Source organism: Coffea arabica, chromosome 6e (genome assembly GCF_036785885.1).
Source record: "Coffea arabica cultivar ET-39 chromosome 6e, Coffea Arabica ET-39 HiFi, whole genome shotgun sequence".
NCBI classification, from domain to species: Eukaryota; Viridiplantae; Streptophyta; class Magnoliopsida; order Gentianales; family Rubiaceae; genus Coffea; species Coffea arabica.
The window spans coordinates 54,743,631-54,887,809 of NC_092321.1; the positions used below are offsets into that span (position 1 = coordinate 54,743,631).

Consider the following 144,179-nt stretch of genomic DNA (forward strand, 5'->3'; position numbering starts at 1 on the left):
CAACTCACATGCGTTGCTAGACATGTGAGAAACATCTCCAGCTGTAAAAGGAAGGTGGAGGCCTCATTTCTTGACCATCTTTCATCATAAAATAGCCAAGATTGCAAGATTGAAGGTAGATTGGAGTTCATAGCAGGAAAATAGAGAGTGAGCTACGGGAGAAAGCTTGAAGTTGCAGAAATGTAGCTCTTTCATCTCTCTAGCGTTAGTTTAGCTTAGTATAGTGTAGTATAGTCTGTCCATTCTTGTTTATTATCTAGATTAGGATGAAGATGGAGGATGAAGAAGGCAAGGAAGAAAGCTCATGTGACAAGGGTTGTATTCCTTCCAAACTCTTTATCTTTTGTACTTGATTCCAAGTTTAGTTAATATACAAGTTCTGGATTTTGTGTTTAATATGTGTATCTAAAGTTTAAGCCTTGGGTTTGGTTGAACTTTCTATAATTGTTAGTGTTTATTATTTGGTTATTTGACTGCTATGATTTGAGCAAGTTATTTAGCACTTTGGCTTCTTAAATCATGATTAATCTGGTACCATTGATTGTGATTATCTAAGGTGTTATTTCTGCAATGAAAATTGAGACTTAACACTAGTTCAAGAAGTGCTAAACATAGGGAGTACACTCACGAAAGTAGAGGTGCACCTATGTGGTTTTTAGTGATTCATTTCATGTAATTTCACTGAAGAAATGAACTTGTAGCTAATTTCATAACCATGAGAATAGGTATGAATTAGTTATAAGTATAATTGATTCACTACGAAAGTAGGATTCAAATGCATAAGGAAATTTCACCATAATTAGCCTAGATGTAGTAATTAATGATCCAAATATAGCACTTGCATGAGTAGTTGGGGATACCATAACCTAAGGAGCTTTCATTTGTCATTTTGTATAATTTCAGTAGGATAAATTTGTTATAAGTCATTGATAGTCTAAATAATAGAGAAGCTTTAGTAATACCGGTAATTGTTCACTCTTCCTTGTGGGATCGACCCGATATATACCCTAAACTACTAGTTGATCTGTATACTTGCAGTGAACGGGTGTAATTCGGTATTTTTTAGCTTGCACGTATGTAAAATACCCGTCAAGTTTTTGGCGCCGTTGCCGGGGAAGATTTGGCAATATCGGTGTGAAGAGCAACTTTATTAGTTTAGACATAATATTAGTTATAGTGTGAATGTTATTTTCTGTTATTTTAGTGTTTTTATGTGTATGTGTTTTATAACCTATTCTTCTTACTAATTTTGCTCTTAAGTTGTTTAAAAGCAATTTTAGGTGATGAGAAGAGTAGGTCAATTTGGAGGACAATGCTTGAGAAGTGGAAGATTGGCAACGGATGGTTACCAAGTGCAAAGCTCCTTCAATAGAGGTAACCAAGAATTTACTGAATGTATATCTTTTGAAGATGGTTTAAGGTGCTTAAAGGCAAAATTTGATGTAATTAAGTTACAAGTTCAAATGGACACCATGATACATGAAATTGAGCAAGGGAGGAATGTTAATGTTTTTAATTCTTATCATGTGATTTGTGACTTGTGTGGAGGTTATCATGATACTAATACATGTATGCAAGCACAAAATGTGGATTATTATGATGAATTAGAGCATTACAATCCTTGTTTTGATCGATATAGTGCTAATGCTTATGGTTGGGATAATCATGGTACTTATAGTGATTCTTCATATTTTTATAATTACCAACCTGAATGTGTCCAATATGAATCAAAACCATCTTGGGAGTTGGCAATTGAAATGGTAGCTAATGATTCTAAGCCATCTTGGGAGTTAGCTATAGAAAAATTAGCTAATGTGACTTCCGACCGTTTTGATAGGATTGAGGAAAGGATAGATGAATTGGCTTCTCACTTTGGTAGAATACAAGATCAATTACATGTATTGTGTGAAGTTATTTCCTCTAATAATTTGCAAAATGATCCTAGCATGAATGGTGGGAATGTTGTATGTGAAAATGGGTTGCAGTTTGATGAAAATGATGAATTTCAAGTGTGTTTTAATGAGCAAATATCCATTTCACAAGATAATATCTTTGGAACTAACTTTGAGCCTCAAGAGATGAGTTTTAATGACTCATTTTTCACCCCTCTTGAGGAGTGCATTGAAAGTATAGGTTCTAAGGGTATTGCTGCCCAAGATACTCTCATGGCATCCCCGTTGGTAAGTTCTCAAGTGGTGTATATTCAAGGTAAGATCTATGAAACACTTGGAATATGTAAGGCACTTTCATTTCTCACATCATTAGATCATGTGGCTTTGGCTATAAAGTCACCATTTAATGATCCACCACGGCCTAAAATGGTGGATTATTCATTAACTAAACCTCCTTGAAAAATGAGGAGAAATAGTCCAGCTATTGACTTTAAAGAAGCGCTTATTGGGAGGCAACCCAATGTTTGTTTAAGTTGCTGTTACTTTGGAGTGATTTTATGTTTAAAGTATAAGTTTGAGTAATTTTGTTATTTTTCATTTGTAGGTTTTGGAAAAGTGACCAAATGAGGCAAAAAAGGCGAAATTTGATCAAAGATCTCAATACCTCAAATTCAGTAATTGTGGTTTTTGATGCATTAAAGAGGTTTAGAATGCATGTTTAGATCATTTTACATGTGCGTGAATGGTTTATTTTGACATAGAAATGATCTATGATGCATTTTGGGAAATTGGGGTATCATTTGTAATTATTCAAAAGTTGAATTTCTGCTAAATTTTGTAGCAGAAAACGCGTTTTTCAATGAAACGCGCCACTGAATCGCGTTTTCATAGAATCGCGTTTTCAAATCTGCGCCTATAATTAAGAAAACGCGCCTTCAAAACGCGACAGGAAGTCGCGTTTTATACCAATTCGCGTTTTCCAGCCTGTTCAGAAACCAAAAAAGCGCCTTCAAATACGCGACTTAAAGTCGCGTTTTCTCACGTAGTCGCGTTTTCAATGCTGCAAATTTGGTGAAGAAACGCGACTTCACAAAACGCACCTTGAGGCGCGTTTTCTTGAGCCGCGTTTTCTTGAGCCGCGTTTTCTGAGCACAATGATCTGACCTCGGATCCTTTCAAAAACGACCTCGGATCCTTTTAAAAACGAAGGCTTGGATCACTTTTCAACTCTACTTTTCTTCATGTTGGCTTGTTTTTAGTAAGTTTTAGTTCTTCGATTAATGTTTTTGTGTGTTTTGTAGGTGGCAATGGCAAGAGTTCATGCAAATGATCTCAATTGCAAGGGTGTTTATATTAAGGCAAAAAGGGAGTTTTCATGTTCAATTGCTGCATTTCATGCATTTAAAGTGTTTCATGTTTAAGTTATATTCATGCATGATCATGTTAAATTTGAATTTTATTCAAAGAACATGAAGTAGGTTGAATGTGGAAGGTTGGCCAAGCAAATTTGGAGGAAAAACTGCAGAAAACAGCTTTTTCTGCAGCAAATCCGGCCATAAATCCGGCCAAATGTTGGCCGGATTGAAGGCCGGATAGTCAGGGGAGAAAAGAAAATTTTTTCGGAGCTACTGCCTAATATCCGGCCGAAAATCCGGCCTGAAATCCGGCCAAAAACTGGCCGGATTGTAAAAAAAAAAAAAAAAAATAAAAAAAAAATCCACTGTAGCAAATCCGGCCAACAATCCGGCCGTAAATCCGGCCAGAAAGTGGCCGGATATGCAACAGTAAAAAAAAAAAAAAAAAAAAAAAAAAAAAAAAAAATTTTCTGCCCAGAATCCCTCCAACAATCTCTCCACGAATCCCTCCAATTTCTGGCCGGATTGTGAACAGTAACCAGCGTAAGATGAAGCCGTTTCACGGATTCCTCACAATTTTTCTCCCTTCTTCTTCAACCTACACACACACTCACACCTCAAACACACACCACTCACTAAAACATCACTTTTCACCATTTAATCTTCAAATAACCTTCACCAAATCACTTTCTCCCATCTTTTAGAGTGAATTTCATAGTACATATTCTTTCAAAAACAACTCTAAAGTGGATTCAACCTTACCAATAGTTAGGGTTGTACTTTCTTGAATCACTCAATTGAGGTCATATTGGAGTAAGTTTCTTGGGGGTTTTCACATCATATTCATCTCTAAACATCACCAAACCACCTTGAGGTAACAATTCTTCGCCTAACTTTGTTATTTGAATTTTGCCATGAATGAATATTTTCTATTTTTAGGCAATTTTTAATATGTGAAGTTAGGTGCATTTATTTCAGCTTATTGATGCTATTGGTGATTGTTAGTGATAAATATATTTTGTGATTTGCATTTATTGTATTTATTTGGTGAATTCTTGCTAGTTTTATGCTTAATTTGGCTTGGTAACGAAGTTGCATATTAAGTAGCCAAATGTAGCATTTTAATTAGCTTAGTGGGAGTTTTTGATATTCATGTGAGTAATTTAGATTATCTAATGAATGAAAAGGTGCTTGATTGAATGATTTTGTGAATTCTTAGGTAATTCTAAAAGAAGAGGTGAATTGAAGATGACCTTAATTGATGAAATTCATAAATGCACTTACAATTTTTGTGGTTCAATAGTTTTTAGTATTTCATGAATTCTCACGAAGGTCATGTATATTTTGGTTTGGTGTGTTTGCCTCCATTTTGAGATTACTTTTGTACTTGAAGGGATTTGATCATTGATGACAAAATGTATAAATGGAACTTATTTTGTTCATGATTGTGGATTTTTTGTGTGAAATTAGCTTCCCTTTGCTTTGGATACTAATGCATATATTTCATTAGCAAAGATTAGCTCATTTCATGTTTTTATCCCATGAACATTGTATGGTTCCACATGCTCGATCATTTTTCCTTTTTCCTTGACTTGCATGTTTACTTCTTGTTGATTGCAACCGTTTATTTTTAAGAAATTTATTTGTTTTGATTTTGTCTTTTTCAGGGTGCAATAAGTGAACTCTCCATTCTTTCTCAAATACGGTTGGAAATTCATCACATTGCCATGGATTTGGATCGCGCAAGTCATGAGGGGAGTATTTTCTTTTACTCTTTATTTATTTTCCTTTTCTCACATTGAGGACAATGTGAAGTTTAAGTGTGGGGGAGGAAATATTTGAACTTGCAAATACTTTCTTTTGTGAGATGTAATTAAAATTTGAATGATCCTTTGACAAAAGGGTTATCAAGGAACTTGGTGTTAAGAACATCAAGGGGAATGGGTTTAAAGTCCGAAATTTTTTATCACTAATGCTGAAACCTTAATTCAACGCTAGATACAATGTCTAGTCTTGAATTTAATGAGTGAAAGTACACCATTTCAGTAGTTGGTGCACTATGTAAAATTTAGACATCTCAAGGTAGAATAATGCATATTATTCTCGCCAGTGCAAATGTAAGGACGAGTCATTGGACTCTTAATGAATCTTAAAGTGCCATCAATTGTGGAAGCACTAAAATGTCGCCTATATGAATGTTGGTTTTCGGCAAACCACAATGTTAAGGACTTTACTTTGTAACATTCATGAAAGGATAGTGATACAAGATCGTAAAATGTATCATTGAAGAACCTATGATTGTGTATTGCTCAATGTGTGATGTGTTTATGAGATTGGTCCAATATACAAGTGGTTCAAAACTTGTCTACCATCTTATAAGATAGCTTTCAAAGAACCTTCACTAATACTGGGGACAGGTGCATGAACGACAACTCCAAACGTTACTATCAAAAGACATCATTATTTATGCATATGAGTGCCAGATTATTCGGTGACTTTTTAAAAATCTATTTCTAAAGTTTGAAACGGGTAAGGGATTGTTGAAAATTTTCAAAATTTGTATCTAGCGATTCTAAGATGTACATACATGATAATAAATATAATGTATTATGAATCAAATGATTTTAAAATGTACATACATTGTGATAAATATATAGTCATTCATGAATTTGAAAGCATCATGGATATATTCATGAATGTGGAAATCCTTGAATGTAAGGATAGATTCATATTTTTTTTATCATAGTATCATGTGATGTATAAATTAAAGTACATGAATTTATACACAATACATTGAATCTATTCATACAACTATTTAATAAATTCACTTGTTTCTTAGACAATCTCTCCTATATAAAGAGGTCAAGTAGAGAGTGATTTGCTGTAGAAAATCACTTTCTTGCTATTTTGAATTCTCTGGAAAAATACTCCTTAGTTCAAGAGGGTTTGTTTTATTTTGTACAAAAATTAAAACAAATAAATTTTATCTTATTCTAAAGGATATTTGTCCAAGGTTTATTGCACATTATACCAGACAAATAAAGTTTAAAGAAAAATGATATACAATCACGATTTGAAATTAATTCTTGTTACTATATTTGCCAGTTCACTGTAACAATCCCAACAGAAACAATCACAACTCTGCCACACTATGCAAAGCATGTCAATTTTTGCCATCAAAGCAACTACCTGAAAAATTAGTTGTTAATCTACAAGATTCAGATGGAATAAATAATACAAAGCTTTTATCTTTACTACTCCCTCCATCCCATTTTATTTGTCAAGATTTCTATTTTAATTTGTCCCAAATTATTTGTCATGACCTTAAATGGCAAATAAATTATCACTAACTTACCTATTTTACCCTTCTAGTGCATTAAAGTCAAAGCATTGGAACTTGGGTAATAAAGGTAATAAATGCTCAACAGTCAACAAGTTTCTAATTACATTTGCAAACTAGGAAAGAATTTTTCTTCCTTGTCTTAAAGTTTCAAGATAAAAAAAAAAAAAGAAAAGAAATGATAGATCAAGAACAAATTTCACTTAAATATTCCTTGCATTCTTGGAGAAACCAGTTTCAAAACACACATTATTCTTGAAGATGAACAAGAGCCTCTCTTACAACATCAACATCACAACTCACTTGAACAGGAAGAGATCCATCATGCATCATTCTACTCTTACTGATATGAGGGATTTTGTAATTATTTCCTCCAAAAACTTTTATCACTTCAACCATACATAATTGCAATGATAGAAAAATATTATTCAGAGTTTCATAAAAGCTTTTTGTACTGTAGCAACAAATTCATCAATATCTTTTGGTGTTTCTTATATTGAAGTGATTGTATTGCTTTGAAAAATTCAAGATCAAAGACGTTAAGATCTTGATTATTTGGTGGTTGAAAACACAAGTAAAAATCAAAACCATCTCTTATAGCAGTAGCAACAAATTTATCATCATCAACATCAATGTGCGGCTTTGCATTGTCCTGTTGAATATAGATGTAGTAGAAGCAAAATGTGACCACTTTGAATGAATTTTAGAAAGCACTCTTTCAATTAGAATCGACCTCATCACATCCTTTGTTACTGACATGATTGACTTTGTTTCCAATGTCCCAGCAACTCTATTTTTACTATTGCGCATTGCTGGTTCTTTGTACACCAAAGAAAAAATTCCAAGCTTCCCGAAAAATTCTAACTCAGAAGTTGCATCATATCGAGGTCGTGTGATAGCAGCCAAAAACATCACCTTAGTAATAAATCTCTTATTTTTACACGTTCACAACAGCTCGGGTTCATCAGGGAGAAGATAATAATGCTCAGAAGTTTTAGATAGATAAAATCATTTTTCATCTATATGAATAAAATTAAACATATCTTGAAATAATGGGTTGGTGTATAGTGTACCTGTCTCGATCATCAAAAGACAAAATCTTAACCTCTCTTTCTTGTTCTCAACTGTTCGATGAGGTTTAACAGCATTGGTGTGAGGTTTGATCACTCCTTCCTTTATTCGTTGATGAAGTGTTGATTTAGGAATATTCAAAACTTTGGCCATGGACCAGATGCTAGTTCGACAACATAATAAAATTTCACGAACACTAGTAAAGTTGATTTGAACACGTTTTTTGCCAACTCTACCCAAAAGTTTGTAAGAAAGGTCGACTCCATTGGTAATTGCAAGTGATTCTTATTCTTGTTTCCAAATTCGCATTGTGGTTCGTATTGATGCCGAGAAGGAGCTTGCAATGCCCTTAAATGTGCATTTCTTCAATTTTCCATCATGACTGTACTTTAATAGAGTCTCAAAAATTGCTCGTCTCTGTTCATATGGTAATCGAGTTCTTGACACACGTTAATTTGGATTTATAATAAAGTTGTTAGAATCCATGCTGATTAAAGAGACAAAAAGTAGGAGATGATTAAGGAGATAATTAAGGACTAAAGAGATAATCAAGGATCAGTTTATTTTGAAAATATTGTAGATAGGAAAGAAAATTTTAGTGGACTGATTTTAGGAAGTTAGTTTATGAGGATTCTAGTTTTCTTCCCTATGGCTTTCCTATTTGCACTGTAAGTTCAAAAGTGCAAATGTCAAAATTTTGATTTCTTGTAATTGTTTTGGCACCAAAATTTTTTCATCAATCCTGCCAATGTCAAGATTTTGATTTCTTGTAATCATTTTGGTGCCAAAATTTTACATCAATCCCGTCAATCTCAAGATTTTGATTTTCCAAAAATTATTTTGTCACCAAAATTTTTCATCAATCCCGCCAATTTTAAAATTTCATTTTTATGTGTTCATTAAAATTTAAATCTAGTGTATAAATGTAACATAGGCAGTTGTGTCTTTTAACACTCTAAATTCACTATTAATTGAGGGATAATTTTGAAAATAAAATTTTCAAGCTCATAAGATTTGGTCAACTGCACTTTTTCTTAAACTGTGTAAATTTGACCATGACAAATAAAATGGGACGGAAGGAGTATATTAAAAGCGACAGCTGGTTTTTTAGCGGTGAATATGGACCAGTTGTAGCATAATTTCGAGCAACTTCGGTGGCATTTGCATGAGCACATGGACCGATTATGGTATACATTTTGGCAATTCTAGTGACATTTCATGAGTTGTTGTTAGCGTCTGGCCTCTCGTTACCATGGTTCAAAGTCGCGATTGCGGCCCAGACTATTCTATATCGGTCTCGATATATCGGTCGCGGTCTCGACGAGATGCGAATTTTTGAATATTTAATATTCTAAAAATTGTAAAAAATATGATAAATAAAAATAATTAAAAATTAGTAAAAATAATACAAATTTGAGTTGTCTCGGGATGATTTGGAGTGATTCGCTATCACTCGACTGTTTCAACCCTTCACGGTGACGTTTCGGCAAATCAAGTATCTCGAAATTGTATCGTTTCGATATCGTATCGGGAGAGCCCGAGATGACTCAGCCGAGTCTTTGAACCATGCTCGCTACAGACCTTAGAACACTTCCCCATCTCCCCTTCTGTATCATCACGACGACATCCTCGTCTCCAATATCCATGGCCATAGACCTGAACCCCAAAAAAAAAACACCAAACAGGTTCTCCTTTCTCACTCACCACCACCCAAAGCACCAAACAAATGTCTTTCCTCTTTCTTCACTTCCCCTCCCTTCCTCTTCATGGCCCCCTCCATTTTGGGTTCTAGGCTCTCTCTTGGAAGAAATGACTATTTTCTATGTTTATTCCATTTTACTTTGGCTATGAATGGTCGAGTTGGTTTTTTGTAATACTTTTTTTATCTCTTCCGCGACTTCCTAAATGATCAGTGACTTTAGATTGGTTGCAGAATTACTCAGCAATTGCATGCTTCAACCCTTGGTTATTTGTTTTATTTTTGGATATTAGTTGTCATCAAAGTTTTGCAAATTTCATAGTATATATTTTGGTCGCTCATGGGAAGGTTGAGATTTCATTGTTGTGAGAATCGCATGTGGCTGTTTTGAAGTTAATTCCTTAGTTTATATTCACTTGATTCTAGTTTAGGCTAAGGGTACATTTGATAAAAGTGAAATATAAAATATGTAGTTTAAAATTTTGAATCCATTAAATTATTGAATTGTTAAGTACTAAAATTTGATACATCTAAGTGTATATTATATTAAATGATAAGTGAATAGGTAATCACTTATTTTTAGAAACACATTTTGCCTAGACAATTCCGTGCTTCTTAATTAATCCAGATGTTCTATTTTTGTTATCAAACGCTTCTGAACATGTTAAAATCTAAATGCAATAAATTTAAGTGTGAATTGAGTTATTAAACAGGGTCTGAGAGTGCATTGGATAAAACTAAAGTTTGAAATTTGAAATTTGAAATTTGAAATTTAAATCCATTAAAATTATTAAATTGTTAAATATTAAATTTGATACATTTGAGTGTATATCACATAAAATGATAAGTGAATAGTTTATCACTTATTTTTTGGAGCAAATTTTGCTTAAAAAATTCAGTGTCATTTAATTAGTTTAGATGCTTAATTTTTTATTGTTAAATACGTTTGAACATATTAAGATGTGAATCCATTAAATTTAAATGATGAATTGGGTTATCAAACAAGGTCAAGTGCCCATGCTATAAGCTCCATGTGTTTGAATTCTTGTTTAGACAATTAGCTATGTTTTTTTTTTTTTTTTTTGTGCATGTGCAAGGGAAGACTATCATAATATGCAATGGCAGTGAAGTTAGTTTTGAGGATTCTTTGATGTTGAATTTAGGCGACTTGAGAAAAGCATTCAGCATGGTTGATACGTTAAGACATTGTTTGATAACTCTGTTTAATGTTGAAAATTAATTCATTCGAAACTTTTTGAATTTAGCATGTTCAATAACAAAAATGCCTTGTCACTTAATGTATTATGTACCACTTAATATGTGAAAATATTTTCATTGAATTTTTTGAATTAAATACATATACTATGACTCTCACACATATAATACACTATCATACATGCTCAAGACCATAGTTATTAAACTCAGTCCGAAAAGGAACCCAGCAAAAGAGATGGGTCAATGGTCATTGGTTCAATCAGTGGATGAGTGGTTGAACCAGTGGGTCACTAAATATATTTAAATATTATGTTTCATAATTTTTGATATAAAATATATTATATAAACTGTAATAAACAATGCCATAGCAAAATGCTCATTTAATTTAATTCGTATAAGAATCAGCAAAACATAAATTTATTTAGTAATCTACCAAATTTCAAGTGCAAAATGTTATCTGTGTTTAGTATAATTATCCAACTTATTTACGAATTTTAAGTGCAAAAAATTATTAAAAATGATATTTGTCTTTATAATGAATTATGTAATATGTTATTTTTTAAATCCATTTTATAACTTATAGAGTTAGGGGATTCATAAGTTTTTATTAAAAGATTCAAAACAAATTTGTTTTAGAGAAATTAAAAAAAAAAGAATAAAGATAGAATTGACAAAACATTCATATAATACAAGAAAACCATTTAACTAATGTTTGACAAGTGGTCTGGTGGTAAACATACTATAGGTATATACTTAAGGTTCTAAGTTCGAATCTGAAGGTATATACTATAGGTATATACTGTAGTATGTTCACCACCAAACTACTTGTCAAACATTAATTGAATAACTTTCTTATAACATATGAATGTTTTGTCCATTCTATCTTTATTCTTTTCTTTTTCTCTAAGACAAATTTATTTGAAATCTTTTAATAAAAACTTATGAACCCCCTAACTCTATAAGTTATAAAATGGATTTAAAAAATAACATATTACATAATTCATTTTAAAGACAAATATCATTTTAATAATTTTTTACACTTAAAATTCATAAATAAGTTGGATAATTACACTAAACACAGGTAAAATTTTGCACTTGAAGTTTGGTAGATTACTAAATAAATTTGTGTTTTGCTGATTCTTATATGAATTAAATTAAATGAGCATTTGCTATGGCATTGTTTATTACAGTTTATATCATATATCTTATATCAAAAATTATAAAACATAATATTTAAATATATTTAGTGACATACTAGTTCAACCACTCACCCACTGGTTGAACTAGTGACCCGTTGACACACCTCCTTCACCGGGTTCCTTTCCTGACCAAGTTTAATAACTATGGTTTCATGCTTAAACGGTCCAATTAGAAACCCAATTCCGCCCAATGACTGATTCACCTGGTTGATTGATTCGACCGCCAGATTGTGCCAGGTTTAATAACTATGCTCAAAACTAATGGGTCTACTTCACATTGCCAAGCTCGATAACGAGTATACTAGAGGGGCAATGTTTGGAGTCTTTCAATATGTAATGGACTAGCCCAAAAAAAAAAACACTTTCCATCTTTTGGGTCTATGACCCGTTGGTTTTGCTACCATTCACAAACACAGTTGTTACGAGAAAATGCCCATATTTTTTTATTGAGATTGATTTCAGTGCCTAAAGACATTTGTAGTTGTACAAGAGCAAACTAAAATTGCTGTGATATCTGAAGTTCGATTAATTTACATTGCACAATAGTAAGGAAAAAAAATCTAACATATATTATTTGAAGTTGATATTATAAAAATCTTATTGTTCCTCATTTATCTATGTTAAGAAGTAAAATATATTAACCTAACTGGAAAATTAGTATATCTGACCTGTGAAAATAAGAAATGATCATGCCATACATAATAGGAAAAAATTTAAAGGTTCATTGATAACATATCACCTATTACTTGTAGACTTTCTCAAAATGGAAAAAAAGGAATAATGGTGGATCATATGATACGTATGAATTATACAATACCTTCCAATACATAATATTTACACTTTTGAACAAAAAAAATGTTTTTTTTGTCATATACCTTTTTTTAATAAAAGAAAATTTCATTAACAAATTACCTGAAAATCGTCCAAACGATTTTCATCACTATTTTAATGGCAGGTTAAACATGTACTACAAATTACAGATCTGTAATTTAACAAATACAACAGATCTGAAAAATTAAGAATAGATATGAAATATACAAGAAATTTCAAAATCATCTTTCAATAGATAAATTGATATGCTAATCAACAGTTTTTAACTCAAATAATAATGATGAGATCTATCAAAATAAATCTAAAATGCAAAAAAATCTGACAATCAGACCCGAAATAAATTTAGATCTAACAATAAAATAAGAAAAAAAACTCTATAGGAATCTCTAGAAAAATAGAAAATTCTTAATAGAATTCCTTAAGAGAAACAAAAAACTCTCAAATAGAAAATTTAGGAGAGATTTTATTAAAAAAATTCCATGAAATGGTGGTCTCCCTCTCGAAGAAGGCCTTTTGAAAAGATGTGAAAAAGTAGAGAAAAGTTGGAGAGGACATTTTTGTCATATAACTTGAAATTCGAAGGAAAACAAAAATCTGATTGGATTGGAGTGGATTGAATCAAAATGACCTGCACAAAGTTGGTTAAATTTGGGCTAGATCCTCTAAATTCTGTGTGACAGCCCCACCTCCCCCTGAGGCGAACCAAACGGTTCAGCGGACCGCCTGCCCACCTTTCGCCGGAACTCAGTCGTTCCTCAAGCAAATCCGAAATGCAACCAAAGAAAAACATACAACAATCCAAAACTGAAGTGAAACTTATATACATTGCTATCTCAAAAGGAAGTACAACCATCAAATGTACAAAGGTTCTCACTTCACCATACAACCAGCCCGTGCCAAGCACTAGGGCGAGAACCATTACAAAAACAAAGAGCTAGACCAAACTAGTCTATACCAAACTCTCATCCTTGCGTGCCTTCCCCTGTTAAGGAAAACAAAACTAAAGGGATGAGCTAAAAGCTCAGTGAGGTTCCGAACATAGAATCAAGTCATAAATCAAACGATAAGTCAAGAAACAATTACAACATTTACAATAAACCATACATGAAAAGGATACGTTCGTTCGTTCATTCGTTCGTTCGTTCGTTCTCCTGTCATTCCCCTTTCCTTCATTCATTTGAAAATAAATTTTTCGTTTATACATAAAACCCTCGTTCATTCGTTCGTTCGTTCATTTCATTCACCCTCTCCTGGACATTGGCCAGGCTCCACCAACCTCCACCAACCTACAAGGTAATACTCGAATATACCATACGTTCACCCAGGTCACCAAATCGCCCGACCGAGTCCGCTTCTGACTCGAGTCGATCAGTAACAAGGGCAGGGCCCAGTTCAGCCAAAAGGCTTACATTCATGCACAAGTAACGTTCCAATTGTTCAATCTTTGAAAATTTCACATTTATTTAGGTCGAGTGCGATAAAGTACACACTCGCCTAAAAACTCGTTTTAGAAATCAATACAAGCACTTAACACGTTATCAGACATTAATACCAGTCACGAAGTCAAGAAAATACAACAAACGAGGAACACTCACCGAATTATGCAAAATAACGTCCAAAATGTCCTATCGGATCTTACCCTCGGTCACCGAGAAAACCTATGATTCAATGAGAAAGAATATTACAATTCATCTAGCAAAACAAGTAAGTGGAATCAAGGAACTCGACTAGTTACGAGTAAAACGGATAAAGGTGACTTAAAGTGAAAAAAAAATCATTTGGATTTGTGGACGGAAATAACTAGGGTGTCATAAACCAAACTCAAAGGGTTATAACAGTTCCAATGGAAAACACTTGAATCAAAGTCAAGTCGGAATCCAACTAGATAGGCTCAGAAATATTATTTTTCGGAATCGTTTATGTGGTTCAAAATCAATATACATTCAAGTAGGTATTATGACCTACATGTCTTGACTGAGAAAATCTTAGGTCATACCTCAATATTTTGGTATGAAATAGTAAATAAACATTTGAAGGTTCAAATGGAAAAGGTATCATGTTTTAAGATGAAAAACCGGTCATGGTATTGGCCAAACAAAAGTATACAAGTTCAAATCGAAACTTAGCCCTCGAGCCAAAAATTTGGGCAGCACGCCCTTTGTATTTACCTATTTTCCAGCCATTTATGGCTTCTTTATTTTTCTCATTCAAACCCAAAGGTACACACACAACAATCTAAGTTCAATAACCGTTCAATAGGTTCAAGACAATACAAGGACAAAATCAAGCTAAGAACAAGTGCAGAAATGAAGATTAGTGTGGAAAACAAAAGACAGTTTTAACGTTACGAAGCGGAACAGACGTAACAGGAGCTACACTTATCGGATTGAGGTGTAATGTACACCGTTTCGAAGCTAAGAGAAAGGGCTACAATGTTGAAGAAGGCCACTCAGTCCAGTTTGTAGCACAACTAGGTCAAAATGTCAATGTACTAAACCAGAACGGCAAAAACAGGTTAACAAACCGCATTCTGGTTAACGAACCGTAATTCAGGCTACCTAAGTCCAAAAAGCCATCCGAAAGATAAGACACCCAGCTACATTTCTTAAGAAGACGTCAACAATCAAATCAGAAGTATTCCCAACCAAATTAACCAATTACAGAAGCAATTATCAAGTTCGGGTAGAAACAGGGCAGCAGGGTATTTCAGTTTTTTCATAAGTTACGCTACTCCGATTGTTCTGAAATTTTGCAGGCATCTCTAAAATATCATTCCCTACAACTTTTATGTTTTAACCCAAGGCTAATTCAGCCTCTAACTATGATGAACAGTGCCAGGCAGAAAGGGGGTAATCGAAACCCTAACTTCCAAAATTTCCGTTCAATGCGGAAAATTTTCCGCAAATAACTACAATTGACACACTAAGGCTTCATTCCAGATCATTTCCAATCATCATCCATGGCCACAACATATGAATCATATTAAATCAGAAAAATCAGGAATAAATAGAAAATGTCATCAATCTCAACCAAAATCATGAAATGACACCTAATATCATCTCTTAGGTTACCACAAGTTATTAATTAAACATCATTAGATAGAGGAGAGGGGTTCCTTCACTACTCACTTTGGGACCAAAGAAAAGAGACCACTTAGCACCTTAAGCTTCCAAACTACTTCACTAATCACCTCACAACTACTAGGAGAAGGATTTCTATGGAGAGTTTTCAAATTTAATCGGTTGGTTTGTTGGATTGGAGCAAGAAATTTGGAGAGGTTTTTCTTCTTTTCCCTTGAAGGATGGCCGGCCAAGAAGCTTGAATTTTGAGTGATTTTTGGGTCAATTTTTTTTTTGATTTATTTGGTAAAGTAATGAATAGTGTAGTCAAAGTCCAAGGATTAGTCACCAAGTGACACTTGTCACTTCATTTAATACATGATTATCCTTTTGTCTCTCCACTCTCATCCATAACAACCTCTAATAATCTCTTAGCACCTAGTAAATTAATCCCAGCATCCCAAACTTAACCTAATTGATCGAATTTTTTTGAACTTTCCGCACTAGCGGGTCCCACGTCCGATATACGCTCTTAATTTCTCAAAAACTAACCGATACTAGAAAATCATCTAAAAAAAAAATATTCACTCATAAAAATTATCTAGAAATTTTGCTAATCAAGAAAATACAGAAAAATATGCCATTAAATAAACTAAAACCCAGAAAATGAGAAAATTACGGGGTCTCACACCCTCTCCCCCTTAAAAACAAATTTCGCTCTCGAAATTTTACCTTCATTTGCCTCAGACGAGTCCGGAACTGTTTGGGTGCCTAACGCATAAACTTTTGCTGGCCCACTAGTTCGGTTCCCTCTTTCATTTGCTTGTTTTGTTTTAGCTCCCTCCAGTTGCGGAATACTACCTCCGCGTGACTGTCTCCTCGGACAGTTGCTAACTTGGTGCTCACCACTCCCACAAATCAAGCACTTCCGCCCTTTCCGCCAACAATCGTTCTCGGTATGATTGGCCTTTCCGCAATAGCCACAAGTCAAGTAGGAAGCCATCTTTTGCTTTCTGGAGAAGTCTCCTCATGTCCGGTTTGGCTTCCTTTGGTAGACCTTTCATTTACCGCCCCTAATGTCCATGGCGGGTAGGACAAAAAGTTCATCTTCTACACTTTAGAATGTGCTATTGATTCACTAGGAGGTTCTTCAATCACACTACCAACTGCACCTCTTTTCCGAATTTGGGAGGCTTTTACTTGTGCTTTTGCATTCTCGATTCGTTGAGCCTTCTCAAGGGCCTCCGTAAATGTATTCACTTGCGCCGCTGCTAACGTCTCTTGGATATCCAAATTCAGTCCCTGTATAAACCGTCTTAATCTTCGCCGTTCAGTGGCTACCAGTTCAGAAGCAAACTTGGATAATCTGGTAAATTTTGTTTCATATTCGGCCACACTTAACGTTCCCTGGCGTAACCCAATAAACTCCTCCTCCCTCCTTTCTTGGACTAAAGGTGGGAGGTACATCTCGTTAAATTCTTTTATGAAGTTCGCCCATGTCCAGATAGTCTGTTCTCTTTCCCACTTCGCTCTTATTACGTTCTACCATGATCGGGCCGGTCCCTCAAATTGAAACACTGCAAAGTTCACTTGTCTTTGCTCAGTGTAATTTAAGGCTGTAAAAATATTAACCATGGCCTCTAACCATTGTTCGGTCATATCTGGATCAGACCCTCCAAGAAATTTCGGAGGATTAAACTTCTGAAACCTCTCCAGAGCCCGATCCTCTCATATTTCAGGGTTCTGGGGTTGGTTCGCAGGTATTTGACCTTGTTGGTCCACCAACCTTGCCAAAATGTTTGTCATTTGTTGAATCGCCGTCGCCATTTGGTCTCCGGCTTCAACCCTCAGTCCTTGTACTGGTTCCGCCGATGTTTCCCTTTCTGCCCTTGGTTCCTGGGCTCGCTTAGCGCCACGGCCACGACCACGTCCGCGACTACGTCTTCCGTCCATAGATATGTTTGTTCCCTCTCTCTTTTCTTTTCTTTTCCCCCAAAAGGTAATTTAGTGAATAATTACAACAAATTGACTAAAGCACCAAATTCCAGCATACCAAATTCACAAATACACATATACGCACATAATACACCAGATCAATGAGGTAGATAATCAAAGACACAAATACATATCAAGTTGGACAGATAACCATGTACACAAACACAACTATTCACATGATGTAGTCACAATATACGGACGACGAATCAAGAGGAAGAGTGAAGTTGTTCCAGTTTCAGTTAAAATAACCCCGTCCGGTCTCTCACGTCACTAACAATCCAAACTAGATGTCCATTCACCTCTTATGCACATTCTAGCCAGACAAAGCCTGTTCATGTCCCAAAATGCAAATCTCTAATACTGGGCATCGCCTCAATTCTAAAGTACTCGGGCACGAGAATCCGAAATAAGACAATTCACATCTCGAGCTGGCTAGTCCCAAGAGTAAACCATCTACAATCGAAATTCCTCCCAGACGTACCTATCTATGATCCTCAGATACCACAAGAAAAGTTAAGACCTATCACATTCACAATTCAAAGCTTAGGCTCGAACGAGCACTTAATCCTTCATACCTATTCATCATACCTATTCACCACTCAGTCCAGGCTCACTCCGCGTAGAGACCACGCGAACCTGGCTCTGATACCAACTGTGACAGCCCCTCCTCCCCCTGAGGCGAACCAAAGGGTTCGGCGGACCGCCTGCACAACTCTCGCCGGGACTCAGTCGTTCCTCAAGCAAATCCGAAATGCAACCAAAGAAAAACATACAACAATCCAAAACTGAATTGAAACTTATATACATTACTATCTCAAAAGGAAGTACAACCATCAAATGTACAAAGGTTCTCACTTCACCATACAACCAGCCCGTGCCAAGCACTAGGGCGAGAACCATTACAAAAATAAAGAGTTAGACCAAACTAGTCTATACCAAGCTCTCATCCTTGCGTGCCTTCCCCTGTTAAGGAAAACAAAACTAAAGGGATGAGCTAAAAGCTCAGTGAGGTTCCGAACATAAAATCAAGTCATAAATCAAACGATAAGTCAAGAAACAATTACAACATTTACAATAAACTATACATGAAAAGGATACGTTCGTTCGTTCATTCGTTCGTTCGTTCGTTCTCCTGTCATTCCCCTTTCCTTCATTCATTTGAAAATTCATTTTTCGTTTATACATAAAACCCTCGTTCGTTTGTTCGTTCGTTCATTTCATTCACCCTCTCCTGGACATTGGCCAGGCTCCACCAACCTCCACCAACCTACAAGGTAATACTCGAATATACCATACGTTCACCCAGGTCACCAAATCGCCCGACCGAGTCCGCTTCTGGCTCGAGTCGATCAGTAACAAGGGTAGGGCCCAATTCAGCCAAAAGGCTTACATTCATGCACAAGTAACGTTTCAATTGTTCAATCTTTGAAAATTTCACATTTATTTAGGTCGAGTGCGATAAAGTACACACTCGCCTAAAAACTCGTTTTAGAAATCAATACAAGCACTTAACACGTTATCAAACATTAATACCAGTCACGAAGTCAAGAAAATACAACAAACGAGGAACACTCACCGAATTATGCAAAATAACGTTCAAAATGTCCTATCGGATCTTACCCTCGGTCACCGAGAAAACCTATGATTCAACGAGAAAGAATATTACAATTCATCTAACAAAACAAGTAAGTGGAATCAAGGAACTCGACTAGTTACGAGTAAAACGGATAAAGGTGACTTAAAGTGAAAAAAAAACCATTTGGATCTGTGGACGGAAATAACTAGGGTGTCATAAACCAAACTCAAAGGGTTATAACAGTTCCAATGGAAAACATTTGAATCAAAGTCAAATCGGAATCCAACTAGATAGGCTCAGAAATATTATTTTTCGGAATCATTTATGTGGTTCAAAATCAATATACATTCAAGTAGGTATTATGACCTACATGTCTTGACTGAGAAAATCTTAGGTCATACCTCAATATTTTGGTATGAAATAGTAAATAAACATTTGAAGGTTCAAATGGAAAAGGTATCATGTTTTAAGATGAAAAACCGGTCATGGTATTGGCCAAACAAAAGTATACAAGTTCAAATCGAAACTTAGCCCTCGAGCCAAAAATTTGGGCAGCACGCCCTTTGTATTTACCTATTTTCCAGCCATTTATGGCTTCTTTATTTTTCTCATTCAAACCCAAAGGTACACACACAACAATCTAAGTTCAATAACCGTTCAATAGGTTCAAGACAATACAAGGACAAAATCAAGCTAAGAACAAGTGCAGAAATGAAGATTAGTGTGGAAAACAAAAGACAGTTTTAACGTTACGAAGCGGAACAGACGTAACAGGAGCTACACTTATCGGATTGAGGTGTAATGTACACCGTTTCGAAGCTAAGAGAAAGGGCTACAATGTTGAAGAAGGCCACTCAGTCCAGTTTGTAGCGAAACTAGGTCAAAATGTCAATGTACTAAACCAGAACCGCAAAAACAGGTTAACAAACCGCATTCTGGTTAACGAACCGTAATTCAGGCTACCTAAGTCCAAAAAGCCATCCGAAAGATAAGACACCCAGCTACATTTCTTAAGAAGACGTCAACAATCAAATCAGAAGTATTCCCAACCAAATTAACCAATTACAGAAGCAATTATCAAGTTCGGGTAGAAACAGGGCAGCAGGGTATTTCAGTTTTTTCATAAGTTACGCTACTCCGATTGATCTGAAATTTTGTAGGCATCTCTAAAATATCATTCCCTACAACTTTTATGTTTTAACCCAAGGCTAATTCGGCCTCTAACTATGATGAACAGTGCCAGGCAGAAATGGGGTAATCGAAACCCTAACTTCCAAAATTTCCGTTCAATGCGGAAAATTTTCCGCAAATAACTACAATTGACACACTAAGGCTTCATTCCAGATCATTTCCAATCATCATCCATGGCCACAACATATGAATCATATTAAATCAGAAAAATCAGGAATAAATAGAAAATGTCATCAATCTCAACCAAAATCATGAAATGACACCTAATATCATCTCTTAGGTTACCACAAGTTATTAATTAAACATCATTAGATAGAGAAGAGGGGTTCCTTCACTACTCACTTTGGGACCAAAGAAAAGAGACCACTTAGCACCTTAAGCTTCCAAACTACTTCACTAATCACCTCACAACTACTAGGAGAAGGATTTCTATGGAGAGTTTTCAAATTTAATCGGTTGGTTTGTTGGATTGGAGCAAGAAATTTGGAGAGGTTTTTCTTCTTTTCCCTTGAAGGATGGCCGGCCAAGAAGCTTGAATTTTGAGTGATTTTTGGGTCAATTTTTTTTTTGATTTATTTGGTAAAGTAATGAATAGTGTAGTCAAAGTCCAAGGATTAGTCACCAAGTGACACTTGTCACTTCATTTAATACATGATTATCCTTTTGTCTCTCCACTCTCATCCATAACAACCTCTAATAATCTCTTAGCACCTAGTAAATTAATCCCAGCATCCCAAACTTAACCTAATTGATCGAATTTTTTCTAACTTTCCGCACTAGCGGGTCCCACGTCCGATATACGCTCTTAATTTCTCAAAAACTAACCGATACTAGAAAATCATCTAAAAAAAAATATTCACTCATAAAAATTATCTAGAAATTTTGCTAATCAAGAAAATGCAGAAAAATATGCCATTAAATAAACTAAAACCCAGAAAATGAGAAAATTACGGGGTCTCACATTCTGAGCCATGGATCCCAACCAATCTAGTCACAAACTCGATATTTTGGATTAAAATTTTACCAACAAATGTTGTAATTGGTTACAACCTACCAGCATTTTCATATCAATTTAACAAATCTGCAGTAGAAAACTAATAATAGAGAGGAATAATCAAGTAGAAAGAGATGACTATTCTGTTTTGTTGAATCTTGTGATCTTTAGTTTAGTTTTTGTTACAGAATTAATGTAAAAATTTATTGTGAATAGCTTGATTATAGGGATAGCTTAATTATAGGAATAGCTTGATTATAGGGATAGTTTAATTATAGGATTCTAGCTGATTGACAGTTAAATTTCCTAACAGAGAGGTGTTAGTTCGTGTATATATATGTAACATTTTCTCTCAATAAAGTAGGGAAAATATTCTATCAAAAATTACGTTTTCATGGTGTCATAGCCCTACCATCAAGGTTAAGGTCTGTGCCCGCTACCAGAAAATTCATTAGTCATCATTCGTTTCATCTGGTTTTATATAGCACACATCTGTGTTCTATTCTTCACTCTTGTTTTAAAGAGTTCAGATCTGTTCTTTTTTTCTATTAATTCTGAACCCGTGGCAGAAACGAAGTTCGTCGTTACGTCTGATATGGTTCCTGTGATGTCTAAGATCACGGACCACAAATTCAATAATTCTAACTATCTTGATTGGAGTAAAACGGATCGTCTTTATCTGCAAAGTATTGATCAAGATAATCATCTGATTGATCATCCTCCAAAAGATGGTTCAAGACAGACATGGTTAAGGGAAGATGCCAGATTGTTCCTCCAAATACGGAATTCTATTAACAGTGAGGTAATTGGTTTAATTAATCACTGTGAATTTGTTAAGGAGTTAATGGAGTATTTAGAATTTTTTTATTCTGGTAAAGGGAATATTTCTCGCATATATGAGGTGTGTCAAGCCTTTTATCGTGCAGAGAAACAAGATAAGTCCATCATGACTTATTTTATGGATTTTAAGAAAACTTATGAAGAGTTTAATTAGTTATTACTGTTTAGTTCTAATGTGAAAGCTCAGCAAAATCAACGGGAACAGATGGCGATTATGAGTTTTTTGGCTGGTCTTTCACCTGAATTTGAAGCTGCTAAATCTCAGATTCTTTCGAGTCCTGAGATCTCATTCTTGCAAGATGTGTTTAGTAGGGTACTTCGCACAGAGAATTCCCAATCTGTTCAGTCCAGCAGTGCTCTTGTTAGTCAAACTAACAAATATAAATTTAGAAAATAGCAATACAAATGTGGTGGTAAAGAAATTGACACGCGAGGACAGAATGTAGAAGTGATTGTGTGTCACTATTGTCATAAGTCAGGTCATATGAAACCTGATTGCAAGAGATTGCAGTACAGGAGCCAGAGAACTCAATCCGCACATATTGCTTCTATCAATGATGCGATTAACCATGACAATTTTGTTACGATCTCTGCAGATGAATTTGCTAAATTTTCTCAGTACCAAGAATCATTAAAGTCTTCATCTACTCATGTAACTATCATCGCTGAGTTAGGTAAACCAAACACATGCCTTGTGTCCTTGTTCTCCAAATAGGTAATTGATTCTGATGCCATAGATCATATGACAGGTGATTCTAGTCTATTTTCTATCTTTCAGCCACACATCTGTATCTACAATTAGCTTAGCTAATAGGTCAAAATCTCGTGTTCTTGGATCAGGCTCAGTTAACCCCACTCCATTAATCTCATTGTCATCTGTCTTAAGTTTGCTTGAGTTGTCTTTTAATCTAATTTCTGTAAGTAAACTTACTCGTACCCTTAATTGTTCTGCCCAATTCTTTCCTGATTATTGCTTGTTTCAGGATCTTGTGACAAAACAGATTTTTGGTAAAGGGCTTGAATCTGGAGGTCTTTACATCCTTGACACACAGATACCAAAATCCATAACTTGTTCTGGAATTGTAACTCCATTTGAAACACATTGTAGGATGGGTCATCCTTCTCTCCCTTTGTTAAAGAAACTTTGTCCAAAATTTCAGAGTTTGTCTTCATTAGATTTTGAGTCTTGTCAGTTTGCCAACCATCATTGTGTTAATTTGAGCCCTAGGGTCAATAAATGAGCGGATGCTCTTTTTGCATTAGTTCATTCAGATATCTGGGGACCTAGTCCAGTCATTTCTAAAACTGGATTCAAGTATTTTGTTACTTTTGTCGATGACTATTCTCGTATGACTTGGTTATATTTAATGAAAAATCATTCGAAATTATTTTCTCATTTTTGTGCTTTTTGTGCTGAGGTTAAGACTCAATTTAAGCGTTCTGTACAAATATTGCGAAGCGACAATGCCAAAGAATATTTATTCGCACATTTTCAATCTTATATGGTGTAAAATGGTATTATTCATCAAACCTCTTGTGTGGATACACCATCCCAAAACGGGGTAGCAGAATGAAAGAATAGACACTTGCTCAAAACTGCAAGAGCCTTATCATTTCAAATGCATGTTCATAAATATTTTTGGGCTGATGCAGTGTCCACAGCTTGCTTTCTAATCAATCGTCTGCCTTCATCTGTTTTTAATGGTGGAACTCCTTATAATACTCTTTTTCCAAATAGACTTTTGTTTCCCATCGAATCTAATATCTTTGGTTGTACATGTTTTGTCCGCGACTCTCATCCTCAAGTCACTAAATTAGACCCCAAATCATTGAAATGTATTTTTCTTGGTTATTCCTGTGTCCAAAAAGAATATAGATGTTATTGTCCTAGTCTTGGCAGGTACATTGTGTCAGTTGATGTTATTTTTCTTGAAAATGCACCTTTTACTCCATCTCATTCATGTCAGGAGGAGGATGATGATTTGTTAATCTATACTATCACATCTTCAAGTTCTTCCCCTACTAAACCTCCAATTACTCAAGTATATTCTTGACGACAAAAGCCTCTAGATGCATGCCCTGAACTAGTTCCTTCGTCATCAGATCCTGTCTCAAGTGATGATCTTTCTATTGCTCTTCGCAAAGGCAAGCGTCAATGCGCTTATCCTGTGTCTTTGTGTGTATCTTATAATCATTTACCTATCTTTTCTTGTTCCTTTATTACATCTATTGACTCTATCTCCCTTCCTAAAACTGTTCATGAAGCCTTATCCCATCCCGGGTGGCACAATGTTATGATAGAGGAGATGAATGTTTTAGATGGTAATGATACTTGAAATTTAGTCAATTTACCTGTAAGGAAGAAGGCTATTGGGAGTAAGTGGATTTTTGCAGTTAAATTCAATCTTGATAGGTCGGTTGCTCGGTTGAAAGCTTGTCTTGTTGCCAAAGGCTATGCCCAAATCTATGGAGAGGATTATTCTAACACTTTTTCTCGTATTGCTAAGTTGACATCTGTCAGGTTATTCATTTCTATGGCAACCACTCATAATTGGTCTTTGCATCAACTAGATATCAAGAGTGCCTTTCTTCATGGAGACCTCCAAGAGGAAGTTTATATGGAGCAACCACCTGGGTTTGTTGCTTAGGGGGAGTCTGTTTCATTTTCGGAAGTCCTTGTATAGGTTGAAACAAAGTCCTTGTGTTTGGTTTGAAAATTTTAGTCTAGCAGTTGAAAGGTTTGGGATGCAGAAAAGCAAATCTGATCATTCTGTTTTCTACAAACAGTCAGAAGTTGGTATTATTTTGTTAGTAGTATATGTGGAAGATATTATTGTTATCACTGGGAATGATGCTGCAGGTATTTCATCTCTTAAAACTTTTCTCCATAGTCAATTTTAGACAAAGGATTTGGGATTGTTAAAGTATGTTTTGGGTATTGAGGTAGCAAAGAGTAGGAAAGGGATATTCTTGTTCCAAAGAAAATATGTTCTTGACTTACTATCTGAAACGGGAAAATTGGGAGCTAAACTAGCTAGTACCCCAATGATTCCTAACTTGCAGCTCACAAAAGAAGGTGAATTGTTAGAAGATCCTGGGAGGTATAGAAGATTGGTTGGAAAGTTGAATTATCTTACAGTAACTCGTCCAGATATTGCGTATTCAGTTAGTGTTGTTAGTCAATACATGTCTAATCCTACCATTAATCATTGGGCAGCTGTAGAACAAATTTTGTGTTATTTAAAAGGAGCTCCTGGACGTGGTATTCTGTATAACAATCATGGTCATACTAGGATTGAGTGTTTTTTAGATATTGATTGGAAAGAATCCAAGGCAGATCGAAGATCTACAACTGGATACTGTATCTTTGTTGGAGGAAACCTGGTCTCAAGAAAGAGTAAGAAGCAAAATGTTGTCTCGCGATCGAGTGCAGAGTCAGAATATAGAACTATGGCATAATCGATATATAAAATCATGTGGATAAATCAACTTCTAACTGAGGTAGGTCTCAAAACCTCAATGCCTGCAAAATTGTGGTGTGATAACCAAGCGGCTCTTCATATTGCATCCAATCCCGTATTTCATGAGCGAACAAAACACATCGAAATAGATTGTTATTTTATTCATGAGAAAATATAGCAGGTCTTGATTTCTACAGGATTTGTAAGGATTGGAGAACAGTTGGAAGATCTCTTTATGAAGGCTCTACATGGGGTTCGAGTTGATTACTTTTGTAACAAGTTGGCATGAGTAACATCTATGTTCCAATTTAAGGGGGAGTGTTACAGAATTAATATAGAAATTTATTGTGAATAGCTTGATTATAGGGATAGCTTAATTATAAGAATAGCTTGATTATAGGGAAAGCTTAATTATAGAACTCTAACTGATTGACAGTTAACTTTCCTAACAGATAGGTGTTAGTTCATGTATATATATGTAACATTTTCTCTCAATAAAGCAGGGAAAATATTCTATCCAAAATTACGTTTTCAATTTTATTGCTTATTTGTGTTATTTAATTTAGACTGAGCAGCTAAAATGGTCCCTCAACTATTCAAAATGACACCCTTTGATCATCAAACATTTTTTGTGGCCAAAAAGATCACTAAACTCACATAAACACGCCAGCAGAGTCATTTTACCGACTTTTACCGTTAAATCATCCGGTTACAGGGTTAAGGGCTATGTAGAGTGGAGGAATACTTGTGAATAGGTAAAAATGTCCCAAAAAAATGGCAAACCTGTTTCTTCCTTCCTTGCAAGTCGTACCAAAAAAAAATATTTGCTAGACTGATGACTCAGATGCCAAAAGTTCTCGATGAAAGAGAATTTGAAGATGAAAGACAATCCTGAAGCCATCAGCGTGGCAAGAGAAGTCAATATGAGAGGGAATTCGATAGAGATTGGTTGGATGGAGAAAAAGATGCTGATGGGTACTATCACAACACAAGAAACACAAGAAAGCTCCATTTTGTTAATCTGTATTGTGGCCAAATTTTATAGAAGGTAAATGTAATTAATAAGAAAAGTACCAACATCATTCTCTCCTTTTTCCTCCTCCTTCTCCTTCTCTACCACCGCACTCTCTCTCCACCCTTCCCCTCCCCTCTTCTCCCTTCATCTACCTCGATCCCCCTTCCCTCCTCTCCTCTCCTTCCTTGACAATTAGATCTAAATTTCAAAATTTCAACCCAGTGGAATCCTCGAACTGGGTTATGAAGAAATCATAAGCTAAACAGAGAGGAGGAGCAAAAACCCATCTCTCGACTGTTTCAGTTTGTCAAGCTAAAATTATATGAACAAAAAAAAAAAAAAGGCTCAGATCTATCAAAAATCAAGCAAAGAGAAAGGTGCCCGTTGCAAATAATGCCATCAAGAGCCAAGTTACGAACCCATAAACTCCATGCCCAACTGACAACTCAGAGAGAAAGACAAGTATCATCATAGCTTGACATCACACTAGAAGACAAAGACGGAGATAATGACAATGGTGATGATCTTGATGCAAGGAAAGAGTTAAATAATAAGTGGAAGGGAATCTTGCACTTTACTGGAACCGTGATCTTGATGCATGGAAAAGAGTACAATTTTACTTTAGTCTCTCTCACACTAGAAGACAATTTCCCCATACCAACACGGCTTGAAGGAAGAAACAGGTTTGCCCTTTTTTTGAACATTTTTGCCCCCTCACAAATATTCCTCCACTCAATAAAGCCTTGTAACCGGATGATTCACCGGTAAAAATTGATAAAATGACTTTGCTGGCACGTTTATGTGAGTTTAGTGACCTTTTTGGCCAAAAAAAATTTGATGATCAAAGGTTGCTTTTGAATAGTTTAGTGACTATTTCGGCCATTCACTCTATAATTTATTAAATGTGAACTTTTTGAGCGGTAAAATATATGTGTTAATTGTTTCTAACTTTTAATTATTTCTATTCTTTTACTAATACAACTTATATACATGCATAAGAGGTATTTATGAAATAAAAGTTTCATCTCTTTTGTTAAAATATTTTTTAATGTTACTTTTTTTAATCGTACTAATTTTGTTATCAAATCTTAACCTCAAGGGAGGTTTTTATAATTTTATAAACTTTAGGGGAAGTCAGTGAAATTATCGAAAACCTCAAGGGAGGTTTTTGAAATTATCCCTTATAACAATTTAACGGTTATAATTATAAATGGATGATCCTACAATACATTCTTTGCTTGGGATATCAAGTCTTTAGAGTTTTAGCCTCAGTTAGAAATTTAAATTCTTTCTTTTTAGTTCCCGTTTATTTACTATCACTAATCACATCATGAGGTGGTTCCTCTCCAGAACAGTGGTTCCCAGACTAAGGGAATTATTATTGGCTTCGCAATGGCTCTTCTCGTCGCCCCACCAGTCCGGAGGTACTCTCATTTCACTTGCCACAGCCGGGAGCTCAAAACCGGCGCTGTTTCAGTAGAAATGTTCATTGAAAGGATACACTCCATTTTCAAGCATTGCTACGTACTCTAAAAGGTATGTAATTTTGTTTTTGGGTTGGAGTGACAAATTAACTCCTTTTCATTGACAATTAAACCTTCAAAATAGAAGAAGCATCCTCCTACATACATTAACTATACTATCAATAAAACAGTACACATATAAAAATATCTTTTATGGTGTTTTGTCAAAATACCATGGTATATTTGACAAAATGTAGAAAATAAGATTGCAATTGAAATTTAAAAAAAATTCTTGAGGGAATGTCAAAGATAAATAGCATAAAATTTTTAAGTATCAAACTCAAATTAAGAGAAATTAAGAAAACCTTAAAAAATAGAAAAATAAATGAAAGTGCCTGAAAAAAATAATGTCAAAAAATGAATTTTTCAACTTTTTCTTAATTCATTCCCAATTTTAATTGTGTTTGATTTGGTCAACTACTATCCGATTTAATTTTTTCTACACTATCTATGTAAAGCATTTTTTTCACAAGCAAATTTAGAGGTCTGAAACATAACCTCCATTAATATTTGAATTTTTATTTTCATGTTTGTGCCAAGTATTTAGACTCTCTCACTAACAAACGTAAAAATAATTACATTAAAAGTGTCGAAATTATTAATTCATAACGTAAATTAAATTGACTATTAGTTTTAACAATACAACTTTTAGGTTAGTTATGTAGTAAAGCATCAATAAAATGTTGCACATGAGTGAAAATTTATTTATGTTGCACATGAGTGTTATTCTCTTAATTTATTTGTGTTGCACATGAGTGAAATTTTTTGCGCATCTTATCTGCAGCGTCCACTCAATTCACGAACAAGAAACTACAGCTGTGGAAATTGAAATCATCTCCAAGGAAAATGTCAAACCAGCATCTCCAACACCCCATCACTTGAGAAACCATAGATGATGTGAGCATAAGGTTTATCAAACTAAGTTAGGCACAGGCATGTCTAACATGCATGAAGTCTTTTGGTTCGCATGGTTCAAAGTTAAGAAATTGTCCCAAAACATATTGAGGGACTTGAGAGTAAAGATTGGAAGCGTGTTCATCTCATTCAAGTGGTGAAAGAGTCACATTTAATGCGAAATTTATGTTAATGATTAAGTATTGAGTCATTATGTTATCTTTCAGTATTTTAGTGTTAATTAGTCGTTAATTAGTGATGAAATAATCGGTCAAGTTAAGTCTCAAGTTGGGCCGAAATAAGGCAGTCTTTTCATGTTAGGTTTTGTATTTTGTTAGTCTTTCCAAAGTCGAATTAGGAAGTTTGTATTATTGGATTAGTCTTAGTAATTTAGGTTTTGACTATAAATAGACCTCTTCTATTCTATTGTAAGACAACTTTTTGAGAGATGAATTAATAAAAATGAGTTGTCTCCTTTTATGGAGTTCTTTGATGGAATATGAGTTTTTTCTTGAACTATATCAAGTATTTAATTTAGGTACTTATGGTGTTCAAGATAAGATGATCACATCATCTTATTCTTTCAAGCCAATAACAAATCCACTAGGTTTCTAGAGACGGGTTCTCTTTAGTTCTAGCAAGATAGTTATTGTTTCATAACCTGGTCAAAATAGATCTTTCCGCTGTCTGATCGATTCGATTTCTTCTCAAACGGTCCTTGGAGAATCGGGTTCGTATCAGTTGGTATCAGAGTTTCGACTCTTGATTCATGTTAATATCCTTTTCTTTTCTTGTTTTTCTACCAAAACCCTCATTGCCTTTTTGATTTAAAAGAAACAAAAAAAAATTTGATTCTTGTTTTTTTTATTTTATTGCTTGAGTCTAACCTACCCCTTTGATTTATCGAGGTTGAAATTTCTTGGTGTAATTACATTCTTGGAAATAGGTTTTTCAAAAGTTTAACTCCCATTAAACTTCTTTCAAGTGAAGTCATGACCCTGATTTGAGTAGTAAAAAAAATTTTTTTAGGTACTGTTCATATATTGTAGCAGTTACTGTTCATCATACCTGTTGCATTATTGTTCATCATACTGTACCGTCACTGTTCATCTGAGTTACTATTCATCTGTATAAAAAAATCCAGATTGTATTTTCGTGTTTGCTTCTTTGTTTTTGGTATCCATCTGTGGTTATGTGTAGAAGAGTTGTAGGGTTTTGTTCCTTGTCATGTCTCGGGTCTTATTGTCAATTTTTGCCCGAATCTATTGGTGTTAATTTTTGTTGTTCTTCACATATTCTGGAGTTAAAGTGTGTTTGGTTATTTAATTTCATGTTTCAGTTACAAAAACAAAAAATTCTGGCCTTGTCTTGTTGTGAAGGAATCCACGAAACAAGTTAGGGTTTCTATCACAACTTTTGTTAGTCATGACTTGTGTGTGGCTATACATGCCTTGTTCTTGAAATTCTTGGATCAAATTCTGGATTTTTTTGAAGTTCTTGATTGTACAAATATCAATCTTGAAATTCTTGAAGACCAAAAACTTGGTTCTTGAACTCCTTGAAACTATAGCTGGAAATTTGGAAATATTGAACACTTTCTTGGGCTGTTTTGGGAAGTCTTGGGAACTTCGTTGTGTTTCTTGAATTCTTGAGCTACATTCTACAAATCTTGAGTATCTTACTACAATAATTCAGATTTTTCTTAGAAACCTTGAACTACATCTTCATCGGGTTAAGTAAGAAGTACAAAACCCTAGATTTCCTTGAATCCGAGTTTCTTGGCTGTTGTGACTAAACAAAAAAAAAATCTGCTCAGCCATGAATCTAGACCTTTAGACATTCTAAACAAAGTACCAATTGTGTTTTTGGAGGGATTTTAAATCTGCTGAAAAACAAAAAGAAAGCAAATAGCCACCAACTTCCTTTTCCAAAACACAAGCGGATTGGGCAGCTTCCAAATCTGATTTTTGTTGAGCTAAATTCTATTGGAACCGCCGTATTTCATTCATCCAGCCCTTGTTTCATTGGGAAAAGGGATTAGTTTCCAAATTTTGTCAAGTGTTCCAGCTTGTTTCCTAATTTTATAGCCGTAAGTCAAAATTGTGTCAGTTAGAGACTTTCTTGGTCTTTCTTTCTTTGTTTGCTTTTGTTTCCTTAAGCCACTATTCTTAGTCAATTCTAGAATAATTCCAGTCATTTTTAGATCTTTGAGGTCAGTTTTGAGTCAAAATTTGTCCAGGTCAGTTGTGTCTTGCTTTCATAAAAATTACCACAATTTTACTTGATTCAAGTTGTTATGTTGTTTAATGCTAGAAGGAACTCTAGTTTCTTCAAGGAGTTGATCAAGTGGCCTTGAGAACTTAATTGGTGAGATCATTAGAGTATTTAAATACTTGAGTGATACACGAGGATTGAGTGTAAATACGTGAAGGAGCGAGTGAGGAAAATTTTTCTCTGCTAACTCTTTTGCAGGTTACATCAATATGTCAAAGGAAGGTAGAACTTCTACTTTTGATCCTACACTTCTTACGGAGGCCATGACAATTCAATTGCGCATAATGCTGAAAGTGGAGTATATATGCTGCTCGTTTGTTCTTCCATCATTTTTTCCCAAAATTTGAGGACAAATCTTTTTAAGATGAGGGGAATGATGCGAGCACGAGGTTTATCGAACTAAGTTAGACGCAGGCATGTCTAACATGCATGAAGTCTTCTGGTTCGCACGGTTCAAAGTGAAGAAATTGTCCCACAACATGTTGAGAGACTTGAAAATGAAGATTGGAAACGAGTTCATCTGATTCAAGTGGTGGAGGAGCCACATTTAATGTGGAATTTATGTTCATAATTAAGTCTTGAGTCATTATGTTATTTTTTAATATTTTAGTGTTAATTTAGTCATTAATTAGTGGTGAAATAATCGGCCAAGTTAAACCTCAAGTTGGGCCGATATAAGGTAGTCTTTTCATGTTAGGTTTTGTATTTTGTTAGTCTTTCCAAAGTCAAATTAGGAAGCTTGTATTATTGGATTAGTCTTAGTAGTTTAGGTTTTAACTATAAATAAGCCTATTCTATTCCATTGTAAGACAATGTTTTGAAAGATGAATTAATAAAAGTGAGTTGTCTCCTTTTATGGAGTTCTTTGATGGAACATGAGTTTCTTCTTGAACTATATTAAGTATTTAGCTTGGGTACTTGTGGTGTTCAAAGCAAAATAATCACATCATCTTGTTCTTTCAAGCCAATAACCAATCCACTAGATTTCTAGAGATGGGTTCTCTTTAGGTCTAGCAAGGTAGTTATTGCTTCATACCCTAGTCAAGGTAGATCCTTCTGTTGCTTGATCGATTAGATTTCTTCTCGAGCGGTCCTTGGAGAATCGGGTTCGTATCAACAGACCATCAAGCTTCTATCAGATTGCACCTTACATGTATCTAAGTTTTGCTTTATTTTTCTCAAACAACCAGAAAGGCATGCTTGATGATGACATTTCAAAAAAAAGGCAACGTCTAAAGCAATCACTATCAGAAACTTTAGTGTCCTTTTATTTAATCGCCAGAAAGATCAAAGATAATTTGTGTGACAACTCGTATTATATTTTTCTTAAAATTTCCTTTCCTTATATTTTTCTTAAAATTCCCTTTAATTTGAAATTTATTACTTTACAATCATTTTAATACACATCCACTTCCCCACTTCCCTAATCCTTTTTACTCTCATTGTTACGATAAATTAGGATTTTTACGTCTATCCGTAGTGTGACTAGCCGGTACGGAGGGTGGATCAAATTGGGTGCTTAAGAGTGAGGTTTAGATGATATTAAGTGTGTGATTAGAAGTGATAATAATAAGTTAGTGAATGATAAGTTAAAACCCTAATATACGCGATTTAAGGAAAATCGGCTCGAACCGACGGGAATCGTTCACTACCGATTGAACATACCATTTGACCACCATTTTATCAAGTTAATCTCATTGTTATTAGAGCCTAAATATCAGCCCTGAATCTGATCAAGGTGGCTGAAATTTTTGACTTCAAGAACCAAGAGAAAAGAAAAAAATTGAGATGAAAATTGGTGGTGACAAGTGGCATCAATCCATGCATCTTTGACTCAAATTAGGACTAAGCCTTATAACCTTCTTGGACTTCATTTTCCCTTCATTTTTCATTCCTCTTGGCCGAACCTAGGAGAGAAAAAAAGGGAGAAGAGAACTTCAATCCATCTTGGGTTTTGCTTGATTGAGTGAGAAAACAAGAAAACTAAACCGATTAACTTGCAAATTGAGAGTTTGGAAAGCTTAGGGAGCTAAATTTCACAAAGAAAGGTGAAGGATAACTCTTGCAAGCCCTTTTATTGAGGTATTATGGCTGACCATCCTTTCTTTTTTCCCTTACTCTTGTTTGAGTTATGTAGTAACTTGAATTCATGCTTGGTAATACCTAATTTAAGTGATTTTGATGATTGTAGTGATGAGTTTTGAGTTAGGGTTTTGAATGGTTCACTTGTAATTCTTGTTGTTTGGATGGTATATGGTGTATGTAGGCTTGTATAGGAGGTAGTAGTAGTGGTTTTAAACTAGAAATGTGAAGTTACACCTTGAATACCTTAAATTCCAGAATTGAGATTCTTCATTGCTCTGTTCTGCCTGATTCTGTTTGACCATGATGGAGGCTTAATTAGGCTTAGTACAAAACATAAAGGTTGTAGGGAATGATATTTTATAGCTACCTGCAAAATTTCAATTCAATCCGAGCACTGTAACACATGAAAAGATAAAAATACCCCTGACTGCCATAGGTAGAGCTCTATGGACAGTGTTGATATTGCACCAATCTGACCGAGTCTGTTTACCCTGATCCGTGCTGAATTAGTATTTGGCCAAAATATAAAAGTTGTAGTGCTATGTCTTAGCCAGCCCTGAAAACACCTCAATCGGACTTCTGTAGCCTGAGTTATTGTCATTTGAACATAGTGCGGTTAACTAGTCTGTTGGTGAGATTCTGGTTCTGTAATTTGAAAATTTGACCAAGATACACTATGAACTGGGTTAAGTGGTCTTCACCAAAGTTGTAACCCCCTGTCTTAGCTTCGAAATAGTATAAATTTTACCCCAATCTGATAAGCGTAGCTTTGGTTGTGACCGTTACGCTAAGAGACGTCAAACCTGTCTTTTTACATTTTGCTTTAACCCTTATTTCCGGTCATTTCTGTAGCATGGTTTTGTAATTGTATGACGTTGAATCTATTGAACGGCTATTGAAATGAGATTATTTGGTGTGTGACTTTGGGACTGATTGAGGAAAAGAATGGAGCCATAAATGGCTGAAAAATAGGTAAATACAAAGGGCGTGCTGCCCAAATTTACACTCGAGGGTTAGGTAGATATACTTGCGACTTAAGCAAGACTTGAGAGCGAATACCACTTGAACCATCTAGGTTATTGCGTTTTCTTTTATCGAGGTATATAAGTTAGAATTTGGCCGAACTTGTACCATTGAGAAATGAAATAACGACTACTAGAAATACGTTTTCCTCGTTCTTTTGACTCCAATGGGAGTTTTAAAGTTTTAATCGCTTCCTTACCGAAACTAAACGAGCTAGCATAAATTTTTCGACTTTTGATAAGTATCTTGAATACTACTTAAATGAGTTGCATTTACTTGATTTTCTTGAAGCGAAACTCCTATGTTTCGAACTCTAGAGAGTTTTAATTAGTCAATGATATTTTATCTCAGATTTGGACTCCAACCAAGGAGTTGGATCTGAACGTGATTTTTGAAAAGCACTACATTTTGGTGAGTGCTTCCAAATACCTGATTGAACTGGACACTTGTTTTCAATACTTGATCAATGTAAATAAATAACATGTGATTTGTTTGATCGGGTAAGAGTGTACTTTATCGCACTTGTCCTAATATGATATATATTTGTTTATTGTTGCAATTAACTTGATATACTTGTACTTGAATTGTAAGTGTGGAGTGGCAGTATGTACCACACTCAATCCGAGTGGGAGGTGCCTCTCATTCCCGTCTCCGTACTTTTATTTTGATTCAATCGATTGGAGATGTTATCTCATCGACAATCTTGGGAACCCAAACCCCACTGGCTAGTTAATCGAGTCGAGTCGGCAAGGGTTTGGTCGATTAGATAACGAACCATGGGTAGTTAGTGATGTCGAGTGGAGTGTTATCTCCTCGACTAATCGGTATACTCGAGTATTACCACCAGTGTTTAGTTGGTGTTCGGGCCCGGTAAGGGGGTTGAATGGTGGACGAATTGGAGTTAAGCGAAGTACTACTGGACTGGTTACTTTTCTTGAAAGTTGACGGAGTGTCAACTAATACTTGATCAAGCTCTGGTGAAGCAATGAAAAATTTGGCTCCTGAGAGCCATTGATATCCTTACATATGGATTGTTATTCGTAGTATTATTGTTTCTTTTAGAAAAGAATTTTTTCACTCGTTCACTTGGAAATTTGCTACTTGAAGTGTATTGTTCACTTTTATGAATTTTTTATGCTCGTTCTTTTGCTACGTTGATATTTGTATTTTTAAATAATGATCAACTTGCTATTTGGAACCTCACTGGATTTTTAACTCATTCCACGTCATTTGTTTTCCTTACAGGGGGTACTAGTGAGGCGTGAGACGTGTACAGATTAGCGTAGTTTAGTTATTTTGAATTTTGAAATTTTACTCGCGCTAGCACCCAACAAGGGTTCTTTGTACTTGAATTGTAAACACTTGAAAGTATCTGGGCATGTAGAAGCTTTGTATCTAGATTTGAGCATCAATGTATATGTTAAGTTTGATATTGTTGTTTCATTTCTTCTCTATGGACGCAGTATCTTTCTCGAGTTACGCGTGAGTAAGTCCTGACGAGAGTTGGGCAGACGGTCCGCTAAACCCTGGGGTACGCCCTAGGGGGAGGTGGGGTCGTCACAATTTGCATATTGACTGTAACGATGTTGGAGTCTACTATGTTGAAGCTCATGTAGGAAAAATATAATATAGAAGGACAAGATTGCACTGAGTCAAACCAGAAAAAATCAAGAGAGAATTCTATAGAAATAAGTTTACATAAACGGGGATCAAGAGTTGATGAATTCAAGGCGTGTAATCACTTTTCTTGAAGTTTGATTGCCCCCACTATCTTGCTAATCCGGTTTTTGGGCAAAAACTCTAGGATACAATAAATTCTAATTAGACAACCAAGTAGCAAGTTCTTGGATTTGTCTAGTCAAGAATAAAAATGCTTCAATTGGATTTCTGGTGTTCAACTCATTGATTTATACACCCACAATATTTAGAAAACTGTTAGAAACTGCTCACATGTACCATTTCAAAGGAACATGAAGTTTCACTGTGAAAGGGTGCTTCAAAAGGTGCAAACCTTTCCTATTTTGCAAACTACATCAACAATCCCCCACTTAGTTTGCAAAATAGAAAGTCAAACTAACACTGAAAGTTCATGCATCAAGGAAAGTAACTCTCGTCTTAAACTTCCCTTGCTGAAAAATTAAGTTTCCGTCTGATTTGATCATTCCGGATTAGACGTGGGCACGTCTAACTCATACGAAGTCTTCTGTTTTGTAACCGGAACTCTGATCTTTAAGCGTGATCACTTAGCGTGGGCACGTTTAACTAGTTCCGGATTAGACGTGGGCACGTCTAACTCATAAGAAGTCTCTGTTTTGTAACTGGAATTCTGATCTTTAAGCGTGATCACTTAGCGTGGGCACGCTTAACTCCTAAGGAGTCTTCTGGTCACCAAACCGAAATACACATTTAAGTGAAGCCCTTGGTGGCTAGATTGCTTAAATTCACAAAAATAAGAAATATTACATACATGAATCATGTAGCATTTATATATTCACAACCATCTGTAACACTATTACTGGCCATGTGCTCATCCTATTCATGATTATATACAAGAGATCACCCAAAACTCTTGTTAGAAGCGGCACCACTTCTATGACCATATAGGTAAACTATATTTCTAGTTTTAACAAATAAAACACAAGAAATATGTTTATTAAGAGTTACTTCTCATCCTACTCACTTAAGAGTAACACATAACACTACTAATTGGAATGGTCTACACACAAAATGTAGTGTTCACTATCACTTGAAGCAACTTGTTATTACCCTTTAAACCTTCCAAACTAGGGGTAGTACTAGAAGAAAGATTGTGTTACCATTGCTAAGTGATTTTAGTATAAGGGTTTTAATCCCATTCCGGATGTTGTCACATTCACTAACTCTCTTGTGAGAGGTTTAGTTGACGGATCCGCCAAGTTTTTGTGTGTTCTTACAAACACAATACTGACAACATCATTTGCAAGCATTTGTCTTATAAATGCATGTCTCAAACTTATATGTCTAGACTTACCATTGTAAACTTTATTCAATGCTCTAGACATAGTAGCTTCACTATCACAAAAGATAGTTGTTGGAGGCATTGGTCTAGGCCAAAATCAATATCGAGTAAAAGATCTCTTAGCCACTCAGCCTCTTTATAAGCTGAAGATAGTGCAATAAATTCAGCTTCCATGGTTGAATGAGTTATCACCGTTTGCTTCTTTGAAGCCCATGAGATAGCTCCTCCACCAAGCATAAAAATCCAACCACTAGTTGGTTTTTACTCACTGATACTAGTAATCCAACTAGCATTTGAAAATCCCTCAAGAACACTAGGAAAACTATTATAAAAGAGTCCAAGATCTTGAGTTCTTTTAAGATAACCAAGCACTCTACAAATAGCTTTCCAATGATCTTTACTTGGATTTTTAGTGTATCTAGCTAGTCTACAAACCGAGTATGAAATATCCGGTCTAGTGCAATTCATTGCATACATAAGACTACCAATAACACTAGCATATTCTAGTTGAGCTATTGGTTTACCGGTATTCTCATACAACTTAAAGTTAGGATCAAAAGGGGTACCAACTTCTTTCACACTTAAATGTTGATACTTGTTTAATATTTTCTCAACATAATGTGATTGAGACAAGGCAAAACCCCCACTATGTCTTTTAACTTTAATCCCTAAGATAGTATCTACTTCACCAAGATCTTTCATTTTGAACTTAGAAGACAAATACTTCTTAGTTTCTACTACACCTTTAAGTGTAGCACTAACAATTAGCATGTCATCCACATACAAACAGATAATTACACTATACTCACTATTAAATTTAGAATAAATGCACTTATCAGCATTATTGTACCTAAATCCACTAGAGAGTAAGACAGATTCGAATTTCTCATGCCATTGTTTCAAGCCATATAAAGACTTCACTAACTTACACACCTTATGTTCATTACCCGGGAGTATAAAACCTTCCGGTTGTTCCATGTACACCTCCTCATTCAAATCACCATTTAAGAAAGCTATTTTAACATCCATTTGATGCACATGAAAGCTAAAAACAGAAGCTAAGGCTAGTAGTACTCTAACAGAGGTTATTCTAGCCACAGGTGCATATGTGTCAAAATAGTCTATTCCTTCCTTTTGCCTATAGCCTTTAGCTACTAACCTAGCCTTATAAGTAAGAATAGTTCCATCAGTGGCATATTTCTTGCGAAATACCCACTTACAACCAATAGGTTTAGAACCTTGAGGCAAGTCCACAAGAACCCAAGTATTGTTAGACAATATTGAGTCCATTTCATCATTCACAGCCTCTTTCCAAAATGCAACATCTCTCGATTTCATAGCTTCATCATATATTTTAGGATCATCCTCTACACTCAACAAAAATTGGAGTTTTATTTAGTAGAGAATCTCTATTTCCTTCTACTAGAAAAGCAATAGCTTGAAGAGACACAAAGTCGTGGGGCAATTGTTTTTCTTTTCTTTGTCTCTGACTCCTCCTAGGTTCACTAGGAGTATCAATTTCTTTTCTTTTTGTACCACTAGAAGAAGTTGCATTTGGAGAGGATGGACCTATAGTAACTGTTGAGTCTTTAAGAAACTTATTTTCAAAGAACTCAACATCCCTTGACTCAACTATTATATTTGAACCAAGATCAAGTAGTCTATAGGCTTTCGAATTTTCTGCATAGCCAACGATCACACTTTTAAGGGCTCTAGGTCCCAATTTAGTCCTTTTATTATCAGGGACCCTATAGTAAGCTATACAGCCCCAAATCCTTAAATAAGACAGATTTGGTTTTCTATTTTTCCACACTTCATATGGAGAAATTCTAGTTTTTAAGGAAGAAATTCTATTATGAACATGACATGCAACTAACAAAGCTTCACCCCATAAATTATTTGGCAACCCTGAACTCACAAGCATGGAATTAACCATATCTTCAAGAGTTCGATTTTTCCTTTCTGCCAAACCATTTTTTTGTGGTGTGTATGGTGCACTGGTTTGGTGTACAATTCCACTTTCTTCACAAAATTTCGAGAATTCACTAGGGAAGTACTCACCCCCTCTATCACTTCTCAAAATTTTAATTTTCTTATTCAATTGATTTTCTACTAAAGCTTTGTATGTTTTAAACATACTAAACACTTCTTCTTTGTGTTTCATAAGATACACATACACAAACCTAGAACAATCATCTATGAATGTGACAAAGTATCTATTTCCTCCTCTAGTTAGAAAACCATTGAATTCGCACACATCAGAGTGCACAAGATCAAGCATCTGCGTTTGTCGTTCAACTTTAGGAAAAGGCAACCTTGTAATCTTGGCTTGAACACAAGTTTCACATTTCTTATTTTCAAAGTCATCATAGGAAATTAGGCCTTCTTTAGTCATAAATTTCAACACTTTATGATTTACATATCCTAACCTACCATGCCACAAAAAATAAGAACAAGTAGAAGAAGTAGAAGCCAAAGAGTAAACAGAAATATCATTCACTTTAGTAATACTCAACTTGAACATTCCATTACAAGAATAGCCCTTCCCTACAAATACACCATTCTTTGACAAAATTACATTATTTGACTCTAGTACAGCCTTCAATCCTTTCTTGTTAAGAATGTCCGCAGACATTAAATTCTTAACAACATCAGGAACATGAAGTACGTTGGTAAGGACTAACTTTTTACCGGATGTGAATTGAAGATGCACATCCCCTTTGCCATGAACCTTGGCTCTCACTCCATTTGCCATGACAACTTCATAACCTTCAAGAAGTTCATAACTCTTGAACTGATTCTTATCATTGCAAACATGAATTGCAGCACCAGAATCATACCACCAATCCTTTGAAGGCGTAGATGTCGTCATATGAAGTTCAGTCACTGTAACAAAAGTCATCATTGCTACAATTTCTGCACACTCATCAACAAGATTAGCACTTGGAGCAACATTTTTCTTTTGTTTCTTGTTGAGTTTGCACTCGGCTTTATAATGGCTTTTTTTCCCACAATTGTAATAATTTCTATTTTTTTTCTTATTGTCTTTTGAATTAGTATTCTCAGGCCTCTTTCTCTTACTACCAGAATTCATTTTCTCTTCAACCATATTAGTCTTAGGAGTATCGTTAACTTCTAGTTTTTGAAGTATTCTGGCCCCTTCTTCAATTCTAAGATGTTTCAAAACACTAGATAGAGTTAAAGTTTCAGAAGTGTGAAGCAACTTCTTTTGGTAATCATTCTATAATGGTGGCAACTTAGCAATTATTGAACCAACTTGGAAAGATTCAGAAACTTCAACACCATAATCTTTAAGTTTAGAAACTATCACTTGAAGATTATGAATTTGGTCCATAAGAGAAAAAGAATCAACCAACTTGAACTCAAAATATTTCTTAATAAGAAACTTATCTGTGCTTGCTTTTGGGATGTATACTCTCGCTCAATTGCAGCCCAAATTTCCCTTGGATTTCGTACTCCTTGGAACATATCGTAGTAACTATCCGAGAGGGTGTTGAGAATGTGGCCTTGGCAGATAATCTCATCCTTTTCACGCTTTTGCCTTTGCTTTGTCATTTCCTCGGACTCACCCTCCACTAGAACAGAAATTTCTGGAAGATTTGGATTGAGAATGTAAGCCACCTTCAATGCAGTGAGAAAGAACATAAGTTTGTCCTTCCAACGGTTGAAGTTGGTTCCGGTTCCATCAAGTTTGTCTAACTTAACGAAATCTTGGTTCATAACTTTGACAGCACTTTCTTGTGTAGACTCCATTCTTGTCAATCGGTCAAACTTCAAGATTGTAGGAAAAATATAATATAGAAGGACAAGATTGCACTGAGTCAAACCAGAAAAAATCAAGAGAGAATTCTATAGAAATAAGTTTACATAAATGGGGATCAAGAGTTGATGAATTCAAGGCGTGTAATCACTTTCCTTGAAGTTTGATTGCCCCCACTATCTTGCTAATCCGGTTTCTGGGTAAAAACTCTAGGATACAATGAATTCTAATTAAACAACCAAGTAGCAAGTTCTTGGATTTGTCTAGTCAAGAATAAAAATGCTTCAGTTGGTTTTCTGGTGTTCAACCCATTGATTTATACACCCACAATATTCAAAAAACTGTTAGAAACTGTTCACATGTACCCTTTCAAAGGAACATGAAGTTTCACTGTGAAAGGGTGCTTCAAAAGGTGCAAACCTTTCCTATTTTGCAAACTACATCAACAGCTCATGCAGACATTCAACTTTCAGATATTTTGAGGATGCCTGAAAGTGACTTGACAAATTGGCTATTTGCATTCAATCCAAGTAATTTGGAAATATTATCACAAAGATATATGCTGATGGTTCAGGTAAGCATATTTGACTGCGGTGGGATCGCCATTGGCCTGAATGCCTCCTACAAAATTTTTGATGGCATGTCTATGTCAACCTTCATGAACGTTTGGGCAGCCATAACCAGCAAATCATCAGAACAAATAAGGCCCATTTTCATTTCAAGTTCTTTGTTTCCTCCTATTTCCAATTTCTCTGAAGAAGCATCCTTTTTGGTACCCAATTCTCAGATGAACACGTGTGTTAATTATGCGATGAAGAGATTTGTTTTTGATAGCTCAGCCTTGTATCCACTTAAAGCCAAAGCAGCTAGTTCATCTTCCCGAAAACCAAGTTCAGTCAAGGTTGTTACGGGACTTCTATGAAAATCCGCCATGGCAGCTTCAAAAGCAAGACATGTTTCTCAGAAAAAAAACCCTTGTTGGTCTTCCCAGTGAGTCTGAGGTCCAGATGTTCACCCCTTTTACCCTCGCATTCATTTGGAAATATGGTGTTTGAAGCTTGTGCTCAATCTGATCAAGATTCTAATCAAGAGCTGGAATTTCTTGTGAGCAAGATAGGGCATGCAGTTGCCACCGTTAATAAGATGGGCTAAGCCTCTATGGATATACACTGGGAGCCGCCAGAATAGATGTTTAACTATTGGAAATTTGGCAATTCTAATGGATACACAACGCGGTGATGGAATAGTCGAGCTCCCAGAAGATGACATGGCTATATTCGATGAAAATCTAGAGCTCCTCGCTTTTGCTTCTGTAAACCCTAGTCCTCTTGGAAACTAGCTTTTTAGGATGTATTTCTTTTATGCATTTTCTAAATGAATTTTCTAAGTTGGGTTTATGTTAACAAATTGAATAAGGATCACAAATGCATTAAGTTGTTTCGTCTATCAGTGATTTTTTCCCCTTCTTACCATTCTCAATTAACAAATCTAGCTTTAGCAGTAGGCAGGAAATTCAGCATTATTTAATTCTTCTCATTCATTTACTTTATTTTATTTTAATTTTTTTGTTGGAAGACAGAAATAACTTTGTGTATGATAGGGTATCATTTGTTAGTAATTTTATTATTAATTTCCCCTTTTATCCCTGCCAAATATTGTGTTAATTGTTGATATCTACTTATATTTGGTATCTGGATTTAATTTCAGGAATGAAGCAGAAAATTACCAAAAAGGGGGGACTTTATGGGAAAATGGAGACTTCTAAGGGTTTCAACCCTTGGGCCCTTGAATTGGTGGGGACCACAAGCTAGTGAAAGGCATTTAGTCAATTGGGCTCTTCAAAGAAAGCAACGTAGAGAGACTTGGAACAAGAAATAATTTTGGAGGCTTTGTCCACATGTGTGGGAACCACTGGAGATAGCCTTTAGTCATCTTTCTTTTGGCTTTTTAAGAGGAGAACGTACAGAAGCAAAGGGGGCGCCTCTAGTTTTAGTTTTTTAGCATAGTTTTTAGTTTTCTTTCTTTTGACTGGCCTCTGACACATGCCAGGTGTTCGACAATATTCCCTAACGGGAAAAACATCTTTTATTCCTTGCCTTCTAGTAAAAAACGCAATGCCTTTGCAATCCATTAATTTGCGTAGAGATTTATTCATGCGGCGTGGCTAAGCCTTCCATCTAGTCAAGGGTCAACTCGACGGCGCAGTCCCGAAAATCTGTGAGATCTAATTAGTTTTCACGCGTTCTTTAATTTATTAATATTTGCACGTTGTCTGCTTGAATTTTCATGAGATTATTTTATTATTTGGATGTCAAGGACCCGATGTTCAATGTGATTTATTAATCTCGTGCCAATTTAGTCAATTAAATCCGTAATTGTTTGATTGATTAATATTAGTGGCAACTGGTGTGTTTACACGTTAGGGGAACGTGCAATCTAATTTAAATAACCCTCGTAGCGTGTTATTGATTAGGGTTAGGTTTTTCTAGTTATTAATGCAATTGGAGAATTAATTCTTACGGTCGTACCTAGGAGTATTTTCTAGTTAAGGGTAATCAATGGTCGTACCTTGGTTACCAATAAATTAAGGAAAAATTGGTCGTTAGAATTCGTCGGCGACTATACCTAATCTATTAATAAATTAAGTGAGCCTCTCTTTCATCAATGATCGGATAAATGGACTGTGCCTGAATAGTTGTATCCTTGGCTAGAATTTATTTATTCTTGATTTAATTCCTGCTATATCTGTGCTAGTTAATTATTTATTTTTAGTTGGATTGTTTAATTATTTTTAGTTGCATATCGGTGAAATCCCCCTCTTACCAATTGAAATTTAAAAGAGACAAATATCTCCAGTCCCTGAGGAGACGACCCTACTTGCCACTGTCTACTATTTAGTAAATTTCGTCGATTAATTAATTTTGGTATATCGGATTAAGCAAACTCTTCGGGAACAGGGTGAATCAAGTAACCCATTGCACACCTAGAGTCCCTGCTCCAGTACCTAGGATTAATTTTTGACTATTTTTAGTGGTAGTTAGGTTCTATTTTTATTATTGCACATGTTCGGCACCTGTCAATTTTTGGCGCCGTTGCCGGGGACTGGCGACAATTATTTGTTTCTTTTCAATTTCAATTTTGTTCTAATTTTCTGGTATTTTTTTTCTAGTTTATGCCTCGTTCTTCTCGTACAGGTGAATTAATTTTCGACCTCGAGGTAGAAAAGACTGCGCGTATGACAAGAAAAGAGACCAGACAGCTCAGAGAGGAGCACTTCAGTGCTACATCTCAGAGACCTGAGCCAGAAGTTGAACCAACAGATTCGTTTGGCGACACTTCGAGTGACTCTAACCAGGAGGAAGGAACCATTGCTAATGCACGAACATTAAGGGAGTTGGCTGCTCCTGATTTAAATCAGCAGCCTTTATGCATTACCTTCCCCACCTTGAATGATAACACTCCATTTGAACTAAAATCTGGACTGATTCATCTTTTACCCTCTTTCCAAGGTTTACCAGGTGAAGAGCCGTATAAGCATCTGTAGGAGTTTGATGTCATGTGCAATAGTATAAAGCCCCAGGAAATCACAGAGGAGAAAATAAAAATGAGGGCATTTCCCTTTTCCTTGAAGGATTCGGTAAAGGACTGGTTGTACTACCTGCCACCAGGTAGCATAACCACGTGGGACCAATTGAAGAAAAAATTTTTTGATAAATATTTTCCTGCGTCCAGGGCTGCAAGTCTAAGGAAAGAAATTTGCGGGATCAAGCAGCACCCAGGGGAGTCACTCTATGAGTATTGGGAGCGGTTCAAGAAGTTGTGCAGCAAGTGCCCCCAGGACCAAATAAGTGAGCAGTTGCTCATACAGTATTTTTATGAGGGACTCCTTTTTAGAGACGGGAGCATAATTAATGCTGCAAGTGGAGGGGCACTGGTAAACAAAACCCCTCGGGAAGCACGGGAATTAATAGAGGGGATGGCAGAGAATTCACAACAATTCGGTACGAGAGAGGATGTCCCAATACGCAAGGTAAATGAGGTAGAGACATCCTCTATCCAGCAGCAGCTAATTGAGTTGACCTCGCTTGTTAGGCAACTGGCTGTGGGAAATGCATCTCAGGCCAAGGTGTGGGGGATTTGCACTGGTATGGGTCATTCTACAGACATGTGCCCAGTGATTCAGGAAGAAAGTGCAGAGCAAGTGAACATGGCTGGTCAAACGCCGGCGCCAAAAAGGCCCTATGACCCGTACTCGAATACGTACAATCCCGGCTGGAAGGACCACTCGAATTTCAGATATGGAGGAAATAGGCAGCCCAAATTTGCACAGAACAGGCAGTCTAATTTCGTGCCAAATAAGCAACCAGAGTACCAGTAGCAGTACCAACCCCGACCACCTCCGCCCCCAAGCTGTGGTCCATCTTTGGAGGAGATGATGAAACAACTGATGGCAACCATTACGCAAAATCAACAGAGGACGGACTCCGAAATGCAGGACATAAGAAATCAGATGACTCAAATGGCTACAACAATCAACCGTTTGGAGTCCCAAACCCAAGGTAAATTGCCGTCTCAGCCTGAATTAAACCCGAAGAACGTAAGCGCAATGACCCTAAGGAGCGGGAAGGAAATCCAAGGACCCGACCCTGTGACTGCTAAGGACAAGGACGAGGAACGAATCGAGAAAGAATTGAAAGAGGAGGGCCGAGATACCAAAAATTCAAAGGTAATTTCGGATCCAATCATTGCAGTTAGGACTAATCCACCTCCCTTTCCTAGTAGGTTAGAAAAATCAAAGAAGCAGGATAAGGAGAAAGAAGTCCTGGAGATCTTTCGCAAGGTGGAGATCAACATTCCCCTACTGGATGCGATCAAGCAAGTACCTTGATATGCAAAGTTTTTGAGAGACTTGTGTGTCAACCGAAGGCGGTTGAAGGGAGATGAGAGAGTGGTAGTGGGGAAAAATGTGTCAGCAATCCTGCAACGAAAGCTTCCACCGAAATGCGGGGATGCAGGTATGTTTACTATTCCTTGTAGAATAGGCAATACCTTGATTGGAAAGGCTATGTTAGATTTAGGAGCCTCAATTAATGTCATGCCGAAATCTATATATACTTCTCTGAAATTAGGACCTCTGAAAGACACTGGAATAATAATCCAACTGGCTGACCGAACCAATGCATACCCTGACGGATTGATTGAGGATGTTTTAGTGAAAATTAATGAATTGGTTTTTCCTGCTGATTTTTACGTGCTTGATATGGATGATGAACACTCTCACGACCCCTCACCTTTACTGTTAGATAAACCCTTCTTAAGCACAGCTCGAACTAAAATTGATGTTAATAAGGGCAACCTATCTATGGAATTTGATGGTGATGTCGTTCATTTTAATATTTTTGAAACCATGAAATATCCTTTAGAATCACATGCTGGCTCTGTTTTCTCTATAAATGCTATTGACCCTACTGTACGAGAAGTTTTTGAAATTGAAGGCAGGGATGAGTTGGAAGTCGCCTTGACCAGGCACTTCGAGTCAGAGATGGCGTCTGGAGTAGAGTTGAGTGAAGAGCTCAAATGTGTGATTGGATCGTTGCAAACGCTACCAACCACAAAAATAAGGTATGGTCTCGCACCCATTTTTACACCTGAATCTCACCAAAGGTTACTTCCATCTGTTTTGGAGTTGAAACCGTTGCCGAAACACCTTAAATATGCATACTTGGGTGAGGGGGAGACACTCCCGGTAATCATCTCCACGAGTTTATCAAAAGTCTAAGAAGACAAATTGATTCGAGTTTTGAGGGACCATAAGCAGGCGATAGGATGGACTATCGCCGATATCAAGGGAATTAGCCTCGCGGTATGTATGCATCGGATTCGCCTCGAGGAGGGTGCTAAACCTATTCGGCAGGCTCAAAGGAGACTGAATCCCCTTATGATGGAGGTAGTGAAGAAAGAGATCCTGAAACTGCTGGATGTGGGGATCATCTTTGCTATATCAGATAGCCCATGGGTGAGTCCGGTACAGGTGGTCCCGAAGAAGGCAGGAGTAACGGTGGAGTCAAATCAAGAGGGCGAACTCGTACCAATTCGAAAGCCCACCGGATGGCGACAGTGTATAGATTATAGGAAGTTGAACGCCGTCACGAAAAAAGATCATTTTTCCCTTCCTTTCATTGATCAAATGGTAGAGTGATTAGCGGGTCGAACTTACTATTATTTTTTGGATGGATTTTCAGGGTATTTTCAAATTGCTATCGCACCTGAAGACCAGGAGAAGACAACCTTCACGTGCCCGTTTGGAACGTTTGCATACCGGAGGATGCCATTTGGGCTATGCAATGCACCTGCTACCTTCCAACGATGCATGGTAAGTATCTTTTCAGAGTATGTTGAGAAGATTATGGAGATTTTTATGGATGATTTCAGTGTATATGGTGAAAGTTTTGATAAATGTCTAAATAACCTCAAATTAATTTTAATTAGGTGCATAGAAGCTAATCTCGTGCTCAATTGAAAAAAATGCCATTTTATGGTCGAGCACGGGATAGTTTTGGGTCATATAGTGTCATCTAAGGGTATTGAGGTTGATAAAGCGAAAATAGATGTTATATCTACTTTACCTTACCCTGCGAGTGTGCGAGAAGTGCGTTCTTTCTTGGGTCATGCAGGTTTCTACAAAAGATTTATCAAGGATTTCTCGAAGATTGGAACACCCCTGTTCCAACTTTTGCTGAAAGAGGTGCCCTTCGAGTTCAATGAATCATGTAAGAAGGCGTTTGATAGGTTGAAGGAGCTATTGATCTCCTCACCTATTATCCAATAGCTCGACTGAAACCTGCTGACAAGGGTTTATTTTACGTATTTTTAGTGTGTTTTATTAGTTAATTTTGGTTTGATTATTTAGTTTTATAACTAAAATAACTAAGGTTTTGGTAAAAATCTACATTTTATGTTAAATTGGCTAAATATTGCATTTGATGGATTTTTATGGGAAAAACTTCATATTTTGTAGGTTTAATGATTCAATCATCAAATGAAGTGCATTGAGAAGATATTTGGATGATTGAAGATGGATTAAAGTGGGGAAAATAAAATATGAAGTGTAAAAGGAAGAAATGCAATTTGAGGACAAAAATCAAGAAAAGTCAGCTTTGACAACTCAGACATATTTTCGTATTTTGACTATATCAGGAGCTACAATGATCGGATCAAGGTGATCTTGGTACCATTTTGAAGCTAAGAGATATATCTACATTTGGTATGAAGACATCAAAGTCCAATTCAGCCGTTTTCTTGGTCAAAAGGTCGAAACACAGAAACTTATCTGGATGGTCGAAAGCTGAAACCTAGAATTGACCAGTCTATGGTATTTTGACCATATCTCCGTCCACCGATCTCCAAATTATATGATTCTTGAAGCATTGGAACTCTAATTCAAAGGGCTACAACTTTTGTGTTTTACACAAAAGCCAGTTCGGCCTTCATCATGGAGAAAAATGCAGTTGAAGTGAGGTCAAAAGTAAAAACGTGTCTGGCAGCCGAATTTCTGTAATTTGCTCAGCCATTTTTCTCATCTTCACACTACTTTCCAGCTAGAGTTGGAGAGAAAACGTAGGCTGCACATGCTTCAGAAGACATAAGGAAGAGATATAGCCAAGGTTCTAAGTCAAAAGCCATTATTTTTGACTCCCTTAACAAATTCAGATTTGGAGAATCATAGCAGAAATTTTTGACTGGTAAGGGAAGGACTTTTCATCAGCTTATATGCAGGACATTCGGAATCATACGGGAGAAGCTTGGAAGTGCAGAAATGTAGTTTTTCCATTCTCTTAGTATTAGATTAGTGTAGTATAGTTTAGCTAGTTAGTTCATCCACTCTTGTATATTGCTAGATTAGGATGAAGATTGAGATGAAGAAGGAGGAGTTGAAGCTCATGTGACAAGGGTTATCTCTTCTCCAATTCTTTATCTTTTGTACTTGATTCCAAATTTAGTTAATATGCAATTTCTGGATTTTATGTTAAATATGTGTATCTAAAGTTTAAGCCTTGGGTTTGGTTGAACTTTCTATAATTGTTAGTATTTATTATTTGGTTATTTGTTTGCTATGATTTGAGCAAGTTATTTAGCACTTTGGCTTTTTAAATCATGATTAATCTGGTACCATTAATTGTGATTATCTAAGGTGTTATTTCTGCAATGAAAATTGATATTTAACATTAGTTCAATAAGTGCTAAACATAGGGAGTACACTCACGAAAGTAGAGGTGCACCTATGTGGTTTTTAGTGATTCATTTCATGTAATTTCACTGAAGAAATGAACTTGTAACTAATTTCATAACCATGAGAATAGGTATGGATTAGTTATAAGTCTAATTGATTCACTACGAAAGTAGGATTCAAATGCATAAGGAAATTACACCATAATTAGCCTAGATGTAGTAATTAATGATCCAAATATAACACTTGCATGAGTAGCTAGGGATACCACAACCTAAGGAGCATTTATTTGTTATTTGGTATAATTTCAGTAGGATAAATTTCTTATCATTCATTGATAGTCTAAATAATAGAGAAGCTTTAGTAATACCGGTAATTGTTCACTCTTCCTTGTGGGATCGACCCGATATATACCCTAAACTACTAGTTGATCTGTATACTTGCAGTGAACGGGTGTAATTCGGTATTTTTTAGCTTGCACGTATGTAAAATACCCGTCAAGTTTTTGGCGCCGTTGCCGGGGAAGATTTGGCAATATCGGTGTGAAGAGCAACTTTATTAATTTAGACAATTTTTCTTATTTTTGTTGTTTTTGCTGTATCTTATGTGTTTTATGTCATTTTTTTTTTAATCAACTTTTATTTTATTTTATTTTTTTCTGTTTTTGTTTGTGTCTTGGAATCTATCCTTCTTAACTAATCTTACTTTTGAGATTGTTTAAAAGTAATTTTAGATAATGAGGAGGATAGGTGAATTTGGAGAACAATGCTTGAGAAGTGGAAGATTGGCAATGGATGGTTACCAAGTGCAAAACTCCTTCAACAGAGGTAACCAAGAAATTACTGAAGGTATGTCTTTTGAAAATGGTTTAAGGTGCTTAAAGGCAAAATTTGATGTAATTAAGTTACAAGTTCAAATGGACACCATGATGCATGAAATTGAGCAGAGAAGGAATGTTAATGCTTTTAATTCTTATCATGTGATTTGTGACTTGTGTGGTGGTTATCATGCTACTAATACATGTATGCAAGCACAAAATGTGGATTATTATGATGAATTAGAGCATTATAATCCTTGTTTTGATCAATATAGTGCTAATTGGAGCAATTCTCCTGTTTATGGTTGGGAAAATCAATGTGTATATAGTGACTCTCCAAATTTTTATGATTATCAACCTGAAAGTGTCCAATATGAATCAAAACCATCTTGGGAGTTAGCTATAGAAAAATTAGCTAATGTGACTTCCGACCGTTTTGATAGGATTGAGAAAAGAATAGATGAATTAACTTCTCACTTTGGCAGAATAAATGAGCAATTGAGTGTATTGTGTGAAGTTATTTCTTCTAATAATTTGCAAAATGATCCTAGCATGAATGGTGGAAATGTTGTATGTGAAAATGGATTGCATTTGGATGAAAATGATGAATCTCAATTATATTTCAATGAGCAAATATCCATTTCACATGATAATACCTTTGAAACTAACTTTGAGCCTCAAGAGGTGAGTTTTAATGACTCATTTTTCACCCCTCTTGAGGAGTGCAGTGAAAGTATATGTTTTAAAGGTATTGCTGTCCAAGATACTCTCATGACATTTTCTTTGGTGAATTCTCAAGTGGTGCATATTCAAGGTAATATTTATGAAACACTTGGGATAGGTAAGTCAATTCCATTTCTCACATCATTAGATCATGTGACTTTTGCGATAAAGCCACCTTTTAATGATCCACCACGGCCTAAAATGGTGGATTATTCGTTAACTAAACCTCCTTGAAAAATAAGGTGAACTAGTCAAGCTATTGACTATAAAGAAGCGCTTATTGGGAGGCAACCCAATGTTTGTTTAAGTTTATGTTATTTTGGGGTGATTTTATGTTTAAAGTATATGTTTGAGTTATTTTGTTATTTTTCATTTATAGGTATTGGAAATGAAAGCAAAAGTGACCAAATGAGGTGAAAAAGGCGAAGTTTGATCAAGGAACTCAACCCCTCGATTTGAGTAATTGTTGTTTTTGATTCGTTACAAGGGGTTAAAATGCATGTTTTGATCATTTTACATGTGCATGCATTGAATATTTTAGCAAACAAATGATCTATGATGCATTTTGAGTAATTAGGGTACCTTTTGTAATTTTGCAAAAGTTGAATTTCTGCTAAAATTCGCAGCAGAAAACGCGTTTCTCAAGAAAACGCGCCTCTGAATCGCGTTTTCATTGAATCACGTTTTCAATTCTGTGCCTATAATGAAGAAAACGCGCCTTCAAAACGCGACAGGAAGTCGCGTTTTCTACAAAGTCGCGTTTTCCAGCCTGTTCAGAAACCAAAAACGCGCCTTCAAATACGCGACTTAAAGTCGCGTTTTCTCACGTAGTCGCGTTTTCAATGCTGCAAGTTTTGTGAAGAAACGCGACTTCACAAAACGCACCTTGAGGCGCGTTTTCTTGAGCCGCGTTTTTTGAGCACCTTTTTTTAAAAAAAAAAAAAAAAATGCAGCTTCCTTGATTCTCTTTTTTCTTCTTTTCCTCATAAATTTTCTTGTACCTTGAGTTGCTTATTGTGTATTTTATATAGGTACATCATCAAAACAAAGGTTTGAAATTACGGATCGCCGTTTTGTTTTATTAAGCCTTTGTTATCACTTTTGTTTCTTATTTTCTATGTTTCGATTATTATTACTAATGGTTATTCAATGGAACTTATGAAGCGTTGGAGTTACACGGACAATGGATTTTGAAGCTTCATATGCAATCACAACAATAGGGGAGTATTATTTTTCTTTATCTTCATTTTCCTTTTTACACATTGAGGACAATGTGTATGTTAAGTGTGGGGGGAGAATTGAGATTATATACATTGTATGTGATTGAATTATTAGTTGCAAATATTGGGCTTGTGTTAAAATTCAAAATTTTTCTAAAATCTTGTCCAAAATTGCAAACTTGCCCCAAAAAGTTTCATATTTTTTCGATTTTATCCAAGGGGTAACAAGTTCCATACCATTAGTAGTTCAAATTCCTTCTACATTTGAGATAAATATATATGATTTGGAAACTTCTTTTCTCATTTAACTTGGAAATGACTATTATGTGATTATAATTTTGCATTTGTAGGAAAGTATATCTTTTAAAGTGGAGAAAATTATGCCTATATTTTTTTGCATATTTGATGAAATTTCTTCTCTTTATTGGATTTTATACGTTAAGTGATAAATATGGTCAATAAGTGCAATACTCTTTTCATGATTATTCTTTTGAGGAATTTATTATTATCTTTGCTGTAAAAAGAAAAAAAAAGTGAAAAAAAGAGAAAATAAGATTTATTCTACTCCAATGATTCTCGTACTTAGTAACCGGGTGTCTTCATCTAAAAATGTCGACTTTCGCGTAAAACGGTACTTGAATTAAGAGTATGCAAAGCAACTTGAGTATGTGAAGTGTTGAGTAACCGGTGATCTTCATCTAAAAATGTCGATCCTCGCGTAAAAAGATACTTTCACAACTTAAGTAATATTTAGCTATATTATATAAATAAATCCCTCTTTAAGTTAAATAAGAAGATGATCATGGGTTTAGGAAGCATATTATTGACCATATGAGTTACTTGCGTATGAAATTAAGTAAGAATGAGAAATTGAATTAAACTTGTTATAATTGCGGTATAATTGGCTCTCCTTTACTTGATATTATGAGTACTTGAACTTAATTGAATAATTGCATAATGGTTATTTACTCTGTTTTGAGGAAATGAAGTTGAAATGCTACATATATTTATTTTCAAATTTTGGATCATTGTTGGTTTGTATTTTTATTGCTTGAGGACAAGCAATGGTTCAAGTGTGGGGGTATCTGCCATTCGAGATCATGTGTGACGCCAGTGATTAAGCAGTGGGCGCGGTGCTAGGTCAAAGAGTGGGAAAGGCAGCTCATGCTATCTACTACGCATCTCGAGCCTTGAACGGAGCTCAGTTGAACTATTCGACCACCGAAAATGAGCTTTTAGCTGTAATTTTTGCTTTAGAGAAATTTCGATCCTATTTACTTGGTGCTAAAGTTATTATTTTCTCTGATCATGCAGCTTTGCGGTATTTGTTGACCAAAAAAGAGGCAAAACCGTGACTTATAAGATGGATACTGTTACTTCAAGAGTTTGACCTGGAGATCAGAGACAAGAAAGGGGCCGAAAATCTGGTAGCAGATCACTTGAGTCGAATACAAGTCACCGAGGATGACCTCCCACTGAGAGAAACATTCCCCGACGAGCACTTATTTTCTGCTAATTTATCTTTGACTTGGTATGCAGATATTGTTAATTTCCTAGTTACTGACAATTTTCTTGCAGGATGGCCTAAGGCAGAACGGGACAAGTTAAGGAGTGACGCAAAGTCTTACATCTGGGATGACCCTTACCTCTGGAAGCGTGGTGCCGACCAAATCATTCGCAAATGTGTAAGTGAAAATGAATTCCAATCTATTTTAGCTTATTGTCACTCTTTTGCATGTGGAGGTCACTTTGCACCAAAGAGGACGGCTCATAAGGTTCTAGAGAGTGGATTCTATTGGCCGACCCTCTTTAAGGATGCCTACTTATTTTGTAAGTCATGTGATAGGTGTCAACGAGTAGGTAATATTTCTCGTAGGGATCAAATGACCCAAACCCCAATGATTTTTGTTGAAATTTTTGACGTTTAGGGTATTGACTTTATAGGTCCTTTTCCTTCGTCTTATGGTTTTCTATATATATTGCTTGTCGTAGACTATGTTTCGAAGTGGGTGGAAGCAAAGCCCACCCGTACTAATAACTCCAAAGTGGTTGCAGAATTTGTCAAATCTAATATTTTTGTCCGCTTTGGGATGCCGCGAGCAATTGTAAGTGATAGGGGTACCCATTTCTGCAACAAGACGATTGCTGCACTTTTCAGGAGGTACGGTGTCTTGCACAAAGTCTCCACTTCTTACCATCCTCAGACAAACGGTCAGGCGGAAGCATCAAATCGGGAGATCAAGTCGATTTTGGAGAAAATGGTTCGACCCGATAGGAAGGACTGGAGGATGAGACTTGAAGATGCCTTATGGGCGTATAGAACGGCGTACAAGACGCCAATCGGCATGTCCACTTATCGTTTGGTATTTGGGAAGTCATGTCACCTCCCCGTCGAATTCGAGCATAGAGCATTTTGGGCGGTTAAGCAATGCAATATGGACATCGAAGAGGGTGGAATTCAAAGGAAGCTACAGTTGCAAGAATTGGAGGAGATTCGCAATGAAGCCTACGAGAATGCTGTGATTTATAAGGAAAAGAATAAGATATTTCATGACCAGCAGGTCTTTAGGAAGACGTTTGAATGTGGGCAAAAAGTTCTACTGTACCACTCGAAATTGAAGTTATTTCCAGGTAAGTTACGTTCTCGTTGGATCGGTCCCTTTGTTGTAACTAATGTCTTTGATTATGGTGCAGTGGAGATCCAGAGTCTGAGGACGGAGAAGAAATTTGTGGTGAATGGTCATCGTCTCAAGCCATATTATGATGGGGCTCCAGTTGAACGGGTGGAGGACCCGATTTGTTTGGTTTAAGCAAATTATGGGCTATGTCTAGCCAAAGACATTAAAGAAAGGCGCTCGTTTGGGAGACAACCCGAATATTAGTTTTATTATTTCTAGTTGTTCATTTCTTGCATTGTGTCGTTTATTCGTTGGGTAGTATCAATATTAATATTTCCTCCACTGTGACTAGGAAGACCAATCTTGGCGTGCCCGCGCGGTGTTTGCGTCTCCTGAGATCAGAGGATGTTTTGTAATCTTGGCATGCCCATGCGGTGTTCGACGACTCAAACCATTCATTTAAAAAAAATAAAAAATAAAAAATATTCTATTACTTTCATTAAAAGAAAAAGAAAAGATTATTTCCTTTCTAAACCTAAAAAATATACTCCCTCCGTCCCATTGAAACTGTCATGCTTTCCATTTTGGTCTGTCCCAAAATGTTTGTCACATACCTAAAATGGCAAATGAATTTTTTTTCTTCTTCTAATTTTACCCTTCTGACACTACCTTTAAATATGTGGGTCCAGCATAAATTGTCAAAAGAAAAAGACACGCTTTGAAGTGCGTGGCTGATGCTAGCCAATGTTTACTAGCGCGAGCAGTGCAAAATAAGCAAAAAGTTAGTGTAGCTTTAATAATGTTGTGGGCCCAAAGTGTTGACTAGTTTGCATAAACCATTTGAATAACTTCATCCGCACCACTATAGTCAAAATTTGGACAGCTTGGCGGGGATAATTTGGGAATTACAGACAGCTATCTCTTATTCTTGTCTACTATTGAAAAATATTCCAATTCCCGAAAAGTGACAAACTTTTCGGGACGGAGGGAGTATATAACTATAAATTCAAAAAATAAAAATAAGAAAAAAAAATTTCGAGAAAAAATTTACATAGCAATTTCAAATTCTGGATGATTTAGGTTAGAATAATTTTTGAAACAAAAAAAAAAACCATTTTATTTTGTTTCTTTTCTTTTTCTTCTTTTCTTCTTTCTTTCCTTCCTTTCTTCTTTCTTTCTTTCTTTCTCTCTTTTCTTTCTTCCTTCTTCCCCGCTGCTTTCCATTTTCCATGTTTTCTTCTGTCGGCCGCCGCCCCTTTCACCCAAACCATCGAGCTCCACCACCACATCAATTCGCCAGCCGCACTTCAGCCCACCTCCACCAGCTCTTCTCTAGCTTCGTCCGCCGCACGCCGCCTGTCTTTCCCTCGTTCCCACTCCCCTGGCCGCTGATAGCCTGCGCGCGCAACCAGCAGTCGAGCGCCGCCGCTCCTTCTCCCTCGCGCGCAGCTCCACCAGCTCGAGCGCCTCTCTTCGCTGACCAGCTGCGCGACACCGCCTGCTCAAGCTCCGCAACTAGAGCCACCGTCGCCAACAAGCCGCACGCACCTCAGCTCGGCCTGCCACCTGCTCCACGCCGCCATAGCCCATGGCCAGATTATCTCTCGCGCGACCTTCTTCTTTTCCCAGCTCCACCTCGCGCGCGCGTCATTGGCTCGCCCAAGCGCCGCCCGCAGCCGCTGACCTTTCGACCTCCACCAGCGTCCACGACCTCCAACAGCACCACCAGCTGAGCCGCACGCGGCTCCTGCCTCCGCCGCCTTCACCCCACGCCACCTCCAACTCAGCCCACGTCGTTCGTCCGCCACCGCTGCTGTCGGCCACCTCCACCTGCGGTCAACATCGTGCGCCACCAGTTCTGACCCATCGACGTCGCGCCTCCCTCCAGCCAGCTCCACCTTAGCACCTCCAAGCTCCACCGCCAATCCACACAGCCCAAGCCACCTGTCCAAATTAGACAGGTGGAGGTATTGTAATTTCTTCCCCAAATAGTTTAGCTCTCTGAAATTTGTGTTTGGATTTCTTGATGGATAAAAGAAGGTGATAGTTTGGGTATTTTCTAGGGTAAATTTTGAACAGAGTTAGGTTTAATTGCTGCCATATGTGGGGATATTTTCTGATAATTATTGAATTGTTGGGCTGAATGGATTTTGCGTTTGACTACATTAGGACTACCATTGCTTATTGCCGGTAATTGATGCTTTGTTGAGACGCTTGTCTCAACCTTGGGTTGCTTAAAGTGTGCATTTTGTTGGTTGGGTTGGCTATTGGATTTAATTTTTCCCCTGTGCTTACACCAGTAATACTGGTGAGGGTAGTTTATATTCCTTGAGTCATTTGCTCACTTTAGTAGGTGGAGTTGGGTACTTAGCTGTCCAATTGGAGACAGTTTGCTTTTGCTCGTTGATATAGGTTGTCTCTATTTGCCTTGTTTGGGTGGTAGTGTGTCTAATTGCTGGAATTGGGTGATCGTTTTACACACTAGCACTACTCATAACTGTTATACTCCTTGGACTTGCTCGCTGGCATTGCTGCTCTATTGGGATCGTTTTTGGTATCGATTGAATATCCATTGGTCTTTTCTGCCTAGAATCTATTAAGCTTCCTTTGTTTAGGGTTTAGTGCATTTGTTGGTGCATTGGACGGCTACTGTGACACTCCCATTTCTTATTGCTAATTGATTGCACTTTTGGGCTGCTTTGGACTCAATTGAAACCACTGACTTTTTGACTTGCTTTGTTTCTGCTTTGTTTCTATTCTGGGTTGCCTGCTAGTCCCGATGGTAAAACCACGATCTTCCTCTAGGTCTAGGACACCTAGACACTCACAGCATACCCCACCCCAGTCCTCCATTCCCGCCTCTGATCCCTCGCACGATCCTTCCTCTTCTGGAAGGAGGGCGCGTCTAGGGAGGCAACGGGGAGTCCATATTTCTGACCCCGCACATTTTGGGGGTAATTTGGACTTTACCAGGGCAGCCGACAAGCGGCGATATGCTGCGGCTTGTGAACGGCGGATTATCCCATGCCGTTATCGGGACGCCGCCACTTTGGGCCTCCTAAATATTCGAGTTGGTTTTGACGATTTGATTGAAGCCATTGGATGGCTCCCCTATTCTCGTATTACTGACCTCCCAGCCTTTGTTGAGTTAGTTAGGGAGTTCTATGCCACATTTGAATTTGACCTCCCCACTGGTTACACAGTTTCTACCCCTGATGTCATTCGTTTCTGTTTAATGGGTCAGGAATTCCACCATTCCATAACTGACTTCAATCTAGCCCTAGGCTTTATTGATCCGGTCTATGCCGAGTCTCGTGAGTATGCCGAGAGTGCCTGTGATTATGTCCAACCCTTTTTCTCCCGCTATCGCCATATTTGGGATGAGATGTCCGTAGACAGGGATAACTATGACCCTCGTCTATCTAAGGGTTCTTATCTGAAGGATCCGGCGTCTCGCTATATCCACCGCTTTTTGGCTTACAGTTTCTCGGGTAGGCGAGATAGCTCGGGCATTTTGTCTAAACCAGAGTTTTTCTTTATATGGTGCATGCATAATAACATTAAAATTAATTTGGGGTGCTGGCTCGCTTCTCAATTTAAGTCTGTTTTGTCCAAAAAGAAGCGCCCCTTGATTCTTGGGTCGTATATTACCCATTTGGCTGTTAACTTGCACTTGCTTGATCTCTCTAACCATGATTTGCATGTCGCTTGTCACATGGAGCCTTTGGACATCCCGTGCTTAGAGCGAATGGGCTTGGTAAGGGAAGGTGACAGCGGGTGGGAGGTTGTTCCCCCGGGACCGATTCATGCCCCCCCGCGATCCTCTTTTGCACGACCTTCCACTACCGACTGTGATCCCGGTCCATCTACTTCCGTTCCACCTCCTCCTAACCCTGACGTCCGAGGAGTGGCTTCAACTTCGGAACACGGTTGAGCGGCTGGAAACTCGTTTGCAGCACATTGATGTCAACGTGCATAATATGGCACAGAATCTGGCAGCATTTATGCAGCAAGCTGGGTTTCAACCTCAGTTTGCGCCTAACCCTCCCATGTTTTGACGTCTACAGGGAAGTACCGTTGCCCCTCTCCTTCCTTTTTGCTGTTACATTATCACATTGAGGGCAATGTGTGACTTAGGTGTGGGGGGTCAGTTTGGGTGCTAGATATTTCCAGTTTTCGATTTTTGGGGTGTTTTTCCCATGTTTTTAGTTTAAGTGGTTTCTGTTTAGGTGTTGTTCCTTCATTCCTTTTGGGTGTTTTTCCCGTGCTGTTATCCTGGTGAATATGCTGGCAGCTCACTCTTTTATTGCTAGTTGTAGTTTATACTATGAGTTGAGTTTCGGTGGCAAGTAACAGCATGCTGTCTTGGTGAAAATTTTGAGTTTAATGACTTGGTGCAATTTATGGCTAACTTGTTTAGGCAATGTAAATATTTTGCTGGCATTGTTGTGTGGATTGGTCTCCTGTTGACCTTAGTTCTCCATATTTAGGACATGATGCAGGCTATGATCTTTAATTACTTGGTATTTTGGTGATTTATGGTGAATTACGTATGGCTATACTCCGCTAGTGTCGCCACCCAGTAACCGGGAGTCTTTACCACAAGTGTCGGCTCTCGCGTCAAAAAGTGGCAAAATCTATGAGTAAGTAGTCCTGAAACTGTGAAAAGTTGAGTAACTGGGCTCTTTCATCTAAAAATGTCAGAGTTCACGTCAAAAGACTTGAATAGCTTGGGACTAAGCATTATTCAATCCAAAAAAAAAAATCCAAAAAAAAAACGAGAAAAAAAAATCAGATGTGGAAAATATGTTGGTCTATGATCATGTTGGCCCGTCGATCCTTGGTTCTCAATGTTGAGATTTTGGTTGCCAGTTGACTTAATTGCTGACTGCTGCTAGTTAATATTTGGATTTCCTAGGCGACTCAGCCATGTATTGGACGGGTCTATGAATTTAGGTGCTAACCGGGAGAGATATGACTTGACACTTAGTCACTAAATCTTGATTTCGGTATAAGCACAGCTGGCAATGATAATGTGAAAGTTAGCCATCGTTGAGTTGAATTGTCTCCATGCTTGAGGGCGAGCATGGTGTGGGGGGAATTGATAGGGTATCATTTGTTAGTAATTTTATTATTAATTTCTCCTTTTATCCCTGCCAAATATTGTGTTAATTGTTGATATCTACTTATATTTGGTATCTGGATTTAATTTCAGGAATGAAGCAGAAAATTACCAAAAAGGAGGGACTTTATGGGAAAATGGAGACTTCTAAGGGTTTCAACCCTTGGGCCCTTGAATTGGTGGGGACCACAAGCTAGTGAAAGGCATTTAGTCAATTGGGCTCTTCAAAGAAAGCAACGTAGAGAGACTTAGAACAAGAAGTAATTTTGGAGGCTTTGTCCACATGTGTGGGAACCACTGGAGATAGCCTTTAGTCATCTTTCTTTTGGCTTTTTAAGAGGAGAACGTACAGAAGCAAAGGGGGCGCCTCTAGTTTTAGTTTTTTAGCATAGTTTTTAGTTTTCTTTCTTTTGACTGGCCTCTGACACACGCCAGGTGTTCGACAATATTCCCTAACGGGAAAAACATCTTTTATTCCTTGCCTTCTAGTAAAAAACGCAATGCCTTTGCAATCCATTAATTTGCGTAGAGATTTATTCATGCGGCGTGGCTAAGCCTTCCATCTAGTCAAGGGTCAACTCGACGGCGCAGTCCCGAAAATCTGTGAGATCTAATTAGTTTTCACGCGTTCTTCAATTTATTAATATTTGCACGTTGTCTGCTTGAATTTTCATGAGATTATTTTATTATTTGGATGTCAAGGGCCCGATGTTCAATGTGATTTATTAATCTCGTGCCAATTTAGTCAATTAAATCCGTAATTGTTTGATTGATTAATATTAGTGGCAACTGGTGTGTTTACACGTTAGGGGAACGTGCAATCTAATTTAAATAACCCTCGTAGCGTGTTATTGATTAGGGCTAGGTTTTTCTAGTTATTAATGCAATTGGAGAATTAATTCCTACGGTCGTACCTAGGAGTATTTTCTGGTTAGGGGTAATCAATGGTCGTACCTTGGTTATCAATAAATTAAGGAAGAATTGGTCGTTAGAATTCGTCGGCGACTATAACTAGTCTATTAATAAATTAAGTGAGCCTCTCTTGCATCAATGATCGGATAAATGGACTGTGTCTGAGTAGTTGTATCCTTGGCTAGAATTTATTTATTCTTGATTTAATTCCTACTATATCTGTGCTAATTAATTATTTATTTTTAGTTGGATTGTTTAATTGTTTTTAGTTGCATATCGGTGAAATCCCCCTCTTACCAATTGGAATTTAAAAGAGACAAATATCTCCAGTCCCTGAGGAGACGACCCTACTTGACACTGTCTACTATTTAGTAAATTTCATCAATTAATTAATTTTGGTATATCGGATTAAGCAAACTCTTCGGGAACAGGGTGAATCAAGTAACCCATTGCACACCTAGAGTCCCTGCTCCAGTACCTAGGATTAATTTTTGACTGCTTTTAGTGGTAGTTAGGTTCTATTTTTATTATTGCACAGGTTCGGCACCTGTCAGTGTATCCATTTATGCTAGGAATCTTTCATCCCACTCTGCTATACCACTCTCTATTATGCTGCCAAGTGTTCATTGCTAAAATTACTTAATACTTCTTTCTATCGAAACTTTCCTTCACTTTCCTTGTATATTACTTAGTTAATAGTTATTAGATTTTAAAAATATAAAAAATAAAAATATGATATTTATGAAAGAGAAATAACAATACAATAAAAAATAGGACAAAAAATTTATTGCAATTGTCATTTATATACATAATATTATTAACTTGATTCATTATATGCATTTAACAGAATGGGAGTAGACATCTATCATTTACTATTTCTAAATCCTTTTGACCTCTTGTTAATAGAAAAACGATATCAATTATGTAAGTACATCAAAAACATTAATAGAATTAAATTATACTTGCAAATCTAATTAATATTCATTTACTATTTCTAAATCCTTTTGACCTCTTGTTAATAGAAAAACGATATCAATTATGTAAGTACATCAAAAACATTAATAGAATTAAATTATACTTGCAAATCTAATTAATATTGATTGGTTTATATCCTTTAAAATTTTAGCCTCCTTTTATTAATAGAATAATTCAAATTTTTATAAAATAAAATAAAACTTTAGTTGATTAAATGAGTGTTTTCAAAATTATAAGTAAACTCGATAAATTAATAAATTATCAATTTACCAATTAATTAATGCTTCATTAATAAATTATTACTTTATTGATTAATTAATACATCTTTAAATTAATAGAATTTGTATGGTCCAAAATTATTAGTTTATACAGGTTTTACCGTATTTTGGATAGGATGTATGTCAAATGATTTGGCATTCATTTAGTTGGAACAAATAGTTAGTGCTTGAATATTAGTCTATTCATGTATTCCTCTCTTAAGCATTAATTATTGTAAGGGATAATTACAAAATCCTCCCTTGAGATTTCTAATAATTTCATTAGCCTTCTCTAAAATTTATAAAATTACACAAACCTCCCCTAAGATTAAGATTTTAACAAAATTAGTTCAAAAAAAAGTAACAATAAAAAATTACTTTAAGGAAAGAGATGAAACTTTAATTCCATAAATACCGCTTATTTATGTATATAAGTTATATTTCACAGATAACACAAATAAATAACAAAACTACACTAATGATTACAAGATTTAGTAAAATAAACTAATCATCTCTTTTAGCATGATATTTGCTATGATTCTTATGATTTTGAACAGAAAGATTTTCAAATCTTTCCTTTCTTTCTCTCATTCCTTTATTAGGTATATCAATTGATATTATTTTATAAAATACAAGTCGTCGTCATCATTAAAGAAATTTTTAACAGTTATTTTCATCAATTAGTTACCAATATTAATTAGTACTCTAATTACTTAATCGTTAGATATTAGTAAAGGAGGAGGGAAAAGAAAGGCAAAATTCAAAAATTTGTTTCTTCAAAATTACAAAAATCATAACAAATATTATGTCAAAAGAGATGACTAGTTTGTTTTGTTTAATCTTGTAATCATTAGTGTAGTTTTATTACTTATTTTATATTGTCTAATTTATTAAATGTGAGCCTTTTGAATAATGAAATGTATGTATTAATTATTTTTAATTTTTAATTATTTTTGTTCTTTTACTAATTCAACTTATGTACATGCATAAATCTCTCTCCTTAAAGTACTTTTAATGTTACTTTTTTTAATTGGATTAATTTTGTTATCAAAACTTTAACCTCAGGGATGTTTGTATAATTTTGAAACTTCAAGGGAGGCTAGTGAAATTGTTAGAAACCTTAGTAAGGTTTCTGAAATTATCCCTTATTTTAATAACTAACAGTTCTTTGGAAAAAACTTGGGTGAATCCGGTCCACGACCCAAACGGTGGACAATGTGGCTCTTAAACAGCCACATCATAATATACAAATTGATATATGATGGTGTGATGATTGTTGCTCCGCAACATCTGAATCAGCAGCTCCAATGGCGACTGGATTGGTCCGACGAGCAATAGCTAGGGTTCAGTCGTCGGCTCCGGCGGCGAAACTGGTGATAACCAGGGCCCACGCATCGGAGGCCGAAGCCCAGCAAGCGGAACCTCAGGCCAAGAAGACTCACAGCCTGAAGACCTTCCAAATCTACCGATGGAACCCGGACAACCCCCAAAAGCCGGAGCTCAAAGATTACCACATCGACCTGAAGGAGTGTGGGCCCATGGTGTTGGACGCCCTGATTAAGATCAAGAACGAGATCGACCCATCCCTGACCTTCCGCAGGTCTTGCCGGGAAGGGATCTGTGGGTCCTGCGCCATGAACATCGACGGCTGCAATGGCTTGGCTTGCTTGACTAAGATTGATTCTGATGGGTCGTCTGGCACCACAATCACGCCGCTTCCCCATATGTTTGTGATTAAGGATTTGGTGGTGGACATGACCAACTTCTATAATCAGTACAAGTCCATTGAGCCGTGGCTGAAGAGGAAGAGCTCCCCGCCCACGCCCGGGAAGGAGATACCACAGTCCAAGAGGGATAGGGCTAAGCTGGATGGGATGTATGAATGCATTCTGTGTGCCTGCTGTAGCACTTCCTGCCCCAGTTACTGGTGGAACCCTGAGTCCTATCTCGGCCCTGCAGCCCTCCTCCACGCCAACCGGTACCTTTTTTGCTTTGAATTCTTCCTTCCAGTTTTCTTGATTCTACATGCATGCTTTCTGGGGTTAATTTCCCCTGATGGTTTGATAAGTCTTTCTTGCTTAACAATTACTACACTCTATGTTGCTTGCTTAAATAACCTGCATGTTTAAGTCTATACTTGTTGGGCTGAGGCCCATTTGAATTTTACTGGTTGTTTGAGGACACTTTTGATGGAATAAATCGACATCTTTTAGTAGAGTAGTCTCAAAACATGCCACTGCTCAATGAGAATAGCTAATGGTTAGAATCTAGGAAGATAAAGTTTGTCATTTCCTTTTAAATTTCCTGTCCTCATTTGCATTTCTTACCTCTTTCATTCTAGTTGGAAGAGTTTGATTGTTAAAGGGGCCTGACGTTGGATTTGAAGTGAATGAACTGTGAAGAAAGCACCAATCAAAACGTCATGCTAATTTCCCTTGGGTTGTGATTTAGTTTACCTTCTGTTGTATCTGATGATCTCCGATGTGCGTCCGTCTGTCTATTTAGAGTGCTGGACATATTTTGTGTGGCTATTCTGGACTTGGTCTTCTAAAGCTGTCTGCCAGACAATTTTTCACTTAGTTATGGGCTTCTTGGGATTTTTGTAACCTATATATTGGTGTTAGAATTGGATATGGGAGGTGCTTTCTGAGGATTCACTAAAACTCTATAAGAAGTTCTCTGGACTGACGTCTATTTGACATGATGGAAACTGTGATGTACTACACCTAGACCAGGATCTTGTGTCTAGGTCAAGACAAATTCTGCAATCTTTCAACTTGAGATGATCTTTTGGTTGGTGCACATGTTTATACCCAGTTGTTTGGATCTGTTATCTAGGCTGGTCTGTCGGTTACATGCTTCCCAGTATGTCTGAATGCATCCAGTGTCACTGTTTTGTGATTGATTTACTTAACTCTAATCCAGTTTAGCTGTGTGACTAAATTGTTTGACTTTATGCACCCCTTCAGGGCAAACACTGTTCTGGCCAAGTTCATTGTCTGTTCCTTGTGAAATTTATTTTAAATACATGTCCCTTGCACATGTTTTCTGGCCTAGATTGCTAAGCAATCTACCTACTGTTATTGTTTCTTTTCGAATGCAGTTGGATAATGGACAGTCGTGATGAATACACCAAAGAACGTCTGGATGCAGTGAACGATGAGTTCAAGCTTTATCGATGCCATACAATTTTGAATTGTGCCAGGGCCTGCCCAAAGGGACTGAATCCTGGGAAGCAAATCCAAAACATCAAGAAACTTGAGCTTCTTGGTTCTTGAAATGTAGAAAACATAGTATATCTGTGCTGATCTCTCCTGAGATTATTTTGAGGGACTCAGCTGAAGTTGTTTGAGAAATAATTCGATGTGCAGTGTTTGTAATAATCTGCCAATTCAATTAGATGTGCATTGTACTTCAAACATAGGAAGATCTTTGTTTCAAATAAAAATTTTTTGTGTGGAACCACTATATCTCATGTTAAACCGGTATGTTTTCTGTCATTTTCTTTTCCAATACACTTTTTGCTTCTCTGTTGATATTTTGGCTTACAATTCTGGTGATGAAGCAAAAACGCTCTACTTTGAGCATGATCATCTATTACTCCTGTCATCATCGGTCATTACTCTGTCGCAGGAAATCAAGCTGGTAATGCTATTTTATTATCTTTTTCCTAACGAATTTAGTGCTAGACTTAGAATTAGGCAATCTTATGATTTCAGTTTTTCTGCATATATTCCTACATTTTCAGGTTATTTAGCAATGCTTACATAATAGTACTAGTTTGAGTTTCTGGGAAGCATTCTGGTCTATACGGGGAAGAAAATATAACTTGTTAGCTCTTTGAGTTACTTCTGTAGAAATTACAGCAGCTGTGTTGGCTTTTAGGTCTCGGAGTTAATGATTGATCTGCTCGTTAGTTAATGTACCATGGTCAGATTAGTAACGTAGGGTTCAATTGGTTGATGCACACATTGCTTACATTTCCTAAAACCAAACCAATCAACGAGGTGATCTCCAAGCAACCAGTTCTGCAACTAGTAAACTGTAGCAAGAATTTTCTGCAATGCACACCACACTGGTTTCACGCACGACAGGATAAATATATTTGTTTTCACGCGATCAAATATGGCCTCTTTTACTACGACAGCGAGCGGAGACAAAAAATTGACAGATGAAGACTTTTATGTCTACATACTTGCTGTGTGATCCCCAACATAACAAGGGCAGAATATTTTAAAACACAAGTTCATAATTTATTGGAGTCACATCAATTGCATTAGGTCTCCTGAACTCCTGAAAACCTGCAGAGGATCTTATATAAGAGGACTCGGGGCACTGACGGTTGCAGGTGCAATCGTCCCGGGCAATTTTGGTCAATATGAACTGCGCGTAACTTTCTTTGTACATCGTGTAACTTTTTTTTCACAGGATGTATTTTCAGAACAGATAGTGGTGGCCCCACACTTGGCGCGGAAATCGAGTTACATGGTGTAATCTCAGCCGCACAAAATTTTGAGGGCAAATCTTGGCCCTTAACCGTGCAGGGACGGATGACCGTCCCTGCCCCAAATCCTATATAAGAGAACTCTATTGAGCAGAAACTCTGGAAGACCAACCAACCAACCAACCTCAAAAGCACACTAGTTTTTCCTGCTAAAACCATGTAGCAGTGGGTATTACTTACTTTTCTGGTTTTAATGGTCTTTACTCTTTACTGAGGCACTGACTTTTGCAGTCTAAGCAAGCCATGGGCGTAGGTTTCTCCAAAATCCTCAAATTCTAGAATCACCTCCATGCGTTACCGCAACAGGTAATGGAACTCTAACTATTTCACTCTTTAGGTCTTAATTCTGTTAAAGGAAAAAAGGACCAACAATATGTCTATCATTCTATTCACTAGGATGCACCAATAACTGTGACTGTGCGACATAGCCTGTTGTTATTGCGAGATCATTGAATAGCGACATAGCCTGTTGTTATTGAAAAGAAGGGCCTTAACTTCTCGTATCATGATGTAATAGTTCTAGTTGTCTCAATCCTAATACAACTAATGTATCCTATTGCGCAAAAGTATCACGCTTCAGGAAATCAGATGATCCTGTGGAACAAAGTTCCTGAACACCCCCCCCCCCATGGGCGGCCGCCCACGCCAACACTGTCTCCTATTATTCTCTTTCTATTTGGGGGAAGCGAATGGCAGAGGGCAAGAGTAGCATGTCTGTCCTGGAACAAAGAAAATACTGGCAGATTACTTGACCTTATTTTTGTAGAAATCATTTATGTTGTTAAATTTTATTAATCCTGCATGAAAGTTACACAGTCATCTACCACCTATCATCTTATTACGTTTTAAAGGCATAAAGAAACGTCAAGGTAGTACCAAGTTGAAATGATACTTAAGGATAAACATTAACCAGGTGCAGAATGGGGAAAACTTATTGTAAATATGGTTGTACTCTGACAGGCAAAACTGGAAATGCACAATTAATAAGGTTAGGAACTCAAGCTATTCAGCAGGATATCTTTTGGAAATCCAACATTTATGTTGTGCAAACACACAAAAGGAACAGAACGAATATCAACATTTAAGCTAATTCAACTTCTCCAAGCGTGCATACTGTGACGCCCCGAAAAGTATGAGTGTGAGAATCCGAAAATTTTCTAATTTTTTAGGGTTTATTTTATTTAATCGCCCGCCTTTTCTACATTTTCTTTATTAGAAAAATTCCTCAGATAAAGTTTATGAGCAAAGATAGTTTTAAAATGATTTTTCTAGTATCGGTTAGTTTTTGAGAAATTAAAAGCGTATTTTGGACGTGGGACCCGCTAGTGCGGTAAATGCATTATATTTTTTACAACTTGTTGGAATTTTGTATTAAGTGATATTATTTTACAAGGTGTTAAGATATTTGTATTGGAGAGACAAAAAAAGATAAGTTTTAAACCAAAAGGTGACAAGTGTCACCATAAGATTAAGTCTTGGACTTTGACTTACTATTCAACCTTTTACCATTTACCATAATAACTTCAAAAATTGACCAAAATATCTTCATTTCTAAGCTTCATATGGCCGGCCACCTTCAAGCAATAAGGGAAGAAAAGCTCTCCAATTTCTTTGCTCCAAGCTTGCTTAATCTTCACTTTTAACCGTTTAATTTTAGTTTTACTCCATAAAAACTCTTCTCTTGGTAGGATTAAGGTTCTTGGTGAAGTGATTTGGAAGATTTAAGTGCAAGGTTGCTCCATCTCTTTGGTTACTAAGGTGAGTTGAGAAGGACCCCTCTCCTCCCTCTAATGATGTGTAATTCATGATTGGTGGTTGTATAAGATGCAAATTTATGGATTAAATCTTGATTTTGGTTGAATTGGTGAAGTTTTATAATTATTGGGGATTTTTCTGTTTTCATATGGATATGATTATGGGGTCATGTATGATGATTGGAAATGATGTTTAAGGACTCTATGAGGTGGAAAAAGTGATTAATTGCAACCAATTTCTGTTTTGGACTAAAAATTGAAAAGTGAGGGTTTTGTAGTGAACGACTGAGTCCCGGCGAGAGCTGGGCAGGCGGCCCGCCGAACCCTCTGGTTCGCCTTAGGGGGAGGTGGGGCTGTTACACATACATTCCAGTCAAAGAAGCATTTCAATACATTCAGATCTAAGGTTTGTGCTATCTTACTAATTTTGTCCAGTCAGATGCTAAAAAGACCAGCAGATTGGTGAAACAACACATGAAAAGCAGAAGTAATAGAAAAAAAGCTATACGCTTATAAGAGAAAAGCATACAGAAGTCATTTCCTTGTAGAAACTCCAAGACAGCAGCAGATGCAACTTGAACTGTAAGATCTGCAATATCAACATCATGTCCACCTTGAACCAGACCCCAGCTTTCTACCTGCAAAAGCACCATAAAGCAACAGAGAAGCAAGAGGATAAAAGAAACAACATAAACTAGAACCTGTAAATCTTCTCCTAGTCTAATAAGCTCAATGGCCTCCTCAGTATTCAATCTACCACGAAAGATTCCAATGGTTATAACTAAAGAATGAGCACCAGCTACAGCAATTGCATCAATTGCAACTAGTTCACAATCATTTGTCCTTTTGAGCAGGCCTTCAATGGCTGTTACCAGACCTTCTTCCTGCTTACCACCAGAGAAACTGGAATATACAACAGGTTTATACCCAAACTTCGATTCCAACCATTTAAACACCGGGTCGATCTTCTCAACTTGACGTTCTACAAATTATGTGGACAATTAAGAAAATAGTTTTCACTGCCGAGGAAGATACCTCATCAGAACTAAATGCATGAAATGGTGACATTTACCGTTTGCTCAAAACAAGGGAGAATATACAGGGCATTTACTTGATTCAAGCAACAACCATTCGTCCTCATGTTCAGACATAGCTTCTTACGTGTATTATAAGCAGCAAATCATGGTAAACTTTCAAGAAATTTCTAATGATAACTTTTTCCTGAACAGCTAATCCATCGCATTACTAATATGTAGCAGACAATTCCATGCCATAAATCTTTATTTATATAGTGAAAATTGGCCATCAGAAACATTTTGCAATTGTCTGAGGATGAGAATCCAAGGCTAAAAACAAACATAAAAGCTTTTCACTTGTTTTGACGAAGCACTTTCCCATAGACCATTACGAAGCATCATGTACATAATGGCGTCCTGACTCAAAACAGAACAGGTCTATGTGTTCAAGTGCCAACTAGTGTTAAGAGAGGCTGAAAGGTAATGATTGAGTAAAACAAATTCAAATGTCGAGGTCAAAAAAAGTCAGTAGAATCTTGAGTATGACTGTTTATTGCATTACAGTGATAGTGTTGTAGGTACTTATGTTGCCTTATGAGTCATATCCTTGCCTTGCTTCTCGTTCTTGGGAGGCAGAAGATGAGCAGATAGAGGAATGGTTTGGCAATTGCATTTATGTCGACCAGGAAGAGGTTGAAAAGGAGTGATTGAAGAATAAAAGATAGTCATGAAATATAAGTTAGTAATCAACAAATCTCACCCTGTTAGGTGAATCGGCAAAGGCAAGACAACAAGGGATGTGCACTCAGAAATTCACACATAAAGAGGGATAAGAAAAGAAGGCACCTACTGAAAACACCACCCTTGGTACTTGGTAAGATCATTGTCGGCTGGAGCTCGACAGGAGACCAAATCCTGCTGGAATTTCTTCATAAATTTCTCAGTGATCTTGGGTCGAATAAGTGGAACCCTTTCCAATGCAGTGCATGCATGTTTCGCGAGTGGCATTGTAAAGGGCCTAATTCCATCTGTTTGCTACAATACAACAAGAACTATTTCGTAAATTCAAATAAAGATTGCATTTCCTTTCTACTCGACAAAATAGAGTAAAGATTCACTACAAAATCCAAACTGTGGCTAGAAAGAGGAAGAAGAAGAATGAATTGGAATTAAAAGAAGGAAAGCAATAACCGTTATTACCCCTTTTAAGGGCCGTTTGGAGTTGAGCTTATTAAAAAACATTTCTCATTTGGATCTTTAATAAAAGTACTTATTTACTGCTTGATTACTTTTAAATACATTATTTGGAGGTAATAGTTCAATATGTACTTATTGCATTGGATAATGTATAATTTAAAATTTTTTAAAAGTGTTTATCTATTTATTTAGTTCATAATATAGGATAAAATAATTAGATTTGATGTTTTATTTTTTAAATCATAAAAGCTACATTAAAAGCATCAAATTTAAGTTTTTGCTAAAATTGTTTTTAATACCAAAAGTTTTACTCCTAATTTTATGGAATGATATTCACCAAATACTTTAAAAATATTTTTAGCACCTAAAAGTGTTTTTTTTTTTTAACCAAAAGCACACCAACCCCAGCAGAGCATTCTAGATATTTTCTACAATAATTTTTACTTTTTTTAAGAAATTAATAGTGAGATCTTTGTTAACCAATTAGTATTACCTTTTCTTCTTTTGTAATAAATTCGGGGTGGGATTTAGCATATCAATATTGTTAAACAACGTGAGCGAAGATTGTGTGTTGGTACTAAAATTCATCAAATTAATGAAGAGAGCCACAAAAGACTGTCAAGATTGCCCGTTGGCATAGAAAACTCGTCAAATTATGAAAAAACTCACAAAAATCACTGAATTATTTAAGAGAGCCACAGCACGCAAGTCTAAAGAATTGAGAATAAAACATAAACAAATGTGGAGCAATATTATTTTTAATGATGCAAACTCTTAGACAATTTTTGTTCAATACAATTCATGGGCTACAAAGCCTTTATATACAAATAATAGGGACCAAAGTCTTAACTGTAAATTATTTATAGCCCCCTTTGATTTTATATAATGTCAGATGATCCTCCTAGGGTTTTCAAAATAGCCACATAACCCTCTATGATTTTATGTTAAGCGGAAAATGGACGAAATACACAATCAAATATAGTGTTTATAATAAACACACTCTAAAAGTTCGTATGATAAAATCTTAATCTCCATATAACCCTCTTATAATTTGTATAAATATCCACTTTAATCTCAATGTGATTTTTACATTTATTCACGTAATCCTCCTATACTTTTATATAAGGTAGTTAAACTGTCAATTGATTTAGCATCTAAGTAAGAGTATTATTAGTATGAGTCTGTCTAAAAGGTGCTCATAGTGTACTTGTTAAGATATATTTCTGGTGTCATATTTTTTGAAAATATAAGATTAATTAGGGAAAGTAAATAAATACTAAAAGTAAGGGTAGATAAGATTAAATAGGAAAAGTTTTTATATGCAAGAGAAAGTAATAATTATTAGTATGTGTACATATATGGTAGGTTAATTGAATATTAGGAGTATTAACGAGTGCACCCATTAGGAAAACTCTATTGATATTTCAATTGACGACATTACATAGACTATTTTTCGTTAATTTTCCACTTTATATAAAACTATAAGAGCGGTGAAGTGGATATTTTGAAATGTTAGGAGGTCATGTGACAATTGACGAAATCATGGGAGGGTTATATGTAATTTAACCAAGTCTTAAAGTGGATTGAGTACTATATAAACTGGGAAATAAATCCCTATAGCAATAGTGAACAACTACTAAACCAAATACAAAAAAATAAGTCTAATATTAACTTATCTAAAACAAAACTAAAAATATACCAATTTAACTAATAACACTAACTAATAAATACACCTAGGGAAAAGGTATAACAATTAGAAGCGGAATCTCTATCTATTGATAATTTTTCTTAGGGATAATTTCAAAAACGTCCTCCGAGGTTTCTGACTATTTTACTAACCTCTTTTCAAGTTTCAAAAATTATACTAACCTCCCTTGGGGTTGAATTTTTATGTAACATTTAGGTCCAATCAATAATTAAAAAGCGATATTAGGAGAGAGAAAATAATATAATTTCATCATTGTCCATCATCTACTATATTATTTAATTAATTTAATACCAACCCACACATTAAAGAAAAATGCAAAAATTTGTTGTTTATGATTAGGGATCAAATCACATATAATATCAAAAAATAGTATATCATTTTGTATTTTTCACTTAATACAAGATCCAAATTACTTTTTTCAGTTACATATTTATTATCAAACATGATCAACAATAAATAATTAAAAAATTTGCAATCAAAATATTATAGAGAGCAAACTATAACATAATAAATATTCTTATCAACATATTAAGATTAGTTGTTAAAATTTTTATTATATTAAAGTTCGCTCTTTGTAATTTTTTGATTATAAATATTTTTGATTATCTGTTATTGATCATGTTTGATAATAGATTTGTAACTGAAAAGAGCAATTTAGACATTACATTAAGTGAAATATATAGAATGATATACTATTTTTAATGCCATATGTGATTTAATCCTTGATGATAAATAGCAAATTCTAAATTTTTTTTAATGTTTGAACTGATATTACATTAATTAAACCATTTAGTAGATAAGGGACAATGATGAAATCATATCTTATCTTGTCTCTCCTAATATTATCTTTTTAATTGTTGGATGGGATTAGATGTTTCAAGATAATAAAATTTAAGAAAAGTTACTGTAATTTTTAAAACTTAAAATAGGCCAGTGAAATTGTCCCTGAGGTTTCGGAAATTATCACTTTTTCTTCACCAGGTGGTTACGGAGTCTGAACTGAGACGGCAACCGGGGCAACGTTCATTCTTCAGCATCCACTTTTGGTTATGGAGTATGAACTGAGACGGCTACGGGGGCAATATTCATTCTTCAGCATTCACTCTTATATGATGTTCGCGCTGTTGATTGTTTTGCTTCGGAGCAGCTGAGACCTTTAATTGCCTTAAATTGCCTTTTTCTTGGGACTCGTGCTGCTTTCCTTATCGGCTGTCAATTCGCAACTTTCCGACACCTACTCCCACCCTTTGAGTCACTCATGACTGCTTGAGTCATTCACGTCTTATATCTACAGACCAGCACGCCATTCAGTTTCCATTCCTACAACATTTTTATGCCATTGATCCATGCATAGGCGGATTTCTGTGATCCCATCAGATTCTGATTCTGAGATGGTTTCCTTTTCTCGAGTTGTACATTTGATAACCAACTGCTAGTGGCTGAAGTGCTCAAAGATTCCCTGTTCTCTTCCAAGACAGAAATTTGAGCAACGGTTCCAGAGATTGGAACTCTTTCTGTATAGTAATAATACTCCATAAGAGTAGAGGAAGAGGAAAGAGAAAGCGAGATGGCTGGGCAGGGGTCGTCGTGGAATTCAACTCCGCTGCAAGTGTTGCATGATGTTCTGGGATGGATTGCGTTTGCGTCGTGGTCTATCAGCTTCTATCCCCAAGTCATCTTGAACTTCCGCCGTAAAAGGTTTTTTTTTCCCCCACAATACCATTTTTAGCTTTTCGCTTTCCTCTCGTTCAATATTCAGCCTTTCATGGTTCATCGTGAGAGTACTAATTAATAGTTTTTCTTCTCGGGGGGCCGTCCGCTTAAAAAAACCACTATTTTGGCTGGCGGCGGTGTGCAGCGTTGTGGGCTTGAATTTTGATTTCGTGGTGTTGAATCTCACAAAGCACTCTTCCTATCTCATCTACAACGCTTCCGTCTTCTTCAGTTCTGCCGTTCAACGCCAGTACCACCAAAAATTTGGCTTTGATCAGGTTTATTCTTTCTTTCTGCCTTGTTTTTTCCCCTTCCCCTATTAGCAACGCGTATATCCAAAGGTGGATGTCTGCTGGACTCATGAATACCCTTGCTTCAATTAGAATGTATTTCAGTTTTAAGCATTATGATTACGTGCTTCTTCTGATCATTAATTAACTTTTAAAGGATAATTGTTGTCAAATCTTGATAAATAAGCCAAAGAGATCAATGCTCTGAACTAATCGAATGTTATCCTAGTCCTGGGCTAATCCTCTTCTTTTGGAGGGTAAATTTGATTTATTTGGTCTGCTGGTTCCCGTCACCAACAGCTATATGCAGCGTGAGCTTTTTTAAGTAATTTGTACTAGTGCTCTGCTTTCTTTCCTTGTGCGAGGTTGAATCAGTACATTGACAAGTGGATGGAGTATTCTCTGAACCTTTACTTGATCTTATTCCTTGATTCGTCTATTGCAGATGATTCCAGTGGCTGCCAATGACGTAGCTTTCTCAATCCATGCGGTTCTGCTAACTGCAATTACCTTATTCCAGATTGCAATCTACGAGGTAACTATTTAAATCCTTCTTTGATGCTTCCTGCATGTCTTAAAAGATAACTGAAAACAGGAAAATTTGCGTGTAATTTTCTAAAAGAGTGTTTGCGCGTACTTCATAACACTGTTCTCAGGAACAATGTTTGTAACTTAGATTGCCAATGATTACTCGCATCAATTCCTATAGCTGTCACTTAACTCTACACCCCCCGGTTCCCCAAATTCTGTTCTTTTCCAGCGTGGACATCAAAAGATTTCTAGAACTGCAACCGCGATTGTCATAGTAGCTTGGTTAGCTGCAGCGGTCTGTGTTTTTGTAGCAGTTCCTCACCACAAGTGGCTTTGGCTGGTGTCATGCTTCAAGTAAGATGCGTTGTTTTACTCCATTCTTGTACATCTTCTCTTGTTAACTCGAACGAAGTCAATGTTGCTGGCTCCACTTCTTGTTAAAAGTGTTGAAAATCTTGCTGAACGTGTTTTGCGTAGCTATGGAGGAATGGTCTGTTGATGAAGCCCTCATTCATCTCTGATCATTGTGAACTGATACTTCTGTTTTGGGCTATTATTTTTGGTTAAAAAGATTACCTTTTAATGGTGCTACCATGATTGTGGCGACCTTTTTACCTTTTCTTTCTACTGTATATGCAGCACAGTGCAAGTTGTCATGACAGTCATCAAATACATTCCTCAGGTTATTCCTATGGCTGGCTATCTTTGGAATTGTCCAATATTAACTACATATACTTTCGCTTAGGTTAGGATTTAGTGAAACTGCATCCGTTCTTTAATACACCAAGCGTATTGGGTGCCTTTGATGCATTTCAGTTTCTGAAGGATGTCTTTTTTTCTTTTTTCTCATGGGTGACTTGCTGTGTAACTTAGGCTGTTATGAATTTCAAAAGGAAGAGCACCATTGGATGGAGCATCGGCAACATTTTGCTTGATTTGCTTGGTGGTGTGACCAACTATGCACAAATGGCTGTGCAATCCATTGATCAAAGTAAGATTCATGAATTTGATAATTCGGATCTGTTTTTTGGTTGGGGGTTGGGGGGGGGGGGGGGTACTTAGAAGATTGTAATGCAATGCCTAACCATATTTCATCCATGTTTCTGTTAGAATCCTGGGTGAACTTCTATGGAAACATAGGCAAGACTCTGCTGTCCTTGGTATGGACTTTTTCTATCTGATAATTCTGAGCTTCATCATAATTCTTTTATTGTTTTATCGACCTTCCTTCAAGCTTCAACAACCCACGGCCTTCCTTCAGAAAGATGAAATCTTGTGCTGGCATGAAGATAACCAGCTTCCCGTTTCATAATAACGACTGAACTGTTTTTCACTTTGACGTTGAGTCCCAGAAGACAAAAAACTTATGATCAGCATTTCTCTTTGTTCCGTTAACTCCTGCGGTCAGCAATTACGCAAGAAAATTGTGATAAAAATGGAATACGCACAGATTCGACCTTGTTTAAAACAGTAAATGTGTTTGTTTGATTTACTAAATATGCATAAAACAAATTGCTTCGGTGCTAAAAGAAAGAAGATTTCGTCCCTCATAATGTCATTTGTACTTGAATCTTACTAATTATATTTCTTTTGGTCTGCTGGAATTAACCATGCAGGTGTCCATTTTCTTTGACATTCTCTTCATCCTGCAACACTATGTGCTCTACCCATCCAAGGAGAAGGCTTTACCTCCTAAGCTTGATGCGGTAAGCAAGGAGCGAATACTTAAATCCTCTGAAAACGCACATTCTGACAATGTACGACACAAATTCATTTTCGAACACTCTTCAGGTGTAAAACGGGTTTCGTATCTTGACGTTGTTAAATTCGACTAATATCTATTCCTCTTGAGATTTAATTAAATTCATGTAGAGGTCGATGGAAACAGAGGATTTGTTAAGAATCTAAATTATTTCACTCGCTGAAATGCAGTGAAAAGTCTATTACCTGATAAAATTTTCAGAATTTGTTGAGAAAAGTCTATTATCTGATATATTCTGTGGTCCTGATTGTAGGTACCCTCCACTTCCAGCACTAGGGATGTTGAAGAAGGCTGATGGAAGCTATGAGACGCTTGTTAGGGAGAGATGCAGTCTGGCCTCTAACCAATATGATCAACTTGTTAAGCATTAGACTAGCCTATGTTATTTTGTTGCCAGAAAATGTGAAAGACATCATACATATTTAGCATTAGAAAAATATGTTTTATATATATATATATATATATATGTAGTCAAAAGATATTTACAGTTAGAGGGCAATTACCATTAAGTCATCTCTAGTTTAGCATTCAAGCTAAAGGCGGGGAACATTGTTTCCATACAACACCATATATCATGAAGTCGAGGAGGACCCTAGCAGAGGGCTACACTACAGGACGTTTACTTAGATCGGCTCTACCCAAACTTTTCTGGTTCAAAAAAGACTCTCTTTCTAAAGGAGGAGGGAGCATGAATAATAGGATTTCATCTATAGGGTAGGTGTTGGGACAGGAAGCGTTGGCACCAATGATAGCATAACTGGTTCAAAGTGCGGTGGGTAGCAAGAATGAGGGATTGGAGGTCTAGCTTTCTCTTTTGCTTGTGACTGGGCGGCCCCCTTATTCTTACTGCGAGCAGCTTTGTTCGGAATGACTATGACCGGGCACGATGAGTACGAGTAAAAGAGCAGGAGTCTGTTTGATCCCTTAAACTGCTGCTGAGTTCATCCAAAGCTGCCAGAGAAAGATGGCTGTGAGCACAATGCTCTTTCCCACTTGGCCTTGAGGCTGCTAGTTTGGAGTATCTCACCACCTCCAGAAGTCCCATTGCTCTTCCTTCAGCCCGTCCCACTGCACCTTAAATAGTGTTTGTGCTATTTAAACAGCTGTGTATCACTTGCCTTTTAATATGCATTTTAGTAGTTAATTATGCTTGTGTACATAGCTTCTAGTTTTCATGCTAGTTGCTTCAGCTAACTTAAAGGTTTAAACTTCAATTCCAAAATTATTAGGATGCCATATACAGGTTGAGAATATGGTGGGCAGTGGCTGTGCCTTGCACAGCTAGCCTTGCCTTCTAAAATTAACTTGTACAAAAAATATTTAAAATATCTTTAAATAATATACACAGTGTATATACTAGCATCGTTGGATTCATGACGTGTGCAAATGTTGAATTTTACATTTAAATTTTACATAATTGTTATTTATTCAATGTCAATGTAAGAAATATAAATTTAAAGTGTTTCACAATCATGGATATCTTATCTCAGTATGACAAGCACTCTTAGCGCGCGAGTCTGCAATTTTAGAATAATTAGTGAATTATATCAAAATATTCATCCGATCACACCAAGAAAACCAAACCCCTAATTTCCTTTTAGCAGCAGCCAACATGAAAACCAATACAGGGTTTTCATCCCTCATCTTCTTCACCATTTTTACTATGATACTCATCCCAATTTTCCTCTCAATTTCCCGCTGCCATCAGACTACCAAATCTTGAAGGCTATGATGGATTGGTGCGTGGATGTCTATGCTAATTTTTCCTAAAATCCATCTCCAATTTACCAGGAAGATGAAGGTGGGGCGCTCAAGCTTGATATATACCGGTGGAACAAGTTTTTCAATGTGGTAAGTAGGTCATGCTCCGAGAATGGCAGATTGACTCCGGATTATCCAAAAGATGAGGTCCTCAATGAAGTACCACCTATAATTCCCATGATTGAAGATATTGGGCGGAGAGCATTGTGGGACAAGGGAAATTGCATCTAAAAGTCAGGAGGATCCCAGAGTCTTGAAGCCAATGATGGAAAACTGTGTGAAGCTCTACTTAGATAATGCTAATGGTAGTGCTGACTCGGAGAAGCATAATCTCGATCTTGATTGTACCATCTATAGTTCCCATGATTGAAGACATTGGCGAAGAACATTGTGGGACAAGGGAAATTGCATCTAAAAGTCAGGAGGATCCCAGAGTCTTGAAGCCAATGATGGAAAACTGTGTGAAGGTCTACTTAGATAATGCTGATAGTAGTGCTGATTCAGAGAAGCATAATCCCGATCTTGATTTCTGCAGCAGTTTCTTCCTCGACTTGGGATTTTATTATGCCGAAAACCAGAAACCATTAGCACCTGAATCTGTTGCTGTCTTGAAAGAACATCGCAGGCTGTACGATCTCAACCTGCCGATTGTATGCGCACCAAGCTTAACCTTTTATCCTGTGCCCTAAGGGCACAAAATAGATTAACCCAACTTTGAAAATCACAGTTAAAATCTCTACTATGATTTCTAATTTTATATGAAGCAAGTAGAGTCATCAATGTTACTTTATCATCATAACAAAAATGTCTATAATTCCGCACCCATTTTTTTCTGACCCATGATCTTTGACATGGTAAGTTCTTTCTTTTTAACCGTATTAGAGCTCTCATTAAGATCAAACAAAGGGATAACCCCACAAGTACTGAAAGTTTTTGTCAAAAGAAACAGGTCCACGAGGACCACTACCTACACTGGCTTACCAAATTAATACTACATCAAAACTGAAACGCAAACTACATCAAACTCAGAGAAAAGATCTTTTGTCCTAGACTTCAACTAATACTAATCTCCCAGTTTCTCCTTGATCTTTCAACTTTACAAACACTAACAAGGGAGCATTTAACATCATAATGATTCTTTGCACCAGTACAGAGCATAATAAGCTCCTTAAAAAGAACATAGATATGTGTGCATATACATATATGTATATTGAAATAATCACACATGCACAAGGTCTGCTTAAAACACTAGCCATATATGTAGCGGAGTCACTTTTTTAACTACAAATGTTACGCATGTAGCAAACCAGAAAATGGTACAGATTGCTCAGAGAAAATATGACAGGAAAGCAGCATCCTCCCACAATGTTTTTAAGGTAGTTTTACAACTATCCGTCACTTGCTTAGACATTAAATAGAACTAATTCCCAAATTAACTTCTGCAGAATGTTTTCTTAGGATATATTTACATATATAGCATGGTTTCCATTTAAGCATATAGTTAAAAGTGTTTCAAAATCATTAATGTATACAGTACGAGAGCCAAACAAAGAGCGTTATGCAAAGTCATACAACTTCAGAAAAACAAATTTTGGTGGTCATGGAAGTTGTTAATTGACATGGGGACTAATTTTTTGTTAGGAAAGCTTGTTGAGGCTGTTGTTGACAAAAGAGAAAAAAATTGTGTTAACCCAAAAGCTAATCATACTGCAATCATGCAATGTAGTAGCTATGCACGCTCATTATTTAAGCTGTAATGATAGTAATACTCTATAACAAAATTATGCAAATGGTAAATGCTAAAAAGCTGAAAATGTATCATTTTAGTGACAATTTCTGTCAAAGGGTGTTATTACAGATAAAAGCAAAGTCGAAAAAGAAAAAAGGAAAAGGAAAATGACCGAATTTGTCCATCCATATCCCCAAATTTTTTTTTCATTTCTTACATTTGAAATGAAAAAATATCTTTTTTTTTTCATCACAACACAAAAAACTTTTTTCATCTCTCATATTTGAAATGCAAAAGAATTTCTCAAATTTCAAAAATTATGCAATTGTGTCCAAAACCAACTCTGATGGATTTTGTAGTCGCCAATTACATTCGCTCTTCATATGCAAATAATTTCAAGGGTAAAATGGAAAGAATAAAGTTTTTCAATCAAATTAATATCACATGATGCTTGAGCTCCTACCACCATTGTTTCGAAAACCGGACCAGACTGGACAAGCTGGTTCAACCAATCAGACCGCGAACCAGCCATAGGTCCGGTCCGGTTCATATCTCAGGTTTACTGGACTTAAAAATCGATAAGAACTGTTTGAACCATACGAATTGTGTGAATCGGATTGAATCGTTGAACCGGCGATTTTTGTTTTTGTTTTTTTGTCTACTAAATTGAAAAAAAATATATATATATATATATAAAGAATAGATTTTCCTTAACCCTAAAGGCTAATTATTAAATGCTACATCCACTTACTTTCTTCTTATTTTTTGTCTCTTATCAAGTTTGCATCTCTATTTCTATTTTCCTGACTTCCTCTAAACTCCAAACTTTTTTGTTAAAGTTACAATCTCTAAATCCCAAAAATGTGAATTAAAAATTTAAACTCACAATGTCTAATTCCCATGGACGTGAATTTTGTATAATTTTAGAATATTGTGGTATTTTTGGATTGGATTTAAGATTATTTTTTTGGTAGATACAATTGAGACTGAGATGAAATTTATTTGTTGCAACTTACAATTTAAAACTTTTATTTGTGAAAATCCAAGTTCTTTGAAAATATTGAGCTTTTTATCATATAAAGACTTAAATTAGTCCATTGCATGTCTTATTTTGTACATATATATATATTTATATAAATTATTTTTTAAAAAATTCATTGAACCAGATTTGAACCAGTTTGATCGATTAAACCTCGACTCAAACACCTTGCTGGTTCAATTAACAGTCCGAGTTTCAAAACATTGCCTGCCACTACCTACCCAAAAACCTTCTCCAATTACTTTCTGAACTCCTCCAACGACCGCCACCTTCATATGCACCACATCTTCTCTAGCACCTCTTCCGAATCATCCACCATCATACCACCAAATCCCTATCCCTTCGCCACCCCTCCCATTCCTCCCACCTCACCAGCTCCCTCTTCCCCCGATCATTCATTCTCTGCCACTATCATAATTTGTCCATCTAATATCCCTCAATATCTGGTAACAGTATGTAAAAGATAATTAGTTGAGTATGTACAATGGAGAGTAACCCTAAACGTATGCATACATCAAAACCATTACTGCAAGTATATAGGTTGTAAATGAGACAACGAGTATTCAAGTGTCAATCTTATAGGAAAAATTGATTAATTATTGATGCTATTTGAATTTCTTTATTATTTAGACGATTACAAGTGCAAATAAAGTAAACTACACTACAAACACGTAATAAAGGAACTAAAAAGAACAATAAATGGCTCCTAGGGTTGGTTTTCTCTCTACCCTTGTAAGTTAAATGATCCAGTTATCATGTTCTATTTCTTTGGCTAAACTATGGCATAATTTCCTAATATATATGAAATCCGTTTTCGCCAATGAATCAACTATATTTATAACTATTCCATACCTACAAAGGTGCCATTCTACTTTTGCGAGTGAACTCTCTTAGTGTCATGCTTTTACAAGCTAACATTGAATAATAACTTTTGGTTCATCATCCAACACCTTGAGATGGTTTACAATTAGTGGCCAATTAATTGCAAACATGAAAACCAAAAGCATGAAATAGCTGGAAAACTGATAAACACAACAACCAAGTTCATATCAACCAACAAAGAAGAGTTTAAACCAAACCATAGGCATAAAACTTAACACAACATAATAGAAATTAAAGAAAGCTCTGAACTTGTATCATAACTAGCAATAGAATTAAATACAAGAGTTAAAAGTTTTAGGAAAGATATCACCCCTCACATGGGTTCAAACCTTCCATCTTCAACCTTAATCTTCATTCAAGTAAGCTAAACACAAATATTGGATGAACTAACTAACCTTTCCTACATTAATCTACCCTAAACTAATTAACTTACTAGGAATCTCTAGTTGAATCTACATTTTTGGTGATGTTTTTCTCCTCTCTTTCAGTTACAAATTTCATCCATGGAGTCATTTTTTATCGGGAAGAGGAAAAAGAGATAATAATTGAGCAAGTTGTGCAAGTTGGCAAGTTGCAGTAGCCCAGAATTTGTGGACGGATTGTAAAGAATCCATGGATGGATTGCTTGCTCTATTTTTCATCTCTAAGGTGACCTTGAATCCGAGGATAGAATCAATTCATGCACATCAGAATTCGTTTGTGGATTCTCCTTACTCTGCTCAGGATCCTGTTTTGCTTATGCCAGTGATTTGATATGCAAATATCTCAATGAAAGAGGCCAAATCAGCTCTTATGCAAAACACAAAAGTAGTAGCCTATTGAATTACCTTTCCAATGTGCTAAGAATCAAGTCATTTGGGGTTACAGGTGCTGTGTTATGACAAAACACCCTTGACTTGTTAGAAGATAAAATGTGTCGATTTTGAGAATCCTTTTTTATTTCTTCATTGCACTTCATTTATTCATCATTTGCATTTCATGTACACTTTAAACCACTTTAAGTCATCAGGATTCATCCAAATAACTTCTAAATTCATTCCAATTAATGTGTGAATCATTAAAACTATCAAAACATGAAGTTTTCACCGCTTAGCTCTATAGAAATGCAATTTTCTCACTTTAATTATAAAATGCAAAATCCAACTAAAAACTTAGTTTTTTGACTCAAATTTGAATGAAAACACACTAACACACACATATAAAACTATAGAAAAACAAGCGAAACAAGCACTCATCACACTTTCATACTTGAATTATTGCTTGTTCTCAAGCAATCAACAAAATAAAATCAAAGCAAATGATCCAAGGGTAGAGTAAGGAGACATACATTCTCATGTGAAAGGCACATTTGGGATGATAATTATGCAACCCTTGAATCTCAATTCAAGTACTCAATTAATATCAAACAAAGGAAAATTTATCATACCATAATTTGATCAAATCCAATACCATACTTACAATCCCTTACCACCCAATCCACCCTTTTCCCAAATCATATTTGTATTTAAGCTGAAAAAACAGGTTTACTTTTTATTTCTATAAAGTGAATCTATAGATTAAATCAATCTAGAGGAGAGAACTTTATAATTTTTATGGAGGAAACTTAAATAAATGTATATGTAAACTTTGTAAAGTTCAAAGGGGTAAAACGTGAGAAATTTTTACAAAATTATAGGGAGAAAGAGGGCAACTAGGCGCTTTTCCAAAATTCTTGAGGGGCCGGCTGGGGGAGGAGAAGAGGGGGAACAAGGTGGAAAAGTGAAAACACTATTAAATTGTAAGGCTATTATATAATTTTCTAAAACTTGACGAGGGGCAACAGGCCACCCTCAAGTACATGTAGCATCACCACTGCCCATTTTGTCTTCATATTTGCATATGCACCACTTTTGTAACTTTTCACTCTAAATTATTTTATATGTGGCTGTGAAGGATATTATATTAGAAATTATAGGTTTTTCGTCTTTTCTTGTTCAGATGCAAATACTATGTCTAAATTATCCTTCATTTTGTTTCACCTGAATGGGGTTAAAGTTAACCATTTTTTCATATATATAAACGAGTTGCCAGTCATGGGATTTTCCTTTCCTTTCAAATTATACCTCTTCAATTTTCAAGTTGAACATGGATTAAACTTTCGATGTTTTTCCTCTGAAAAGTTGTTTCAGTTTGAACTTAATATCCAAATGATTGATCCCAGTTCTTTATATGATATTTTGGTTGTCCTTTTATGTAGGATTTTGGTACTGCATATTTTTCCTATTTATGTTTACTTTAAAAAAAACTATCATGTAGATATTCATACTAATTTTTTTTTTATTGTTTAAGGTACAAGACAGAATATAGACGTCTTTAGGTTTGAAATTATCCATTTTGAAATTATCCCAGTTCTTGAAATTATCCATCAGGATTTAAGGTACAAGACAGAATATAGACAAAATATAGACGTCTTTAGTCTTTTTATATGGAATCCTATTTTGTAGATGCCATGCAAATAATATAGATTCTCCCCGCAAATTATCAGGAGTATGAGAGCTAATTAATATAGAATTCATCATTTCTTTTAGTGTCCTATTTTTTCTTTCAGCTACTCCATTAGATTTTGGTGACTAAGGCGGTGTTATTTCATGTATTATACCTTCATGTTCACAAAACTTATCTAAAACTAACTATTCACCCCCTCTATTAGATCTAATTTTTTTTATTTTCTTATTAAGTTGAGTTTCTACCTCAGACTTATAAGATAAAAAGGCATTATAAGTATCATCTTTATTTCTAAGTAAATAAAGTTTAGTATATCTAAAATAATCATCTATAAAAGTAACATAATATCTTTTTCCTCCTCTAGTCATAGTTTGTTTTAAATCACCTAAATCTGTGTGAATTAAATCTAATAATTCAGTTTCTCTTTGGAAAGTTATACAACTTTTCTTTGTTATTTCTTTGGACAATATTATGGTCTTCCAAGAATATTCCAAAGATAACATTATCAACATTTTCAAATCATATATTTGGGATAACACATTGCAATTTGAATGAATCTCAGTACTCTTTGAGTCGTCCTCCTTAGCTATAATTAATGCTTTCCATTTCGACCGATTTTCTTCCAATTCAATAAAACACAAGATTTTAGCAATTTACCTTGCCAGTTCCTTGCAAATATCCCAAGACCAGCTTAAATCGTATCCTTGCATAATGCTGCAACTGTGTCCTATTGTACAAGCTCAGCTGCATATGTAATCTACTGTAGGGTATGTGGCCGCTTGTTTTGTATCTGCGATGGCTTGTACTCAGTCCGAGATTCTACGTTCATTCCTGTAACTTCTAAAGATTCAGTCCATTTCCCTACTATTTTGCAAAGTATGCACTAACTTCTCTCCATTCCTAATTAAAGTTCTATGGGTTAAAAACAAAAAAACTCCCTGAAGTATATCTAATATACAGAAAAGCCCCCGTGATTTCCAAACATATAAAACGACACCTTATGTTTTGAACTAAATTGTAAACTAATAGAATTCGTTAAATTTAACGGAATCCGATAAACTTAACAGAATCTGATAAGTTTAACGAAAATGACGGTCTCGGCTGTTAAACTTATCGATTCTGTTAAGTTTACCAGATTCCTTTAAATTTAACGAATTTTGTTATTTATAATTTAGTTCGAAACATGAGGTGTCATTTTGTATGTTTTGAAACTACGGGGGACTTTTATGTGTATTAGGTATATCACAGTGGTTTTTTTGTTTTTAACCCAAGTTCTATTCATTTGTTGTCTCCTAAATTTGCCACGGAAGATTAACTATTTTGTCTATTCGTTCTTCCCCATCTTCTCTTTATAATCTATTTTAGGTTCTCCCACCATTGGAGAGTCATGTCTGAGGTTCTCAAGTACATCCCACTCAAGTATCTACTATTGGAGATCTCTTGTCAACACAGAACATGGCCTTCGACTATATCTACATCTCCACCATAGTATTTCCTAGCTCAACTTAGTGAAAAGCTACATTTACTAGAATAATTTGCCTCAAGTCTAATACAAAGCTTCAGCCAAGAAACCAGATGAACAAATATGTAATGATGAATTAAATGCCAAACTGATTGTGTATAATTTTTTGTTATGCAAAAGCACAACATGTTATGTATGCCTAGTTGACATTTTGGAGCCGGAAACCTCTGATGATTGTGAACTTGAGGTAGCTAGTGGTTGACGAGAAGAATGGATGGCAGTGGCTTGTGGAGAGCAGACCAAAAATAGAGATGTTTGCAGGGGTTAATAGGATTAAAAAAGATTTTTCTTTTCCTTTACACAATTTTTGCTGTCATGAATGTGAAAAGTTTTGGTCATGTCTCATGGCATATATGTTGAATTTCAAAGTCAACAATTGTTGAATTTCAAAGCCAACAATTGTTGACTTTGAAATTGTTGGCCTAACATTCTAATATCTCACATTGATTGAATTGGTTTTTGTGCAATGGTTTAAGAGCTATAAATAGCTCTCAAACAAACCAATTCAATCACACCAAGTAAGAGTATCATAACTTGCTTTATTCTCTCTCTTTGTAATATTTCTTCTAGTGAAATATTAAGTTGTCGGTAGTGTCCGAGGACGTAGGCAAATTAGCCGAATCTCGTTAAATTCTGGTGTTCTATTTTATTGTCTATTAAGTAGCTATATTTGTAGGTACATTTGTAGTGAGTTATTGTGCAATTAATTGCATATATAGGTGATTCTGACTAGAAAATTAGTACTTAAGCAGGCCAGTGTGCCTCACCAAATATTTCCTGAATATTATCATTTTGCAATTTTAGGTACAATAATTTACTCGTTATACCTTAATTTGGTAGAGCTTGCGCAACAATTGGTATCAGAGCTCGAGGTTTCTTAGTATGCTTTGTGGTTGCAGCATAGTTTGATCTTCCACATCAAAAAAGATTTCTTGGGCTATTGTTATTCTACATTTAGGAGCTACTAAATATAATTTGTAGAGATGGCCAAAAGTATATCTTCATCTACCATGCAAGCATCGACAAGCTCGTCATCGTCTATTATGGCAAAAAATGCTATAATGAATGCAAAATTAAATGTGGAGACATTTGATGGTACCGGTCATTTTGGTATGTGGCAAAGTGAGATTCTAGACGTGCTATTTAATCAAGGTCTAGACATTATCATCGAAGAAGAGAAACCAGAAGAGATTGAAGAGAAGGAATGGAGGATGCTAAATCGTTTAGCGTGTGGTACAATTCGATTGTGTCTTTCAAGAGAACAAAAATATGTGCTCTCAAAAGAAACTTCTGCAAATAAATTGTGGATTGGATTGGAGGAGAAGTTCTTGAAGAAAAATTGTCATAACAGACTCAATATGAAGAAGCGTTTATTTCGCTTCACTTATGTTTCTGGCACAACTCTAAGTGATCACATCACTAATTTCAATCAGTTAATCACTGATCTGATGAATTTAGACGTGACATTTGAAAATGAAGATTTGGCTCTCATGTTGTTGGGATCTCTTCCTGAGGAGTTTGAGCATCTCAAAACAACTCTACTCCATGGGAAAGCTGAAATGTCCCTCGGTGAAGCTAGCTCTGCCCTGTACAGCTACGAGCTCAGAAGAAAAAACAAGCAAAATAGCAGAGATGGAGCAGCAGAAGCTCTGGTAACTAGAGGATGCTTACAAAACCAGAGAAAAGGGGACAAGAGGTAGATCCAAATCGAGAGTTAGTCTAAACAAAAATGGGCGTGCTTTTTGCAGAGAGAAAAAGCACCGGAGGAAGGACTGCCCAAAGTTGAAGAGTAGACCTGACAAGGAAAAAGCTGTAGCGAATTCAAATATAGGTGAGTGCATTGATTAAGATTCAGACTTTTTATTAGCTGTCATGCCTATTGGTTATTCTAGTACATGGCTATTGGACTCAGGTTGTAGTCATCATATGACATCCAATAGGAAATGGTTCTTTGATTTCAAAGAACAAGAAGGTGGAGTCGTCTACATGGCAGATAAGACCACATTAACAACAAATGGGGTTGGTTCAATTCGGCTGAGGAATCAGGATGGATCAATTAGGATTCTAATTGATGTCCGATATGTGCCAGAATTGAAAAAGAACCTCATTTCTGTGGGAGTACTAGAATCAATGGGTTACAAGGTGTCGGCATATAATGGAATTATAAAAATCATTTCAGGTGCATTGGTGTTGGTAAAAGGAATCCGAAAAAATAATAATTTGTATTACTATCAAGGTAATGCAGTTGTTGGAGTAGCGGAAGTGGCTTACAGTGATGATCGAGAATTGAAAGTAACCAGATTATGGCATATGCGCTTAGGGCATGCCGAAAGAAAAATTCTTGAATCTTTTGATGAATCAAGAACTATTGAAAGGAGCCAGTATTTGCAAGTTAGATTTTTGCGAGCATTGTGTCAAAGGGAAGCAGATAAGGGTAAAATTTAGCACTGCAATTCACGATACCAAGGGTATTTTGGATTATATGCACTTTGATGTGTGGGGACCTTCCAAAACAACTTCTCTATGAGGCAAAAATTATTTTGATACCTTTGTTGATGACTTCTCTTGAAAAGTATGGGTGTATACTATGAAGGCGAAAAGTGAAGTATGAGAATTTTTATCAAGTGGAAAAAGATGGTAGAAAATCAAACAGAAAGAAAGATCAAATGCCTTCGAACAAACAATGGAGATGAATACACTAGTGATCCGTTCATGCAGGTTTGTGAAAATGAAGGCATTGTTTGACACTTCACAGTTAGAGATACACCACAGCAGAACGGGGTGGCAAAGCGTATGAACCGGACATTGGTGGAGAAAGTTCGGTGTATATTGTCCAATGCTAGGTTGGACAGACAATTTTGGGCTGAGATTTTAGCATATGCAAATCACCTCGTTAATTGCTTACCATTAACTGCTATTGGCGGCAAAAAGCCATTAGAGAAATGGTCGGAAAAATCTGCTATAGATTATGATTCCTTACATGTGTTTGGTTCTACTGCATATTATCATGTTAAAGAATCAAAGTTGGATCCAAGGGCGAAGAAGGTGCTCTTTATGGGGATCATGACAGGCATTAAAGGTTATCGCCTTTGGTGTCTCGAGGTGAAGAAGATAGTTTTCAGCAGGGTTGTCACCTTTAATGAATCTACCATGTTAACAAATGCAGATGTACAGCAGAATGGTGGTACTTTACAACAGGTGGAGAGCACTCCGAAGCAGGTAGAGTTTGAAAGAAGCATTATCAGACCAGCAGTGGATATAGAAGCAGATGAAAGGACTCCTATGGTAGAAGAAGAATCAACTGAAGAAGATGTTCCAGTTAGAGAGTCTTCACAGCAACTTGAATCAATTGCATTGAGTAAGCCAAAGAAAAATATCAAAGTACCTGTTCGGTGTGTTAATATAGTGGCTAATGCATCTGCAATTGCAATAGATGAGGTTCCTACCACTTATCTTGAAGTTGTCCAAAGTTTAGAGAAAGGAAAAAGAAGGACAGCCATGGAAGAAGAAATGCAGTCCCTTTATAAGAATCAGACTTGGCAACTTGTCAATCTGTCAAAGGGAAAGAAGGCAATTGGGTACAAGTAGTATATGCAAAGAAGAAAGAATTTCCTAATAAGTCTGGTGTTCGCTACAAAGTAAGATTGGTGGCTAAAGGCTACGCTCAGAAGGAGGGAATTGATTACAACAAAGTGTTTTCTCCAGTCGTGAAACATTCCTCTATCAGAATTTTATTGGTTTTGGTAGCACAATTGGATCTGAAACTTATCCAATTAGATGTAAAAACTGCATTTTTATATGGTGACTTGGAAGAGGAAATCTACATGACTCAACCAGAAGGATTCAAAGTTGGTGGTAAAGAAACGATGGCGTGCAAGCTTGACAAGTCGTTGTATGGATTGAAACAGTCTCTAAGGCAGTGGTACAAGCGATTTGACAAGTTTATGATGGGGTAGAGGTACACAAGAAGCAAATATGATGACTGTGTATATTTGCGCAAGCTACGAGATGGATCCTACAGATATCTTTTTCTTTATGTTGATGATATGTTGATAGCTTCCAAGGATCAAGGTGAGATTGAAAAATTAAAATCTCATTTGAGTCGAGAGTTTGAAATAAAGGATCTCGACGAAGCCAAGAAAATTCTCGGCATGAAGATAAGCAGAGATAGAAGATTGGGGAGGCTTTATTTGACTTAGAAAGAGTATCTTAGTAAAGTATTAAAGAAGTTTGGCATGAATGAAAAGACCAAACCTGTTAGTACTCCACTTGCTCCTCATTTCAAGCTCAGTGCATCGTTATCTTCAAAGCATGATGCAGAACTAGAATATATGGCAAAGGTACCATATGCAAATGCGGTGGGTAGCTTGATGTATGCTATGGTGTGTACAAGGCCTGACATTTCACAAGCAGTTGGAGTTGTGAGCAGGTACATGCATGATCCTGTCAAGGAACATTGACAGGCTGTAAAATGAATTTTACGGTACATTTTGAACACCGTACATGTTGGATTAGTATTTGAGCGGGATGAGAAGATTGGTCAAGGTGCAGTTGGATATTGTGATTCCAACTATACAGGTGATCAAGATACACGTCGATCAACGACTGGGTATGTGTTTACACTTGCTAAGGCACCAGTCAGTTAGAGGTCTACCTTACAGTCAACGGTTGCTTTGTCTACTATAGAGGCGAAGTATATGACAGTTACGGAGGTTGTTAAGGAAGCAATTTGGCTTCATGGATTGCTTGATGAATTGGGAATCGGACAGAAGCCTTTCAAAGTTCATTGTGATAGTCAGAGTACTATTTATTTAGCAAATAACCAGGTTTATCATGCAAGGACGAAGCATATCGATGTACGGTATCATTTTGTAAGGAAGGTTTTGGAAGATAGTACGATACTACTTCAAACGATTCAGACCAAGGAGAATCCTGCTGATAAGGTTGTGACAACTATCAAATTCCAACATTGTTTGAATTTGATAAATATTGTGCACAACTTGAAGATTGGCGCTTAACAACGCATTTGAAGACTTCACCGAATATTGAGTGAGAAGATTTTGTATTTTTTTTGGGTAGGAATTAGAAATTATGCCAAGGTGGAGATTTGTTGAATTTCAAAACCAACAATTGTTGAATTTCAAAACCAACAATAGTTGACTTTGAAATTATTGGCCTAACATTTTAATATCCCACATCGATTGAATTGGTTTTTGTGGAATGGTTTGAGAGCTATAAATAGCTCTCAAACAAACCAATTCAATCACACTAAGCAAGAGCATCATAACTTGCTTCCTTTTCTCTCTTTGTAATAATTCTTCTAGTAAAATATTAAGTTGTCGATAATGTCCGAGGACGTAGGTAAATTAGCCGAATCTCGTTAAATTCTGGTGTTCTATTTTATTGTCTATTTAGTAGGTATATTTGTAGTGAGTTATTGTGCAATTAATTGCATATATAGGTGATTCTGTCTAGGAAATTGGTACATAAGCAGGCCAGTGTGCCTCACCAAATATTTCTTGGGAATTACCATTTTGCAATTTTAGGTACAATAATTTACTCGTTATACCTTAATTTGGTAGAGCTTCCGCAACAATATATTTGCCTGGTCTATGAAACGAATCACTTTTACTTTTATTCAATAAAACAATTTCAAACTAAGTTTTAGAATATACAGAAATATCATGTGCAACACATGTATCTCAGGGACGAAACAAAATAGGCATCTTACAAAGAGATAATTTATATCCTCTGAAATTGAGTGTAGTTCTACAAATTGATTTGACAATGAAAGGCTAGCTGTCAAAGGAAATATGGATCAAGTTGGATCATATACTAGCCAAAATCAAAACTAGAATCAAATTTCCAGTGCAAGGAAGAAAGCCAGGGCTTCTACCTGGAATGCTGAAAGAGCTGATAATTGTTCATTGCAGATGAATGCCTCAGTTCTCTTCAAAGGATCCACCCACATGCAGCCAATGACATCAGACAAAGCAATCATGATCAAATAATGAAAATATAAGATGTGAAGAGAATATCACCACTCCATCAACTATAATATCCTTGAACTTCAATGCCTGGAAAATCTTCCGTTGATCCACACCATGTAGTTCGCCGGATGGGGTTAACCTTGCAGATTTACGTGAGGAAACGTCTTCAAGAAAATCAAGAATGTCATACGGTGGGGAAAATCATGAATTTGAAAGTTATCTAGTTCATTTTTTGAACCAAACATAAGCAATATAGTAAACCAACAAAACGTATTAGAACTCTGCCTATTTTAATGGCTGGCCTTCAGTAAACAAATTTTCATCATTTCCCCAGTTTGAAGTATCAACTTCAGAAAAACAGGTAGGATATTTTTGAAGAGAAGATTTAGCAAATGTTAGTTTGATTGCCCTGGCCGGAAGGAGCAAAACAACTGAAAAACCACATATAGCTGGGGCAAATATTGTCATCACTCAGGCTGGAAGCGTAACAAGTGAAAAAGCATATGTAGTCAGAAAGATATTTCTTATTCGATGACTGCAAAAGATGCCGAATTGAAAGAACTGTTTGACTTACTTAACGTTTGAGAATTTCTCTGGAACTTCCTGAATATTTCAGCATATATGCTTGAGTAGGTGGTACTCCTGAATTTTCTGCTTATGCAAGTAAACAGAAGACAAAGGACCAAGTTCACCTACTGAACATGCACACTCCAGTGAGTTTTGTCAAATTTCGCCAATTTGGTCCCTAAACATTTTCACTTAAATCAATTTCGTCGTTCATGAAATATTTTAACCAATTTAGTCATTGAACTAGTTTTTTACTTCCAATGTAGGACTTTTTACTACATTTTACTCAATTCGTGTGGACTAACAGGGGTATAATTATCACACTGGCTTAATCTGCTATAATTATTGGTCGAGGAGGAAGAAGATTGATACACGAGGTGATTTACCTCCACTCGTTATGGCACCGGGGGCCGCCTACGAGAGCAAACCCAACAACCCACACCATCTAGCCTTCTCCATCACCCCCACAATCCCATACAATTGAAGAAGCAAGAAAGAATTAAACCCGCAAACAGAAAAGGCACAAAGAACTCCGATAGAAAACAATTGCAAGAATCCCAGAACCCAACCCTATTGCTTTCTCCAGCTTTCGGAAAAGAATGGCTTTGCAATCCCACTTCTAATTCACCTCCGGCCACCACCTCCGGCTGGGGAACAAGCTGGCCGCAATCGAGTCCGCAGACCCTTCTACCCTCCTCTGCAGAAAAAGCCAAACTTGCAGCCAGTCAGGCTCAATTTAAGGCTTTGCAATAACTGAAGAATTTTTTAAGCCTGGCGATGATGTTGATAAGGAGGATAGTGAGGATGATGATGATGATGATACGCTGGAGGAGGAAGAGTATAGGTTTTTCTTTAAAGTATTTACAGAGGATAGGGAGTTGATGGAGTATTACGAGAAGAATTATTATAATGGGGATGATACGAAAAGGTTAACCCATCCATACAATGCCCAGAAATTTCATAACAAGCACCCCTCCTTAGAGGCCAACGGGGAAATTCGGGGCTTCCCCTCCTTCGAGGCAGAGTCCCGCGAGACTCGAACCTGGGACGTGAGGTTATTTGTCTGGCTCTGATACCATTGATACGAAAAGGTTAACTCATCCATACAAGGCCAGAAATTCCATAACAGGGGAATTTAATTGCTTAGTTTGCGGTGGTTTGGGGAAAAAGTTAGCTAGAAAGAAGTTTAAGGATTGTGTTGCTCTTGTTCAGCATTCGATTTCAATAGCCAAGACGAAGAAGAGGAGAGCTCACAGGGCTTATGGGCAGGTAATTTGCAAGGTTCTTGGATGGGACCTTGCTAGGCTTCCTACCATTGTCTCAGCATTGAGCGAAAAGCGCGAACTATGTTTGCAGAATTCAGGCCAGGGTGAGGTTGAGGGCCAGGACAAATGCAAAGCGTAGGTAATTTATAGTTCACGCTTAATTAAGACAGTATATAGAATTCATTTAATAAGGAAACCCTCGAGTTCATAATCATGCAAAGGAACTTTGTGCAAAGTTCCTTTGCATGATTATGAACTAAGTCCACAATTGCACTAAGTTCCTTTGCACTCTTAATTCAGACCAAAATTTCTTCGTTTGATTCGTACTGTCTTAATTAAGTTAGCAAAGGAAACCCTCGAGTTCATAATCATTGGTCTTTTCTGGTTTCCTAAGCATTTTTCCGGGAAAATAGTTTTGGGCGTGCCGTGACTGCCGTCCCAGTCCGCCAATATATTGATGCCCGTCGTCCTCAATTTCTTACACTTTCTCACGATTACTAAAAGCCCTAGCTCCGCAACAATTTCCCCTTTATTTTTCTCAAAAATGGCGTCTTCTTCGTCGGCGAAGATGATAGCGGAGTACGCCAAGTCCAGACGATCGTCGTGCAAGAAATGCTCGAAAACAATCTGGGCTTGGTTTAGTTACCAGAGACGCTCGAGGCTTCGACATGACCAAATGGCATCATTTGCATTGTCTGCATTTGAGTTCCCATTCCGATTCATTGCCGGAGTCCATCAAAGGATTTTCATCGCTCAAGGTAGTACAACATTTTAATTTCTTCCGAAGGATTTCTCCATTATTTTCTTTTGATTTAAGAAGATTTTAGTTTAGTAGCAAAATAGTAGGCTTTACTGGGAAGTGGAAATTACTGTTTGAAACTAACAGTTAAACTTTTGAATATTAGAAAACCGAGTATTAGTATAATCTTGTTAGCGTGAAATTAGAAATTTTCTTTTAAAAGAGATTTTTTTTTTGGCTGATGGATTTGAAGTTGAGAGAATCTGTGTGGTCAACTTCATTTTATTTGGTTATTTTTGTGGTTGTGGCTATGTAGAGCAGTAATCAAGAAGAACTAAAGAAATTGATGAAGGAAAGTGTTCAAGTATATTATTTGTGAAAAGGAAAGTGTTCTGGGACTCTTCCTCTTCGGCGAATAATTGCGGCAGATTTAAGCCAGTGTGACAATTATACCCCTGTTGGTCCACGCGAATTAAGTAAAATGTAGTAAAAAATCCTACATTGGAAGTAAAAAATTAGTTTAAGGACTAAATTGGTTAAAATATTTCATGAATGACGAAATTGATTTAAGTGAAAATGTTTAGGGACCAAATTGGCGAAATTCCCTACAAAATATTATCCATTTATTGCTTTATTTCATACAGACCTATTAGGCTATTACAGTATAGTTCTTCATGGTTGTTTCCCTTTTGTGCGTTATATTCAAGTTCTAGATTTGATCATTCACTCCTACAATTCTAGTTTTTCTTCCCCTCCTCTTTTGGGGTGGGGGTGGGGGTTGGGGGAAGGGATGACTGGATGTGCTGCTCTATTTTGGGCAAAGATGGGAAGGATTAAGCAAATTTGCCAGAGTTTTCTGACATCTGGAGCCTCAAAGACAGAATATGTAAAATAGGAATATTATGCAGTATGCTCTATTGCAATGGTTTTTTTTTATTTTTTACTCTATTGCAATGGTGCCTAATTTTTTTCAAGCACAATGTTTGAGCTGCTTTTTACCAATACTCTGATAAAATAGCATCTCCCGTCGATGGTCAAATATCACTAATCTGTTCTAGCAAGATGAGATTTTTTAGTCTGAAAGACTCATGGAAATACTGAATTGAATGATAATAAAATCCTGTCTAAAGGGAGAGATTGTAAAAGTCCATCTTCATGCTCAATAAATATGATGGCTTTATACATATGGCTCATTAAATAAACCGAAGAATTGAAGCTGGCTGCATTTGTTTGTTGTTGGCATAAATACTTCTTTAAAACACCCAGGGAACAAGGCTTTACAGTAATTAATGTTGATGAAACTTGAATTGTGTGCAATGTCCCCATCTGTATTAGGGATTGGAGCATGAAATTCACATTTATTTGTTTGAGTCTTTTCTATCATTAACTCTCTCTGCTGATGGCTTGCAGTTGCATATGCATGAATCCCTGCTGCTAAGTCAAGCTATTGCCATCAGAGGTTCATCTATAAGCTTTTTACCATCCTAGCAACATTGTTAGTTATTTTGTTTTTACTAGCTGAAAATTTGGTACTCTAAGTTAAGCAATTGGAACTTCAGACTTCTTACTTTCCAACTTGTGCTGAATGGTATACGCTTAATTTTTTTCAGTTCGGGGAGCTTTAGATGTATGTTCGAGGACTCCTTTCATAAATCAGCGTTCGTTGGTAATTGATATCGTTCTTGCTTCTTTCTTTTCCTAATGTACTGGCTTTTATCACACTTGTTGTTACTTCTCATGAGGTAAAAGGGATTTATTGATTGACCAATACGCAAAGCATTAAGCAGTTCATCTTGTCCACTGCTTTACGATTATTTCTGTTGGGGACTTAATGATGTCGGCTACATTCACTGAAAAATTAATCAACTACATGAAACATAGCCAATACTTTTTCAGAAACAATAAAATCTTGGAAACAAGGATTCAAGACGATGAACAATACACACCGCAGAGATAGGGACTTTTAAACAATACCAGTTTTTTAATTGACTAAAAATATTGTTTAACAAATTTAAAAACAAACATTGTTATCCTCTGAAATTCGCACTGGATACTATAACTGAAATCCTGTTGTTTAATTCTTAGCTTGTTTGGTAATAGTAGAAATGTGTCTGTGCATGTGCGTGGGTGGGTGGGTGTGTGTGTGTGTGTGTGTCTGTGAGAGAGAGAGAGAGAGAGAGAGAGAGCATGGTTTATGAGAGGAACAGATAGAGGAGTAGCTGGACTTCTGAGTTTAGTGTTGGTTTGAGTGGGCAATTGAAGCTAATAATTAAGTGCTGCAATGCCTTGTACTGGTAGGGCGTCATTTTTTTCATGATTAGTTTATGCTGCAGTTGTGATAAACAATGAAGAAATAGTAAGTTACATATGCATTTGCATCTTAACGTTTGTAGGAAGCCTAGGAAGCCGATGCTAGCCAAATCCTTAAGTATCAGACAAACACGTTCATGTATTATTCCTATTGGTAGCATCTACAGTGTTGCTGCAACTATCGCAATCCTTTGATTTGCCGAAAATGAAAGGCAAAATATTCCAACGAGAGTACTTGCTCTCTAATTTTTGTGGCATCAGGGATGTAATCTGACCATTCTGTTCCTGATGCCTTCCCCCCGCCGCGTTTTCAAAGAATAATACCTTCTCGAGTTTACATCGACATCAGATCAATGTTTTTATGGACTGTCATTACTGGCATGATCTATGGAGGTTGTTACTAATTGTGGAACTATAAAGTGATCATGGAATTCGAAGACTTCCATAACACATTTTTATTTGTGGTAATGACTTCCTATCAGCATTGTGCTGATCTAAAGGAGCATTAAGCTTATTTTGTAGGCAATCAATATGTGACTATGGTGACAACCTGAGCTTATCATTTTTCACTTTTCTGCATCTAAATTTTTTTACTCTGCATACTAAGAGATGTATTTTTCTATAAGAAAACAAGATCCAGAAGGATTGTGACATTAGTAACAACTAGAAGAGTTGAACTCGTATAACCTGAGATTGAAAATTAAGATTAATAAGAAGGACAAAAAATGCAAAATTGCTGAGTTCAAAATATTCAATTGATAAGACTTCTGATCGAATTTGTTGGTCTTCAGGCAGTAGGATCTACTTGTTGGAAAGAAGAATAGGCAGAATATGACATGAAGAAGGACAATATTCGTCCTTTTCATGTCTTCCATTTTGTTATGGTTGATAAACTTCAGAACCAATCTTTTTATCCTTTTTTCTGGAAATTAGATATTTGTTAAAGCATGCTGCTACATTTTTTAAGTTGACAGATGACAAGAACAAAATCATGCACCACAGCATCCTATAGGGTCCCAAGTAAATACGATGCTATGAGATGCAGACGTACCCCTTTCCTTTCCTTTCTGCTACTGTTGTGAGCTGAACGGTGTTGTTTCTTAGCTTAATTTTTAATGATGAAAGGGGCCTGGAGGGAGGGAGAGGGAGGAAGGGAGAGATAGCGGCCGGAGAGAGAGAGACAGACCAACTGACTGACTGACAGAGACAAAGAGAGGGTGGGAAAGAAAAGGAACAGATAAGAGTAGCCGGATTCTTTGAATTCACTGTCGGGTTTGAGTTGAAAATTTGAAGCTACTAATGTAAATGTTTCAAATGCCTTCAGTTCATATAGTTACTTAAATCTTTACTTTGCATCTTAAACTTTGTAGGATTCTCAGAAGTTCTGATCTTAGTAAAATCCTTAACTTGCAGTCAGGTGAACGGGTTCTACCCATTTCGCATACTGGGAGCATCTACAACTGTGTTCTGACAAATTCTTTCTTGTGCTGAAAATCAATGGTAAGTTATTCAAACTTCAGTTATCATGCTCTAATTTTTGTGGTATCTGGGATATAGTTTGATCATTTCAGTTCGATAAGCTGTTTCTGTAATTTTTCCTCTAATTTTGTAAATCTAAAATTCCATCCAAACGGAACTACAAACATGCCACCTTGAGCTTTACATTGATTAGATAGCTGTTTTCACGCAACTTCCATCACACTGTCTATGATTCAGGATAGTAGCATCATCTTTTAAACTTTTTACTGGTTATGAAACTAAAATACGACTACCACATCCAAATCTCCATTTGCAAGTTTGAACTTCCATTCTTTTATGTTGCTGATATAATAAAGCATATAGCTTATCTTTTAAAAACCAATCTATAACGAAGTTCAAATCCAGAGCTAACAATTCTTTACTTTCTGGTTTAAACTTCTTAACCCTCATTTCTTACTCTTGAATCTGAATCTTTCTGTTCTGCATATCAGGTTGGAACTTTTTCTGTTCCGTTCTAAACTAATTTGTGGTTAAGAGTACATATGAGGGGTGTTTTTAGACCTACTACCCATTTTAGAGTGCTTCCTTTTGTCCCATTAGGCACATTTCAAGAGTGGATCCTAGGACAATTAAGATTGAAAAGTTAAATCAGGTACAAAGTATAAGAAATGGAAAATTGGAATGCATTTGTACGAGGACTCGTTATCAATCTTCTTGGTCTTTGGTATCTGCCTAGTCCCCTCTTTATATTACAAAGGAAAATAAGGAGTGGAAAACGGAAGGTGCGAGGTTTAACATGAATTCAGAAACTGCACAGTGTTCTTCCATTACCTTCTGTTATAAATGTACTTGATCATTCTTCTCATGATTCTTTCATCTGTTCATGGTTGATAGCTTCACAGCTGTTCTCCTATCAATTTCTAACATTCTGAAACTTTCTATAGGATGCTGTGAAATATATTATTTAACAAAGGAGAAGAATTTTTCATGCTCCAGTACTTTCAGGCAAGACTCTAAACAGATGGCATTCTCTGTGGACATTATGGAACAGAAGCTCCCTGATATAACCATATCATTTATCTGGCCAAACATAAGAATAGTCTCCGTGGTAAAATAATAGCAACAAACATCTTCATCAGAGAAATTAATCTGAATTGTGCTTTTGTTTTTGTTTTTTCCAAATAATTCTAAGTCTTAAGAGTTATTAAGCAGGTAAAGGATTTCAATGGATTGGCTCAAGCTTCATGAGATCGATGTTCCAAGAAATAATCACTTGACTACTTTGAGTTCTTATGTTTTTGCAACATTACCCACTTTCTTTTGCTTCTGCAAATATGTTTATTTATTTATCATCATACAAACGCAGATATTTTGGTATTCAACTTAAGCATACCTGATCAGCGGGCGTTTCTCTCTATGCTCTTATCAATCAACAGTTTAACAGTATTGTTTACTTTATATTTTGATGTAGACAAAGGATTCTTTCTGTTGATGAATGGAAGCTTCAAAGAGCATGCCTTTCAGGAATTTTATTCCCTTGGCATTTTTCTAAAGTTTGTTAATCAAACACATCATTTTGCAAGTATTAGGTTTGAGATGACGTTTCAATCTGTTTTTTTTTTAATTCCCCTTTTCCCTCATTAGAAAAGAAGTAACTAAGCATTATGCACAATGAGATTTTACCAGTGAGGCCTTATTGTATTTTTGACTCTCTCTCTCTCTCTCTCTCATGTTTCATGTGCAAATGGAGCACAAACCACCATTCATGAGTGAATCGGAACACTGTACTGCCCTAATCGTAAATTCAAGTCATTGGGAAGTAAAAATAAGGATGTGATACTGGAAAAAATTCGGAGATAAAAAAAAACCTCAAAGATCAGATCAAACTTAAGCTGACAAAGAACAAAAGGGGAAAAAGAAAAAGGATCTGGTTCAAGAAAGGGACGACCCTGGTTTGGAATGATTACTGATTACTAAAACCGAGTTAGTTCTCAGAACACCTGAAAGTCAATCTGTTTTTCTTTGACAGTGCAGTTTAAGCAACCATTCAAGTCATTATTTTCCTGCATATTGCTTTAAGGAAAGTGAAATCCATAGCTTGACACAGTTACATGTTGGAATAATAAGACAGCAGCTACTTCCTCTTTTAGTTTTAAATGAAAGGATACACTGAGCATTATCTAGTGGCATTATGAAGCCATAAAACCTTAAGCTTACATGGGCTTTTCTATATTTGAGCAATACGAACGTAATTTTTTCAGAGGATCTCAAGGTAGCCAAATTTAAGAGAGCCAGCAAATAATGATGGCCAATTTCTCTGTGTGATTACTCATCACAGAGGCAAGGCATGCAAATAAGTTGAATGGTAAGTAAAAGTAGCTACAGAAATTTGTTGAACTGCAAGCTTGTCAAAGAAAGAAGAATTTATGCACAAACAAAAAACTTTTAACAACCTCCATGGAAGTTCCTTTCTGAAGCATGGATCCACAATCGTACCCATGCCACACTATACTGAAGCAAATTTGACAGCAATGTACCTATTAAACACAAGTTGCAAAAATCAAATCAGTGTCAGAAGTGTGCAACGTAGAAAAAATAAACAAAATAACAGGAACATTTACCCTGCCCTAAGTACCACAGCACGCTTAGGCAACTCTTCCGAGCTCAGATCATCATCTGAGGTAACGCATCCTCAAGTTCCTCGTAGCTCCTCAATGCAACCTCCACATTCTTCTGCAAACACTGTACTTTGTCCTTGACATCAATTCTTGACTTCTTGACCATTTTTCTCATGCTTATTCTAATCTCCTTATCAGCACCTCGACATTAGTCCAGCAACAATATATTTTCATGCTTGATGGTCCACATCTATCCAGCAACAATGCAACTGCAAGCTATGCCTCGAGCAACAATGGGTTTTCTAACAAATCTCCTCAAGAACCTCTCTTGCCCCATCAAAAAACTGGGATTCTGTCCTTTGCAGCTAAGCTAAGCTTAACCATCTATCTTAAATTCTTTACATGCTTGGGCCCATTAAGTTTCTGCAGCAGCAAACTTTGAAAGGCCTCAACAGCTCAAAGCTTGATACAGGAACTGGTAAATTTTCTTGATCTTCAACTTCTTTGTAGATCATTGTATCAGTTACTTTGCTCAAGCCAATGTGTGAACAAATCCTTGTAGTGTTTCAGGTAATGTATAATGGAGATCCCCACTCCACGGACTGACCATTCTTATAGAGTCATTGCCTCCCATTCTGCTAGTCTAATTGATTGCTATATTAATTTATATTCCAATCACACCATCCAGAAGACACTGCCACGTCATCCTTATCCTGCCGCTAAATTTCCTCTATCCTTCTGCTTTTCTCTGCATTTGCTGTTTCTGATACATCCTTGAGCTCAGCCAACTCTTTCTTAACCAATGTTACTAGCTTTTCCATCTTTGCTCTTCCATTCCAGTTGAGGGTTGCCTATGAAATGTTGAGAATATTTTCACAATAGATTGGCATCCTGATTTTAGAGAATATCTCAACTTTATTCTCAATGGGAAATCACTTAGGGTCAGCAGTAGAGAGGGATGATGGAATAGTTTCCATTCCAATAGAAGAATGTTCCTTTCCAGCCCCATCACCACAGTTATCATTTTCGCTAGCAATTTGCTCAACTAGGGTACCCCTTGCATCATCTGTTCCATAACCTGAATGCTTCTGCTCAAGTGCAGATCCAACATCCCCATTTGCATGGTGGTTCTCATTTTCCACAATCCTATCATGATTCTGCAAAGTCTGCTCAACTTCTTCCTCCACAGAAATCGATGTGATCCCACTATTATCTGGACAAATTTGGCCATTCAACTGCATCTGCACACAGACTGCCAAAGAAACGGCATGGTCACGCACCAAAGAATCATAGGGTGGGCAGTGCAGCATATTAATCAGAGCTTGGGTATACTGGAGCATGCTAACAGACGGTACAACATATTTTTTATCACGGCAAAACTTGATAGTTTTCACTACGTGCTCGCACAAATTGCCTGTACTAGACCAGTTACAGTCACACAATGCATACTCAGAGCCTGGATTCCATACCACATGAACAGAATCTCGATCTTCCAGGTCAATAACTCTTGCACATTTACCATCTATGGCAATGTCAGTATCTGGAATCTTCATTGATTTCCTCCACTTTGTTAAGCCACTCAACCATTCATCCTTCCAGTATCGTGCAAAATCATCCTTACATGAATATTCATCTAGCCAGAAGTAAGAATGCACTTTAGAGCCCAGCTTATCCACCAACCAGTCAGCACGTTGGTATACATTACAGTCCTTCTCATTCATTAATCTGGCCTTCAACTGGATATGGTAGAACTCTATTGCTGCAGAAGTTTCCTGGCTGGCAAGAGGAAGAGTTTTCAGCGCAGTAAACCACACACCTGGGGGACAAAACCCTCATCAGACAACATAAAACAAAAGAAAAGAGGCGAGAAAAGGAAAGTGCAAAACCAAACTACAATCACTGTCGCAAAAGATAAAATAATCGCCACCAAAATGCTGAACATTTCCCACTGTTATTCAATTAAAGCTACATGCAATTACCTCTATTCCATGTTATGCATACAGAAACTGAGGTAAAAACTATCATGTATAAATTTTAGACACACATATAGTTTCAGCCCTATTTTTCGTTTAGGAAAAATCAAGCATGTCTTCCCTAAAAGTAGACCTGATACAAAATTGCTCATTTATGTTGTCAATGAAAACAGAAGACCTTCTAACCTAGCCTCGGCAACCAAACTGACTTGAAATATTCAGCAAAATCAGTAGCATCTACAAAATCTTCCATCATATCCTCAAAAACATTTGCACTGCTAGATCCTTTGCAGATATTCAAGACAGTCTGACCAAGCATTTTTGCAATTTCAGCACGTATCTCCATTGTTGAGCATCTCTTCATCAGGTTTTTGTGCCAAGCATGACGAACTCGCCAAAAGCATATCAATACTGAGCACTGAAAGACTTCCCTGCATTAAATAGAAGAAGACAACTAAATCATCAGGTCAAAAATTACAAGCACACAAAAGGAAAAGGAAGTACCAAATCTTCTAACCACGAGGACAAACTTAGTTAAGAAGCTAAGATGCTAACCTGATTGTGAGAATATCAAACAGAGGATCATCTACAACAAACCCAGCGAGCTTCCATGAAGGATCTTTTGTGCGAACTCTGTTGTAAAGAGCTCTCATCCATCTATGTGCATCTCCAACTGCTAACCTAGGAGCGATTATCCATGCTACCGGGATAGCCTTGTTGTCTAAGTTGAATACAACAAGACTGTGAATAGGATACTGGATGGAATTCAATAAAAGTAAGTAAGCTCTACGGGAATTTATATTCCAAAGAAGCATTGTAGGTAAAAAAAAAATCCAAATAAAAAACTGACCTTCAATTTATTGGTTCCAAACCTTGAATCAGAAGCCAGGAGGCGGTGATTCCCAAAACGAATCATTTGTTGCAACTGCCAGTCCGTTTGTATACCCAAGACAAAAGGGTCTGAATCAGAGAAATCTTCAAAAAAGAAAACACAATTCTGATGGGTTTTAACCCATATGCTGATGCTGACTGCATCATCTTCGTCCAATTCATACAAAGAACGTCGTATGCTCCGCTCTTGTCTACGTACATATCTGTGTGTTAACAAGTCATCTCGATTGCTCGGACCTCCCTGTCTCTCCACTGACTCGTTATGTCTCTGCATGATTGTTTCCACAGAGACCCCAACATGCAGTAAAGATAAGACACGAAGACGGAGATCCTCGGAGATATATGGGGCATACATTGCACGTGTCCCAGCAGCCTTCTTATCCTGTGGGCCATGGCATGGCAACCCCTTTTTATCCACATGCTTATCTTGATTGTAAATAATAAGAGCAACTGAAGGCTCTGCAATTAAGCGTTTGACAATAAAATGACAAGTACAGCCTCTCTTTGTATTTGGTCGGCCAGCAGACTTCTTTTTTGGCACATACGTAGTCCTACTAGGTCGAACAACACCTCCCTTTCTGTGGTCATCAGGACCAAAAGAGCACCAGTACCTAAATATTCAGAAAACTTAACTTATTTCCCGAAGGCAAATAGCAGATAAACTGCCTAGAAGCAATCGAAAATAATAAATCAGACCAAACACGTCCTCTTGTTTTAATGGAACTCACAATATGTATTCAAGAATGCCATCAACTTTCGGCTTGTAAGACATCTCAGGGGGTCGTCTTCTCCTTGCTTCAACATGGAATCGTGTCGGACAATCATTATTAGCTGATTCACCCCTAACAAAGTCATCAACTCTAGCAAATGGAATAAGACAAACTCTGTCTATGTTGTCACGCCAGCCTTCCACCTTTGACCACACAAGATCACTGGAAGAAAACTCCAAAGTTGGCGGGTTTTGCACAGGAAGAGAGAGAATCTCATCCCATCTAGCCATCTGCAATTGAGTGGCAAGTAAAAGCAAATGATGTTAATACCACAAGCAAGATGAAATTCACAAATAAAACTGCAATAATCTATTCATTAAAAGCTTCTTCTTTGTCTCTTCTTTTTGGTTTGGATAAACAAATGACTGAAAAATGCCAATAATCATCAGTAACTTCAGCCACAAGGTCAAAACATAGATCATCGGAAGCGTCACTGATCCAAATTTGGCCATCTTCAATGAGGTGTAAATGTGTGAGAAATGGGCAATTTCATCAGCAACTCTATTACCATTTGCACCCATATTTTTCACAAAGCCAGATGCTCACAAGTTCACATTAATAAGCCTGTCAAAAAATAACCTGCTAAACGCTTCTACATCAGGAATACATATTCCACACCTAGGGCCAGTAACAATACTTGAGTACCAAATAACCAAAATCTCTAACCAGGAACAACATGCAAAGGATTGATTAACTCTTGTCACAGTTTAGGATGTCTAAAATTGCAATGCAAGGAGTCATTCTAATCCATTTACATAGGAATAAAGGAAGCATAAAGCTCTATGTTAATGCTTTTCACTGTTACAACCAGGTAGCTCAGCAGGCAACAATCCAATGCAAGGAGTCTGAAAACATTCTGAAATTTGCTCTGTTTTTCCATATAAAACTAGAAAGCTTCATGATAGCCTCCTTATAATCAAGTTTTGATGCCTAACCAATTAAAAGCAATTAATACCACAAGCAAGACCTAATTCACAGATAAAGGTGCTCTTATCATATCCACCATATACAGGTTTCTTTTTATTTGATTTTTATTAATTTTTGATAAATAAATGATCAGAGAATGCCATTAATCCTCAGAAACGTCAACAAAATGGTGGATGATACATTACCAGGTAGGTCAATCATCCAATTCGCTTACCATCAACGAGGCACAAATGCACGAGATTTGGGCAATTCTATTACAATTTTAACCCATATTTATCCTAAAACCAGACAATACCATGTCCACATTAATCAGCCTCCACGAAAATCAACTGGTTACACAGTGCCATCGGGAACAGACATTCTACAACTAAGGCAGTTAAAAAACTTGGTTACAGAAAACTGAAATTTCTGATAAGCAACAAATGCAAAATATCAATTCAACTCTTTTCACATTCGAGTAGCAATTGAGCATAAATCTCCACAACACAAACCAATTCTAGCCACTTCATTCAACACTGAAAGGTATTCAACACAGAGGGATAGATTACAAGAAAATCAAGAAACAGGCAAATGGTTATTCAAAGCAGCATTAGCCCTTTTGTCACACAAGCTTCGCAAAACCCAAAAATAATAGTCAAGAAACTTTACATCTATTTTCTGTTCGCTGGTGGTGGTCCTGGCGGCGGCAGTGGCGGCGGCGGTGCTGCTTATTCCGGGCGGCAACGGTGGCTATTTTCTGTCTCTTCTGGGGTTTTTGTGGTTTGTTTTTAGTCGGGGGCTGCTGCAATTCTCCTGATAGTTTTTTTTTCCTCCGCCTTTTTTTTGCTTGGGCTAACAAATTTAGTACTTAAGAAATCTGGGCCTGGGAAACAAATTTGTGTTTGCTTGGTTTAAGGCCCAAATAATGTGGTAAAGAGCTTTTGTTATCTTTTGTTATTTTATTTTTAATAATAAAAAATGAAGCTCATGTTTCTAAGGGCCAATCAAGCCAAAATGAATCCTTTATGGCTTTGAAAATTTCGTCCATAGAGGATAAAGATTAAAAAAAAAAATTATCGCAACTACCAAAAATAGGTTCCTACCAGCGGAAAAAAAAAGAGCATGTTTTTTAGGCAATATAAAATAACAAATTAAAGAGTAAAAGTGCCTTAAATAAAAATTAAAGAGTAAGAGTAAACGAAAAAAAATGAACCGCATGACCCTTATAGCTAGGCTTATAGCTATGAGAATTACATCCTACTACCATATCGTACAAAGAGTAACACCAAAACCACCAAAAGTAGGTATCTCAAAAAAAAAAAAATCATCAATTCTATTTCAAATCATATGTATATATAATAAAGTCGTATTTTAATACTTATTTTATAGTACTTCCTCTTTCATGCATGGCACCCTAATTGAGTGAGTTTTTGTAATGCACTGTGATAAATTATGTGCTCTTATATTTTAATTACTTTCTCTCTCCTCAAAACAAGTTGTTACGCTTTAATCTTCCTTTCATCAAATTTCAGATAGGCTTATCTCTTTAATGAGGCTTATCTTTCCCACTTTATTTTCAAAATATTTTCTCATCCTAATACTCTCAATCAAACTTGGGATATCGATTACCTTCCGTGCTTTTATTTCTACATAATGTGTAGTTGTATACACATGCTTTTTTTTTCTTCATCAATGCCTTAGTTGTTTTTTTTCCTCTTTTTTTTCCTTGGAACTCCTATGCTTTGTACAATTTTTTTCTTCATCAATAGGCAGGTTTTTCTATCTTTTCTTGGAACATTTTTATAGTTTTAACAATTCTTTGAATTATTTTATACCAAGTTTATTCATGATATAGGTATCACAAAAAGGGTGATGGCTAGGAAGGTGAACCTAAAGAAGTTTTAACAATTGGGCATTTGTACTCTTCATAAAACCATATGACTCTTGATAGTGAAAATAGAAAGGGGTTATAATTTTATGGTTGATAGGCCGTTTGTGTTCATAAGTCAAGAATATTGTTGTAACTTTTACAAGATTGTAGCTTTTACAAGTGAAACATGGTAACATAATTTCGTGATTGTTATTCATTATCACAGTTTTTGCTTCTTAATGGATTTGTTATTCACACAATAATTGGAACAGATTGTAAAAGGACTTACAATAATTATTATACGTTGATGTCTATTTTGTTCATAATATAGGCATCACCGCAACTTTTTATAACAATTTTGACTGTTTTTTTTTTCGGTTTAATAACAACATGATGCTCGAGATTTCAAAGCTTCTCCTTCAGGTTTTGGTTGAATTATTGCTTTTATCCTATAACCTGAAAGCCTTTGCTACAACCAACACTAACAGTCAATCCCTTCTATGTTGCTACTAACAACTGTAGACATCAAATTTAGAAGATAAAGAAAATGGAATAAATATAATTTAGTAGTAATAATTGACTGAATAACGGATAATGTACAGGATATAATAGGGATTGTATATGTGTTTATATTTTATTATTGTATGATGCATGTTTTCGATTTGTTTGGAAGAGCAGCTATTAATGAGATTTTTTCTTGGCCATGGAACGCTACGATTAGAAGATAGGAAATATTGGATATACTATTAAAGGAGATTTGGTGGTCAAGTTAGTATTTTGATTGTATCATCTTGACACGAGGTGTAGCTTTTCAGTTAGTATTTTGTGGGTTTCAACTTTGTTCCTTTGTTCAAAGTTAATTTAACTTTAGGTAGAAACATTCTATTGAGTGCCCTTGTTAACTCTATTTTGCACAATTCGGGCTTATTTTAAATTTTGGATATATCTTTCTTTCAATAATCTTTTATTTACTTATATATAGATTCTTTGAGTTTCCTGAAAATATAATGGTACTGTATTGTATGTTGGTGTATCTAACGGTTATGTCCAGAGCAAAATTATCCCGTGCAAGGAACTAGTTTGACGTAAAGAAGATCAAACAAAAAATGTCTGATTTGCTACTTTAAATTCTTTTCTTGTTTCAAAATGTTTTAACTTTTGCATGAATTTGAAATTTCTAAAATTTATTAGTTTTCTTTTGAGCTGAATCCAATCTCACCCAACATCTAAACTAAAACAAATATCGTCCTTAACCTTTTTTTATTATTTTTTCTAGCAGAGAAGGGTGAGATTTAAGAAATTTCAAATTCAACCCATTACACCAAGGCCTTCTTGACAAATGTGGTCCTTAACTTAATTAATACTACATAACACGCTTATGTTAATCTCTTATAAATCTGAAGCCTCTTGTATTTTGATTCTTAAACGCTAATGTGACTTCTTACAATGTGATTCTTGCACGTACTATGAAGAAAAAAACCATTCAAAACACCCTTTCATATAATTTGTTTTAAATTTTTGCATATGCGTTATACATTTATACATTGCCAGTGTACATATAAAATTGATTTGCTAAATAGCAAGTAAATATTTTAAAAAAAAAACAGTAACAATCGGTTAAGCATGGGAAAGTTCGGAAACTTGACTCAAAATAACATTCAAATGGAGGTTTACACTGTAGTCCAAATACTACTACTGTTTCTCTATAGTGATGGCAACTGATGTAGGAATAATGGGGTATGCTGAAGCACTGCTGAAACAAAAAAGTTTGATCAAAAGTTGCTCATTAGTAATTTTCCCCTATTCATATGCAGTAGCCAGCTTGTATAATCACCATTACTGTCCATGCAACATATATACAGAAAAGATGACAAGAAGGATCCCAAAATGATCAAGAACCCCATACAACATCATCTTAATTGAAGAAAATGACTCCTAAACTGAAAAATATATGGTTGAAATACATACAATACTCAATATGTCCAATGTCTGTCTATCAAAAGCTTCAGCGATCACTCAAAGATCATTTCCCAACACAATATTCAAGTATATGCTCTCATGAGTTGGTATCACCAAAGGAAAACAGCATTCAGGCACCAAAGTGCTCATCTGAAGTATGCCACCAGAAGTCTAGAATATAAGCCTCTGTTGCGAGGCATCATATTTCCATTTGAAAGTAATCCTGGAAGTCCTACAGCGAGAACTTGAGGCTGGATCCTTCAAATTTTCAGCTGCTTCGGATGTACTTACCTCGCAACGGATTAGCTGGTTTTCTAGATCTGCGTTACTGCTAAGTCCCTTCAGCTTTTCCAATACCGACTGAGGTAAGACAATGATTTTGCATAAAATTGCTAAACAATCAATCAATAGTGTATAAGACTTTTAAGATAAGAAAACCTGACCTTGCTCAGTTTGTCATGAATTATCATGCCCTGCACAAGAATTAACATCTATATCAAGAAGAATACTTTGGAAAGAACTGTTGTAAAATATATAGTATTTCAAAAATATTCTTTGTCCCACATCGAAAAAATGAGAAGTATTATTTTCTCTGTCCCACATTGAGAAGTGAGAAGGGTTGCAGTCTTTGTCCCACATCGGAAGTGAGAAGGGTTGCACCTCACTCTGAAGTCTATAAATAGGATCCACTTCTCCCTCAGAAAATCACCCCAGCAGCTTCAGTTAATATCTTTTGATAGCTGCTCTATCCCTCTCTCTCTCTCTCTCTTTTATTTTTTTTGTTAGTTGATATCTTCCTGATAATTCTGTTCTCATCCTTTTTATATATATATCTGCTGGTTTTAATTTGCTAGTTCTGGTCCTTCTAGTTTGCAACAAGAAGAAAGTTTGTCTTTCTTGTTCGCAATAAATAGAAGAAGGCTTGTTTAATCCTGGGGAAACATTTCAATTTCATGAAATAGTTTCTTAGGACAGTGCTACGCACGACTCAAGCAGATAGTGTTAACATTGTTGTAGCCAATTATCCAACAATCTAAGAAACTATGGCATCTGACAATGTTAGCACCCCGCAGCCTTCATCAGCAACTGTTGCAGTGGCACTACCATTCGCCAAGCCCTTTCCAGATGTATCCAAAATTGAAATTTTCGCCAATGAAAATTTCAAAAGGTGGCAAGAACGAGTACACTCACGACTCGACATCCATGGAGTGGTCTATGCACTAACGGAGTCCCAACCTGCTTCAACCACAGATGTCAAAATACAAGAATCGTGGCAATATGCCAATAAGGTATGTAGGCATACTATTTTACAAACACTCTTAAATGAATTATTTGACGTGTATTGTAGCTATATGCAAGCCAATAAGTCCCAGTATAATAGACTAAAAAATTCCAATTACAAGCCTAATATTCCCAACTTTAAGAAAAAGAAAGGCAATTGCCATTATTGTAGAAAATCAGAACATTATGTTGCCCTGTATAGATACAATAAAGGTGACAAAGCAAATGGTAATCCTCCTAAGGTTAATTTAACCGAAGGAGATGAAATAATTGCTGCAGTCATCTCTCAAGTGAACATTGCAGCTAATGTTAAAGAATGGGTGGTAGACTCTGGGGCTACTCGGCACATATGTGCAAATCGAGAAGCGTTTTCCTCCTATACTTCAATAGGGGATGATGAAAAAATAGTCTACCTTGCAGACTCACGAACTACTAAAGTTCTGGGTAAGGGCAAAGTACTATTGAAACTCACTTCAGGAAATACTTTGGCTCTTAATGATGTGCTGCATGTTCCAAATATTCGGGCAAATCTTGTTTCTGTGGCTTTGCTTGGAAAAGTTGGGGTGAAAGTATCATTCGAATCTGAAAAGATTGTAATGACAAGAAATAATGTGTTTGTAGGGAAAGGCTATTGTAATCAGGGACTTTTTGTACTTAATATTTCCAATGTGATAAATGAAAATGCATCTTCTTCTGCTTATATTGTTGATTCCATTTCTTTATGGCATGCTAGATTAGGACATGTTAATATTGGTTATATAAAGAAAATGCAATCATGTGGTCTAATTTCTGGTATTAATGATAATATGGACAAATGTGAAATATGTGCAGAAGCTAAAATAACAAAGAAAAGTTGTATAACTGTCCATAGAGAAACTGAGTTATTAAATTTAATTCATACTGATTTAGGTGATTTAAAACAAACAATGACTAGAGGTGGGAAAAGGTATTATGTCACCTTTATAGATGACTGTTCTAGATATACCAAAGTTTATTTACTTAGAAATAAAGATGATACTTATAATGCCTTTTTATCCTATAAGTCTGAAGTAGAAAATCAACTTAATAAAAGGATAAAAAGAATTAGATTAGATAGGGGTGGAGAATATTTAACTTTAGATAACCTTTGTGAACAGGAAGGCATAATACATGAAATAACTCCACCTTATTCTCCAGAATCTAATGGAGTAGCTGAAAGGAAAAATAGAACATTAAAAGAAATGATGAACTCTATGTTAATTAGTTCTCATGCTCCAGATAATTTATGGGGAGAAGCTATATTATCTGCATGTCACTTACAAAATAGAATCCCACATAAAAAGACTGGCAAAACACCTTATGAGTTATGGAAAAATTATAAACCAAATTTGAAATATTTAAAAGTTTGGGGGTGTCTTGCTAAAGTCTTGTTGCCTGAACCTAAGAAAAGGAAAATAGGTTCTAAAACTTCTGATTGTATGTTTATTGGATATGCTGAACATAGTGCTGCATATAGATTTCTTGTGTTAAGAAGTGATATACTTGATTGTAATACAATTATTGAGACAAAGAATGCTGAATTTTTTGAACATATTTTTCCACTGTCTAGTAAAATTTCTCATGCACCTGTTGAAATAAATAAGGAAATTATTCCAATTGAGGAATTAAGAAGGAGCAAAAGGCCAAGAAAAGAATTTTCATTTGGAAATGAATTCCAAACCTTTCTTGTTGATAATGATCCTTTAACATACTCCGATGCTATTTCTTCTCCTGAGTGTAAATTTTGGAAAGAAGCAATTAAATCTGAAATAGATTCTATCTTGTCAAATAAAACTTGGATTTTGGTAGACTTACCTCCTGGTGCAAAACCTATTGGTTGCAAATGGATTTTTAAAAGAAAATATAACTCTGATGGCTCTATAGAAAAGTACAAAGCTCGTTTAGTAGCAAAAGGATTTTCTCAAAAACAAAATATTGATTATTTTGATACATTTGCACCAGTAACTAGAATTGCGTCTATTCGAGTTTTATTTGCTTTAGCTTCTATCCATAAACTTGTTATTCATCAAATGGATGTCAAAACAGCCTTTTTAAATGGTGATTTAGAAGAAGAAATTTATATGTTTCAACCTGAGGGATGTATTGTATCTGGACAAGAAAATAAGGTTTGTAAACTAATTAAATCTCTTTATGGCCTAAAACAAGCTCCTAAACAGTGGCATGAGAAATTTGATCAAGTATTGATGAAAGATGGATTTTCGTCTGTAGAAGTGGATAAATGTGTATATGTCAAAATTATAAATGATCAATATGTGATAATCAGTTTATATGTGGATGACATGCTTATATTTGGTACTAGTCTAGATATTGTAAATAGTACTAAATATTTTTTGTCTTCTAATTTTGATATGAAAGATTTGGGTGAAGCCAAAATAATATTGGGTGTTAAAATCATAAGGAAATGTGATGGTATAATGTTGTCACAAGAACATTATACAGAGAGACTTCTTAGGAAGTTTGAAAATTATGATGTGACACCTGTGAGTACTCCTTATGATGCTAACACTCAATTAAAGAAAAATAATGGTGACCCAATTGCTCAGTCTAAATATGCTCAGATTATTGGGAGTCTGATGCATCTGATGAATTTTACTAGACCTGATATAGCTTATGCTGTATGTCGACTGAGTAGATATACTCATAATCCCAACCGTGAGCATTGGTTTGCATTAGTCAGACTAATGAAATATTTGAGAGGTACCATGAATTTTGGTATCCTGTATAGTGGATTTCCCACTGTATTAGAAGGTTACAGTGATGCTAATTGGATCTCTGATTCAAATGATACGAAATCCACTAGTGGTTATGTGTTCACCCTTGGTGGTGGTGCAATAGCATGGAAATCTGCTAGACAGACAATCATTGCTAGATCAACAATGGAGTCAGAGTTTGTAGCTCTGGAACTGACAGGGACTGAGGCCGAGTGGTTGAGAAATTTCTTAGCTAACATTCCTTCAACTAAGGATTTGTTGCCTCCTGTGTCCATACATTGTGACTGTCAAGCAGCGATTGACATAGCTAAAAATAAATCGTATAATTGTAAAAGTCGACACATGAGTTTGAGACATGATGTCGTAAAGCAGCTGCTTAGAGATGGAATTATTTCCATTGATTATGTAAAGTCAGAGTTGAATTTGGCCGATCCTCTGACTAAACCCGTAGGAAGAAAATTGATTCTTCAAACTACGAAAGAAATGGGACTTCGACCAACAAGTTGTCAATAGAGACGGTAACCCAACCTATGTGATTGGTGATCCCATGAAGTAGGTTCATATGGGTAATAACAAGTCTATATTGATAGTAAAGCACTTCAAATTTAAGTCCCTCTAGAGATAAGTGCTTTGAGTAATTGTGAGGATGAGTTAAAACTCTTAATGAATTCATATCCCATTAGGGAGGTGTAGTTAAAGCAATATACACTTGATGAATTCACCTATATGAGAGTGGAGTGGGGCCGCTCCTATAAGAGTCATTGGTCAAATCTTTAGAGCTCTCATGAATAACCAGGCAGGCGCACGGCCAAAAAGCGCAAAATCGCGTTAACAGCAAATTATGGGTTGTAATGTGATTGATAAAATCTCTGTCATACATCAAGAGTTATTGGTTCATAGAAATTTATATTTCACCAATAATTCTGTAGATCATATTTTATCAATCTATGTTTGGTTCATAGTCCAAAAGACACCAATCTAATTACATTTCAACCAAATCCAGCAGAGTACTTTTAAAATTCTTCCTTTATCCAAAGAATTTTTTTGAAATAGGTGGGAGATTGTTGTAAAATATATAGTATTTCAAAAATATTCTTTGTCCCACATCGAAAAAATGAGAAGTATTATTTTCTCTGTCCCACATTGAGAAGTGAGAAGGGTTGCAGTCTTTGTCCCACATCGGAAGTGAGAAGGGTTGCACCTCACTCTGAAGTCTATAAATAGGATCCACTTCTCCCTCAGAAAATCACCCCAGCAGCTTCAGTTAATATCTTTTGATAGCTGCTCTATCCCTCTCTCTCTCTCTCTTTTATTTTTTTTGTTAGTTGATATCTTCCTGATAATTCTGTTCTCATCCTTTTTATATATATATCTGCTGGTTTTAATTTGCTAGTTCTGGTCCTTCTAGTTTGCAACAAGAAGAAAGTTTGTCTTTCTTGTTCGCAATAAATAGAAGAAGGCTTGTTTAATCCTGGGGAAACATTTCAATTTCATGAAATAGTTTCTTAGGACAGTGCTACGCACGACTCAAGCAGATAGTGTTAACATTGTTGTAGCCAATTATCCAACAAGAACGACAAGAATGGCAATTATGGACCCAAAAACAAAATGAATGTACTGAATAATGGACAGAAAACCAGACCTCAATTTGCAGCTTATCAGCAATCTTGTTCTGCACAAGGATCAAAACAGAAATGTAAGCATAGAGAAGAGAGAAGCGGGAAGCCTATAATTCCAACGTTTTAACGTTTAGAGAATATTCGAAAAAAGAAAATGCAGTTTTGTATCTCCATTTCAGAGATCCGTTTAAGAGGAAGAAACAGAAAGATATCCAAAGAATTGTAACTAAAGTGGTTAGAAAAGAAATGTAGTACCTGATGTTCAGGATAGACAATCAGTTTCAAATCTTCCCAATGCTTTAGCTTCTTAACAAAGGCCTTCAATGTCAAAAGCCACTCAACAGAGTGTGCTCTAAACACAAAGCTGAAGTGAACTTGGAGTTGATGCGAGGCACTGATTGGAAGAAAAGGCTCGTCACAATTAACGCATTCCAATAACTCCAAGTTTGGAGCATCAATTTGAGCAAATGACAAGTTGCTACAGTCTTTGAAGACCAATCTTTTGAGAGAGCGGCTCGAAATATTGAAATTCCCATCGCTCACGCAGTCATGCAATTCTAATGTCTCAATGAACAGAAGCTGAGATAATACCGTTGATAAGACATCAATGCATGCACTACAGTTTCCATTAAATATCACTTCCTTCAAGGCTGGACTACAAGTTGCCCAATCAATAGTTTCAGGCCAGCCACTTTGGGATGTTCCAAAATAGAATTTCTGTAGATTTGCCGCATCCATTTTGATAATGTCAACAATAGCACAGTTCACACACTCAAATACTCCAGTCGAGGAAAATTTGGGATAGAGAGATGCTCATCTATTTTGCAGAACCATATTTTCACATACTCAATCACAGGGCATCCACAGAGAAACCTTTCAAATAATGATCTGCCCGCGAAACAAGAGTCACGTAAAGAAAGCCTCTGTAGCTGGGGAAGTTTAATATCCAAATTACTCTCGAATGTACAATAACCTAAATAGGTTTGGTTTAATTTTTGTCAACATATATACTGTCCAGTTTGAATGTATGCTACTTAGATTTTAAATTGAAATTAAGATTAGCTATCATGCATCAACGCCTAATAGTGTCAATGTATAAAAAAATAGTTCAACAAATAGATACTAACGAAAAATGATTTAACATTTAATATGGAGAGAAGATTTCAAATAGGAAAAAAAATAGTGCTTTATGAATCAATCTTGTAAGCTGTAAATTAATATTGTGCAAGTATGTTATTTGATGCGTTCCGTCTAATATATCTTTCGGAGCTTAATAAAAAGTTACGTGATTACATCCTTTAGTTTATTTTAACTGCAAAAAGAAAAGAAAATTAAAAAAAATTAATTTTGCCCTTCATTTTGCGACAAACACCAATGCATCCGTTAATGCTTACACGAAAATAATCCGCTTCACCGAGGGCAAAGCTGGAATATTAGCAAATTTAAACCAACGACTTTCTTTCCCCCGCATTTTCTTAGGAGCGACAAAATAAATTATTAACGACTTTCTTTCCCGCATTTTCTTAGGAACGGCAAAATAAATCAGTAGTTTTTTTTTTCTCTACATTGAAGGATATTATCATTTTACTAGTCCCTCCATTTCTTATCTTCAATTCTTCTCCAATGAAACTCCCAAACTGACACAAGAACTTCTATTGGAGCATTTAGAGATTATATCATAATTATAAGAAAAAAGAAATTGGAGGAAAAAGTTTAAGAACATTGAAAGAGCAAAATTGGCTTTGATATCTAGTTGGAGAATGAATGAGGGGAAAGTGTTTATCAACATTGAAAGGTTTGAGGGTTTTGACGCAGGGGGTTGCTGGGTTGGGGGCTTTTCTTTTTGTTTTTTTTTTTGGGGGGGGGGGGTGGGTGGGTGGGAGGGAGGGAGGAACAATCATAAATCCAACTTGAACAGAAAAAACAGATGCAGAAATATAGAGAAAGAACACAAGAAACTATTTGTAACAATTGGAAACAGATTTATAGTAATTCTAACACATGCTAGTTTGCCAATTATGAAACTTGCTGTTTGTTGGATCAAAGGAATTTAAAGAAATAATCCAAGAATTTTGTGATCGAAATTATACAAATCTGTTGGAAATATCAATTCTAATGCTATAAACTCAAGATTGAATTCAACCATGCATCAAATTACATTGCATGTTGAAGTTTCTATGATCAGCTTCTCTCAAATGCTTCTATGATCAATTGTAGTGCAAGTTCACATTGGAATTGTTTATGAATTAATTTCTGTAATTAAAAACAATTTTTCCAATCCGAATTAAGATGATCAACATTTAGCTGCAAACTACGTTTTGACCTCAGATTGCATTTGTCCATGGATTAATTTCTGTAATAAGTACCAAAGTTTTCCAAATCCAAATGAAGAAGAGTACCTGAAAAACTGATGTGCTGGCCAGCGGAAGCGGTGGGTGGACCCAGAGAGGAGATGAGAATTGTGTGTCTGGTCTGATCAGGTGGGAAAAATTAGAGAAAGAGAGAATATGTAGTGAGAGAGAGAGCTTTAGAAATATACTTCAAAGTTTACAAATTACATTCTGAATTTGATTGATCACGACAACTTTTTTTTTTTTTCTCTTTGGCAAAAAATGTGAGATGAATGAAGAGCAGCAGAAATTGAAGAAGAATTGTCCTAACTTTTTCTTTGTGTTCAGAGTGCAGAAGGTTGATGGCTTTGGACTTTTCTTTCAGCAAGCAGTAATGCACAAACAACTTTGTTAAAGTCCTATCTAGAAACTTTAACGGTTAAGTACTGCAAATATTTTTTGAGTCCTGATTTCTAGTTATACACACCACATGTACTTCTTTGATTTCCCTAGCTGAATAGAGAAAATTTTCTTGCACCGTGACATCATATGAATTTTGTAATTACACCAATGTGATTTTGAATTTTTACCACAACATTGCCCTATGTCCAGCATTATCCACTTAATTTGCATGGGATTTTTTGTGAAATCAAAAATAGAAAAAAAAAATACCTCCAGTTATGATGATTGACAAATGCTACGATGTGAAGTGAAGCATGAAAGTATAATATCAACTTAACTGCCTTTTGGTTTCACATCTGACCACATAGATTTTCTATGGTTCTATGTATACTGTTTACGGCCGCAGACTTAAATGACGGGGTAAGTAACATTTTAACAAAAGATATAAATTGGAAGCGCTTTCCATCCGTTACGCACTTTGTTGGCCGGTTATGTAAATGATAGAGAACAATAGGGAGACGATGATGTAAAACACGAAACCACGTTGCGTAAATAGTGATTTACCGAAATTTATATCAGCAGCTTTTAACTTAATTTACAGTAAGATGAGTCATCAATCTAAAAAACCTACAAAGTTGCCACTCTTTTCCTCCAAAAGTAGGTTATTAGTGTGTCCTCCTCTGAAATCTGCCCTTGCGAATTCTGTTACATGAACTGCGAAGCCGCCTATATTTCTCATGAATCAAGATTCATCCCTATCAACCATGCAATGATGGAGCCAAGGGGGGCAGAGGGGGGCTGATGCACCAGAATTCTCATCTATTCTCATCTCTGCACTGACTTTATTTGTTTTGGTTGTTATTTTCACGTGAACAGTTGTAAGCATGCAGTTAGTACGTAGCTATAAAATTAGTGGGACAGCTGGATGGCATGATTCTTGCTCATATCAGTTGGGGTCATCGGCTAGTCAGTTAGTTAGAGGTAGCCGACCCAGTGAATCTATAAATAGGAAGCTACTCACGCAGGCTATCTCTGATCATTCATTCTGTAAAACCTGCTACTCATCATTTTGTCTACTTCGTCTCTAAATTCAATAAACCAGATTTACATTCCTTGGTCTACGAATTATTTCTCCACCACCTTTGTAATTCCTTGATCAAGGAACCTGGATCTCCACTGGCCTCCGCATCAGTGGTATCAGAGCAAGGTTTGCTAGCTCATATCATCAATGGCGGAGGGCACTAGGTCTCAGGATGTTAGGAAAATGGAAGAGCATGTTCGAGCAATGTTGCGGGAGCAGCAGGATCAATTTGAGAAGGAAATGGCTGCGCTACGGAATTTGGTGATAGAACTACACACACAAAAGACTCAGGCTGAAGTAAATGATTCAGCTCACACTTCAGACACTCACCTCAATAATGGAGGAGGTTACCAGATCCCATCGCGGTTATCACGGGTAGATTTTCCTAGATTCAATGGAGTAGATTTTAGAGGCTGGCTGTACAAGAGTGAACAATTTTTTGAGGTAGATGAAACTCCTAGTTATGTGAAGGTCAAGATCGCTGCCATGAATCTAGAGGGCAAGGCTCTCCAATGGCATCAAATCTTCATGAAATCCAGGTTGACACGTGAAGCACCGTCATGGGAGGAGTATGTGAAGGAGTTGTCTTCAAGGTTTGGGGACTCGTTGTATGATGATCCTATGGGAGAACTCAAGAGCCTCAAACAAACAGGTTCTGTACAAGAGTACCATGACCTGTTTGAGGAACTTCTCAACAGGGTGGACCTTCCTGAGGATTATGCTACGAGCTGTTTCATAAGTGGACTGAAGGCAGATATTCAGCTATCTGTCAGAATGTTTATGCCCAAAAATATATGCCATGCTAGGATTTTGGCCAGGATGGAAGAGGCTAAGGGGGTGACGCAGCAGAAGGGGAAGATGCCTCCCCGATTTTCAATGAGTTACCAAGACCATGCTAGCACTTCCCAAGGTCATGCTAGTATTCATGGAAATAAATGGAAGGCAGATCCCAGGCCTTTGCTGCCATCGCCTCAGGTACCTACTTTTCCTGCATTACCCAGCAATGAAAGACAGAAGGATGTGGTTCATAAAAGGCCCTTCAGGAGGCTCAGTAGAGCAGAAATGGACGAAAAAAGGGCAAGGGGACTTTGTTTCTGGTGCGATGACAGGTTTGTGGCGGGACATAGGTGTGGTAATAAGCAGTTCCACAGGTTGGAAGTATGGGATGAATTAGTGGAGGATGAAGGGAATGAGTCAGTTGAGGAGGACGATACACTAGATGAAGGTCAGCTAGCCCACATATCTCTCAATGCTATGACCAGCATGTCGGTACCAAACTTCAGAACCATGAGGGTCACGGGACACGTTGGAAAGCAAAATGTGAACATTTTTATAGACTGTGGCAGTTCACACAATTTCATTCATCCTAGGGTGGTGCAGAAATTAGGGGTCAAAACCGTGAAGGTTGAACCATTGGTGGTAGAAGTAGCAGATGGGAACAAATTAACCACCCAAGACCTCTGTCCTGGATTCACGTGGAAGATGCAAGGGCAGGAATTCAAGGCAGATCTATTGGTGTTGCCTGTGGGAGGATGTGAGCTGGTTCTCGGTATGCAATGGTTGACGACTCTTGGAGATGTAAAGTGGAATTTTCAGGAGCTCAGAATGGAGTTTATACGGCATGAGCACAAGGTGGTTCTGAGAGGGATGAAACAACAAGGGCTGCAGTTAGTGAAAAGGAAGAAGATGCAAAAGATCCTTCAGAAACCTGAACAAATTGTGACAGCACAACTTTGTCTAATTAAGGCGGTGCCAAACACTTCAGAACCTCCATCTCTGTATGCTATAGCTGCTGAACCCGGTGGAGATCAGGTTAGTAGTTCAGTAGAACGTGAACAACTATTGAATGACTATGATGACGTATTTCAAGAACCTAGTGGACTACCTCCAGAAAGATTGCATGATCACAAGATTCTTCTTAAAAATGGGACGGAACCTGTCAATGTGAGACCCTACAGGTATCCTACGTTTCAGAAAGGAGAAATTGAAAAACTAGTAGCTGAAATGTTAGCTTGTGGTATTATTAGACCTAGTTCAAGTCCTTTTTCCTCTCCTGTGGTGTTAGTAAAAAAAAAGGATGGATCGTGGAGGATGTGCGTTGACTACAGACAATTAAACAGTGCCACCGTAAAGAACAAGTTTCCTATTCCCTTAATAGAAGAACTCCTGGATGAGTTATTTGGAGCTAAGTTCTTTACTAAATTGGATTTGCGATCCGGTTATCACCAGATCAGGATGAAGGCTGAGGATGTTGAAAAAACAGCTTTCAGAACTCATGATGGACATTATGAGTTCTTGGTTATGCCCTTTGGGCTGACAAATGCTCCATCTACCTTTCAAAACCTCATGAATGACATCTTTCGACCATTTCTGAGGAAGTTCATTTTGGTTTTTTTTGATGACATCCTGATATACAGTTGTAAGTGGAAGGAGCATCTGCAGCATCTTGGAACTGTGTTTAAGTTGCTGAGAAGTAACTCTCTGAAGGTTAAAAGGAGTAAATGCACCTTTGCTCAACAACAAGTCGATTACTTGGGGCATGTTATTAATGCGGAAGGAGTTCAGGCAGACCCGAAAAAAATCTCAGCCATCATGACTTGGCCCATGCCTCAAACTGTTAAGGAGCTCCGGGGATTTTTGGGGATCACAGGGTACTACAGGAGATTTATACAAGATTATGGAAAAATTGCGAGGCCATTAACAGACTTGCTCAAAAAGAATCAGTTCCAGTGGCATGATGGTGCTACTAGAGCTTTCAAGGAGTTACAGGGGGCTATGAGTAATCCTCCTGTTTTGGCCTTACCAGATTTTACTCAGGGATTTATTGTGGAAACTGATGCATCTGGGAGTGGGATTGGAGCGGTACTGATGCAAGGAAGGAGACCCTTGGCTTTTTTCAGCTAGTCATTGGGTTCCAGGCACTTAGCTTTGTCTGTGTATGAAAGAGAAATGTTGGCTATAGTAACGGCAGTACTGAAATGGAGAGCCTACTTAGTAGGGAGGCACTTCACTATTAAAACAGATCACCAAAGTCTGAAATACTTGATAGAGCAGCGGGTGCACACTCCTTTGCAGCAGAAGTGGATAGCAAAACTAATGGGCTTTGATTATGAAATTCAGTATAAGAAGGGAAGGGACAATGTGGTTGCGGATGCTCTGTCCAGGAGGCCTCAGGAGGGCAGTGTGGTAGCTACTATGGTTACCATAACTACCTCATTAATTCGGGACATACAACAAGGCTGGCAGCAAGATGCACAAGTCCAGGAACTGATTCAGAAGATTAACACTAATGATCAGCAGTACACAAACTACTCATGGCAGCAGGGAATGCTAAGAAGGAAGGGCAAGTTAGTGGTTGCTGATGATGCAGCCTTGAAGGATAAATTGATTGCTTTATGGCATTCTGGTTCTCAAGGGGGACACTCTGGAGTAGAGGTAACCTACAGGAAGCTTAAACAGGTTTTGTACTGGAAGTCTATGTTCAAAGATGTAGCTCACTTCATAGCAGCCTGTGACGTCTGCCAGAGGCATAAAGCAGATAATGCAGCTTATCCGGGGCTGCTACAACCGTTACCTGTACCTTACAAAATTTGGTCTGACATCTCCATGGATTTTATCGAAGGATTGCCTGTATCACATGGCAAGAAGGTGATTTTAGTTGTGGTAGATAGGCTCAGCAAGTATGCTCACTTCATCGCTGTATCTCACCCCTACACAGCTATCTCTATAGCTCAACTGTTCATGGATCATATTTATAGGTTGCACGGCTTACCCCAGACCATTGTGAGTGATAGAGATCCTACATTCTTGAGTTCGTTTTGGCAGGAGCTTTTTAAACTACAACATGTCCAGCTGAACATGTCGACTGCTTACCATCCTCAGAGTGATGGTCAAACAGAGGTGGTTAATAGGTGCTTGGAAAACTACCTCAGGTGCATGACTAGTGACGATCCCAAAGACTGGAGTTTGTGGCTACCCTTAGCAGAATTTTGGTATAATACTAACTATCATTCTTCTGCTAAAACCACTCCCTATGAGATAGTGTATGGACAGTCTCCTCCTGTTCATATCCCTTACCTTCCGGAGGCTACAACTGTTGAGTCTGTTGATAGGAGTTTGAAGGCACGAGAGAAGGTTATCCATTCATTGAGGCACAACCTGACTAAGGCTCAGCATAGGATGAAGCAAATGGCTGACAAACACAGATCAGAAAGGCAGTTCTGCATAGGAGATTGGGTTTATGTCAAGCTACAACCTTATCGATAGCATTCGCTCAAGTCTCACCATTGTCAGAAGCTCTCGCCACGCTATTTTGGTCCATTTCAGGTGTTAGCAAAAATAGGGACAGTAGCTTATAAACTGGCATTACCCTCACATGTTCGCATTCATGACACATTCCATGTTTCTGTCCTAAAGAAGAAGGTGGGTGCAGGGTCCTTTCATGCTCAAATTCCTTCTGGGGTCACGCATCAAGGGCAGCTCATGATGGAACCAATTGCAGTATTAGATAGGCGTCTGGTCAAGCGCGGACGGGTCGCTGCTACTCAAGTGTTAGTTCAATGGAGTAATAGCTTCCCTGAGGATGCTACCTGGGAATTTTTGCAAGACTTGCAGCAGCAATTTCCCCATTTCAGTCCTTGAGGACAAGGACCAACTTGAGGAGAGGGTATTGATGCACCAGAATTCTCATCTATTCTCATCTCTGCACTGACTTTATTTGTTTTGGTTGTTATTTTGTTTTGGTTGTTATTTTCACGTGAACAGTTGTAAGCATGTAGTTAGTACGTAGCTATAAAATTAGTGGGACAGCTGGATGGCATGATTCTTGCTCATATCAGTTGGGGTCATCGGCTAGTCAGTTAGTTAGAGGTAGCCGACCCAGTGAATCTATAAATAGGAAGCTACTCACGCAGGCTATCTCTGATCATTCATTCTGTAAAACCTGCTACTCATCATTTTGTCTACTTCGTCTCTAAATTCAATAAACCAGATTTACATTCCTTGGTCTACGAATTATTTCTCCACCACCTTTGTAATTCCTTGATCAAGGAACCTGGATCTCCACCGGCCTCCGCATCAGGGGCCATGGCCCCCCCTAAGTTTTGAAAATTTTAATTCATAATATGTAAATATATGTATAAGACAAAGTTGGCCCCCCCTAATTTTTTACAATTTTAGTTTATATTATGAGAGTTTATATATATAGATATATATATATATATATATCTCTCTCTCTGTGTGTGTATATGAATTAGCCAACTTTGATTTAATTTTTTCTTCAAAAAAAAGTTATTTATTTTTTTATTGTGCTAATTATTTAACATTCAAAAAATTAAACATATAATTTGATAATCCATAGTAAATTTACCCAATTTTATATATTATAATAAAGGACTCAATTCATAATTATCAATGGGCTAAAACAAAAATAATTACTTTATTGGTCCATATACAAATATACAACTTAACCTAATTGATAAAAAATTTAAAATTAGTGATCTATACTCTTGTTGACTCATATACAAATGTACAAATAATTACTGGAAGGCTTTGTGAAAACAAGAAATTGAGTGTCTATTCTGTTGTTGACAGATTGATTACATTTGTTCTCACTCTTCCTATATCAACTGTAACTATAGAACGGATATTTTCAATTATGAATATAATCAAAACAAATATCCAAAACAAGATAAAAAATAATTTCTTGAATGATTATCTAACAATGTACATAAAAAAAGGGAAGTTGTTCAAAAATTTAGTATTGATTCAATTATAGATGAATTTAGTTCTATGAAATAACGTAAAGCTCAGTTTACTTTTAAAAAAAGAGGTTGAAATTCAAGGTATGCTAACATAACTTTTATCTTTTATTAATTGAAAATAGTTATATTTTTGTTTTTGCACAAGTGACATATTGGAGCATTTTCTCATAATGTACAATTTGGGTAATTTGTGATCTTATAAGATATTTAATTAAAGGTTATTTCTTATCCTAATTTTTGTTATGATTATGCTGCATATTTATGAAATAGACATACCTTTATAATTAATATTTGATATTTGATATTTTAAGATGTCATATATTTAAATAGATGAAAATTATTTTGAATATAACATATTAAGATGATTTTGTTCAGAAAAATTCCCCCCCCCTCCAAAGGAAAAAATCCTGGCTCCATTCTATAGTCTATAGAATGGACATTTTCAATTATGAAGATAATCAAAACAAAACTCCAAAACAAGATAATGGATAATTTCTTGAATGATTGCCTAAAAAAAGGAAGTTGTTCGAAAATTTAGCATTGATTCAATTATACATGAATTTAATTCTATAAAAGAACGTAAATCTCAATTTATTTTTAATAAAAGAGGATGAAATTTCAAGGTATGCTAACATAACTTTTATCTTTTTTTAATTGAAAATAGTTATATATTTGTTTTTGTACAAGTGACATATTGGAGCATCTTCTCATAATGTGCAACTTAGGTGGTTTGTGATATTATAAGATATTTAATCAAAGGTTATTTCTTGTCTAAATTTTAGTTATGACTATGTTATATATTTATGAAATAGACATACCTTTATAATTAAAGTTAATATTTAATATTTTAAGATGTCATATATTTAAATAAATGAAAATTATTTTAAACATAACATATTAAGGTAATTTTGTTTGAAAAAATTTTGGCCCCCCCAAGGAAAAAATCCTGGCTTCGTCACTGCAACCATGGTTCATAGTCGCGGGTCACGGTCGCAATTGTTTCACATGTCCATCACAGCATATCGATTAGATGTTGGGTGATATGTACATTATAACACATAAAAATTTTCAAAAAATATGAAAAAATATGAAAAATAAAAAATACCATAAAAAGTCATAATCTGAAAAAATATCTGAATCGATTTCAATTTGATTTGGATATTTTGACCGATTACATGTATCACAAATTCAAATCAACCAATATCGACTAAGTCAAAACGAGTCATCGCGGATATGAAATTATCGACGATTCGGGAATCAATATCATACCCTCTCCTCCGTTCCGATTATGACTCGGCCGAGATGGCTAACCATGCTATCAAGCATGTATAATCTGGGATATTCTTTTATGATTTCAACATGTTCAGGTGCCAATTTTCCATCCGGATGATAAAAAATGCAATCGTGGCAAAGTACTCTTAGCAGAAACCAATAGCAGATTTTCTTTTCCCAATCAGCATGATCAACTTCCAGGAAGCGCTTCACACATGCATCCATTATTGGCTTCAAGACACGACGGTCTTCTTCAGATATAACTCAAATAGATCTTGTATCATTGTCATCATCTTCAAAGGCATTTTCTAAGAAACCAAATAGGATTTCGGGGGGCTTCTTAGGGAGATTCACCTTTAGCTCATGAACTAATTCGGGACTGAATCTGACCTCTGACTTGCCGGCTAGGAAGAAAATGTGCTGGCAGCGATCCCTGTTGAGATCTCTTATACCTATCTCATCTTCAGGAAGATTATTGGGTTAAGGCAAAGATGGATCAAGGTAAATCTCCACAGAACGGTTCATCATGTCCTTGATAATTCGATGGTCATCCTGTCAAGCAACTTTGGTATTGCTAGTATTAGTAACTTGGTCCTGGCTACCAGAAGTTGAGGGGATATTGAAATGAGGATCACTGCAATAATGATGGAAAAGATGATGGTTGATTGGAACCATCTGCCAGTTTTCTTCAGCTTGGTTAAGGCCATTGATAATTGCTGAGAAGAGTTTTCTTGACGAGTATTGCAGTTATGAATAGGGTGATCCTCGAAGTTACTCTATACATTACCATATTTGCTTCAGTTCTGCTCTGATTGGATGAGTCCACGCAAAAAAGCTAGAACCAACCACTAGGATGAAGCCACCTAATTTCCCAAAATTAAGTGACATAATTTAGTTTGAAAATTTTGAAAACATAAAACGACCAAATTTCAGCAAAACAAGTGATTATAAAAGGAAAATGATAACTTTGTTTACTTCAAAAAGCGTAATTCTTTTTTTTTTTTTGGCTTGGTCTTCCAAAAAAATGGATTGGAAATTCACAGTATTCCCTCGATCCATTACAAGTCTGGTTTCGTACAAAAAAAAAAAAACTTACATCTTGTTGACGAATGATAATTATTTAGGTAAATTAAAAATAACCTCCTTGTGCTTTTGCATATTATTATACAATCTTTTTAAACTTTTAAAATATTCACATAACTCCCCTATAATTTTATGTAGAGTGAAAAATGTATTGAAAGCATTAATTGTCATGACAATCGACCAAGACATACCTCAAAAGTACGTGTGATGAAATGATAATATCCACATATTGTCATATTATTTTGTATAAATATCTACATAAACTCTCCTATGGTTTTGCATATATCCACACGATCCCTCTATGGTTTTATGCAAATTGGTTAGACTCTTATTGAATTTAGTGTTTAAGTATGGGGGCAAAGCTGGCATTTCAATTAATGATGTTATAAAGACTATTTTACATCAAATTTTTACTTTACATATAAGGGGATAATGTGGATATTTTAAAATTCTAGGAGTGAGTATGTAGTATTATGGAAATCACCAAAGAATTATATGCAATTTACCCAAATATTTAGTATAGTCACCTTATCACAAATGTATGATTTGTTCTCCAAAGCTAGAAAATAGTCTCCAAAGCTAGATTTGTTCTCCAAGTGGTGTGAATTTCTTGTGAGCTTTTCTCTTGTGGTTGAAAGTTTCAATAGTGTAGCTTTGTTGAGGGTTATCTGAGTGTTTGTAAAACTTCCTGGCTTGACTAAGTGAGGCTTAGGGCAAGGAGGAAGTGCTCCCTCCATTGTACATCTAGTTGATCATCTTTCATCAAAGAGAAGTTGCTCAACCTAGTGATTGGTCTTCAAGTTTGAGGAAAGCTTGGTAGACAATCGGTTTGATATTCTATCTTATTCTTTTTTGTTTAATAAAATTCTAATTGCTTATCTATACTTGTTTTTCGAATCAATATTGCTCTCTTCTTGTAATCTACTTGATTGATCATTACTAGAAAAGAAGGTAAATTTTTATTAAGTAAAAATTACATAAATTTGATTAAGATTTTAATCAACCTAATTCACCCCCCCTCTTAGGTTGTCTTTGGGCCTTACAGATTTGTATCCTCTCGGACACCATAGTTCGCATCTTATCTTGGTTTATTTTTTCTCTTTTGAAAGCAATTAAAAGAGGGTTTATTATTGAGCACTAATGGCAGAAAATAAAACAATATATCTTAAGGATCTATAGATGCACCAAATTTGAAAAATAACGAGCATAAATATTTAATATATTGAGGGTGCATACACTAAAGGTGCGTTTGGTTTACAAACTGGATGAGAGATGATTACTTATTTTCGAATTACTCATCCTAAGTTGAATCATTATCAGATGAGTGGTCTTGTGTTTGGTTGATTTTACATTAGATGGGATGTGTTAGGAAATAACATCATCCTGTATTTGGTTAGATATGTTTGGAAATAGAATGAGATGGGATTATGTATTTATAAACTAAAATACACTTTTGTCAAACCAACAATTAGGAGTATTAATTGGGCTTGATAAATCCAAACTCAACTTGTAAAAAGTAGAAATTTTAGATTTTAAGTTTCAGCCTAACACTATGAGACCATACTCGAGTCACAAATATGTTGGAGTTTCGATCCTAATTCAAACATTTTATGAACTAAAATTGACCCAGCAAATATGGTTTTGCTTTTAGTACGGGCAAAATAGTTTAAAATTTTTTGTAAGGGAAAATTAGTCAAAATATTAATTTTATATATAGTAGGGGCAAATTATTCTAAAATTTAGTCATTTCATTAACCTGGGCAAATTAATCCAAATATAAATTTTTTATTATCCGGGACAAATTTGTCCAAAATTTTAATTATTTCATTAATATGGACAAATAAATAAAATTAGTTCTGTTAATGGTATGGACAAACTAGTCCAACATTATGTTATTTCATTCATATGAGCAAATTAGTCCAAGATTTAATTTTTTCATTCGGAGGGGCAAATTTGTCTCAAAATTGTTATGTCATTAATAGTGGCAAATTAGTCCAAAATTTTGATTATATTATAGCAAGAGAGTAGAGTTATATAATTTTTAGAATAAAGTATTATTTTATTAGCAAGGATAAATAAGTTTGAATTAGTATTATCCTACATCTTACTCACCTCAAGATAAGTTAAACCACCATTCCCATGGGATTATTTTATATCCCATATAGGGGATTAATTCAGTTAAGTGGGATGTATCATCCCATGCAAAATATTCAACTAAACATGGGATGCCACAAGATTAGTAATCCAATTCTCTGTCATCTCATGAATCAAATGGACCCTAACAAGTCCGAATACATGCCACATATATCCAAACTCATGATTAATCCAAATAGCAACACTACATTATGAATCTCTTACCTCTTTGAGTCTTCTCTTGCAGGATTTATTACTTGATTGTTTCAAATTGCAATTTTCTCCTCATTCTTTTGAGAACTCCTTTAGTTGAAATCTCCTCTAACTCTCCAATAGGATAGAAACTAGATAAATCTTGTCCTTCCACATGGGAGAGATTCCTTTCGAGTTTTTAACCTTCGTTTGGTACGTAGAATGGCCAAGAAAGGAAAGATCTTTTCAACTTGTCCATTCCATTCCAGCATTTGGTATGGCTCATTTAAGTGGAAAAGCTCTTATCCCTTGGAATGCTCATTCCAAATTTTTTCTCAAATCTCATTCCTCAGAAAAATTTAGGGAAACCCTTTTCCATCTTCATCCTAGATTGCCTAAACAGTAGGATGTCAAATTTATTCTTATAAATCTTTATGTTGCATCATGATATCTTACGCTATTTGTACCCTTAATTAATATTTGAATGTAATTTTTCATAATAATTAATCTTCCTTGTATTTAAAATATTTTTTCTTTTGTATTAGGAAACAAATGTTTTAAAATACTTTAGGCTTTGACTTTTGAACAATTTTGCAAGAAGTTTTTTTGAATGTTATCAAAATTGAAAAATAAATTATATTATTTCACTTCATGTAATTTATATTTTACATTGCTAATCATATTGCTAATAAATGCAAAATTTTAACTTAAAAATCTATATATTGGAATAAATCAAGAATTACAATTGAAGAATGTTGATATCAATCCTCATTTATTTTGTAGCTAAAATAGCAAAATTTCACTTAAATAGACAAATACTATTATATATCAAGTTGGGATTTGACAAATTAGATCTCAACAATTTCAAATATGACAAATCCAAAAAGAAATTGAGATTTGACAAAGAAAAAGACATTAATGCAACGAAAGCTCTCACTAAAAAATCTTAGAAGAAAAGAAACTTTCACTCAAAAAACTTTAAGAGAGAAGAAATCTCTCACTATAAAACTCTAGGAAATGGCAATATTCAAAACACCTTATTACCTACCAACACACAACAAGAGAACATTCAAAAAGCGAAAAAAGTTAGAATCTATTTTGACGAACCCTATTACAATGTACATGTTCTAATCCTCAATAGCTGAAACTTGCATTTTTTTTTATCTTTTTTATTTTATCTTTGATCATTATGTAAAATCAAAATCTCATTTCCAACTTTGACAATCAAAAGCAGCCAAATCCCACAAACCAAAAACATGATTTTAATATAAATTCAACTTTTTCTTAAACACCAAGGTACCAAAATTCTCCTTTCTATATGGAAAAATTACAGCGATGTGAAAATTTAGTCCCTGAGAACGAAAACAAGCATTTTCAGTCCATTACAAATAAAAAAACAATCAATTTTAGTCCCTGCTAACTATTCCGTTCAAATTCTTGACGGACCCAGTCATGGGAACATCACGTGACCAACTTTTGAAGGGCAAAAAGGGCAGGTCACTCAATTCTTGACCAAAATGTAGAGGACCAGGTGCTTTCTTCTTCAATCCCCTTCAACTATTCATTGAATCCCCAAATTTCTTTGAAGTTGCCATGAGAGAACCACCAATATATGGTTGTGGTATACCAGCCACAGTCAAGACTTCATGGACAGCTGAGAATCTAGAAAAGAAATTCTATGGATGTACCGATTATGAAGTAAGTCTTTGCTACAGAATATTTTGTTTTCTTTTTTTTTTTTGGAGAATTTGAGCTCCTAAGAGACAATAAGTGTTCTCCATGACCAGCTGTGACGACCCCACTTCCCCCTAAGGCGAACCAGAGGGTTGGCGGGCCGTCTGCCCAGCTCTCGCCAGGACTCACGCACGCACACTAACCCGGATCCTTCCGAAGAATAACCTAATCTGTTACAAAACAACTTTTCCCAGATAGGATCATCCTTAAATCTACATTAACTTCAGAGATAGCAGTAAAGAAGATAGCCAGTCGACGGCTCTTATACATCTCACGCGTTACCTCTAAGGTATAAGGTCGTACCAATCCGGATATATACTGTCACACACCACGATTACAACCATACAAGCCAAACATAATAATTAGGGTTTAAACATTTTCCAGCTTCAAGTGGCAATCCAAAATAACCAATACGTTTTTCAATTCACAATACAATACAACGGTAAACTGCAGTCTTAAGATTCAAGTACAAATTAAAAGAAATCAGCACTGCTCAGATTTCTCAAACTTCAAGACCTGTCAAGGAAAACAATTAAACGTGGGGTGAGCTAAAGCTCAGTGGTGCCCCAAAAACATGCAATCAATTAAAACAATTAGCACGTATTGATTCGACTGAAGTAAACAAATAGGAAGGCGATAATACCCAAGTGTACCTTAGACTGGTCGAGGGATTCACCCAACGACGTTACGTCCTGAACTTACATTATTATTATTGACTCGTCGAGGGATTCACCCAACGACTTTACGTCTAGCACTTGATTTACTCTTATTGACTCGTCGAGGGATTCACCCAACGACTTTACGTCTAGCACTTGATTTACTATTATTGACTCGTCGAGGGATTCACCCAACGACTTTACGTCTAGCACTTGATTTATTATTATTGACTCGTCGAGGGATTCACCCAACGACTTTACGTCTAGCACTTGATTTACTCTTATTGACTCGTCGAGGGATTCACCCAACGACTTTACGTCTAGCACTTGATTTATTATTATTGACTCGTCGAGGGATTCACCCAACGACTTTACGTCTAGCACTTGATTTACTCTTATTGACTCGTCGAGGGATTCACCCAACGACTTTACGTCTAGCACTTGATTTATTATTATTGACTCGTCGAGGGATTCACCCAACGACTTTACGTCTAGCACTTGGATTCACAAAAAAAATGCTTTACACAAGTCACCACTCGAACGACTAGTGTGGTAAAGTACACACCGCTCACTTCGATGGATCAAAACCAATTTTTGCGATTATCACACTTAAATTCAAGGAAGCACTTAATCATGTAAGAATAGAACAAACAGGGACACTCACCAAGAGTGAAGTTCAGATGTCAAATTGGGATTCGAGTTCCACTTCCTCACGATACCCTAAAATAACAAATATTGAAACTATAAGTTTTTACTCCGTTTTTAAGCTTATAGACATTGAGGTATAATTACATACTACTAATTCACTTTCCCTTAGGAAATCAAGAGTCCCTTGGGTTAATACGTGACAAAGTAGAAGGATTGTTTCCTATAGTTTTCATTAAGATACTTTTCCTGAAAAAAATAACTTGTATTACTTTCTTGAAATAAATCGACAAATCTCTTAATATCCACGTTAGGAAGTTACTTTGAACATTTCTTTAAAGCTATGGTTTTTGCAAAATTATTACTAAACTATTTTACCTAAAAATAAGGTTTCTTGCCGAGTAAGTTTCTCAAGCTTTTCACTAAAATTAGTAAAACTCGTATTTTGGAACTTTTCCTATAGTTAACTATCCAAGTGCAAAGCTTAAGGAAAGAAAAGGAGTTAAAATAAGACTTAAAGTTTTCAAAAGCTATAGAACTTATTTACTATAGCTATCAAGGCTAGTTTGAGCTAAAGGAAATTATCGAGTTGGAAAATTTTTAGGCAAAGCACTAGATATGGAGTTTTATAATATAATACTAGCTGGAAAAATATTTTTGATTAATTTGACCACAGTTACTCGAGTTCGCTAAGTCGATACAACTTCCACAGCTCCGATTCCGTTTCGAAATCATAATATGAATCAAAATGTGGTAAAAATCACATAACAAATTACTAGGACTTCGTCAATCATTAGCCTTAAATTTCAACAAGTGCATTTCCGAATAAACTAACATGATCAACCAAGGCTTCATCAATCATTAGCACTTGGTCTCAGCAAACCCAACATAAGCAAGTAAAAGTAAAAGTAAAGCTTCCAAGACATTCCAGCAATTCACTTTCATCACACCGTGGTACTTATAAAGTCATTCAAATGGCCAAGGGCTTCATCAATCATTGGCCCTTGACGACATTAGTTACTTCCAACTACAATTGAATCAAGAATTTGAACCACAAGTAAGATAAAATCTCAATCCAAATTCAAGTTTAGTTTCTCAAAGAAACAGGATATTCATGCAAAACAGTCTACTTTAAACATTCACAGACAGCGATACACATGGAGGAAAAATACGAAATCTCTATAGGTCAAAGGCCTATGATTCTAGTTTCAAATACCACTGACGGCGCCTTAAACGGATTTTCCTACACCAAGATATAAACATTTTATCGAGACTGGTCAGGGACATCCGAAAATCTGGAGTTTCATTTTCCACTAATGAAAAACTCCTTTTTTTTTTTTCTTTTAACACCAACATGTTTTTATTTCAAGCCGTCCATGCATTCCTTATAGATTCCCAAACAACATATTCCAGGCATTTTAACCATTATATTTTCAAGAAAATTTCCAGAATCCAAGTTGATAATTCAACTCAATATTCGGCAATCACAAGAGAATTTCCAGCAATTGTATACTAGCGTTTTTGGTTCCAACTTTATATGTACTAATTGGTTCGTTGCTAAACAAATTGTATATCTTGAAATTTGCATCTCTTATGAAATTCTGAGCCACCATAATCCAAGGAAATAAAATAAATTTCCAGAAACAAATTACAATTTTCCCAACGATATTGAAATTCTGGATCATACCCCTTCGGCTATCACCCAAAATTTCCAGCAACCAATCTACTTTAGTTCGAATTTTTCCTTGGTTTAAGTATGGTATTAGGTACTCAATTCAGCGTTTAAACACTTAGCTAACTAGTTGACATTTTTAACTCAAAAATTGAATTCAATTAGCAACTACAAATTTCCCAAAAATCCAGAAATTCTCCCATGAGCCTCGGTGATCATGCATGAACCACTTTCAAATTTTCCTTTTTATTTTTCTGGTTTAGGCCATCTCATTGCTACATGCACAGCTTAACTGATTAGTTATTGACTAATTAAGCACAGGGATCAATTCAGAGGGTCACATTTAGGCAAGTTAAACTTACATTTTCTGCTCAAGCTCACGGCAACATTACTACATCAAAACAGAATTTCTTATGTTCCTTGGTTCATCATCCGAAAGTTCCAAGTTCCCATGCAAAGCTTTGAACAATTTAATTAGTTAGTGATTAGTTAATTAAACATCACAACAAGCTCAGAATAACAGAGTTTGATCATCTAAGGTAGCATCATTCCAATCAGTCTCGGATGAAGCACTATCGCACATCAGAAAATTTTTGCTGTTTTTGTAACTACCATCCGAAGTCTAATAATCAACATGCAAGATTTTAAGTTAGCTCCAGAACCCTCTAATCAACTCAAACTAGATCAAGAAGTACCTCTGCTAATGCTCCGTTCACGCACGAACAAATCTGGGCAGAATTATTTCCCTAGGCTCGCGACTGGTTTGGGGTTGTCTTGGCTGAGCAGATGGTGGAGCTGTGGTGGTTGTTGCGGCTGGAAAACTGGGTGTAGCTTGCGGATTTCAGCTCTCCTACCTTGCTCCAGCTGCTGATCCGAAAGGGAAATGGTGTTGTGGAGCTGAGGTGAGAAGTTGGATTGTGAAGAAAAGTGGAGGTGGAGCCGCGGTTTTGGCAATGGAGGTAGAGTGCTTGTGCGGTTGTGTGTTGGAGTGGGAAAGAAATGTATTGGCCGAATGTGAGGTGGTGACAGACGGTTATTTCGTGAGGTTGTGAGGGTAATTTTGATCTTTTCACTTGCTCTCCTAATATCCACTCCTAATATCCACTTAAGTCCCTATTTCTAACTTAATCTAATTCCAAAATTTATCCCAAATGTAATTTGAATACTTAATAATATACTAATCTCGCAAAGATTTGATTATCGAGATTTTAACGTCCTAAGTATACTAAGTGTACTTGTAATGGTTTTGTCTAAAATTATCAAATGCAACTTAATACTAAGGTTCCTATTAACTCTTAACATTATTAACGATTAAATTAGCTATCGGAATTCAAAGAGTTTGTTTTTAAGCAATAAAATTACTCTAACTCGAGAAATATTAATTTAGTGTAACAAAACCGAATAATTCAATATTGGGCACAATTATATTATTTTTTTTTTTACATAGAAATTATCTTTACACTTTTATTTCAAAACAATTAATTACAATACTAGAATTCAAAAAAGAAATTTAATTCTTAGATCAATGAAATAGTTTACCATCGAAATATGAAGTTAATGTAACAAAACTAAGAAGTTTGGTAGTCTAGCACAATTCTTTTATTTTGCACATAACGTTTATTTCTATGTACTTATTTAAAAACAATGGGACTTAGTGCTAAAATTTATTAAAGAATTAAAATGCAAATAAAATATGCACTGATATTTATATGTATATTTTCAGGGTTCTCACATCCTCCCCTCCTTACAATGAATTTTGTCCTCAAAATTCACACTTTCTTGAGAAACAAATCGGAATACTTTTTCTGTATTTCTTCTTCTTACTCCCAAGTTGCTTCTCCGGAAATCCAAAATTCTAACACTTTTGCTCTGAAATCAAGCTTAGCATGATGATGAGTTAAAAAATTCATTCCTATAATAACATCATAACCTTTTATATCCACTCTGATTAGATCCACTAGTATTTTATGCCCTCCGATCCAGAATTCGCAATTATTATGAGTTAAGCTACTGATTATATTCTTATCACCCATTGGTGTTTGGAATTGAGTTGGTTCGAGAATTTATTTATTTATTTTTTTTTCAACATTATAACAAAGTAGACGTGTAGTCATCAAGTTTCATACACACAATATGAGTCACATTGCACACCAATTTCATACAACTTCAAGAGCCAAACAATTCACGAATACATTCAATATTTTCATACATAACTCAAACTTCAATCTTTATAAACACGAAAGAAAACAATTCAATAATACGCAAATTATTATAACCACATAACTAATAGCTCAACCCCTTAGTTTAGATTCAACTTAACCTTAGTGGATTGTAGATCTACCACGTCTAATATTAAATCGAATAACATGATCATTACTTAAGTACATCAATGACTCTTAAGTATTCTAAATGATCTCAAACATTTCATACATTGGCTTTTCTAATAACCTAACAACTAGTTATCTTTATCCTTTTGGACGTTAGTCCCGAATAGTCCTCCAGTAAAACTTAAGGAACCACAATGTCATCGATAACTCACCTCACATGGCAAATTCGTCAACTTATCTCACCTCAGTTTTAAAGACTCTCCTCAAGGTTTAAAGCTGTTCACAACTGCATAGTTCCTGTCTAAACTACTATTTCACTCAATTCTATGTCTAAACCATTATTTTGGGTAAGAGATGGCATATATTCCATTTACCATTGAATGACTAGTAAAATTATTCATCTTAAGTACAGAATTGGCACTAATCTTCAAGATCTCACTATTGGCTCTTCACTTTTATCTTTCAAAAGCTAAACTTGATACTTTCGGTTCTACTTTTCTGGATTTGATCTCTAATCACATCATAATGCAATATACTAAATTCTTCCAAATTTGCAAATACATCATTGAATGAAATATCTGGTATTCGGGTACAAGAATCCGACAATAGGATAATTTACATCTCAGGCTGGCCAGTCCCAAGAGTAACTTACCTACATTTGAGATTCCTACCCAACATACATATCTAATATCCTCAACTATCGACTTTTGTTTCACACTTAACAAGCCAATCCCCACAGTCCGAGAATCCTTTCCCGGCACGAGCTCGATAAGAGCTCTGATACCACCTGTGACGACCCCACTTCCCCCTAAGGCGAACCAGAGGGTTGGCGGGCCGTCTGCCCAGCTCTCGCCAGGACTCACGCACGCACACTAACCCGGATCCTTCCGAAGAATAACCTAATCTGTTACAAAACAACTTTTCCCAGATAGGATCATCCTTAAATCTACATTAACTTCAGAGATAGCAGTAAAGAAGATAGCCAGTCGACGGCTCTTATACATCTCACGCGTTACCTCTAAGGTATAAGGTCGTACCAATCCGGATATATACTGTCACACACCACGATTACAACCATACAAGCCAAACATAATAATTAGGGTTTAAACATTTTCCAGCTTCAAGTGGCAATCCAAAATAACCAATACGTTTTTCAATTCACAATACAATACAACGGTAAACTGCAGTCTTAAGATTCAAGTACAAATTAAAAGAAATCAGCACTGCTCAGATTTCTCAAACTTCAAGACCTGTCAAGGAAAACAATTAAACGTGGGGTGAGCTAAAGCTCAGTGGTGCCCCAAAAACATGCAATCAATTAAAACAATTAGCACGTATTGATTCGACTGAAGTAAACAAATAGGAAGGCGATAATACCCAAGTGTACCTTAGACTGGTCGAGGGATTCACCCAACGACGTTACGTCCTGAACTTACATTATTATTATTGACTCGTCGAGGGATTCACCCAACGACTTTACGTCTAGCACTTGATTTACTCTTATTGACTCGTCGAGGGATTCACCCAACGACTTTACGTCTAGCACTTGATTTACTATTATTGACTCGTCGAGGGATTCACCCAACGACTTTACGTCTAGCACTTGATTTATTATTATTGACTCGTCGAGGGATTCACCCAACGACTTTACGTCTAGCACTTGATTTACTCTTATTGACTCGTCGAGGGATTCACCCAACGACTTTACGTCTAGCACTTGATTTATTATTATTGACTCGTCGAGGGATTCACCCAACGACTTTACGTCTAGCACTTGATTTACTCTTATTGACTCGTCGAGGGATTCACCCAACGACTTTACGTCTAGCACTTGATTTATTATTATTGACTCGTCGAGGGATTCACCCAACGACTTTACGTCTAGCACTTGGATTCACAAAAAAAATGCTTTACACAAGTCACCACTCGAACGACTAGTGTGGTAAAGTACACACCGCTCACTTCGATGGATCAAAACCAATTTTTGCGATTATCACACTTAAATTCAAGGAAGCACTTAATCATGTAAGAATAGAACAAACAGGGACACTCACCAAGAGTGAAGTTCAGATGTCAAATTGGGATTCGAGTTCCACTTCCTCACGATACCCTAAAATAACAAATATTGAAACTATAAGTTTTTACTCCGTTTTTAAGCTTATAGACATTGAGGTATAATTACATACTACTAATTCACTTTCCCTTAGGAAATCAAGAGTCCCTTGGGTTAATACGTGACAAAGTAGAAGGATTGTTTCCTATAGTTTTCATTAAGATACTTTTCCTGAAAAAAATAACTTGTATTACTTTCTTGAAATAAATCGACAAATCTCTTAATATCCACGTTAGGAAGTTACTTTGAACATTTCTTTAAAGCTATGGTTTTTGCAAAATTATTACTAAACTATTTTACCTAAAAATAAGGTTTCTTGCCGAGTAAGTTTCTCAAGCTTTTCACTAAAATTAGTAAAACTCGTATTTTGGAACTTTTCCTATAGTTAACTATCCAAGTGCAAAGCTTAAGGAAAGAAAAGGAGTTAAAATAAGACTTAAAGTTTTCAAAAGCTATAGAACTTATTTACTATAGCTATCAAGGCTAGTTTGAGCTAAAGGAAATTATCGAGTTGGAAAATTTTTAGGCAAAGCACTAGATATGGAGTTTTATAATATAATACTAGCTGGAAAAATATTTTTGATTAATTTGACCACAGTTACTCGAGTTCGCTAAGTCGATACAACTTCCACAGCTCCGATTCCGTTTCGAAATCATAATATGAATCAAAATGTGGTAAAAATCACATAACAAATTACTAGGACTTCGTCAATCATTAGCCTTAAATTTCAACAAGTGCATTTCCGAATAAACTAACATGATCAACCAAGGCTTCATCAATCATTAGCACTTGGTCTCAGCAAACCCAACATAAGCAAGTAAAAGTAAAAGTAAAGCTTCCAAGACATTCCAGCAATTCACTTTCATCACACCGTGGTACTTATAAAGTCATTCAAATGGCCAAGGGCTTCATCAATCATTGGCCCTTGACGACATTAGTTACTTCCAACTACAATTGAATCAAGAATTTGAACCACAAGTAAGATAAAATCTCAATCCAAATTCAAGTTTAGTTTCTCAAAGAAACAGGATATTCATGCAAAACAGTCTACTTTAAACATTCACAGACAGCGATACACATGGAGGAAAAATACGAAATCTCTATAGGTCAAAGGCCTATGATTCTAGTTTCAAATACCACTGACGGCGCCTTAAACGGATTTTCCTACACCAAGATATAAACATTTTATCGAGACTGGTCAGGGACATCCGAAAATCTGGAGTTTCATTTTCCACTAATGAAAAACTCCTTTTTTTTTTTTCTTTTAACACCAACATGTTTTTATTTCAAGCCGTCCATGCATTCCTTATAGATTCCCAAACAACATATTCCAGGCATTTTAACCATTATATTTTCAAGAAAATTTCCAGAATCCAAGTTGATAATTCAACTCAATATTCGGCAATCACAAGAGAATTTCCAGCAATTGTATACTAGCGTTTTTGGTTCCAACTTTATATGTACTAATTGGTTCGTTGCTAAACAAATTGTATATCTTGAAATTTGCATCTCTTATGAAATTCTGAGCCACCATAATCCAAGGAAATAAAATAAATTTCCAGAAACAAATTACAATTTTCCCAACGATATTGAAATTCTGGATCATACCCCTTCGGCTATCACCCAAAATTTCCAGCAACCAATCTACTTTAGTTCGAATTTTTCCTTGGTTTAAGTATGGTATTAGGTACTCAATTCAGCGTTTAAACACTTAGCTAACTAGTTGACATTTTTAACTCAAAAATTGAATTCAATTAGCAACTACAAATTTCCCAAAAATCCAGAAATTCTCCCATGAGCCTCGGTGATCATGCATGAACCACTTTCAAATTTTCCTTTTTATTTTTCTGGTTTAGGCCATCTCATTGCTACATGCACAGCTTAACTGATTAGTTATTGACTAATTAAGCACAGGGATCAATTCAGAGGGTCACATTTAGGCAAGTTAAACTTACATTTTCTGCTCAAGCTCACGGCAACATTACTACATCAAAACAGAATTTCTTATGTTCCTTGGTTCATCATCCGAAAGTTCCAAGTTCCCATGCAAAGCTTTGAACAATTTAATTAGTTAGTGATTAGTTAATTAAACATCACAACAAGCTCAGAATAACAGAGTTTGATCATCTAAGGTAGCATCATTCCAATCAGTCTCGGATGAAGCACTATCGCACATCAGAAAATTTTTGCTGTTTTTGTAACTACCATCCGAAGTCTAATAATCAACATGCAAGATTTTAAGTTAGCTCCAGAACCCTCTAATCAACTCAAACTAGATCAAGAAGTACCTCTGCTAATGCTCCGTTCACGCACGAACAAATCTGGGCAGAATTATTTCCCTAGGCTCGCGACTGGTTTGGGGTTGTCTTGGCTGAGCAGATGGTGGAGCTGTGGTGGTTGTTGCGGCTGGAAAACTGGGTGTAGCTTGCGGATTTCAGCTCTCCTACCTTGCTCCAGCTGCTGATCCGAAAGGGAAATGGTGTTGTGGAGCTGAGGTGAGAAGTTGGATTGTGAAGAAAAGTGGAGGTGGAGCCGCGGTTTTGGCAATGGAGGTAGAGTGCTTGTGCGGTTGTGTGTTGGAGTGGGAAAGAAATGTATTGGCCGAATGTGAGGTGGTGACAGACGGTTATTTCGTGAGGTTGTGAGGGTAATTTTGATCTTTTCACTTGCTCTCCTAATATCCACTCCTAATATCCACTTAAGTCCCTATTTCTAACTTAATCTAATTCCAAAATTTATCCCAAATGTAATTTGAATACTTAATAATATACTAATCTCGCAAAGATTTGATTATCGAGATTTTAACGTCCTAAGTATACTAAGTGTACTTGTAATGGTTTTGTCTAAAATTATCAAATGCAACTTAATACTAAGGTTCCTATTAACTCTTAACATTATTAACGATTAAATTAGCTATCGGAATTCAAAGAGTTTGTTTTTAAGCAATAAAATTACTCTAACTCGAGAAATATTAATTTAGTGTAACAAAACCGAATAATTCAATATTGGGCACAATTATATTATTTTTTTTTTTACATAGAAATTATCTTTACACTTTTATTTCAAAACAATTAATTACAATACTAGAATTCAAAAAAGAAATTTAATTCTTAGATCAATGAAATAGTTTACCATCGAAATATGAAGTTAATGTAACAAAACTAAGAAGTTTGGTAGTCTAGCACAATTCTTTTATTTTGCACATAACGTTTATTTCTATGTACTTATTTAAAAACAATGGGACTTAGTGCTAAAATTTATTAAAGAATTAAAATGCAAATAAAATATGCACTGATATTTATATGTATATTTTCAGGGTTCTCACACATGTTGCCATATGTGGACCACTTGCTGCCTCATATGTGTCTGCGGTATCTCTTTGCTATGTAGCTTCTTGCTTATATGGATTAACAGTGACATGGTGTGTACTTGTTGCTGCTCCTCTATTGCCATTTGCTGCACTTGTATTTTTTGGACACTTTTTGCCATTGTGGCCTAATTTTTTGCATTTTCAGCATTTGTACTCCATCAACCCAGCTCTAGACAACTTTTTAAGTTGCCCTCGACTACTTGTTCAAGCTAGGGGCTCATCAGGCTCTCTCCTTCAAACTTTCTTTGGCTTACTTGGAAGCTTGATATGCTCGGGGGTAGTACAGGCCCCTTTTTCAGATTTTTCCATAGGTGCTCATAATTAAGAGGATATATGACAGGCTCATACGCCCTTATATATGCCTCCTAGGAGTAAAATTCATGCACAAAACTCTTTGGAGGTTCCTTTGTCAATGCACTAGCACTCATTGCATGGGAGCAAGGAATGGAATTAAGTTCCCACCTCCTACAACTACATTTCATACTAGCCAAATTAACAGAGTATCTATCCCCATACATGAACCTCATCTCATAAAACCAGTCACCCGAGTATGTAGCTATACAGCGACTTGCTGCATTTTTAACTTTTTCAAGTTTCTTTAAAATTTTTGGGCACACACTTCCACTAGACTTTCTCATCCATTCCCTCTTGGTCTCCATTCTAGCCATTAAATATAGCCTAATAGTTTCTAACATGCCAAGTATGGGCCTATCTCGTGCTTCTAAAATGCTAGAATTAAAACTCTCGCAGAGGTTGTTTAACAAGATGTCGCACTTAGGAGAAGTGCAGAAGTATGCTCTAACCCAATATTGAGGTGTTGTATTATCAACTAACCATTTAAAGGCCCCTTCATTGAATTCCTTTAAAGCCATCATCAATGCAACAAATAGGTTCTTGTAGGATGCTCTTGCAAGCGACCAAATTCTATCATTTAGTGCCAATCCACTATGTTGTTTCTTGAAATTGTTGTATATGTGTTGTACACGCATTCTATGCTCCACAACTGGAAGAAGCTTGTGTAAAGCTTGGATCAGCCCCTTCAAAAACAAAACATAACAAATACATTAAAAGACAGCTTTGCATTAAAAATGGACAAGACATATAGCCACATAAAAATTAGCTTAGTAGTTCACCTTCTGCTTATCAGTCATAAAGGTCCATTTGTCCTCATCCTTTATATCAAGGTCAGTTACCAATTCAGTTACAAACCACTTCGAAGTAAGCTTGTTTTCAACTTCAACTACAGCAAATGCAATAGGATATAACTAATTATTTGGGTCGATTCCCACTGCTGCAAATAAAACACCTTTACGGGAACCTCTTAAATGACAACCATCTAATCCACTAATAGGCCTATAACCAGCTAGAAAACCTTTCTTGCATGCTAAAAGACACATATATAATCTCTCAAACCTATCCTGTTCCTCACCATCTTCAGTTACAGTCATGAACACATTTGACACGAGGTTTGCTCTCTTGACCTCTCTACAGTAGTTCCACAGCTTATTATATTGAGCTGCATAATCTCCTTCAATCAGTTTCTCTGCCTTTTTCTTTGCCCTATATCTTGCCATTTAGAGATATTAACATTGATGTCAGTTTTTACCTGATCTTTTAGATTACTTACCTTCATATCAGGAATAAAGGAAAGCCCTTTTTGGTATCTCTCAACTAGAAATGTAGAGCTTGCAAGTCCATGATTGAAGGTTCTCCCACATGTGTGTTCAACTTGCATGCTTTTGGCTTGAAATGTCATTTGTCAGGCATAATTGCAATAGAAACTTTCCAACTTCAGTCATTGCAATATGCTGTAACTCTCTTGTCATCATTTTTACTAAACTTTATTTTCTTCCATGAGCCACCCCATGGCTCTTACATGCCTTGATGAACAACTTGTTTGAAGTAAATGTTTGACCAGCTTGAAATTTGGGGTCTTGCATGTCTATATTTGGATTGAATCTTGGATACTTGACCCTCTTCCTTAACTACATTTTCTCTTCTTCTGAATCACAGGCACTGTCAAAATCTTCTGATTTAGTAGCATCTTCATTAAATTCAGCTCCCACTTTTTTAGGTTGACCGCTTGTGCCCTTAGTAGATTCACTGTTCCTCGCAATTTTGTCCCACTTAGCTTTTCTTTCTTTGACTTGTTGCACTATGTGCTCCACATCACTAAATTGATAATCACTATCAATAAACCCATCATCTTCATTTGATTGCTCCTTATTTTCACTACATGTGTTCTTGTTGCTTCTCTTCTTTGTCCCTTGCTTCCTAGTTGTTGCTTTGGTTGGTGTTCTTTTACTTGCTGTTTTGGTTGGTGCTCTTTTATTTGCTGTTTTTAC

The 144,179-nt window shown here is 36.2% G+C and overlaps 10 protein-coding genes and 3 long non-coding RNA genes across 15 annotated transcripts; 8 read left to right on the forward strand and 5 right to left on the reverse strand.

The window, feature by feature from the left end:
- Positions 1-22,012: 22,012 nt before the first annotated feature.
- On the forward strand, positions 22,013-25,716 carry LOC140009942 (uncharacterized). Its single transcript, XM_072056289.1, has 10 exons — positions 22,013-22,219; positions 22,445-22,618; positions 22,733-22,926; positions 23,036-23,174; positions 23,241-23,339; positions 24,321-24,433; positions 24,523-24,579; positions 24,671-24,892; positions 24,981-25,117; positions 25,205-25,716. The coding sequence occupies exons 1-10, from the start codon at positions 22,013-22,015 to the stop codon at positions 25,714-25,716; spliced, it is 1,854 nt and encodes a 617-aa protein (XP_071912390.1).
- A 15,974-nt stretch (positions 25,717-41,690) lies between these two features.
- Positions 41,691-42,233, forward strand: LOC113696804 (tabersonine-19-hydroxy-O-acetyltransferase-like). Its single transcript, XM_027216187.1, has one exon. It carries the CDS (start codon positions 41,691-41,693, stop codon positions 42,231-42,233), a length of 543 nt encoding a protein of 180 aa, XP_027071988.1.
- A 3,525-nt stretch (positions 42,234-45,758) lies between these two features.
- LOC113696805 (uncharacterized) lies at positions 45,759-55,108 on the forward strand. The gene is made up of 9 exons (XM_027216188.2): positions 45,759-46,190; positions 46,248-46,326; positions 46,441-47,057; positions 47,130-47,327; positions 47,554-47,684; positions 47,986-48,056; positions 53,838-54,128; positions 54,243-54,929; positions 54,993-55,108. The coding sequence occupies exons 1-9, from the start codon at positions 45,759-45,761 to the stop codon at positions 55,106-55,108; spliced, it is 2,622 nt and encodes an 873-aa protein (XP_027071989.2).
- An 8,261-nt stretch (positions 55,109-63,369) lies between these two features.
- LOC113697318 (succinate dehydrogenase [ubiquinone] iron-sulfur subunit 2, mitochondrial-like) lies at positions 63,370-65,650 on the forward strand. Its single transcript, XM_027216897.2, has 2 exons — positions 63,370-64,160; positions 65,286-65,650. The coding sequence occupies exons 1-2, from the start codon at positions 63,490-63,492 to the stop codon at positions 65,458-65,460; spliced, it is 846 nt and encodes a 281-aa protein (XP_027072698.1). The 5' UTR covers positions 63,370-63,489; the 3' UTR covers positions 65,461-65,650.
- Positions 65,651-68,853: 3,203 nt separating this feature from the next.
- Positions 68,854-73,897, reverse strand: LOC113696806 (uncharacterized). The gene is made up of 4 exons (XM_072056291.1): positions 73,778-73,897; positions 70,323-70,491; positions 69,142-69,428; positions 68,854-69,078 (listed from the first exon to the last, which is right to left on the reverse strand). The coding sequence occupies exons 1-4, from the start codon at positions 73,895-73,897 to the stop codon at positions 68,854-68,856; spliced, it is 801 nt and encodes a 266-aa protein (XP_071912392.1).
- LOC113695118 (cystinosin homolog) lies at positions 73,293-77,893 on the forward strand. Of its 3 annotated transcripts, none has more exons than XM_072055848.1 (9): positions 73,293-74,059; positions 74,157-74,352; positions 74,810-74,899; positions 75,125-75,249; positions 75,535-75,577; positions 75,769-75,886; positions 76,006-76,055; positions 76,512-76,686; positions 76,911-77,893. In XM_072055848.1, exons 1-9 carry the CDS (start codon positions 73,929-73,931, stop codon positions 76,931-76,933), a joined length of 951 nt encoding a protein of 316 aa, XP_071911949.1. In that variant the 5' UTR covers positions 73,293-73,928; the 3' UTR covers positions 76,934-77,893. The 3 variants fall into 3 exon arrangements, with proteins under 3 accessions (XP_071911949.1, XP_071911951.1, XP_071911950.1); XM_072055850.1 differs by having other exon boundaries at positions 73,295-74,059; positions 76,512-76,601; XM_072055849.1 differs by having other exon boundaries at positions 73,296-74,059; positions 74,220-74,352.
- Positions 77,894-95,398: 17,505 nt separating this feature from the next.
- LOC140009713 (uncharacterized) lies at positions 95,399-96,301 on the forward strand. The gene is made up of 3 exons (XR_011817252.1): positions 95,399-95,521; positions 96,046-96,094; positions 96,246-96,301. It is a non-coding gene; the product is annotated as an uncharacterized lncRNA (long non-coding RNA).
- A 4,404-nt stretch (positions 96,302-100,705) lies between these two features.
- Positions 100,706-106,434, reverse strand: LOC113697316 (uncharacterized). The gene is made up of 7 exons (XM_027216895.2): positions 106,252-106,434; positions 104,635-104,906; positions 103,866-104,517; positions 103,571-103,770; positions 103,202-103,446; positions 101,046-102,858; positions 100,706-100,961 (listed from the first exon to the last, which is right to left on the reverse strand). The coding sequence occupies exons 2-6, from the start codon at positions 104,904-104,906 to the stop codon at positions 101,975-101,977; spliced, it is 2,253 nt and encodes a 750-aa protein (XP_027072696.1). The 5' UTR covers positions 106,252-106,434; the 3' UTR covers positions 100,706-100,961; positions 101,046-101,974.
- A 4,020-nt stretch (positions 106,435-110,454) lies between these two features.
- On the forward strand, positions 110,455-113,955 carry LOC140009943 (uncharacterized). The gene is made up of 2 exons (XM_072056292.1): positions 110,455-111,638; positions 112,995-113,955. The coding sequence occupies exons 1-2, from the start codon at positions 110,455-110,457 to the stop codon at positions 113,953-113,955; spliced, it is 2,145 nt and encodes a 714-aa protein (XP_071912393.1).
- A 5,066-nt stretch (positions 113,956-119,021) lies between these two features.
- LOC140009944 (uncharacterized) lies at positions 119,022-121,778 on the forward strand. Its single transcript, XM_072056293.1, has one exon. The coding sequence runs from the start codon at positions 119,022-119,024 to the stop codon at positions 121,776-121,778; it is 2,757 nt and encodes a 918-aa protein (XP_071912394.1).
- A 9,628-nt stretch (positions 121,779-131,406) lies between these two features.
- On the reverse strand, positions 131,407-135,368 carry LOC140009670 (uncharacterized). The gene is made up of 3 exons (XR_011817168.1): positions 134,719-135,368; positions 132,371-132,426; positions 131,407-131,566 (listed from the first exon to the last, which is right to left on the reverse strand). It is a non-coding gene; the product is annotated as an uncharacterized lncRNA (long non-coding RNA).
- A 2,072-nt stretch (positions 135,369-137,440) lies between these two features.
- LOC113720287 (uncharacterized) lies at positions 137,441-141,402 on the reverse strand. Its single transcript, XR_003455259.2, has 3 exons — positions 140,753-141,402; positions 138,405-138,460; positions 137,441-137,600 (listed from the first exon to the last, which is right to left on the reverse strand). It is a non-coding gene; the product is annotated as an uncharacterized lncRNA (long non-coding RNA).
- A 797-nt stretch (positions 141,403-142,199) lies between these two features.
- LOC140009945 (uncharacterized) lies at positions 142,200-143,408 on the reverse strand. Its single transcript, XM_072056294.1, has 3 exons — positions 143,168-143,408; positions 142,968-143,074; positions 142,200-142,871 (listed from the first exon to the last, which is right to left on the reverse strand). Exons 1-3 carry the CDS (start codon positions 143,406-143,408, stop codon positions 142,200-142,202), a joined length of 1,020 nt encoding a protein of 339 aa, XP_071912395.1.
- Between the last annotated feature and the right edge of the window lie 771 nt (positions 143,409-144,179).

Coding starts and splice junctions, on each gene's coding strand:
- LOC113697318 (XM_027216897.2), top strand. CDS start 63,490: ATGGCGACTGGATTGGTCCGACGAGCAATAGCTAGGGTTCAGTCGTCG. Junction 64,161..65,285: donor GCCCTCCTCCACGCCAACCG/GTACCTTTTTTG, acceptor TTTCGAATGCAG/TTGGATAATGGACAGTCGTG.
- LOC113696805 (XM_027216188.2), top strand. CDS start 45,759: ATGGCAACCATTACGCAAAATCAACAGAGGACGGACTCCGAAATGCAG. Junction 48,057..53,837: donor TCCAACTTTTGCTGAAAGAG/GTGCCCTTCGAG, acceptor CTTGGTATGCAG/ATATTGTTAATTTCCTAGTT. Junction 54,129..54,242: donor TAAGGATGCCTACTTATTTT/GTAAGTCATGTG, acceptor TTGACTTTATAG/GTCCTTTTCCTTCGTCTTAT.
- LOC140009943 (XM_072056292.1), top strand. CDS start 110,455: ATGGCATCTGACAATGTTAGCACCCCGCAGCCTTCATCAGCAACTGTT. Junction 111,639..112,994: donor ATGACTAGAGGTGGGAAAAG/GTATTATGTCAC, acceptor TGTGATAATCAG/TTTATATGTGGATGACATGC.
- LOC113695118 (XM_072055848.1), top strand. CDS start 73,929: ATGGCTGGGCAGGGGTCGTCGTGGAATTCAACTCCGCTGCAAGTGTTG. Junction 75,887..76,005: donor TGTGCAATCCATTGATCAAA/GTAAGATTCATG, acceptor TGTTTCTGTTAG/AATCCTGGGTGAACTTCTAT. Junction 76,687..76,910: donor CATTTTCGAACACTCTTCAG/GTGTAAAACGGG, acceptor TCCTGATTGTAG/GTACCCTCCACTTCCAGCAC.
- LOC140009942 (XM_072056289.1), top strand. CDS start 22,013: ATGGTTCCTGTGATGTCTAAGATCACGGACCACAAATTCAATAATTCT. Junction 24,434..24,522: donor TGCGCTTATCCTGTGTCTTT/GTGTGTATCTTA, acceptor CTGTTCATGAAG/CCTTATCCCATCCCGGGTGG. Junction 24,580..24,670: donor GGAGATGAATGTTTTAGATG/GTAATGATACTT, acceptor CAATCTTGATAG/GTCGGTTGCTCGGTTGAAAG.
- LOC113696804 (XM_027216187.1), top strand. CDS start 41,691: ATGAAGTTTCACTGTGAAAGGGTGCTTCAAAAGGTGCAAACCTTTCCT.
- LOC140009944 (XM_072056293.1), top strand. CDS start 119,022: ATGGCGGAGGGCACTAGGTCTCAGGATGTTAGGAAAATGGAAGAGCAT.
- LOC113696806 (XM_072056291.1), bottom strand. CDS start 73,897: ATGGAGTATTATTACTATACAGAAAGAGTTCCAATCTCTGGAACCGTT. Junction 70,492..73,777: donor CTAGCAGTTGGTTATCAAAT/GTACAACTCGAG, acceptor GTTGTATTGTAG/CAAACAGATGGAATTAGGCC. Junction 69,429..70,322: donor CAATGATCTTACCAAGTACC/AAGGGTGGTGTT, acceptor TGTCCACATAAT/TTGTAGAACGTCAAGTTGAG.
- LOC140009945 (XM_072056294.1), bottom strand. CDS start 143,408: ATGGCAAGATATAGGGCAAAGAAAAAGGCAGAGAAACTGATTGAAGGA. Junction 143,075..143,167: donor GCCTATTAGTGGATTAGATG/GTTGTCATTTAA, acceptor CATTTGCTGTAG/TTGAAGTTGAAAACAAGCTT. Junction 142,872..142,967: donor TTATGACTGATAAGCAGAAG/GTGAACTACTAA, acceptor TTGTTTTTGAAG/GGGCTGATCCAAGCTTTACA.
- LOC113697316 (XM_027216895.2), bottom strand. CDS start 104,906: ATGGCTAGATGGGATGAGATTCTCTCTCTTCCTGTGCAAAACCCGCCA. Junction 103,447..103,570: donor TTTGATATTCTCACAATCAG/GTTAGCATCTTA, acceptor TATTTAATGCAG/GGAAGTCTTTCAGTGCTCAG. Junction 102,859..103,201: donor AGTTTGGTTGCCGAGGCTAG/GTTAGAAGGTCT, acceptor TTTGTCCCCCAG/GTGTGTGGTTTACTGCGCTG.